Raw genomic sequence first — 144,179 nt, forward strand, 5'->3', positions numbered from 1 at the left:
ACAGTGGCGGGGTTTATCTGGGCTAGCAGCAGGCTTTCAGACACAGCCTTTAAAACTCCAGAGTGAACAAGAAGATTTTATTTCCCTTCCTTGTCCTCCAATTCTTCGCTTTCAGCATGTGGGATCTAAAAGTATATTGCCTTTAAATTTAGATTTAATCTTTAACTCTTTTAGCTACTGTACAGTAATAGCTTTATACAAAATGGTTATCAGGGCTTGCTTTAAAACATGCTAAAGAGATAAATCCCAAGTTCAGGAAGATCCAACAATTGTTCATTTCTAATTCAAAGATCCGGGTCTTCTCAGGGTGCCACCGGTAAGAGATTGCCGGCGGACGACACCCAGGGATAGGGCCTTCACAGTGGGGGCGCCTGCCCTTTGGAACCAGCTGCCAGTGGAGCTGAGGACTGCCCCCGACCTCCGTTCATTCCGCCGGGACCTGAAGACCTGGCTCTTCGAGCTCTCTGGCCCAGGCTGAGGATTAATCTTATTTTAACTGGGGTTTTATTTATATAGGGACAAATATAATTTTTTTAAATTTGTTTTTAACTTTTGTATCTTGGTTTTTTAATTACCCTGTAAACCGCCCTGAGTCCTTCGGGAAAGGGCGGTATATAAATGTAATAAAATAAATAAATAAATAAATATAATCCAATAACAGCATATAAACAGAGTTGCAGGTTGTAAACTAACAGAGCCACTTATAAAAGCCATTATTTTTATATAGCCCTGACTGTCAGTTGAATGATTGACTAGGTCATACTTCTGTCTTTCCAGCAGAATGTCAACTTCCTTTACTCAGACTCTTCATAATATATGACCCAGACCTTAGACCTTTTCTTGTTGAAGCTCTGGATCACCTGACTCAGCCACAACTGTGCCTCCTCAGACACACTATCTTCAGCTAATTCCTGTGGGTCAAGTTTTGAGTTTCTGATTTTGAAGAGTCAGACTGATCTTTGTCTTGCAAAAGAGGGGAAAATGCTAGGCCATGGTTGGGCATTTCAATTCTGCAAAACCTCCATGGATCTTCCCCTGAATATAGCTTGTGAACATCTGGGATCTGCAGCCACAGCGTTCCATGCCTCGACAGTAAAGTCTCTAAGTCAGTTAGGAATGACAAGAGAGACTTGCATGCACTCATCCCAATTCGGTAAAGCACAGCTTTCTTGTGGAGATGGGGCTGCACTGTAATTTATTTGACTTTGAAAAGAGACTGGACAACCATTTGTCTGAATTGGTATAGGGTTTCCTGTCTGAGCAGAGGGTTAGACTAGAACAGACATGTCAAACACAAGGCCCGGGGGCCAGATCCGGCCCGTGAAGTGGTTTCGTGTGGCCCGCAAAGCCATCCTGGAAACAGTGAGGGAACGGCCCCCACTGCCTTGGCCCTGGCCCAGAGACCCTCCTTCTGCCAGAGACCCTCAGATCTGTCCCACTCCTGCCCAGGCCCCCATAGGCACCCTTGATGCAAACGATGTAGAGCTGGCCACGCCCACCCAGTAGGCCATACGCACTCTAGCCACGCCCACCCAATAGGCCACGCCCACCCTGGCCATACCCACCCGGCCCCCTGAGGCCAACCGCAATGCTGATGCGGCCCTCAGTGAAATTGAGTTTGACACCCCTGGACTAGAAGATCTCCAAGGTCCCTTCTAACTCTATCATTCTGTTATTCCTAAAGTCTGTAGGAAGCTTCCTAAAGTCTCTTCAGGGTCAGCAATTTTGGGACAGATCTATTTGGGGGATCTTCAAGAAAAGGGGCAAACTTTTGTCCGTTAACTGTCAACTAAAGGAAAAAAATGGGCAAGGCTTAAGACAGCCATTGTGCCACTCAGCATCCCCCTCCAAAAATATAAAAGAAAAAGAAAGCTAAAATCTTGGCTTTCTATAACAAAGTTCCTGGGTTGCCATCCTGTGCTAAATGCATTGGATCATTAATGGTCAACAATCACTTCTTTTGCATGAGGGAGAGAGAAGAATATTTCTCTTCACATTTCCTGGTGAAAGCAGGCACATTGGCCCTTAAAAACATTCCTACCAAATAGGTTTTCAGTAAATAGCAGATGCACACATTCAGGTGGCATCCCACACGGATGATGTTCTCTGACCTTTAGGCCTCTTTGAAAGAGAAACTACAAGTCTGTGATTGCAACAACTTGCTTGGTGTAGCTGGGGATTCACAGTGAGATCAGCGCTGATGATGCCAAGGTTCCTGTTATCCTACTGATAAGCCACAAGGGTGATTGCTCAAAACACAGAAAGTCACAATCACATGATTGTAGAGAAATTTTGGAGACTTAAAAAAATGACACCACTGTGTAATGGCATGGCATTTTTTCAAAACATTATTTTGCCCTTACATAGGTGGAAACAAGGAGCCAGTATTTATTTTGGCTCACTTACATATTTCACCATCGATCACCTTGGAGGGTAAATTTTGCAATATCCTCATGGGAGATGTGATCTGCCCTTGTTGCTTGGGGGAACTGGAGATCTTGATTCATTTCTGTGGCATTACTCATTTTATCCAGGTATTGCTTCTTCAATTTTGATTAAGAGACCAGGTAGACCTGATCTATTTTTACACAACCACACCCTGCTTTTAAAGGCAGATGCAAGCCACCCAACTGACTCTTCAAGAGTCTGATTAGGGATGACGTATTTAGGCCTGGAGTTTGCCAGCATGGTTTCTCACTGATGGTCTGCATGCTTAATTTAGTCTTCCATGGGACTAGTCAATGCCTGCAATAAAGACTTGACTGATTGAGTGTCCACAAGACAGTCCCTGAGGGAGAAGGACCAGCCCAAGGAAGGATTCTTAAAGGTAAAGAATTGTCAACACCAGGTGGGCCAAGGGCATGGTTGTGTGAACCATTGATCTGCTTTCCTTTCAACCATGGCTCACCGTGGTGCTAATGTTAATCATTTTTGAGTCAATGATTGTCTGAGTTGCCATATGTTCAGCCCTTCCCTCAGGAGTGGAATGTGAGTCTTATTTCCTTATCAGTGTCTGAAAAGGGTGTGTATATTATAACTATGGTCAACAAAAATGCTCTGAGGTTTTTCCCCCCACACACTTTGGTAACAAAAATGTGCAAAATAATTCTGACTTTCAACCTCAAAATGGTTGTCTTCAAGTGGCTGAAGTCACAGATATCTGCCAAAGCATGCTGACTTTGAAAGGCAAAACCCACTCATCCCTTTCTCATGTGTCTGCAAAGGCTTCGGTTGCAATTGTGCAACACAGGTCTTATCATTCTGACTCCCTTACCTGCCCCTGTAGATGCTGCAGATTCAAATAACAAAACTACACAAGCATTAGTGTGAGTTCTGGTTTCAGTCTAAGACAAAACATGACCACCTGGAGTGGAACAGTTTAGACTGCTTGATAGATGATCTGAAGACTTGCCTATTGAAACTGGGGTGTGACCTTTGGAATTTCCTTCCTGGACCAATGCAGCAGTAAGGACAAGCTATGTCCCAGCTGCTATTAGCTTAGGCTGGGTGAGGATCTAAGGGTGGCGTTTTCCAGCAAAATATTTAAAGAACCTAAGACACACAAAGAAAGTCATTCTGATTACTCCTGGAATCATTATGCTCTTGTCTGGCTGTCTAGAACAGGGCTTTTCAACCTTTTCACCCATTGTACCACTTTTAGGATATGGCAACATCTGAGCACAACCAGTTGCCTAGCAAGGTGTCAAAAACTTGATGACCCCACAAAAAAGGAAAAAAAGTGATGAGGTACAGGTAGTCCTCGACTTGCAACAGTTCACTTAGCGACTGTTCAAAGTTACAATGGCACTGAAAAAAGTGCCCCCCAAGCCACAGCCGAGCAAGACACCTGCCTGCCCACCCATTGGCGCTCTTCCTCCTGTCTGAGGTTTTCATTGTTGTGAGCATTTCTGTTGAGGATTGGCAGCGGGGGTTGGGTGGGGATGTGTTTGGTTTTTATTTTCCCCCCCGTCTGCTGGGTGGTTGCAACAGGGTTTGGTCACTTCACATGACCCTGGGACACTGTGACCATCATAAATATGAATCAGTTGCCAAGCATCTGAATGTAAATCACAAGACCCTGGAGATGCTGCAACATTCCAGCTGATCGGCGCTTCTTCTGGGCTCAGAAGCACCAGGATCAGTGCCGAGCTCCACCTGGAGCCTGGCGCTGATCCTGGCACTTCTGCTGATCCCTGACAGCCCTGCAGCTCCAGATATCTCTCACTCAGGCTTGTGCGGTGCTGCCACCAGTTCAGCTTATTCCCCTCCCCTGCTACCACTTTTCTAGGATGGTCGCGTACCACCTGCCAGGTGCTAATGTACCACAGGTGGTACCCGTACCACTGGTTGAAAAGCCCTGGTCTAGAACAGTGTTTTTCCCATTTCATCTACTTTGAGAAATGTGGGCTTCACCTCCTAGAATATTTAGCAATGGCCATACTGGATAGTGAATTATGGAAGTCCACACATTTTAAAATTATTCCAGTCTAAAACTACACTTTTGTTGCTTTTTTTTCTAGAATTGCTATGGGGAAATGAGGTTTCATGTTTAACTGTGTATGGGTGCATAGCTTCTGAAGAAAGTAAGAGAGAATATAAATGCAAAAGGAGCTAGTATGATACTGGTTTGATAGGCATGGAAAGCTTAGGTTTGTCTGTAGGCATTCTGTGCATGCTCTTGTGACGTAATCTATGATGCAAAGGCAAGGTGAATCTGTTTGTTTGATCTGTTCACTAAAGTTCTTCTGTTCCTTTATCATTTCAAGCCAAAAAAGAAGCATTATTTTCTTGACCTCAAAATACAATTCTTTGTTTTCAGCAACCGACCAAACTACCCCATTTTTCTAGGTAAACCTATAAATACTTGGATGAAAAGAGATAACTCATCCTCAGTTTCTGCAAAATTAGGTCTACATGGTTGACTTCATGTAATATATTTAGATTAAGAAGAGACTTATTTTCAAATATTACTGAAGGAAACTGCCATTTGTATAAACCACAGGTCTGCAACCCGTGGCTCCGGAGCCGCATGTGGCTCTTTCAGCCGTCTCCTGCGGCTCCCAGTCCTCTGACATGTGCAGTCCAAAAAAAAAAAGTGGGACTAAATTCAACCAATCAAATATGCAGGGTAGGTGCATATCTCGCCTTGGCTCCACTCTTCAGTCAAACCCTGTTCTGCGCATGCGCGCATGTACGTGCATGTGCACACATTTTTTGCGGCTCCCAGTTTTTCCTTTTGTGAGGGAACCGGTTCCGAGTGGCTCTTTCACTGTTTCAGGTTGCTGACCCCTGGTATAAACAAATGGATTGGAATTCGTTCATGGAATGTATGAGAGATTAAGATGATGTCTCTCTGTCTGTGTGTTCTTTTGTTTTTTAAAGAGTGATAGCCTAGTAGTCTCTCCTGACTTTTCTTTCAGTGAACATACCCCAGGCAAAGGAAGAATAACCCTGTACCTGAACTGAAGGAAGACAGCAGAAAAGGAAGACGAAACAGAACTTTAACGGGAATTTTCAAAAATATTTTTCCTTGCTCCAGTCTTCATGCAAGCTAACTTGCTGGTAGCCTTCATTAAAAACTACAGTACTACCCCATCTAGTCTTGCCAACCTGAAGTAAAATAAAGAGAGAAAAGGGCTTTCTCTTTATTTCCACTAACTAAAGCCTATGGTGCATTTTCAAATGATGTTTTAGTAGAACATTTAAGCCAGGGGTGTCAAACTCAATTTCATTGAGGGCCACATCAGCATTGCGGTTGCCCTCGGGGGGGCCGGGTGGGTGTGGCCTGGGTGGGCATGGCCTACTGGGTGGGCGCAGCTGGAGTGCGTATGGCCTACTGGGTGGGCATGGCCAGCTCTACATCATTGGCATCAAGGGTGCCTATGGGGGCCTGGGCAGGAGTGGGACAGATCTGGGGGTCTCTGGCAGAAGGAGGGTCTCTGGGCCAGGGCCAAGGCAGCGGGGACCGTTCCCTCAATGTTTCCAGGATGGCTTCGGGGGCCACATGAAACCACTTCGCGGGCCGGATCCGGCCCCCGGGCCTTGTGTTTGACATGTCTGATTTAAGCTGATGTAAATTTTATTATGTCAAAATATTTTATTCGATTGTCAGACTTGGAATGTTATGTTTAGAGTTTAAATAACTTAATTTACATACTAAGCCAAAACTAAAACAACTTAACTAAGCGTGTCTAAACCCAGTCCCAAAATTTAACTAGGAATGAGTTCAGAAGCAACCAGCATTTTCCTGAAGAAGTCATGTATGAAGACTATGTTTCACTGGATTTTATAACTATCAAAAAGTCACTCTCCTCTATTTTTTGTATAAATTTTATTAGTTTTTATAGGGTTGGGAATAATGTGGGGTCGGGGTTGGGGTTGGGATTTGGGTTAGGGTTAGGATTAGGGTTGGGGTTGGGGTTTTTCCAAATAACATTCTCAATATTTAGCAAACAGCATAATGTCTGGGTTCATGTGTTTAACAAACAATAATAGATAATAGTTAATTATCATAAACAATATGTTAATTAATCGCTCAATAGTCTTCTTGCTAATATATATTCAAAGTTACACATCACATTCCTTTCTCTCTAACTTGCTTTTCTAGCCATTGACAGAAATTATCCCATGTTCTAAATACACTGAGTCTTCTTTCTTTTTTATCTTTAAAGACAATCTATCCATTTCTGCACACTCTAAAATTTTCTTTTTCTTTTTTTTTCATTGAAAAGTTTTACAATACATTTTTAACAAAACAAAACCCCTCCCAACCCCCTCCCCTCTCCCCAACCCTCCCCAACACCTCCCTCCCTTCCCCCTCCCCCCTCCCCGACTTCCCAGAGCTAAATACAGGGTATAAAAATACAAAGAATCATAATTTACCTTATGCAAAAAAAAATCATTTTTCTAATCTTGAGCAAATACAATTCTTGCTGCCGTTAGGATGTGTAGTATTAAATATATGGAATCTTTCTCATAATTTGCTCCTATTATTCCTAACAAAAATAATTCTGGCTTAAAGTCTATATGTTTTTTAGTCATTTTCTCCAACCATAAATGTATTTTAACCCAAAATCTTTTTGCTTTAGGGCATATCCACCAGATATGATAATAAGTACCTGGTCTTTGTTTGCATTTCCAACAGTTGTTTGAAGTATTTTAAAACATTTTTGCTAATCTCACTGGTGTCATATGCCATCTGTAAAACGTTTTATGTAAGTTTTCTTTATATGCCACTGCTTTAGTATATGAAGACTACGTTTCACTGTATTTTATAACTATCAAAAAAGTCACTCTCCTCTTTTGACAGCTGTATAGAAATCTGATTGGTTGGTGTTGATCATCATAAAATATCTGCACCACATTGGCTTAATCCAAGCAGAAGGAATGGGAATTATAAACAAATATTTCAGAGAATAAATGATCTTTCCCCCCTCCTCCCATCCTTAAATGAAAAACTTTTCTAAAGCATGAAAAAGGAGTTAAAAACACATAAGCATCAGAACTGATTATGGGGGTATAGAGGAGTGGAAGCTGACAAAAGCTGAGAAAGAAAGAAAGAAAGAAAGAAAGAAAGAAAGAAAGAAAGAAAGAAAGAAAGAAAGAAAGAAAGAAAGAAAGAAAGAAAGAAAGAAAGAAAGAAAGAAAGAAAGAAAGAAAGAAAGAAAGAAAGAAAGAAAGAAGCTTCTCTTGCTGGAAGGTATCATGACTTAGGAAGCCTAAGCTGATAATAAGCTGAAACCACCACTTCATTTCTTAGAAGAAAACTTCTCATGCAAAGACTTTCCACAAATATTCTCACTCATCAGACAGCATTACATATATGACACTGCATCAACAGGTATTTCAGTGGGGCTTCTTCTTAAATACACATGAATTAGAAAGGTAAAATAATAGCCATTGGCCCTTGCAAACCTAGTTTTATATGTGAATTTGAGACAGATTTCCACACACAGGGACGCAACAACCATTACTCAGACAAAAGGAATTTATTAAAATCGGTTCCATCGAAAACTAGGACTGGATTTCAGGAAATGACAAGTTGAGACTGTCTCAGTCAGATCAGAAAACTTGATCAGAAATAGTAAAGCTCAACTAAACTTAGCACAACTCTTGAATTTTATTCTGCTATTTAAAGGAACAGCACATCCCTCTGGGGGATACAAGTCAGCTAAAATACAGAGGCTTGTCAGATGTACTAAGGGACACATTTCAAATTTCTACTGTTATGTATCTAGCAGAACAAACTAGTGATTGAATCTGCTCTAAGTCTGCATCTGCCCTCAATTCCAATTTAATTTGGGGGAAAAACCCAACTATTTCTGACTTCTGACCTTCATCACAGAAAGAAAAGAAATGCTTCTAGGCAGAAGCATTGGGAAAACAATCCAGACCTATGAAAAGAATCATCTGTAAACATTTTGCTATTCTTTGGCAAAGCTGGTGTGTATGTGCAGCCAAGTGGAATGTTGCTGGGATTCTGGAACTTATCAAATGATGTCACTTTCTTTAAATATTTATATCTGGTTATTGTGTCACAGGCTATACAGGGAAGGGGGGATAAAAACAAACAAATAAATATAAGAAAGAGCCTGTTCATATCAAGCCAGAGGAGATTTTCAGATTGTGTATGTTAAGTAGTGGGCTGTTTGGTGCAGGAAGGAAGACACGAGGCTGAGTACAGGATAACGCATACCATATTTTCCGGCGTATAAGATGACTGGGCGTATAAGATGACCCCCTACATTACCTGTTAAATTATAGGGTTTGGGCTATACTTGCCGCATAAGACTACCCCTCTTCCAACGCACACAAAATAAAAATTAAAAAACATCAGATTTGATTTTAATATGGTAATTTTAATTCAAATGCTTATGACATGCAGGTACTTAGTAGGAAAACTGTCACTTATAAACATAAGGCTGTTTGTCATCAAACATGTAAACATAAAACAGTGCAAGTGGATTAAACTTTTCCTAATTCACTGCGCAGAGCCTTAAGTAACACCAGCTGCCTGCAATTAGTGCAGGTTCGCATCCCACCAGGCTCAAGGTTGACTCAGCCTTCCATCCTTCCAAGGTAGGTAAAATGAGGACCCAGATTGTTGGGGGCAATAAGCTGACTTTGTAATAATGCTGCTTGGGGGGAGGGCGAAAGCCCTAATAAGCAGGCATATACATAGAATGAAGGCTATTGCTAAGCACATTGATTTGTGCTTTAAATTGTAAGCCGCCCTGAGTCTTCGGAGAAGGGCGGAATATAAATGGGATTAAAAAAAAAGACCACATGGGAGATCCGCTCCAGGTTTTCCAGCCAGCCCGCCCAGTTCCTGAGTCAAATGTGTCCTTAGAGCTAAGCAGCTGCTCTGACTGCTGCATTCCCCACCTGCCTTTCAAGTTGGGATAGACTACAGCTGCTCTTCAACTTTAGAAGGAAAGATGCCCAGACCCCAGCCTGTAAAAAATCACAGACTGCAGCTTCTTCTCCAATTGGTCCCGCTTTCCCTGTGCAGACAAAATGGGAGATCCACTCCAGGTTTTCCAGCCAGCCCTGTCCCTAAAGTTTCAGCACCCAGCATATAAGACGACCCCTGACTTTTGAGAAGATTTTCATGGGTTAAAAAGTCGTCTTATACGCCGGAAAATACGGTACTTTATTCTTGCTAGAACTGTACTGAAACTTGGCTGCAACCAGCCACAATATATAGTCTAGCCCCTAGGCGGCAGCCAATAGGTTTGAACCCACTCTTGCCGCCTGGGGCTAGCCAATTGCAGGGCAGGAGACAGCTAGTCTGGGTTACTGGAGAGCCATTAGCTGCTCCAGCAACGCACGTGGTGTATCACCACAAGCCCAGTACATAACAGTGTACATTTGGATTTTCAGATTGTATATATTTGTTACACTGAACAAATAGCAGATCATGTAATGTAACTGTGGTTGAATGTTATACTTGGGAGGTGGACAAGATATTGTGTGTTTGATGTGCTTTATTACATTTTTTGCCCATTGTGGATGAGAACGGGATGTAAAGCTCCAGAGAGATAGCAGCAATAACAAAGGATCTTATGGCTAGCAAATTTATCCTGGCCTACTCTTCCATGGACTAGAGTTTACCGTTTTGGATAATGATGTTGATGAATTTCCATTCCACATGGGGAAAGCTGTGACTTTTAAGCTTTCATGCTTCTAATGAAATAGATTCCATTTTACAAAATTTTTTATCAATCTCTTTGGATAAACAATGTCCATCCTTGACTGGATACTACAGAAATCCCATTACATCTATCCTATCACATCTAAGATACTCTGGATAATGGGCTTCATATTGGTTTCCTCTGCATGTGAGATATTATAAGCAATGTATATCAACAGGGAACTTTGAACTCAGACTTTACTCTTGGTATTACGAAACTGATTAGAAGATTAAATTCTCTGATAAACCTGAATTGTTAAATAACTTAGAAAATGAAACAACTCACCCAAGCTCAGGCACTCAAATCTCTCCTTATCCAGGAGTTAGTTGCATTCTTTTTTCCTACAAAATCCACTGGGGAGAAGATACAGTAATTAAAATATATGCAGTTTATAAAGAAACCTGCAGACTTATTGGTTGCCTATAATACATTGCCCTTTCCAGCATTTCAGAATTTCAGAATAACAGAATTGGAAGGGACCTTGGAGGTCTTCTAATTTAGTCTTCTAATTTAGTCCAATCCCTTGCTCAAGCAGGAGAGCCTGTACCATTTCAGACAAATGGCTATCCAATCTCTTCTTTAAAATCTCTAGAATTGAAACACCCACAACATCCAGAGACAAGCGGTTACACTGATTAATTATTCTCATTGACAAGAAATTCCTCCTTAACTTTAGCTTGGGTCTCTGTTAGATAAGTTTCCATCCATTACTTCTTGTCTTCCCCTTGGGTGCTTTGGAGAATAGGTTGACCTCTTGGTGACAGCCCCTCCAATATTGGAAAATGGCTATCAACTCATTCCTAATCCTTCTTGTTCTTCATATTCTTTAGCCTCCAGTCCCCTAATCATCTTTGTTGCTCTTTTTCCAGAATCTCAACATATTTTTTGTATCGTGGTGACCAAAAGTGGACTCAGATGGTCTTAACAAAGCAGTATAAAATGGTACTAAACTTCATGAGATGTTGAAACAATTCCTCTGTTGAGGCAGCCCAGGACTGCATTGGCTTTTTTGGAAGTTGCAGCATGCTGGTGGCCCATATTTAAGTGATTATCCACTAGGACTCCTAGATCTCTCTCACATTTACTGCTCCTGAGCCATGTACCACCTATTCTATGTATATCTGTGCACTTGGTTTTTTCTTGCCTAAGTGTAAAACCTTGCTTTTCTCACCACTGAACTGCATTTTGTTGAATAGGGCCCAATGTTGAAGTCTGTCAAAATCCTTCTGTATCTCGAACTTATCTTCTTAAATTTTGCCTATTCCCCCCAGCTTGACGTTGTCTGCAAATTTGGTGAATTCCCCTTCTATCCCTTCATTTAAATTGTTTATGAAGATATTGAAGAGCACTGGGCCTAAGACAGAACTTTGTGGTATGCTTCCCTCCATGTAGATGTTGTTCCATTAAGGACTACACATTGAGAGCAGTTTGTCAGCCAGTTATGAATCCATCTGATAGTCTATAACATATTTTTCCATCTTGCCAAAAAAGTAGGCTATGGTCTACTTTGTCAAATATCTTACTGAAATCTAAATAAACTACATCTACAGCATTTCACTGGCCCACTAATTTAGTCACTTTATCAAAGAATGCAATAAGCTTTGTCTGGCACGACTGTTTTTGAGAAACGTATGTTGACGTATGTAAGGGACGCGGTGGCTCAGTGGGTTAAGATGCTGAGCTTGTCGATCAGAATGTCGGCAGTTTGGTGGGTCAAATCCCGAGTGCCGCGTAACAGAGTGAGCGCCTGTTACTCGTCCCAGCTTCTGCCAACCTAGCAGTTCGAAAGCACGTAAAAAATGCTAGTAGAAAAATAGGGACCACTACGGTGGGAAGGTAACAGCGTACCGTGCGCCTTTGGTGTCTAGTCATGCCGGCCACATGACCACGGAGACATCCTCGGACAAGTGCTGGCTCTTCGGCTTTGAAATGGAGATGAGCACCGGCCCCTAGAGTTGGAATTGACTAGCACGCATGTGCGGGGGAACCTTTACCTTTATGTTGACTTCTAGTAATAGCTTTGCTTGTTTCTAGGTGTATACAAATCCATTGTTTGATTATCTTTTCCACGATCTTCCCAGTTGATGATAACAGGCTGATTCATCTGCAATTTACTAATTCTTCCATGATGTACTTCATGCTCCTGTTACTTGATATATGATACTGTGCTAATATGATTTGCTGGACTTCTGAAGCAACAACTGCATTTTGAAAACAACTAGCTACCCATCCAGAAGCTGCTTCAGAGAAGAAGGAGCTTTAGAAGGTAGCTTAAACTTGTTTTGGCCACACAGATGTTTTGAAACATATTTATGTGTTTTTTTTTCATATCTCAGATGTTTCTTCATTCCAGGGTCACTGAAATACCGTAACAGGAATCCTATCATGCATAGAGAAAGTTGCTTGTATATGTAATGACATTCCCATGATATTAGTTGTGATCCAGCAGGAGTGTGCCAATTACTCAGGAGATTCCAGAAATTAAATTTCTTTCCCCAGTGCCCTTGCTTTCAAAGGAATGGGCCTTCAAGTGCTTATTTACCAGGGTTTGTGTTTGATTTGATTTTGATTACAAATGAGGACTTGTCATTCTGATCAAGAACTATTAAATTGATGCCGGTGACGTAGGTGATACTTTAATTCATATATTCGCCTTTACCTTGATACAAGCAAAGTTTCTGCTGCCAAAGTGAAAGCAGAAGTTCATGCTCACTTGGTCAGATGGCCAAATGAAATATTTCCTCTTCTTCCTGAGTCACATCAGATGCTAAACATAGTGGCACTAAGCATTTTGCTTTCAAGTGGCTTTCAGGATATATAAACTTATGTAATAACTTCTGCCCCCGTAAATATGCACAAAAAAACCGTGTAGTCCAAGGTCTTTCCCACACTTACAACATGGTCTTCTTATCATGTTTTTCCGTCTCCTGTGTGATCATACAATCTCAACCATCCACTTCTTGTAGCCCAAAACAAGAGACATTTGGGCTATGGAACTCAGGAAATGGACTATGATTCACAAAACATGATGAGATAATAAACATTTTGTTTTTAAAGATCTGCATAAAAATCCTCTTCTTTTGTAATTTAAACAACTGAAAATGTGTTTTTTTTAAATAAAGGAGAGTCTGAATTAGAGTTTAAGAAGACAAAGATGGAATATGTTCACAATGTCTATTGATGCTTTGCCTGAGAAACTGGGAGGGGCAGTTTCCATGAGATATACAAGTCCTTTTTACTCTGTTTACATAAGAAGTAGGAGGGGAGTAATCACCAGGGAAGAAAGCTTCTTCCTAGCCCTGTCACTTACTTGCTTCAGTAACCATGAACATAGCTATAAACCTAAGGCCCCTTAGGTCATCTTAGATTGAGGACCATGTATTATGGAAACATTAAAAAGTAGTAACTATTCAGTGTGTGTGTCAGAAACTGGCCAATGAAAATGAAAGTGGTCTGCTGAGGTGCCAATGGTGGTATAGTCATCTCCTGGGGCCCTGGAAATTGCCCAAGTATGCCAGGTTTGGGTGCTATAATCATACATGATGCTGTGTCCAATGTCCATTGTTTCTTGTAGTCCTTCCAGTGATGCTTCTAAGTATTGCCAGTGACATTATCACCATATTGCAAATAGTGGAAGGGGAGACTAAGTTGAATGATGGTCTTAAATTCCTTAGTGAGTTCATAGCAGAAACAAAATTTGTACTGAGGAAAGTCTTGGATGGTCTAACTAGGCATGACACTAACCTACCAACCCTTTAAATCTCATGTTATTCCTTTCTCTCTCTGTTCCAGGTAATAGCAATTGTTCAATTCAATTCAGGTTACTGTGGTCATACATTATAAAATCTAAGACTGAATTAAAATACATTTGTAAAACAACTTTAACTATAAGTCAAGGAGAGTAGGCCAGTCCATCATTCCTCCCCCCCCCCAAAAAAAATAGCCCAAACTCTAAACTAGGGCTTTTCAACCAGTGGTACGCGTACCAATGGTGATACGTGAGCACCTGGCTGGTGGTACGCGGTGAGTGTCTCAGTCACCTTCCTTCCCCACCCCGCTCCGCTCCTTCCCAGCTCACTTGCTTGTGGAAAACATGCCGCTTGGCAGCAGCCTGCAGCAATTCTACCGAGGGCGCGCGAAGAGCACAGGCACAGAGCGAGCCCCTGCCCTCCCCAGGGTCTCATTGTGCAGCAACCAGATTGACTTCTTCTCGTGCGCGTGGGGCAGCATGATTTGTGTCGCCCTTCCCCCACTCTTCTTACTTCACAAGTAAGCGCGAGCCTGATGGGGACAGAGCCATCCACTCCCTTGGCAGGTAGGTGTTTGAGACTGCTCGCGTTGTGGCTCTGAGCGCCAACCTCACAACTGCCCCTCCTTCTTTTCCCCCTTCTCTCTCTCTCTCTCTCTCTCTCTCTCTCTCTCTCTTTGTTGCAGCCTCACTCTCTTCCATCTTCTTTTCCTCTCCCCCCCCCACAAGATTGCGATACCCCTCATGGCCCTCATGTTGCCTCCCGGGACTTGAGACTTTTCCCCCAAGTTTTTGACACCTTGCTGGGCGACTGGTGGTACTTGGATATTGCCTTATCCTAAAAGTGGTACAATGGGTGAAAAGGGTGAAAAGCCCTGCTCTAAACAAATGCATTTCAAGTCTTCTTTGTGAAAACAAAATCCACCTCTCCCCCAAATCTTCTGAAACTAAGTTTGTTTCAGCATTGATCTTTGCCATCCCATTCCAAACTCCAGTCTTAGCCGTGGCAAATGAGATGAGCTTGTGAGAGTTGGTCTGGCCCCTCTTCCAAACAGCTCTTCCATCATCTCAACAGGAATCTCTCAGAGTTTGGTTCAAGGTCAAATAGTTTCATTTCAAATCCTCCATGCTGGAGATTTTACAGGGTTTTTTGTGTGTTGTTTGTGACTTAAGAATCTGTAGAATGGGGCCCTTCATCTCCAAAGCCTCTGGGAGGAAAATTTCCAGCAGAAACAATTGTCTGCAACAAAGGCTCCTATGGGCTGCTCTCAGCTGGGACTTTTCATGGTTGCTACAGCAGTTGGCATCTTTCCTTGCTATTTCCCCTCCCCTCCCCCATTCATTAAACATTGTGGGCCACTGTGAATCACGTTCAGCACCTTTGAATTTTTTTCTCTGGGATTTTTTTCTAAGCAGTAGAAAAGCAAATCTTGCTTTCCATCTGTTTCTGCACTTCAAGGATTGTTTATAGTTCAATAGTTTGGGGAAGTCCGGGGGAAAATGAAGTGAATCTCAAAGGGAGTAAGCAGTCAGCTAAGGGCAGATTTTGAATAGCAAAACACTGCCTTTTAAGAGGCGCATATTTCGGCTGTATAAAGTAGAACATTTGAGGGTGGGAATTGGAATATAAGTCTCACTCCAAATGTCTAAATATGGCATTAGGCTAAAAGCCAGCAGTCAGAAGAAATTAACATTTGTAATCAGATAGAGGTAATTTGATAGGTAATAGAGGATGGATGGATGGATGGATGGATGGATGTTCAGGGTACCAGGGTATCAACAATATCACTATGTATCCTCCCCAGTTAAAATATTTTTAATATTGTTAAAGTTTAAAAATATTAAGAATGCATGTACAGGTAGTCCTCGACTTACAACAGTTCATTTAGTGACCATTCAAAGTTACAACGGCGCTGAAAAAAGTGACAAACGACCATTTTTCATACGACTGTTGCAGCATCCTCATGGTCACATGATCAAAATTCAGACGCTTGACAAATGACTCATATTTATGACAGTGGCAGTGTCCTGGAGTCATGGGATCACCTTTTGAGACATTCTGACAAGCAAAGTCAGTGGGGAAGCCAGATTCACTTAACAACCATATTATTAACTTAACAATGGCAGTGACCCACTTAACAACTGTAGCAAGAAAGGATGTAAAAAGTTCACTTAACAACTGTCTGACAGCCAGGGCTTTTTTTCTCATAGAACACTCAGAATGGAGTTCCGGCAACTTTTTGGGATGGAACCTTATAGGGTAGGCAAGGCGGGTTGTATGACGTGTGAGTTCCGGCACCTTTTTCTTTTACAAAAAAAGCACTGCTGACAGCCACAGAAATGTTTGGCTCAGGTGTGGTTATAAGGCAAGACTACCTATATTACATTTGTCTTTTCTGAGCCCCCCTCTGTCTCTGGCTGAAACGATGAATGGTGCTGTCCTTACAAATTCAATGTGGAACAATGGAAGGAAACTGTATGATGGATTATCCTGACTTCACCTTTCCAAGCAGCAAAGTGCCTCTTGTTCTTCTGGAGAGCCTTCTCCCGCCTGACAGGCCAGCTGTTTTGCACTTAAAGCCACCATAAGTGAACATGTAGATAATAACCTCAGCAAATAATTGGATCAGGAGAAGAGGATGTTTTAAAACTAGAATAGCTAGAGATGCCTTTTAGTCACCTCTGGGGAGCTGTGGGATGGAGCTATGACAAAAGCAACTTTGTGACAATGTGTCATTTAAAAATTTGAATTTGAATTTTATTGAATTTATATACTGCCCTTTCCCATAGGACTCAGGGCGGTTTACAGGGCATATAAAACATCAATACAAAAATTAAGAGCAATTAAAAAAGATTAAACTAAATCCCTGAAAAAAATATAAAACATATAAAACCCCAGTTAAAATCCCAATTAAATTATCAGAGGGCAGTATAATAAACTGTGGGCACATGCTAAAGTTAGCTACAAGCTGAGACAAATCACTCAATAGAACAATCTAAGCCAATTTCTACGGAGCTTGGGAATAGTTTTATGGTAATGGCAACCAGTGTTCTAAGTTGTTGCAATAGTCATCTCATGTGCTCTTGATGACTTGCTGGTGATCTTTAATCTAGGGTCATGAATGCAACCAAAGCAGAATTACGTTTGCAACCTAAAAAGTTTCTAGTTTTCATTATATCTTATAAATAATTATATCAACCTGGGAAGAAGAAATAAGAGATGGAGCTATGCCAATTTCTCATCGGGTGCAATCTACTTTCTGATCCTGGATTGGATGCAGCCATGTATTCTTCTGGGCAAGTCTGTATTACGTGAAGCCAGCTTGCAAACAAAACAGTGTAGAATCTTAAAAGTGCCTAATGGGATGGAATGTAGAATGCTACTTGGGGAATTCTGGGAGCTGAAGTCCACATGTCTTAAAATTGCTAAGTTGAAAAACATTATTCTATGGTATTTGAAATAGAGCCCAGTGCAGTTGCAAAATATATGTGTGTTAATTAAAAAAACATACTAAGGGATATAAATAGTGAAGATATTTACAGGTGTATTCATGAAAATATGGCCAACAAAATAAATATCAGGAAATTGTTAATGAAGAATGTGTAGTGCATACTGCATATAACTTATGCACTATATATATTAACATAGCAAAGAAAAATAAATATCTGTTTTAAAAGAAACTAAACTTTTTAAAAAAATAATTCATATTTGTAAGAGGGCTAATCCAAACCTATAAAAATGAAGAACTTATAGAAAGGAAACCTGGAAGATCCACAGTGTAAAGAAAAACTGAGAGAAACCAAAATAGACAGATTTCACAGAATAACAGAGTTGAAAGAGACCTTAGAGGTCTTCTAGTCCAACCCCCTGCTCAAGCAGCAGACCCGATGGCTGCCCTATACCATCTCAGACAAGTGACTGCCCAGTCTCTTCTTAAAAGCCTCCAGTGGTGGAGCACCCACAACTTCTGAAGGCAAGCCATTCCACTGGTTAATTTTTTCTCACTGCTAGGAAATTTCTCCTTAATTCTATCTTGCTTCTCTCATTGATTAGTTTCCATCCATTGTTCCTTATCTTGCCTTCAGCTGCTTTGGAGAATAGGTTGACCCCTCATCTTTGTGGCAGCTCCTCAAGTATTGGAACACTGCTATCATGTCACCCCTAGTCCTTCTTTTCACTAGACTAGACAGTGAATCCTGCAACCGTTCTTTATATGCTTTAGCCTCCGCCTCCCTAATCAGCTTTGTTGCTCTTTTCTGCACTCTTTCCAGAGTCTCAGCATCTTTTTTATATTGTGGCGATCAATTCCTTGTCAATTCCTCATAGACAGGTAAGTGAAGATATTCCCATTTTGTGCTGTGACAAGTGACCAGGCATTGGATAGAGAAAACAAATGGTCAATTGGCGCCGATGGCAATATTTATTGCCATTTCAGAGTCAATATTTGGTAACTACCAAAAATACCAACAGCCACTTTCCTTCTCTTTCACATACAGATTTTCTCATTCAGATTGAGTATGTATATGTTGAACCAGCCTTGTGAATGCTTACATATATATGTCTATGGAGATTCACAGCCATCCAGGTCATGGTTGTCCCAAAGCTGCTTTTTCAAGAGGCAACTGGACTTTTTTGTTTTTCTTTGAAAATGTTTTGCTTCTCATCCAAGAAGCTTCTTCAGCTATGACTGGATGGTGGGGAATGGAAGGATTTATTCCTTGCAGACAGCTGGTCATTTGCATTCTTTTAGAATGAGGCCACTTGGCGGTCCACACCCATTTGCACCACTAGGGTGACCTTGAGGACACAGATAAACCTCCAAGTGGCCTCAACAACTCTCTAAAAGAATGCAAATGACCGTCTGCAAAGAATATAAATCCTTCCTTTCCCCACCATCCAGTCAGAACTGAAGAAGCTTCTTGTATGAAAAGCGAAACATCTTCAAAGAAAAACAAGAAAGTCCAGTTGCCTCCTGAAAAAGGACCTTGGGACTTACAGTTACATATGCTCTGTGGCCACTCATGGTGTCCTTATGCAGCACCAACTCATTTTTATGAATTTTTCATACTATTTTCACATTATTTCAAACCATGCTATGGATTTTGTCCCATGACTTATATCCCTACTTCTTCTCCAGAAATTCAAGAGGATACAGGGATTTCCTTTTATTTCATCCCCAAACATCTGGGTGAGGTAAGTTGCTCTGAGAGGATAGGACTGGCTCAAAGCCACTAGTGAGCTTCTGTGGCTGAGGGAAGACTTCAACCTGTATCTCCCCATCACTTTACCTACCACTGTACCTCACATTGGAATTCCAAAATGCCTGGACCATTTCTTTACTTCCCCCAATCACATCTTGGTTAGCAGATGTGGAAATGAGTTTGATAATATGATTTGCTACCATTCCTGTTTGCCCAGGTAAACATGGCAATAACTGAATCATTGAGGGATTCTTTTTTTTTTCTTTCTCTTTTTTTTGCCTCTGTGAGTAGCTACTCATTGGTCAGAAAAATGAGAGACCAATCCTAGCAAAACAACAGAAAGTCTAGAGAGATGGCTTTTGTCCCTTATTCCTGACATTTGCCCTCTTCCTTGTTGCCTTTGCTTGGCTGACTCCCTGCACCAGATGAAACCAATTCAAGATATGCAGTTGACATCCTTCCTTTTAGAGACATACTGGTATTTCCTGTGACATTATAAGGAAGTGAAAGTTGAACTTTAAAGGGTCAAGGTAGGAAGAGTATTAATGCCTTTGAACTTTGGTGTTGGAGAACACTCCTGAGAATATTGTGCACAGCCAAGAAAACAAACTTATGGATCATTGAACAAATCAACCCAGAGTTCTCCCTTGAAGCAAAAATGACCAGGCTCAAATTATCTCTGAAAAAGGCTCTAAAGCTGGAAAAGGTGGAAGGAAAGATAAAAAGAGAAAGACCACCAGCAAGTAGGGTGGACTCAGTTTTATTGGTGATGAGTGCCCTATTGGGAGACTTGAGAGAATAGATTAGGGATTGATGATCATAAAGAAAATATCTCTATGTGGTTTCAAGGAGTCAAAAACAAGATGGCACATAATCTATCAATCAGTGGGAAATGTAAAATGGTGATGAATAGTCCCCTGCCAGACATTAATAGTGGCAGTTCTAGGAGGAGACAAAAGATGCTGCATGGTGAAGCTAGACCTCCCTGCATTATAATTTCTGCTCCTGTTACCACCTAATTCAATAGAGCAGGGGTGTCAAACTCAATTTCATTGAGGGCTGCATCAGCATTGCGGTTACCCTTGAGGGGCCGGGTGGATGTGGCCAGGGTGGGCGTGGCCTACTGGTTGGGCGTGGCTGGAGTGTGTGTGACCTACTGGGTGGGCATGGCCAGCTCTACATCGTTCGCATCAAGGGTGCCTATGGGGGCCTGGGCAGGAGTGGGACAAATCTGAGGGTCTCTGGCAGAAGGAGATGGGACTGGGGCAAGTGCCGAGGCATAGTCCACTGGAGGAGCCTCACTGTTCCTCTCAGGCCATGCGGGGGGGGGGAGGCTGGACGGTGATGTGGAGGTCAAATGCCCAGCCTAGCCCTCAACCACCCGCAGCACTAAGCCCACCCCCACTTCCCCAAGGGGGTGCCCAGCTGCTGTGCTTGCTCTCCTTAGCCAGGTTGCTCATGATGGGTATGAGGGCAATGTCAAGAGGGAGGCCCACTTCCTCTCCATGTGAGGAGACCTGGCTTTGTTTCCAAAGCTTCCTTAGCAATAGGATGGGAGACCACCCAGGTTAGGCCAGGAGGAGGGGGCAAGGGGATGGTGAAAGGGCAGCAGGGAAGGACTAAGGCAGGATTTCCCTCAGACCCTCCCTCTCCTTCCTTCCTTCCTTCCTTCCTTCCTTCCTTCCTTCCTTCCTTCCTTCCTTCCTTCCGTCCGTCCTTCCTTCCTTCCTTCCTTCCTTCCTTCCTTCGAACAGAGTGATGGGAAAATATTTGAGATGAGGGAAGGAGAAAAACAGGCAAGAAATGCAGCTGGAAGTGGCCAGCACATGGCCCTCTCCTCACAGCGCCAAGAGGCTGAGCCGGGTGGCACAAATCTGAAGAGAAGCACAGCGCTGCCCAGCCCCTAGCCTGCCTGAAGTAGGCAGGGCCATGCGCTGGCCACTTCCAGGCGATGGTGCATTTCTTCATTCCTCACAAAGGGTGATACCTCCCTAGCGTGCACCCAGGGGTGAGGCCGATGCGGCAGGGGCCGGTCCCTCACTGTTTCCAGATGGCCTTGTGGAGCTAAGACTGAATGTATTTCAGCATAGATGACCACCACAAAATTGTACATTGGCTCCTGGCCGGCCTGGGCCAGAGCCAAGGCAGCGGGGGCCGTTCCCTCACTGTTTCCAGGATGGCTTCGCAGGCCACATGAAACCACTTCGCGGGCCAGATCTGGCCCCCGGGCCCTGTGTTTGACATGTCTGCAATACAGGATGCAATCTTGTCTCCTTAGGCCTAGTATGGAAATCTTTGTTCTCCAAGTATTGACTATATTTGCTTCTGGGTGGGGGGTTTTGCTGGCCATTATAACTTAGCAACATCTGGTTGCACAATTCCAGCCTAAGCTAATGCTAGCTCAGAAGATGCCCAGGGCAACATATTTTCTAGCATTCTGCTCTGATGCATTTCCAGGAATGTCCTCACTAAACTATGATTCTAAAAGGTATGCAGAATTTCTTTCAAAGAGCTGGAAAAACTGCATGATGACTCAGACCAAAGGGGAAAGGAAACAGATTTATTTTATAGTTAAGATGTACTGTGTTTTACTCTCAGATTTTGTTGACAAGTTACTGATCATTTGCTGCTTGGGGTATTTGATTCTGATAGCTGCTCTAGGGAGCTCTGGAAATTGCTGTCTGTGAAAAAGAACCTCTGGAAAGATCTGTAACACCCCTCACTGTGTTTTTGTTCAAAAAAATCCTTGCAATGTTGATCAGATATAATTCATAACTGTTCTTATCCTTTATCTCTTATCAAAAGGTGCAATCCCTTTAAGATGCCTAGGAAATGGATTTACCCAGTAACCTGGGAATAGTTTGACCCTGTTGGAGCTGATGAAGTAGACAGGGTTCTTGGAAATGTAAATGTGGCCACTGTGAATTAGATAAGTATATTCCCCTCCTGGTTGGTCAAGGCTGCCTGAGGATTGATGTGGATGGCTTCTAGTGATGGGTAATTCATCATTGGGGTGTGTGTCTTCCCAGCACCATTCAAAGAGGCACTAGTGCACCCCTCCTGAAGAGGCTATTGCTAGGTCCCACCATTCAGGATTACTTTCATCTACTCTTCCATCTCTCCCTTTTAGTGAAGGTGGTGGAGAAGGCGATTGCCTTTCAGTTCCAGCTGATCTTGAATGAGATAGATCATCTGAACCCCTACAAGCCTGGATATGGGACTAGACTTGCTTTTGGATGACCTCTGGTGAGAGTGGGATAGGGGTAGTTCATCCACCCTGGCTCTTCTTGACTTCCTACAGCCCTTCAAAACCATCAGAAATGATTTATTTTAGGATCAGATCAAGGAGTTGGGTGTGGATGGCATAATCTTATGCTGGTTTACCTTCTTTCTCCAGTCATGTTGATAGGGTATAAGAGGTCCAGCCTGCAGCCCCTGCTTTGTGGCATGCCATAGGGTTTGATACTTTCTCCGTTCCTTTTTAACATTACATGAAGCTACTGGTAAAATCACTACAGGATGAGGTATCATCAGTATGCAGATGATACCCAGATATACATCTCTGTCCTGGGTGAAGTAAGCAACACTATGGTTGTCCTCTCATGGGGACCTAGATGGGGGACAATAGACTTCAACTGAACCTCCAAAGTAGCTATGGAATGAGGCTTCTCTGGGGTATCTGGGAGAGTACTATTGTTGGTCTTGGATGGGGTTGCACTGCCCCAGATGGATTCAATGCATAATGTGGGGGTCCTCCTGGACTCATGACTCCTTCTCGAGGGGTAAGTGGTAGTCAAGGCTAGGAGGACCTTTACTCCACTTCAGGTATACACCATTTATGCCCTCCCTAGTTTGGGAAGCCCTCTTTTCAGTCACTCATGCCCTGGTCATCTCAGGGATGGATTACCTGGAGCTGCCTCTGAAGAGTATCTGGTGATTGGTCAGATTTTTGCAGCCTAGATCTGATAACCTTACCCTAAGAGAAATAGCAATACACACATGAAAAAAGGTTGATTTTCCCCAAGCTAGAATTCTCTCCTCCCTTGCCTATATATCTGAATAGTATCTGTATATTTATTCCACAATTAAAGAAAAAGACCTTGTAATGATCTCATATTTCCCTTGCTTCACTGGATTGCAAACTATGATCTGGTAGCAAATTCATACCTGGCATGTCAAGGTTTGTTCTTAATTGCTAGTTGTGTTAAATGAGCTATTGGCATGCTATGTATAAGGACTTGGAGCCTGACTATTAATTCTGATTACTCTGCCTGTTTCTAAAGGTCACAGAGCAGAAAAAGGAAGCTTGATCAGTGCTAATACTCTCCTTATGGCGCCTTTCAGAAATTCAGCATTTCCCTTTCCTCCAAATATATCTGCCGATGGAGAATACACCCATCTTGGAAATGCCCACCCTCAGCCCTATTGCCCAGGGCACCAGTAAATTCTCTGTCCCTGACCCACCTCTCCTTCAAGCACTAAACTATAAATAATTACAGCAATATAAAGCACTATTAAGTTCTCAAGAAGAGGAGGTGAAGCACACATTGGGCAAAAATTCTGAAGAGGGTTCAAGGTTAGGCTCAGTGCTAGGGATTATTAGGAATGGTCTTGAAAATAAATTTCCCAATTTTAAAATCTTTATTCAAATCTGGAAACAAGCTTAAGTACTCGAAGTGTATTAGCTTAAGTACTCAAAATATATTTCTGGGCTCAAAATTCTTTTTTTATAGTGTTTCTCACACAAAACCCTCAGTTCTTGTTTTTTTTACCACTTTTTTTTCTTCTCTCAGAAATATATTGAATTAGTTCCATAATACTTTTTGGCTGGTGGTGCTAGAAGCCGTTTATCTTGAAGCCATCCCCTCTGTATGTGTATGAGAGAGAGAGTGTGAATGTGTGTTTTTGTGTGAGTTGTGAATGTGAGTTTGTGAGTTTGTACACACACACACACACACACACACACACACACACACAGAGGCCTTTTCCCTGAAGTCCAGTTGATCTATCTCCAGCAAATAAGCAAAAAAAAATCTGCTTCTTTGAAATCTGCCATCTACTAATATCTACCTACCGGTATATTGTGTAGTTATTACAAGTGTAGGAAGACAGCACACACAAATACAGACCCTGAGAAAGAAATATTTGGGGGGATATTAAAAAGCAGAATATTATATTTCCCAGAGGAAGACAGTAATGGAGAAAGAAAATCTTAAAAGACAGAAACCAGCCCCCAGAAACCAGCCCCAGCCCCTCTCCCCCAGGCAGAGGCCAGCTCTGTAGAAATGCAAATTTGATCATCCTATTCAGAAAGGTTGGGGGCAGGAAGGCTGGAGCTGAGGGGATTAGAAAAACAAAGAGTCCAAGGACAGGAAACATGACTTTTAGGACATAATAGGATTAACTGCCACCACCATCAAAATACCAAAAGGACATGCTCAAAAGCTCAGGTCAACGTTCATGCCACAGGAACAGGAAACAACCTCAAAAACAAAAGCCCAAGAAGGTATAAAAACCCACAAATCCTGGCTATATGTGGTCAGCTGCTCCAGAGCTACATGTCTTGTGGCTCTGCTCTTCAATAAACCACAACCTTCTTTCTAAAGCAGTCTCCATTTTGTTTATTCTCCACTTGGATTGGACCCTGATGAAGATTTTTCAGTAGCTGGGATTTTTTGTGATAGGTACAACCACATGTCTTCAAAGGGCAATTGCTACCTATTACTCAGCTGTACACACTGTGTTTATTTATGGTCATGGCTTCTCTTCTTCTTTTTCCTCCTCCTCCTCCTCCCCCCTCCTCCTCCTCCTCCTTCTTCTGTAGAAGTTTTCTCCTCCAGTTCAATATTTTTTTTTATCCTCTGCTTCTGTGAAAGTGCACCAAGAAAGACTAATAATGGTATGGCTGTTTGTCATTCTGTGTTACCAAAAGTACACATCAAGAACAATCTTTTTTAAAAAAAATGATTGGCACAAATCTTTTCCTTTACAGAAAGCTCAGAGTTGTTACATTTCTCTTCTTTTTTTTCTGCTGTATTTTTTTCACTTTGTAAGCACTTTTTATGTGTAGTACATATTTGCCTTATAATTACCTTTATATTTTGCTTTTTCCCCCTTTTAAGTTTTTTTTACAACAATAAGAATAAATTTTTAAAAAGGAGAGCTGAGAGTCCACTTTGCTGTTAATGATATTAAAAGAGGTGCAGCTGCCCCACCCCATTTCCAGGGAATCAGCCATCAAAACAGCCAGCAGTTAAGAAATCCTGTCTGGGAAAACAAACAAATATTTTATTGCAAGTAGAAGTGAAGTTCATCTTCCTGTGTGCTCTGTAGACAGGGACAAGATCTGTATGGAAAATCTTGATGACCAGTTGTGAAAAACAGTCGTGGAAAGGCAATAGTGGAAAACAAAATAAAACACATACTCTCTCTCTCTCTCTCTCTCTCTCTCTCTCTCTCTCTCTCTCTCTCTCTCTCTCTCTCTCTCTCTCTCACACACACACACACACACACACACACACACACACACACACACACTTTAGTGCAGTCCAGTGGTTGTCTGGATTTTTACAGCCTGTTAACCTTTTAGAGATTACAGCTGGAGATCTGCAAGAGCTAAGCATAAGAAAGTCATAATCAGCCGACTACCCCACCCGCCTGTTGAAGAATAAAACAGTTTGTAAAAATGGAATATGAATAGAAAATGACATCAGAAGAATTGAATGGGTTGTGGACAATAATATGCCTTCTTCATGAATGATTCATGTAAATTGATCCCAGGGGGACCTGGCATTGTTTAATTCATCTATCACAACATCCATTTACCTGAAGGTTTCCTAATTTGAGATCTCGCTCTTAATGATCTTATAGTAGTTTTTTCCTGCATTCTTTTCCATTCAAATTAAATTATATTTTGTATGAACAACATGATTCAACTAAACAAAGATTGGGTTGTACCTTTTGAGTCTAGATCTGAATCCTCATTCTCTGGGAACTTTCACACAATGATCATTTCCATTCCAAATTTTCAGAATCAAAGCTAACCTATCTCCAAAGGATTGACAAACTGGCAGCCATTCCCATGACTGACACCTCCACCCACATCCATGGTTGGCAGATGAAGCTGTGGGAAAAAGACAGAAAGCAGGTCTGGTCCCAGCACCAGACTCTTGGAATAGCAGCTGAATTTTCCTGCCCTCTCTTCCCAAGAAATTTATTTATTTATTTATTTTAATCCCATTTATATCCCGCCCTTCTCCGAAGACTCAGGGCGGCTTACAATCTAAGCACAAATCAATGTGCTTAGCAATAGCCTTCATTCTATGTATATACCTGCTTATTAGGGCTTTCGGGGGGCCCCAAGCAGCATTATTACAAAGTCAGCTTATTGCCCCCAACAATCTGGGTCCTCATTTTACCTACCTCGGAAGGATGGAAGGCTGAGTCAACCTTGAGCCTGGTGGGACTCGAACCTGCACTAATTGCAGGCAGCTGGTGTTACTTAAGGAGGCATTAGCCCACTGCTCCACCAAGGCTCCTCTACAGCTTTGTACCATGGTGTCAACACTATGAGACAGCTGTAATGAGACTGTACCAGTTCCTCATGAGGACATGTCCACACCTGTCCAGCAGTCTTCCAGAGGATCACTGACATTCACCTTGTTGGTGTGTATCGGTCTTCTGGAAGACTGCTGGACACAATATAACATGGTCCCTCACAGTTTCAGTACTCCAGAGTCAAAGCTTAAAAGGTTCATGATGGTCTTGGAAATGTATATTTGAAATACATATTTAGATAGCATGTACTTAAAGTACCATCCTGGAGGGGCAATGGAGATGTGCAAAAAGCCAACCTCTCAGCTCCACTTTTTATATCCTTGGTCAGATCCACTGGGCAGAGAACAATCTGGAGGAATGCCAAGCCTGCTTTTTTAAAGAGGTAACTGGACTTCCTTATTTTTTTCTTTGAAGATGTTTTGCTTCTCACCCAAGAAGCTTCTGCACCTCTGACTGGATGGTAGGGAATGGAAGGACTTATATTCCTTGCAGACACCTGGTCATTTGCATTGTCTTACAGAGTCATTGAGGCCACTTGGGGGTTTATCTGTGTCCTCAGTGTCACCTGAGTAGTGCAAATGGGTGTGAAACCCTCTTGGAACTGTTGAAAGGACTGTGTTGTAGACTGGAGATAGATGATGTCGTATTCCCTCCCCCTCTGTTGAGAGAGGGCTGTTCAGTTTTGACATAGATGGCCTCTTTGACCCTTCTTTCAAACCAGCGGTCCTCTATGTCCAAAATGTGGACTTTGCTGTCTTCAAAAGAGTGTTGTCTTTTAAATGCAGATGGACTGTTGGATCTTGTCCTGATGTTCTCCTATGTTGTGCCATGCATTTATGAAGTGGTTGTTTTGTCTTGCCAATGTACAGATCTGCATGTGTCTCATTGCATTCTACTGCATATACCACATTGCTCAGTTTGTGTCTGGGTGTTTTATTCTTGGGATGGACAAGATCTTTGGGGTGGACAACCTTGTGCCTTAGCGTTGTCTTAGTGTTGCAAGAATATCAGAAAAGCTTAAAGGATCTTCAGCCAACACAACATACATGCACACTTTAAACCCAAGAATACACTATTGCAGAAGCTTGTCCAAGGATAAAACACCCAAAGATAAAACACTTCAAAGAAAAAACAAGAAAGTCCAGTTGCCTCTTGAAAAAGCACCTTTAGGACAACCATGACCTGGATGACTGAAAATCTCCATAAACATAAATCTGGAGAAATCTACTTTCCTGTTTGTGACCTTGGCTTCACCTTGATGGTTTGAACTCGAGTTGTACCTAAATGGGTACCCTCCTGCAACTGCAGACAAGGGAAAGCACTGTGTTTGTACCCCATCACCAGCTGAAGGGATCAGACCAGAGAGGGGCAACTATGGGCCGTTTATGACCTGTGGATTTCAACTCCCAAAATTCCTGAGCCAGCATGTTTGGCTCAGGAATTCTGGGGGTTGAAATTCACAGGCTGTAAAGGGGCCACAGAGTTGAAGTCGGGAGGTCATAGAGTTGAAGTCATAGAGTTAAAATCCATAGAATGTAAAGGAGTCACAGTTGCCCACCCTGGCTCAGACCATCTATGAGTGTGACTAAAGATATAAAAAGTTGAGCTGAAGAGGAAGACATTAACTACGAGAGAAAGGCCTTCTTTTGTTCAACAGCCACACACCTTGCACTACTGCTTCACTCCCTTCCAGGACACTGGGCACATTCCATAACAGAGTTTTACTGCCAAGGCCTCTTAAATTCCTGTGTTGGCATGTGTGGAAGAAGGTGTACTATGAGAGAAAGAAAATAAATGCTGCAAAATGTCTTTTTCAACCCATGATTCTCTACCTTCCCAGTGTGGGGAGGGCAGCCTTTAGGTCTGCAGACCACATATTTCCTCAATGAATCTGGGCAAAGCTAAGCAGGACTAGATCTAGTTAAAAATTGAGACCCAGCTTGTTGAAGTAGAATGGGAAAGAAAACCTGGAGTATCATCATAAAAAGAGTAGCTGGTTTGTCCAAGCAAAGATAGGAGTGAATTTTGAGAAGACTGGTTTGAGTGTGTGAACTCTGGCCAGATACCTGTTGGAAAAGTGCCCTTAATAAGCCTAATTTATTATATATGTTGACTTTCCCTTTCCTGGGAGTTTACTGTTATTCATGTGTATTGATTGCTGGGAATGTTGGACTTTCTTCCTGTGAATAAAAAACTTGTTTGACAACTGAGGTGACTTGTCTGTGGATCTTGGAGATAAGGTAGAGGCACAGCTTTGTGTTGGGCCAGCAAAGCTGGCATGATGTCAGAACTGAGTGAACTCTAAATGGCCTCCATTCTGGTTCAGGAACAAACGCTGCTGAGAATTGGTATAAATGACTACAGGTATTTCAGCGCTAGTGGATTTAAAGGCAAGTGGATCACAGTGGGGGAAAAATGATTTCTATATACTTTGTTTTTACAATTTGCTGGTGAAGAAGCAAGGAGATATAGAACACATTTTACTTTATACAGGAGCAGATAAGCAAATACTGCAATAGTAATGAAAATGTTTTCTGAATGTTTTGTGTTTAAGAAAAAATATATGTCAGAGATATGTGTTTTTTACTAGGGCTCATAAAGGATTGATTTATATGTTATGGAATTAAAAAGATCCTATCCAATATATAAATTCAGCTACTTTTTGAATTGCTTATAAAAGACAAGATTCTTTGCAGGGTACATTCAGGTACCCTGAACTAGATGATATAGTGCTCATGATTTGAACTTGTATAGAGTTTATTCAAAGTCTCAGATGCAAATTTTGGGTGCCTCCAGAAATGTAGTACATAATTTGCATGCTAACCTTGGAGTAGGCACTTTATGGCCCATTTTCTAACCTGTAAACCACATATTTCCTTGCTAAATTAACAGTTACCATAGTAACGTTTCAGTAGGAGTAATAGATAGCAGCCCTTATGGAAAAAACTTATGCTCCAAGAAATTACTCAGCATTTGGTGCTGTGTTTTTAAATGATACTACAACATAAGCTACACCTTAATAGAGAATGCAGGATGCAGAATTTTAGATCTACTGTGAAGAGTCCATGATCATGCTAAAGACATACTAAGCAGCTCAATTAGTTCCTGTAAAAACACAAAACAAGTGACTGGGGAAGCTACCTATTAAGTTTTCAGGATTATGACATTATTAGTGAAAGCACACAGTATACACACACATAGACATTTAATTTTAAAAATTATTGAAGTTGTGAGAACTTTTATATCAAGATACACTTTATTTCTTACACTGTCTTCATCTTCATCTTTAATAGAATCCACAATGGACTGAGAATCAGTGTCTCTTCTAGATAATTGACAATCAAATTGAAACTAAGTTAATCAAGTGAAAATAGCAAACAGAGGAAAATCTTTTACTCAAACTTCCTTAAACCCACAATTAAGTTACAACATATCAAAGGAGAAGGTCTATAAAGAAATAGAGTTAATTAAAATGGTCTCCCAATGGAACTGCATGTGCACAGGAATAAACATTATAGATGATGCTGATCTGCATGTGTAATACAATGCACAAATTAGGACTAGAACTTTCAGCACTGAGTTTGCAACTAGCATTCAATGCTCTTCTTTATTAAGCTGCCAAGTATAGACCAAGGAGAAGTCAAATATAATGTATGTGGCTGCTTATTACCTTGCCTTTCATTTTACCAGAGAAACTGCTGATGCCTGTGCATTTACCAAATGCTTTGAAATGCTGTCCTTGCTCTAAAAACTGGAATATGCATAGGATGCTTCCAAGAGCGGAACAAAAGCTTTTTCATGGCCAGCTGCAGAAAATAGAAGGGGGACTGCAAAGGGCATTTTAATAATGTTTTTATTTTTCCACATGAAGCTCTTGTGTTCCAGGCAAACTCAGCAGTTTGGCATCTTCAAGAGCTCTCTGTGTGGCCAATTTCTCATTTCCCATTGTTGTTTGTATCAAAAGGTTACTACTTAGCAGGAGAGTCAGAGAATCAAGAGGTTACTACTTAGCAGCCAGCCAAGAATACAAAAACGTCCAAATTTATGAGGCCTTAGCAGCTTCCTCAAGGAAACATCGGGAGATTATCTGGAAGGTGAAAGGGCTAACTGACATCTTCCACTGTGTTTCAGTTATGATGTCTTAATTCTGCGATATTAACTGTCTTTCTGACCAATTCATAATTTCTGACACAACAGAATTCAACATGAGTGAAATATATTCAGGACCAATTCTAGGCCAAAATTTGGAAGATAGTTGGTGGATTTTGTGAGCATATTGTGGATACTCTCCCAAAATGTCGTTCCAATCACAAAATGGCTTCCTGGAAGGATATATAACTGCTTGAAAACTTACCAGGATGGTTTCTTGAGCTCTTTCCATCACTGAAGGATATTCTGTGTTGCCTCTTGTCCAACTTCTAGACTATGGATACACGTCCAACAAAGCAGCCAGAGGCAGCCCCCATCATTTTTATCTTCATGAGGCCTATTTGGATTTCAGAGGATTCTTGGAGATGAAGATGATTATGGAAGTGGGTCCTTTGCTTTGCATTTATTAAAAATATCCATATATTTGTCCTTGACAGTGTAATACCTGACAGATTGTAATTTCTAAATGCCAGATGGGACAAGGAGTTTAATGTGTGCCAAAGGAAGTGTCCATGTCACACTGAGGTTCTGGACATCCCATTGAAGACTCCAACTCTAATAAAGAGACCCTTCCTCAACATTTACTGGTATCTGATATTTTCCAGCCCCTTCCCAAAATCACCAAAAATGCTGTTACCAAACTACTGTAGCTACAATTAGGCCAGTGGCCTTCAACCTTTCTGGCTTGGCAAAGGCAGCAGGGTGGGGGTGGGGGGGGAGAGGGAATTGTTTTACACACACATGCCGCTTTCACCAATGCAGCTTCACACTTTTCAAATCTCAAAAGCCAAAGAAAATGTGATAGCTACAATTTGTTGTGGCTGTAGAGGAGATTCAGTACCTCATAAACTGCTTGTTTTACAATTAGTAAAACACAACTGCTTATTTTAGTAAAAGAGTGATTCTTTTTTGCATGGAAGAATTTCCAGACAATTAACAGATAGTCCTTGAATTATGACCACAATTGAGACTAGAATTTCTGATGTTAAGCAAGGAGGTTGTGAAGTGAGTTGTACCCAATTTTATGGTCTTCTTTGTTCTGGTTTTTAAGAAAGTCACTGAAGTTATTAAATGAGTCATGCAGCCATTAAGTGAATCCAGCTTCTCCCATTGACTTTGCTTGCAGGAAGCCATCTGGGAAGGCGGTCTTATGACCCCGGCACACTGCAGCCCTCTTAAATGCCAGCCAGTTGTCAAGTGTCTGAATTTTGATCACGTGACTGTGTGGATGCTGCAACAGTCATAAGTGTGAGGACTGATCATAAATAACTTTTTCAGTGCTGCTGTTACTTTGATTGCTATTATTTTGATGCTAAACAAATGGTTATAAGTCAAGAATTACCAGTAAACTACAAATAGTTCTATAGATATTTTTAGTTTCCAATTTAAATGCAAACACTGTAGAAAAAAGTATTCAAAAATAAACACAGAGAACATAGAATAATAAGGTTGCAAGGGACCTTGGAGTCCCTTCTAGTCCAACCCCCTGCCTATGGCAGGAGATCCCTAGACCATGCCACACAAATGGCTGTCTTTTGTTGGAAACTACCACTGATGGAGCATCCACAACTTTTGGAGATAAGCTGTTCCACTGATTATTTGTTCTCATTGTCAAGAAATTTCTCTTTAGTTCTAGGTTGAATCTCTCTTTAATAATCTTCTAACTTTTAATATAATTTTAACTATTTAATAAAATTTAATTATTTGTCCCGCCCTCAAGTGCTTTGGAAAATAAGTTGACTCCTTCTTCTCTGGATAGCCCCTTAAGTACTGGAAGATTGTTATCATATCACCCTTAGTTCTTCTCTTTGTTGGACTAGAGTCATATCTGGTTTCCTAAATTGTTCATCACATAGAGTAGCCTTCATAACTCTTATAGTCTTTATTTCTTTTCTCTCTATTCTTTCCAGGGTGTCAACACATTTTTGGATACAGTTTTCCAAGTATGGTCTCACCAACGCAGTTTGAAGTAGAACTATTACTTCACATAATCTTGAAACTTATCCCTTTGTTGATGCAATCTAGGACTGAATTAGCCTTTTTGGCAGCTGCACCACACTGGTTCATAATTAATTGGTGGTTTAGATCTGTCTTAAATTGCTGCTATTGAGCCAGCTATTGAACCACCTATTCCATATCTGTGATTTGGTTATTCTTGCCTAAGTGTAGGACCTTACTTTTCCCACCATTGAATTGCATTTTGTTGGATAGGGCACAGTGTTCAAAGTGTCAAGGTCCTTCTGAATCCTAAGTCTATCATCTAAAAGTATTAGCTATTCCCCGCAACTTGGTGTTGTCTGCAAATGTGATGAGTTTCCTTTCTATACCCTCATCTAGATCATTTATAAAGATATTGGGGAGTACTCAGCCTAAGAAAGAACATTGGGATACCCTCCTTTCCTCTATGTAGATGTGGTTCCGTGGAGGACTACTCACTGAATGCGGTTCACCAGCCAGTTGTGAATCCATCTGATATCTCACATTGTTCTATTTTACAAGAGGCAGGCTGTGGTCTACTGTCAAATGCCTGACTGAAGTCTAAGTAAACTATGTTCACAGGATTTCCCTTATCCACTAATTTAGCACTTTGTCAAAGAAGACAGTGAGGTTTGTCTGGCATGATCTGTTTTGACTAACCCATGCTGGCTTCTATTAATTGCTTTGTTCATTTCTAGATGCTCACAAATGTGGTGCTTCATTATCTTTTACAGGATCATCTCAGATATTGATGTCAGGCTGATTGATCTGTAGTTTCCTAGATCCGCTTTCCTCCCCCCCCCACCTTTTTTTTAATAGATTGGAACCACACTAGTTCTTTTCCAGTCCTCTGGTAATCCCCCTGTGCTCCCAGGAGCTCTGAAAGTTTATGTTCAGTGATCCTAAGATCACATCTGCCAACTTCTTCAGAACTTGGGAATGTAATCCATCTGGTCCTGGCAATCTGAACTTGTCTAGAACTTGTCTAAAATGGATAAGTGTCACCATTTTCTTGCCTATTTTGACTTGCATTCCTCATCTGTCTCCTATGGTGCTGCTTTTGGTAGGCTGGACTATTTTTTCCTTTTGTATGAAGGCAGATGCAAAAAAACCAACGAGTTAAGAATTTCTCCTTTCTCCATGTTATCTCTCATCTCCTTGCCATCTTCTCCTATTATGAACTGATTGTTTCCTTAACTCTTTTCTTGTTTCCTACATGTTGAAGGAAGCTTTATTATTATTTCTGGCATTTTTGCAAGTCTTAATTCTTTCTGAGCTTTAGCTTTCCGGATTTCATCCTTGCATAATCAGGCTATTTGCTAATATTCTGTTGCTATTATATGTCCCTCTTTCCATTTTTATATGTCCTTTTTTTCCTCTCAGTTTGTTAAGGAGATCTTTTTTACAACCATGCTAACTAAATGCTGAAAAAACCATGCATGAGAAAATGTTCCAGAAATGGGTTGGGGGAAAAAAATCAAAATATCTTTGGTTTTTCCTGCCTAAATGTAAAACTTTGCTTTTCTCCACATTAAAACTCATTTTGTTGAATAGGGCCCATTGTTCCTGTTTGTCAAGATCTTTTTGAATCTTGAGCTTGTCTTCTGGGGTGTTGGCTATTCCTGCCAGTTTAGTGTCATCTGCAAATTTGATGAGTTCCCCTTCAAGATATTGAAGAGTACTGGGCCTAAGACGGAGCCTTGTGGTACCCCACAGCTTACTTCTCTCCATGTGGATGTAATACCATTGAGGACTACTCGTTCAGTATGGTTTGTCAGCCATCTACAAATCCATCACTTGGTGATGTTGTCTATTCCACCTTTTTTAGCTTACCAAGCAGTAGATTGTGGTCTACTTTGTTGAATGCCTTATTAACCCCCTTGTGTCTACACTAGCAATACTTTGAGTTTCTGAGCTGCTATGAACAATCTACTTCCTCAGTACTGGAGAGGGAGAAGGATTCAAAAAAGGCTAATTTCTGTGTCCCCTGTGATTTTCATTTCCTTAAATTAACTTCAATGTGTTCCTCAACATATGCTTGTCTATTTAAACTCAGATTTCATGCTAAATAAAATACATTACTTCATAAAGTCCTCACTCCGCCCCATTTACTTTGTTGTCTAACTTCGTGGGAAATGTGTCTCTAGCTGAAAGAACACTTAATTACTAAAACAATGGATCCCCTGGAGACTCTTCAGAACATGGTCTTCCGAGTAAAAACAAAGATTATTTCTACCTTATCATTTACTTGTCAGTACTTCAGACAAGAATTCCATTGATTTCAGGATCTTCCATTTTCCTGCCTGCGTACTCTAAACCTATCTCAATGATTTTCACAAAGTGCATTATTTGCCCAGTTTTGCTGTTCCACTTTTTATATGAGATTGACTTTTCCCCCCTAAAATGGTGGTACAACTACTGCAATTAGATATCATGGGTTGGATCTAATTTAAGTACTCTGGAGTTCTAATAATCAATATCACAGTCTTGACATTCTATCACCTGCACATACCCCATGGACACCTCTGAGTATGTTTTGAATGGCAGTTCTCCATCCTGCCTTATCATTCACCATGGCATTGTTGATTGACAGAAACCAAAATCCAAAATGTCTGAAGGACAAATTGCATATCTCTCACAATTAAACTCTCAAGGAATAAAAGGAAAGAGGGAATGAACTTTCATGAAGTTGAATTTAAATAATAGAACAACGTAAACTCAAGCCCTGTTGTTTCCAAAATAAAGGATAATCTTTTATTCCTTTGTTTTCCTCAAGACTCATTCCAACATTCCTTCAAAATCTAGTTTTTCCATTTTACCTCAGCCTAATTTCTACAAATTATTTCTCAGTACTTCATTCTTTCTCTTTTGTTCCTGCTCCTTCTTTTGCCGGTTTGAAAAACTGCTTCACTTCTGGGCAGCATCTGACAGTGGGGATAGTCAGAATACACTTTTCATGTTCTTATTTTTCTCCACAAAATAGCTCACACAGCTCAAGATGTAACCTGTTGTAACAAACACTTCTTCAATTCTGTAAATTATCCACGGATAATTAGGTTTTTTTTCCCCCCAATCACAAACTGTATGCCCTCTCCAAGAAAATGGGGCCATTTACTGTTAAAAGCTTCTAAAAATCTTGGTCCAAAGTTAATATGTCAAAAAAATCAAACAAAATAAATGAAAGGGGCATTATCTCAGGTAAAATAAGAACACAAGCATCTTGTTCTCTTTGCCATAATCCAGAATTTTGGCAGCCTTAGAAAAGATCTTCCAGTATGCCTTTGTTCCTTGATAAGATCTTATTTATTACTCCCTAAAAATGTTCAGGAAGAACATTATGGTCCTTCTGTCTTTCTGCAGAATGAGGCATTTGGGGTAAGGCTGTGCTGTGAATGATTGTCTTTGCCTTAGAAGCTGGTTAAGGAACTGTTAGAGGCAATAAATCAGAGGTTTCTGGCAGCAAATTTTTCAGTCAGATACTTTATTTATTTATGTATTTATTCGAAAAAGGTCAGATTCCCTGCTTGACCAGGAGACCCTAATAACATTTCTGACAAATGACAAATAATATTTCAGTTCAATGTTTTCTTAAAAGCCTCCAGGGATGAAGCAGCCACAATTTCTGGAGGCAAGGTGTTCCATTAATTAATTCCTCTAACTGTTAGGAAATTTCTTCTCAGTTCTAAGTTAGTTCTCTCCTTGACTAGTTTTCATCCATTTTTTCTTGTCTTGCCTTCTTCTTTGTGGCACTCCCTGAGATGTTGGAACACTGCTATCATGTCACCCCAGTCCTTCTAGACATACCCAATTCCTGCAACCATTCTTCATATATTTTAGCTTCCAGTCCTCTGATCATCTTTGTTGCTCTTCTCTACACTGTTTCTAGAGTCTCAACATCTTTTTTATATCATGTTGACCAAAACTGGATGCTATATTCCAAGTGTGGTCTAACCAAGGCATTATAAAGTGGTAGTAACACTTCATGTGATCTTGATAATGTTAATGCAACCTAGGTCAGGTTGGCTTTTTTGGCTGCTGCAGCACACTGCTGGATCATATTTAATCGATTGCCCATTAGGACACCGAGATCTCTCTAACAGTTATTGCTGTTGAGCCAGGTACCACCTATTCTATATCTGTGCATTTGGTTTTTCTTGCCTAAGTGTAAAAACATTATTACAACTACTCATTCTAATGCAACTGAAGACTTAACCCCACATACAGATAGTTCTTGACTTATGAGCACAATTGAGCACAATTATTGGTTAGCAAAACATTTGTTAAGTGAGTTTTGCCCCATTTTACGACCCTGCTTGCCAAAGTTGTTAAATGAACCACTCCGTTTGTTAACTTAGCAACACAGTTGTTAAGTGAATTGGATTTTCCCCATTGACTTTGCTTGTCAAAAGGTCGCAAAAGTTGATCACATGACACTGGGACTCTGCAATTGTCATAAATATGAGCCAAGTGCCAAGTGTCTGAATTTGTGACCACGGGAATGTTGCAACAGTCATAACTGTGAAAAATGGTATTAACTCCCTTTTTTCAGCGCCATTGTAACTTTGAACAGTCACTAAATGAATGGTTGTAAGTTGAGGACTACCTGTATTTCTCAGAAATGCATTTATGGGAAGCCCATTGTTCACAAATCATTTGATTTCTTAAAGGTGATCATAATACATGCAGATTACTGATAAAGAAGCTCAACATGGTGTCACAGTTGACTTAAAACAAAAGAATAGAGCTCAGTTAAGAAAGAAGCTGTCAAAAAGAGAGTGAATCAAGACAGAAAACACATTTCTCCAGAGAGCGTGGTGATTCTTCCAAAGGACCATGACAGAAATAGACTTTACCCTCCCAAGACCAGGCCAGACCATAATGACGTTGTCATGGTGAGTGAACAAGATCAGAGAAGCCTTTAGCAGCAAGAAGATCTTCTTTGGACAGTGAAAAGGTTTGTGAAGAATCCAAGCAATCATAGGAACATATTTTATCACTGCTATTGTTACACGAAGGAATGGCAAAGCACATTAAGATGCATATTCTAAACAGGAAACCAAAAAAAGGAGACAGTTAGGCCACTAGGCAAATGAAGTACTAATGGTGCAGGGGGGTGGGGTGGTGTGGTTAAATAACTCAGGGAAATTTTGGAGAAACGAAAATGAGTATTTGCTTTTTTGTCTTTACTCCAGTGTATGTTGGGCTGATGCCTGAGTTTAGCTGCTAGAGGCAATAAAGTCCCCTGATGGATGATTAGTTTGATTTCATTGTGGAGATATAAGTCCAGTATAATATTATTTATACATCTGTTTCATATTTGGTAGAAATCTGTCATTTTTTTCTACAAATCCTGATAATCTTTGTGCTTAACAGCTTGCTTAACAAAATCACATTGTTTCTTATAAAGTTATATTTCTCTATTTTGTTTTTCCAACATTAAAAAAAAACCTTTTCAACTAGTTTTTAGCTATAGTTGAACTGAATGATTATCAAGCATTTTTCAATGCTGATCAATAATTTGTTTAACTAATGATAGAAAGAATATAAGCCCCTTCTCGGTTTTCTGTTTTTCACTCTTATTACTGAATATATGTAGCAAATCTAACCTTGGAATATATTCAGTGTTTTGTTTAGTCACCAGACTTATTCCATAAAAAAACATCCTCCCAAAATTTTTAAAATACTAATCACATGTAAATCAGAAGTATGTAGAGTGTGTGTGTGTGTGTGTGTGTGTGTGTGTGTGTGTGTACATCTTGTAAATCTCCCACAAGTCCTGTATATTTATGTGACATATATGATATTCTTATTTGGATTAAGTGACAATTATAAAAAAGTTTAAGAAACAAGTCTTGTACTTGGAAAGAATTATTTTTAGCTATCACAAAGACAACCCATATAATACTATCTACATGCCTATCCAGATTTTCCCCACTTCTTCCAAAGTGAAATAAAGTTTCCTGCTTGTATTTCTAATATTTATTGATCTTAGGAACCATGCCATTCTTCAAGGCTCCTTCAAAAAAAGAAGAAAGAAACCAAATTTATTAAAATAATCAACACTGTCAATATTTTGCCAAGTCTTCCAAATTAAAGGAACAGTGTGAGCTCATGTGCTCCTTGCAAAATGTAACTTCAGATATGATAATTATTTTTGTGCATAAACTATTGCTACTGCTCTTTGCCTTAGCTAATTAATCAGTTCTAGTTTTGTCTGCTTGATAATTTATCATCTAATATATTTACAGAAAGGGTCTGAAATAGAGTACGTACATCAGCATTGGAAAGATATTGATTTGAGGTACCACCATTCAGTCTAGAACGTTAGTAGAATTTTATTCCATATCTAGTCAACTTATCTCAAAAAAAGATATTGTAGAGCTGCAAAAGGAAAAAAAATCAAAATAGTCAGAAAACTAGAGCATCCCTCCTACAAGATAACAGTAGGGGGGTAAGACCCAATGGATGTACAGTACAAGACTTACAATCGTTCATTTAGTGACTGTTCAAAGTTACAACGGCACTAGAAAAAGTGACTTATGAGTGTTTTTCACAGTTACAACCTTTCCAGCATCCCCATGATCAAGTGATCAGAATCCAGATGCTTGGCAACTGATTCATATTTATGGCCATTGCTTGTCCCAAGGTCATGTGATCCCCTTTGGCAGAGTCGGTGGGGAAACCAGATACACTTAACAACTGGGTTACCAACTTACCAACTACAGGGACTCACTTAACATCTGTGGCAAGAAAGGTTGTAAAATGGGGCAAAATTCACTTAACAACAGAAATTTGGGGCTCAATTGTGGTCGTAAGTCGAGGTCTACCTATATATAAAATCACGTAAGGCATGATTTTTATACAGTACATAATGGAATGCATGGACAGCAAGATATTTTCCTCTCACACAAAGGGTTAACTCCCTGGAATCATCCATTAAACTGAAATACAAGAAAATCTGGGACTGATAAAAAGAAGTGCTATATGGCTTCTTAATAAAATAAATAGGGGGTTGGAAAAGACCTGTGATCCTGAAAAGATCTGCTCTAGCTTGTTTCTCTGTAAGATGTTTTTAGCCAATCAATCAATCAATTTTCTCCCTGGCAAATAAAATGATTTTTCCAGTTAAACTGGGCTTTCAATCCATACAGGTAACACAACCTTAGCCAATAACATAAAAAAAAACCCACGCACCTCAATGTCACAGCCTTCAGAGTAAAGAACTTCACACACACACACACATAACCAAATACACACAAGCCCGTTGTTTCTAAGACATTCTAAGACATCTGTATCTAAGATATTTGACAGCTCTTGGGTCTGCACCCTATTACATCATTTGTATCCATTCCTACCATAACTGTATAGCAATGCATATGATAGAAGTGGAGACAAATGAGGTATATTCAGGTTTCATGGATATTGGGGTGGGGTGAAAACTAGATCTTGCTCTGAACTGAGATATAAATGTATACCAACAGCGATGTTGGTGGGTAGTGGGCAGAGAATCAAAGGGAAGCAAATGATAAAAGTGGTGTTGTTCCAATGTAATAATGATAATGATAATGATAACTTTATTGTCATTTTGAATGTACACCAATCGGCGTACATCAAAATGAAATTTCGTTGCATACAGCTCTCAAAGGGTCACCACCTCCGATATATACCGGTACTCCTTGTTCGTGGCCCGCTCAAATTTCACATTGTCCATTTTAGTCTCTAGGGAGTGAACGATGGCAAACAGGACAGATGGAAATGGGGCTCCATGTGGATTAGCCCTCAAATTCGCTTGTATTCCGACAACCTCGCCTTCTTTCCTTTTTCTGATCCTGACTCTGATCCACCTTTTCCTTAAAGAGGCCTTGCTTCTTTTCGCCCCTGGAGCACGCTGCTGCTGCCGCCACCAACTCCTCCAAAAGCCTCTCTCTCTTCCTCTGGGCCTGCCGACAGCCTCATACAGTTCCTTCGCTCCATAAGCTCCAGGTCCTCTCCTCCTCTGCCTCCTCTGGAAACAGCCCTGATTTGCAATACAATCCATCACTGGGCCAGCAGTCAGATCTTGCTGCTGGTAGAACAAATTCAAACAGCGCCAATGACTTTTAACGGTCTCACCAACACTCCTTTTCTGTATGTGTCAAAAGGGGAACATGAACAAAAGGGGAACACCTTCCACCCCTTTGCTTTATTTATTTTAAACAAAGCATTATTGCACAGACCTTGCTGGACATGAAATCAAAATACTATTGGTGACACCCATAATGTAGATTTCCAGTTGGATAAAAACTAACTTTCAGAACTACTTTCTAATAACTGCAATGTCTGTACATAGGAAGTGGCCTGAACCAGCTTTATTCTAAGAACGTGGTACAGATTTGACTCTTGTATCTCTTGATGCAAATGGAAACCAAACAAAGGGGAAACAGGAACAATCCTTTCATATACTTGTGCAAGTTCTTGACAGTCAGGAAAAAAAAGAAACCTATGGGATTTCTAAAGGAAATCTTGACCCTCTGGTAAAGATTATTTTAGCCTTACAAAATATTCCACCAACATTCCCAGGTTGGCTAATGCTTCTGCTTGAATCATTTCTCTTTTCCTTTAGAAATATCTTTAGGAAATATTTACACAAAAGGTATATTGTAGCCAGAAAAAAAAACCATGGCAGAATGAGTAACATGCAAGAGAAATCAAATGTGAATACATCATGGAGAAATCTCATTTGTTGCACAGCAGATTTGAATAGAAGCCTATCACTCATTTAAATACCTGTAGAGTTGAGATCAGATGTCTGCATGTTTTTGGTGTAAAACTATGAGGGGGAGGGGGAGGACACAGAAAAAGATTAACTGAAGAGTTATTAATGACCGAAGGCTTTGATGGCAGATAGCACCCTTGCCACCTTGTTTGCCCTTGTCTATGCTTTTACATACACACATAGAAATATAACAAACAGCATTAATGAATCACTCTGCCCATTTTCTTATGCTACGGTGGGTAGCTTGATTAAGGGCACATATCCTTGCACATTTCCCAGTTTGGATATGCATGGTAATCTATTAAACCATGGTCACATGACTTGACTTTATCCACTTGGTTAGTTGCCCAGGAAATGTGGACATATATGGACAAATCTGACCTCAAGAATAGCAATATCCAAAAGATGGGAGGGGGTTATATTTCTCTACCACCGAAATCAACATGGCCACTTTTGAGAAAGAAATGGTGAATATCCATTTCATCAAGAAACGGTTGTGCTCTTTTTCACAATATTTAACACTAATTCTCATGAATTACAAAGACATAGGAAAAAATCAAGTTTTTAGTGTTTAAGAACTTCTGCTGGTTTTTTGTTTTTGCATTTGCTGTGAAAGTTAAACAGCAATTGAAAATGTATGCATGTGTGTTTTTGTATGTGGCTGGGGAATTCTGGGAGTTGGCACTTTAAAACTGTCAAGATTGAGAAACACTGCTGTAGAAACAGAGATAAAATGCAATTATCACATAATTCTACAGCAAACCTGTCATCCCAAAGAAAATAAGCCTGATAAGAGCCACCATCTGAAAACATTTTACCTGCCAGAGAAATTGAGTGAAGGAACTTTTGCAGATTCAGGAATCAGGATATGATTCAGTAGTACTGCAAAAGTGATCATGTGGTGGATAAATATTTTTTTAAAAAAACCCAGCTCTGTACTAGAGAAACTTGTAACACAGTACAAGAACCCGAGGGAAAATGGGGCCCAGAATATTCAAGAACCAATAACGATGGATACTTGGGAAACAACATGGGTCAGAAATGTAAAATTTACACAGGCACAAAATTTAAGAGAGAATTTTTATAAGATGTTTTATGGATGGCATTTAGATCCTAAGAAATTGGCATCTATGTATTCAAATTATCAGCCTAAATGCTGGAGGTGTGGTTGTGATGATGCAACGTATTATCATATATGGTGGACTTGTAAAAAGGTTAAAGCTTTTTGGATTAAAATTTGGTGGAATATGCAGCAGATATTTAAGAAAAAGATAAAATTTTCTCCACAATTATTTTTGCTGGGTATTACCAGGGCTTTTTTTCTCATAGAACGCTCAGAACAGAGTTCCGGCACCTTTTTTGGATGGAACCTTGTAGGTTAGTTAGGCAAGGCAGGTTGTATGACATGTGTGAGTTCCGGCACCTTTTTCTTTTACAAAAAAAGCACTGGGTATTACTATTGACTCTACTGCCATAGAAACTAAATTGATGCTGAATTTAATAACGGCAGCAAGACTTTTGGTATCTCAATATTGGAAGAAGGAGGATTTGCCTACTATAGAAGAATGGACTTTAAAAGTTTCGAACCTGGCAGAAATGGCGAAAATCTCAGCATACTTGAAAGACCATTCGCAACAAAGATATATTTTGGAATGGAGAAGATGGATTGATTATATCCAGAATAAATATGGGACCAAAAAGTTTCATTTAGCATTTGAATGAGTATTAGATTTAGAAGATTTGTTATTATTTAGTTATTTTTAAGGAGAGTTAAAGTGCGATAGGACTTAAAGTGTTATTACAGTTAGTTTGCATATTATAGTTTAAGATTGTTAGGGTCAATACCCTGTATTTTCTCTGGGAAGTCGGGGGGGGGGGAGGGAGGGAGGGAGAGGGAGGGGGAATTGGGTGGGGGTGGGGGGATGGGTTTTTATGTTTCTTATGTTTAAAATGTATCTGTAAAACTCTTTAATTAAAAAAAATAAGAACCCGAGGGAAAATGAACTATGGTGCTAGAAAACCAGTTTGGTGAGTGCATCATCTGCCAGGACTATAAATGGGGTCTAAGAAAAGCGACAAGAAAGATTTGTCCAGCTACGATTGCTTCTCCTCTCCTAATGCATTTCTGCTTATTTACTTGAAATACCTTCTTCCCTCAGCCAAATGTCCCTGTGGTAAGGGAAATGCCTTAGCCTCTGATGGGTTTCCCCAGCCAGGGGCCTTCCAAGTAAGAGAGGTTTCAACTCAAACCACCCTCAACCCGGAAATGGTAGTTGGCTCTCAGTGGCGGACATTGGCACCTAGCACTCTGGAAATCCACAGGGAAAGTCCCTTAAATTACACTGAATCATTATTCACCATAACTGAACACAACGAGGGATTACACTGAATTTCCTGTAACAGTATAGCGCCACCATGTGGCAAACCTATGCAAGGCAAATGAAAATTACACCCTAGGGCGCTCCTGTTCATAGTTCTTCTTTAGAACCTTGCAGCCCTGGGGGTTCAAAGGTGAAAGGCTGATTTGGAGCATGAAAGGGCCCTAATGGTAACCCCTTAAAATAGCTTTGCTTTTCCAGGGAAAAAAAAAGACTGACTTGGTTTAAGATGTGACATGAGGCTGGAAACTGCAAATTTTCTCCATCTATACTTGATGTGGAAAAGTGACCTCTGGCTGTTTCTTGACCAAGAAGGAGCCGATACCACAAATGACTAACATGAATTATCCTCTTGCATATTAAAGTAGCCCCTTTTTTCTTTAAATGTTTTTTCTATCAGAGATAGGTTCCAGTCAGCTGATCCATTTCTTTCTTTCTCCACTTCTGAGCCAGTTCTGGTTATAGGCTATGGTTCTCCATAATTGGCAGATAGCATACACACACACACACACACACACACACACACACACACACACACACACACAAACACACACACACAAAAGTTCTTCTTTTTTTAGAGTCTTTCAATGGCAACACGAGGAGGAGGCATCAGGGCTGAATGCTGAGCCTAGGGTGGGTTGTTTTGTATATTAGAAGGTCACTGCCTATTTCCCAACCCAAACTTCCTTTTTATTGATGGAATTTACTTGACAATTTAACTGGGCATCTTGTTTAATATTTGTCTGTGCCCTGAGATTATGAGACAATCAGGAATTGCAAACCCATGGGGGGGGGAGAGTACATATGACCTGCCCCAGCCCTATTTTGGAATACTCAATTGGGCAGCACAAATGTTCAATTTTTATGAACCGAAAATAAAGGCTATAAAACATGTTTGTTTACCTCTTTATCACATTTCTACACTGTCCATCTCACCTAAGTGATTCGGTGTGTGTGTGTGGGGGGGGGTGTTTAGAAACTTTAATGGCGTTGAGCTTCTGTTAGATGTCCAACTTTAAGACTTGTGGACTCCAACTCCCAGAATTCCCCAGCCAGCATGGTTGCCAAGTTGGACACCCTGGCCTTCAATGATTTTAAAAAAGGGTCCCAACCCCTGGGCCACACCCACTACAGGGCTGTGGCCCATTCAGAAATGGGCTACTCAAGCGGCGGGTGTACATGCATGCACACACGTCTCCACTTATGTGAGCAGCAAATACACATGCCCACCATGTGTGCAAATGGAGTTGTGTGGGCTTATACACACATCTGCCACACACCTGCCACTCACACAGAACCATCCCCTCTCCCCCTCCCCCACCTGTCCGCCAAGCCGGAAAGGTCGGGGACCTAGATTTGTCCTAGATTAGCCTGACCAAATTGCTTTCCTCTTCTCCAGGGGATGCTCAGACACACCTCACAAACCTCCCATTGCAAAAAAAAATCTGCATCACTGATACATTTCTGCAATTTGAGTAAACTTTTTTTTTCAAGCAGAGCCTTCAGTTACAAAGAAAAGTACAGACTTCCACAAGTCTAAAATCATTTAAAACAAGGTATTTTTATTGATAGAAGCAAAATAGAAAAAAAACAACCCCATCCATAAATGCAACAATTTAAAAATAGGTAGTCATAATTTCTGGTTTCACTTCTCTGGTATTTTGCATAAGATTGCAACCAAAAGCTAAAATTATTTCAATGAAAGATGTGAAATTTTGTAAACTTTAGTTATTAATTGACACAGGGCAGCCTGTATGAACTGCAGCAAAGCAAAAGGGAGAAGGATACGGCAGATCTGTTTAGAAAATGTAGACAACTCAATTGTTTATAATATATTAAATATAGCAATTTAAACCCAATAGGGAGTTAAAGATGAGTGACTTGTGTTAATTTGCCTACATTGTTCAAATTTTGATAACTCTGGGTATCATACAGTATATATATGATACTCAGCTCTAAGAACTAGAAACATTTTTTTCCTATTCCCAACATTTTTTTCCTATTCCCAACATTTTTTTCCTATTCCCAACTGGAAAGCACTCAGGTAGCTGAATCTCATACCTGGTACAGGTTTTGCTGCTACCCAACTTCTTGCTTTGGTTTGGCACACATTTCAATTTCTCGAAAAGCCCTCAGCTGCTCAGAGGAACAGTTTCTGGTTTCGGCAGTAGTTGAATGTAGATCAGGCACGGTAGAGGAGATTATCCAAATTCTGCCTCTGCTGCTGTTGTAGACTTGTGGATGAAAACAAAGATTCCTTCTCATTCTGGCTTCTGCTGTAGCTGGAAAGGGATCCCCTGCAAATTCTGCCTCTTCGTCCAAAAAAGGAATGCCGATCTGCCCTCTCTTATAGTGGTCGTTTTCGGCAAAAGTAAAAGACACCGCCAATGATGATTGAGCCCAATACTAACATTGTTATCACCGGGGCTATAACCCAGTTGCGAGACTTCCCTGCAATAGAACATAAGGGATGGCTTGGACCTTGTTATAGAAGAGTTTCCCAACTTTCTGCATATGTGTAATTGCACTTTGCTATTAAGCTGATATTTCTCTAACCAATTCAACCAAAACCCTATTTCGTTCTTTGGCTGAGGAAACCACAGAGTTGGTGAGATTGCTATCTCTAACCGCTGTGGTAATATTTCTCCTCCTCCTCTTTAGAATTATCACACAACCACCACCACCACCACCCACACACACACACCTGTTAATTTGCAAATCAAGTGTTTAATTGAAAATATTAAACTGGATATAAAAAAAGGAGGAGAAATGTGCAAATCTGAAAGTAAAAACATTCATCTTACCTTCAAAGACAATGTCAATCTGTGCTGAATTCTTGCCATAAACGTTATGTATTAGGCAACGGTAAGTCCCATTATGGAATTCCTTCGCTGAATGAACCGTTACTATCTTACTGTTATTTGAAAATTCCACATTAACTTTGGAGGGAAGATCCCAGGAATATTCTGGATGGGGTTTTCCTTTAGCATTACATGTCACCACAATTTTTGAATCCATTTTGTAAGTCAGATGACTAGCTGATATGCTGACATTATAAGGGCTAGCTGCAAGAAGAAACCAAAAAGGTTAGTCCTGTTTGCCATTTCATATTCAGTATTGATTGACATAGGGACGCGGTGGCTCAGTGGGTTAGGACGCTGAGCTTGTCGATCAGAAGGTTGGCAGTTTGGCAGGTCGAATCCTGAGTGCCGCGTAACAGAGTGAGCGCCTGTTACTCGTCCCAGCTTCTGCCAACCTAGCAGTTCGAAAGCACGTAAAAATGCAAGTAGAAAAATAGGGACCGCTACGGTGGGAAGGTAACAGCGTTCCGTGCGCCTCTGGCATGTAGTCATGCCGGCCACATGACCACGGAGACGTCCTCGGACAAGCGCTGGCTCTTCGGCTTTGAAACGGAGATGAGCACTGGCCCCTAGAGTTGGAAACAACTAGCACGCATGTGCAGGGGAACCTTTACCTTTATTGATTGACAGCTCAGAAATTCGAACAACCAAAACTGGTTGATTTCTCTGTCTACTCTTCAGACATCACTTTCCTATCAGGCATTTTGTGTTATTTTGTGTTCTGTTCTGTTAATAAGGATTTGTCATTAAACATCTGTGGAGTGAACGAACACTAGACATTTTAGTAAAGAATAGCTGAAATTCTTTACTAAATTCCCCAGTATGCTTCTCCCACAGCATTTCATGAACTGACCATGTAATTGCTTTGTTCCATGATTAGTTCATGAAGCACTTTAGGAAAGATAGCCTCTGAACAATGAAACCTGGGCTGTTAGAGATGGCATTTTTATAATGAAACAAGTATATGTAAGAGATCTGAGTACTGCTTTAATCTAAGCAAATATCTTAATTTTTTAAAGAGGAAAATGAACGCTAGCCAGACTTCAATGCTACTAGTGTTCCTCCTGCTATGAATCTATGGATAGTGAGATTTCTGAGTTCATAAAAAATAATTACAAGATGTTACACTGGAAAAAACTAACCTAGTAATGGATGACAGGCCAGAAGATCTATGCAGTATAGCACTATTATTACCCAGTCATTAGGGAAAGTGATATGTACCAGAATTGGGTGTGATCCTAAGAGCATGGGACAAAAGAACCCCTAGTTTTAACATAAAGTGCAAGCTTGGACAAGCTATAAAGCTGGCTTCGTGTTGTCTGTGCCAAATTATACTAGTCAAGTGGAAGAGAAGATCTCAGCCTGCTTACACCCTATTCTCACTTAACTGTGTTGAGCGCCAGGAATGAAACCAAGTGGTTCCCCACAGCTATGCCTCCCCAGCACGTCAACCATGGCAAGCATGGCAAGTAATATCCATTGTAAATAAGGTGGCAAGAGCATCCTTGCCCTGGGGATACATTGTCATTACATGTATACTTAAACAGTTTTTGCAGAAGCCCATGGTGCTTCTGAAATCTTTACATTCATTTATCTGGTGAGCAATGTGGGTTAGGACGCTGAGCTTGTCGATCGGAAGGTCGGCAGTTTGGCGGGTCGAATCCCGAGTGCCGCGTAGCAGAGTGAGCGCCTGTTACTCGTCCCAGCTTCTGCCAACCTAGCAGTTCGAAAGCACGTAAAAATGCAAGTAGAAAAATAGGGACCACTGCGGTGGGAAGGTAACAGCGTTCCGTGCGCCTTTGGCATCTAGTCATGCCGGCCACATGACCACGGAGACGTCCTCGGACAAGCGCTGGCTCTTAGGCTTTGAAACGGAGATGAGCACCGGCCCCTAGAGTTGGAAACGACTAGCACGCATGTGCGGGGGAACCTTTACCTTTACCTTTAATGTGACAAAAGATATTTTCCTGCCACAAGAGGAAAATGGGCTTCACCAAGAGTCTTTGTGAGAAAGAAGGGAAAGAAAGGTGGGCTTGATGGGATTGCTTAAATGCTGCTCTCACTGTCAAGGACAAGTCCTAGATTTTTCCAAGCTAGAACAATTGCCAGAGAGAAGCATGACATCTAATAACAAATAAGCATCCCTAGTCTGAAGGAGGGGAAAAAAAGTTAACCTCCTATGCAAGGATCAAATTTAATTATTTTTAACTGTTTTTAATTTTTGTATTGTATTAATGTTTTTAAATACTTTGTAAACTGCCCTGAGTCCTACGGGAAAAGGGCGGTATATAAATTCAATAAACTTAAACTTAAACTTAAATCCAACTTACCCACAACCTTCAAAGTTTGATTTGCATTTTTTCTCAGCACTTGTGCACCCAACAGGAGATTGGCTTCACAGAGGATCTCAGCCCCATCATCCTGCTCTAAATTAGGCACAAAATTGTACTCCACAGATGGTTTTCCGTGGCTACTGTTCAGCATATTGCCATCTCTGCTCAGGGAAATGTTGCTGTGAGATGGGATGGAGCCCCTCACCTTCAAGCTAGAGACGTTGCACACGATTTTTTCCAAATGATCGTTCAGAACTTCAGAAACTGGATATATTACTGGAGTAGAGAATTCTAGATTGGAATAACAAAAGATAGTGATGATCAGCATTTGGAAAGATAAGCCAGAGTTAGCGCTTCAAAGAGCTAGGCAATCTTGGCCTCCTAGAGGTGGTAATACCATCAAGAATTTATATGCTGTTGTTATTAACGTGTTGTTTCCAGACATTATAAAAGCCTCCCTAAATTGTTTAATGAAAGAGTGAGGGATGAATCCAAATCTAAAGTGGAGAAGCATATTCAGCCTCCTTAATTAGCACCAAGCATAATCCCTGGGATTTATCTCATCGAGGTGTTCAGCTCCAATGCATTGCCTTGGTGGAGCAGTGGGCTAATGCCTCCTTAAGTAACACCAGCTGCCTGCAATTAGTGCAGGTTCGCGTCCCACCAGGCTCAAGGTTGACTCAGCCTTCCATCCTTCCGAGGTAGGTAAAATGAGGACCCAGATTGTTGGGGGCAATTAAGCTGACTTTGTAATAATGCCGCTTGGGGTGTGTGTGTGAAAGCCCTAATAAGCAGGCATATACATAGAATGAAGGCTACTGCTAAGTTTGTAAGCCGCCCTGAGTCTTCGGAGAAGGGCGGGATATAAATGGAATTAAATAAATAAAATAAATAAATAAATAATTGCCTCCTCATTGCTCAAAGGACCCTATCATGTTCTTCCCCTGAAATTCCAGATCCCTGAAATGTCTTTTTGCATCCCTTCTTTACTGTGCTATCAAAGGGATGGCATGTTGGTTTGGTACCAACATAAAGGACAAAATACTTGGAAAAAAAATCCATGGCATTTTTTTTACTTTTACTTTTTTTTAATGAATGGGCATGAAAGAAAAGAGAGATGCTGTAGTACAGTATTTAATAGGGATTTCCCCTCTGAACTAATCTCATATTTTCTTTGACCCAGCTCACTTTCTTCCCTGATGTCCTTGGCATGTCATTCAGGGCCAATGTGTGTCTCCTCATAGAAGTAAGGACAACCACTTCTGTAATAAGCCTTCTCAGCTAATGTTCCAGATTGTTGAACTAGAACTCAACTTTATTGAGATAGGCTACGTTAACAGACTCTTGCAACTCTGTTTTCTTCTTCCTCTCCTTCTTATATCCCAATGATTCAGAGAGAAGCCAGGTTGAATCTCTTTCTAACGCTACTGCCTTTCCCAGAACTCAGGAAAAGCTTCTGCTGTTTTTTGTTGTTGTGATGACTTCTGAATATTTCTCCCAAGGCTATCTGAACGACTCTTTATCACTAGTACGTAAAATATCAGTGTATGAATGGTAAAAAGAAAGGTAGAATTTTCCACATCAGAACACAATCACATACCACTCAATTACATACGACATCTTGAATGTGGTGCAAGAAAAAGCAGGCTGTACACAGGAAATGTTTTGTGGTGTGTAAAACTGAAAAGTAACACTGATAATAATAAACCTTTATTGTCAAAGTACAACATGTGTACATTGAGATTAGCTGAGCCTCCCCCCGTGCTCTCTCCCCCCAACACACAGTGACAACAAACCCTCCATCCCACCACACTATGTGAACCAACTACACCACACACCGGCCTCCCAAGTCAATTCTGCATAAGATTATGTCCCATTTAAAAGCCTAACAGCCCACGGATAAAAGCTATTTTTCAGCCTGTTGGTACGGCTGGCTATATTCCTATATCTCCTACCGGATGGTAGGAGAGTAAAGAGATACCGTCCAGGGTGTGAGTCATCCCTGAGAATCTTCCTCACTCTTCCAAGGCAACGAGCCCTGGCGATGTCATCCAGTGGTGTCAGGGAACAGCCCACAATGTCTTGTGCTGTGCTCACTACCCTCTGCAATACTTTCCTATCCGCGGCTGTCAGACCAGCATACCAAACCACAATACCATACGAGAGGACGCTCTCTATAGTAGACCGGTAAAAGAGGGTCATTAGCTGTTGTTCTACCCTGTTCTTCCGCAAGACCCTAAGAAAGTGAAGCCTCTGTTGGGCCTTTCTAGCCACCTGAGTTGTGTTAACTTTCCAGGTCAGATCTTCACAGAGGTAGACTCCCAGAAATTTAAAGGAGGAAACTCTCTCTACACAGTTCTCTCCGATGTAAAGTGGGGCAGGTTCCTCCTTTTTTCTCCGGAAGTCTAACACCATCTCTTTCGTCTTGCCGATGTTTAGGTGCAAGTTGTTGTTACTACACCATATGGATAGTTTTTGTACCTCCGCCCTATATGCTGTCTCATCCCCACCTGTAATAAGAGCCACCACAGTTGTATCATCTGCGAACTTGATTATCGCAGTGGATGGGTCAGATGATACACAATCATAAGTGTATAAAGAGTACAGGTAGGGGCTAAGCACACAGCCCTGTGGCGTGCCGGTGCAAAGCTTCAGGGGGGTGGACAAAGCAGAGCCGACCCTCACTGTTTGTAACCGATCCCTAAGAAAGTCTTGAATCCAATCACAGATGGCGGGGGAGAATTTCAAGTCAGTCAGCTTCTCGATGAGAATGCTCGGCAAAATGGTGTTGAAAGCCGAGCTGTAGTCAACAAAAAGCATCCTGACGTAACTTCCAGGCTTCTCGAGATGACTTGCTACAGAGTGTAAAGCAGTAGCTATGGCATCGTCTGTCAACCTATTTCCCCTGTAGGCAAATTGATGTTTATCAAAGTCCAGTGGGAGGCATGTCCTAAGATGTTGGAGAACCAATCTTTTGAAGCATTTCATGACTACAGACGTTAATGCAATAGGTCTGTAGTCATTCAGGCACTCAACTACAGTTTTCTTGGGGACTGGGACAATGGTAGCTGCTTTCAAGCACGATGGTACACATGCCGTTTGCAAGGAGATGTTAAAAATCCTCGTCAGGACCCCTGCTAATTGTTCGGCACAATTCCTGACCACTATCCCCACCACCCCATCTGGGCCTGCGGCTTTGCTGGGATTCACAGCCTTCAATACAGCTCTCACTTGGTGTTCACACAGGGTGAGTGGCTGAGAGTCAGAAGGCCAGCCAGCAAAGGCTACGGGGTCTGGTCTTTTAACCTCGTAGCGGGCGAAGAAGATATTCAGCTCCTCAGCCAACGAGGCATTGGTGTTTGATATCTGAACATGAGAATTAAAAATGGAAAGATGTATATTAACCTTTTGGTGGACATTTTTATGTGTCTTTCAACAGCATGAGATAAAAAGTAGATCATTTTGTTGTAGTAGTTCTACTATTTGGGGAAATTTTTTTAACTTGTAAGCTGCCCAGAGGATGAGTAGATGTGTAAATTTAAATAAATAAATGATCAAGAAGACCTTTCCTCCTACCATATTTTTCCCTGGACTGCACCCTGAAAAATTTAACAATTTGCAAAAGGAGTTATAGAATCACACGTAGTATGAAATCCTACTCTTGAATAGGTAGGATGATGTGAGCAAGTGTGTGTGTGTCGGTGGGTGGGTGGGTGGGTGAGTGTGTATAGAGAAAGAAAAAATATTGTTAATTTGTTTCTGATGTCTCTTGATATTGTGACTGTGATCAGTTTCATTTATGATCAGAATTAAATATTTTCTCCCACACCGTTTAATGTTGACTATGGCAGTTGTACCAAGATTAAATTTGGTATAATTCAATTCAATTCAAGATTCATTCTTATGAAAAACAAATCATACTTGCATATAGACTACCTTTAGTCTTGGAACAATGGAAACAATCTGGCAATCACCATGGAGGCCTCAGTTCAGCTGTGAGAGTGGGAAGATGTGCCCCGAGATGTGGCATGATCAGTGGTGGGATTCAGCCATAGAACTGGTAGCTAATTTTTTGTTGACTTTGTGAACTGGCTGAAGTCCTAGCCCTTTTTTGCAAGGCCCAGAATGGACTGTGGATGCCACTTCCTGAAGTTCGTTCTGAGCTTTGGAGGCCTGGGGGAGGCCTCCCAGGCCCAGAACGGCCCACCAGAAGTCCATGGATACCACTTCCAGAAGTCCGTTCTGGGCCTCAGAGGCCCAGACCAGGCTTCCAGAAGCAGCGTCCACATAGAGAGCTGGTTGTTCAGGCATTTTTATAGCTTTTATCCGTGGGCTGTTAGGCTTTTAAATGGGACATAATCTTATGCAGAATTGACTTGGGAGGCCGGTGTGTGGTGTAGTTGGTTCACATAATGTGGTGGGATGGAGGGTTTGTTGTCACTGTGTGTTGGGGGGAGAGAGCACGGGGGGAGGCTCAGCTAATCTCTATGTACACATGTTGTACTTTGACAATAAAGGTTGGTTGGTTTATTTATTTATTTATTTATTTATTTATTTATTTATTTATTTATTTATTTATTTATTTATTTATTTGAATCCCACTACTGGGCATGATCCATTTGGAACACGGACAGTAATCGTAGCCATTCTCACAATTCATGACTGTCTTGATAGAGGGCCCTGCTTCTCCACAAAATAAGCACCAGCTTATGCCTGCTGTAAAACCATCTCTTTACTAAAAGTCAAAGTGGAAAGTTGCTTCCTTGTATCTGTTCTGGTCCCCCAGCATGATCCTAGTCACCCCAGATGATGATGATGATGATGATGACTGTTGTTGTTGTTGTTGTGGGGCAAGACAGATAGATCCCCTTCTAAATAAAGCACCACAGAGCAACCTTCCTCTATTTTAAATCACTAATAATACCACTAGGACTTATGTGGAGCCCATAGATGCTTCTTCTTGGAAATAAAGACACTGCCAGAAGCCGCTGCTTTCCTCTGGAGTTTCCTGTTTCCTGTTTCCTTATGCAATAGGGAGGGCGATTCAGTATATACAAGTTTGTTGCCATGGGTGTGGTGATCCTATGAACTAGATAATGGACCCCATCAGGATTAATAGCTTATTTCCAGTTATAGGAAGAGGAAGCCGAAGTGGAAGGGTTGTGATTATTTGTCTGAAATAACTGATTAATTTTTGGCTTGATGCCTGGATATATATATATATAAATTAGATGTAGAAGAAAGTATAGGTTGGTACAATAGATTTCCATCAGGGACCTTTTTTCCTGGTATTAATTGCATGGATGGGAAATTGTATTATCTAAGATCTAATATCCCTGTTTTGGAACAATGTGTTCTGCTGGTGTCTGAGTTAGAAAACTAAGGCAGCAAATTCATTTCAGATTACGATTCAAATTCCAAATATGCACGTGTGCATTGTTATGATTATATTTTGATAAGAAACAATCTCACAGAGAGGTAAAATGTATGCTTATATGGTTCACACTATCTTGCTTTGAATTCGTCTTTTCTGAATAGCCTACATAACCAACCTAAAAAGAAGATAAACTAATGATTCTTGTTTCATTTCCAAGATATATAAATGCTTACTGAATACTATCTTGAACTGGAGCAAGCAAAGTGGTGAGTATGTATGATAAACAAATCCTACATTCAGGTTATATAACACAGGGCTTTTCAACCGGTGGTACGCGTACCATTAGTGATACGTGAACACCTGGCTGGTGGTACGCGAGCCCTAGCTAATTGTAGTGGGGGCTACAGCTGATACAGCCACCCAGAAGCACAGATGAGCTGTAGCCCGGTGCTGATCCTGAAGCTTCAGTTAGCAAGCAGCATGTTTTCCAGAAGGGCAAACAAGTGAGCTGGGTAGCAGCCCAGGATCAGTGTCTCCAGCTACAGCTGAGCTGTGCTTCTGTGGAGCCACCCAGAAGTGCGGGTCAGCTGTAGCTGCACACGCCGATCCTGGGCTCCTGCCCAGCTCACTTGCTTGCAGAAAACATACTGCTTGCAAGTTGTATTGTCCCAGGGAGATCACATAATCCCCTTTTTTGACCTTCTGAGAAGCAAAGTCAAGCTGGATTCAAACAACTCTGGGACTAACTTAACAACTGCAGGGATTCACCAAACAAACATGGCAAGAGAAATTGGTAAAATGGGGCAAAATTTCAGCAGTCGAGTGGCTCTGGAGCGCCGCTGTGGGGCACCTGCATGCAATTTTCCCCCCTCCGGGCCTCAGTTTCCTCCTCGGGCAAAGGGGAAGCAGAACGACTCCCTGCTACCTTCCCGGATGGGCTGCTCAGACATGGGTGGGAGGACTTGCGCTCTCCAGGAACAAACTCCGCTGGTCGCAAAGGGAGCCGCAGGCGGTGCTGTGGGTGGCTCCAGCGAAGGAGACAGCGGGGAGATCTGGGCAGCTCCGGCCCACGACCCCCACCCATCCATTTACCTGGCTGTAGAGCTCCATCAGCAACATGGCCGGGCTGGCGGGATGCACAGCCGAAGGGGTGCAAAGTGGAGGAGGTAAGTCCGTGGGCAGCCCTGGAGATGGAGCGGTGGCCAGGGGAGGGGGGGCACAGGCAGCACAGTTCTGACAGCCAGCGCGCCCCGCAGAGAAGCACCCATGACCTTTGCCCGGCCTTGGCCCTACTTCTTTACCCGGTGGCTGGCAAAGGGTGGCGGGCGGGCGGGGAGGGAGGGAGCCTCGCGATGGTGCGGCCGAGCTGCGGAGGGCCAGGCCAAATGCCCTCGGGGGAGCCCTCCAGCTCTTTGCCCCTGGAGCACTCCCAGGCGCCCTTTCCTCGAACTCCCCGGCCAAAGCTGCGCTTTTGCTCCTGGCCCTCTTGGCTTCCATGGAGGGTCTGGAGGCAGCACGGCAGGTGGCCTTCCTCTCTTGCGAATAAGGCCATGAGCAACGCGCTGGGGAAAGCGGGGCTCTCCGGAGTGGGGAGATGCATCCTGCTCCCAAATCCCATCTTTTTTACACATCTTTTTGATCCAGCCAGGATCAAAAAGAGGAGCAGCCCTGAGTCTCTACCTGTCAGGTAGTAAGGTGGCATCCTGACGTCCCCAGAGAAACCCCCTTGTCCTTCCGGGAACATTAAGGAGCTCCGGCAAGGCCAGGTGGTCCTCCAGGTCACCCAATTCCCACAATTCGTCTTGGCAAGAGAGGACACCAACCCCCCCCCCCACATCCGCTGGAGGGTGCCCGGTTGAGAAAGGTGCCTTGTCTCTCCTTTTTTCTTTTTAACTCCCCTGGAGGGCTCTTTTAGACAATTTTACCGGCTGACCAAATGGGGAGGGAGGGAAACGGAAAGTATGTGGATGGGGAAGGGAAGGAAAAGAAATAAATGGATGAAAAAGGGAAGGGAAGAAAAGGGAAGGGAAGAGAGAAATGTGAGAGAAAGCAAAGGAAGAAGAGCGAGTAGGGAAAAGAGAGGGAGAAAGGTGAGGAAAGAAGGAAAGAGAAAGGAAACAGTGAAAGGTGAGAGGAAGGAAGGAAGGAAGGAAGGAAGGAAGGAAGGAAGGAAGGAAGGAAGGAAGGAAGGAAGGAAGGAAGGAAGGAAGGAAGGAAGGAAGGGACAATGGGAGAGAGGGAGGGAAGCAAGACACCCACCCCAGTCCCACCCCGCTCTACCAGAGACCCACGGATTTCCCCCCATACACACACACACACAGGTACCCTGCAACCTGAGTGATGAGCTGGCCACACCCCCCCAGCCATTGACTTTGCTTGTCAAAAAGTTGCAAAAGGTGATCACGTGACCCTGGGACACTGAACGTCATAAGTATGAATCAGTTGCCAAGCGTCTGAATATAAATCACATGACCCTGGGGATGCTGCAACAGTTATAAGTGTGAAAAATGGTCATAAGTCACTTTTTTCAGTGCCATTGTAACTTCGAACAGACACTAAGCGAATTATTGTAAGTCGAGGACTACCTGTAGTTTATCATTTTTTTCCTCTTTTTTGGGGTGAAGTTTTTGACACCTTGCTGGGCGACTGGTGGTACTCCGATATTGCCTTATGCTAAAAGTAGTATAAAGGGTGAAAAGGTTGAAAAGCCCTGATATAACATACCATGCCAAAACAAAAACAAAAATGAAAGAGCTAGGAAAAATTAGCTTTATGTCTATTGGAGATACAGAAAAATCATATTTCTATTGATATATTCCAATAAAACTACTTTAATACTACAGTGGAAGTAGAAGATTAAATTGCTGTATAATCATAGCAGAAAGGCATTAAAAGCAAGTTTTGATGGTTGGCCTGGGACCCTGGTAGGGGCACTTTGTGTTGGAGCTGGAAGAGACGGTACCACTGTATCAATCTTGCCTTTTAATACTTTAATATTTATCATTTTAATTGTAAGCTGCCCAGAGTGACTTTGCAAAGTGAGATGGATGGCACACTTATTTAATAAAAAAAAATTGCAATGTATTTTTCTCATCTTTTGACTTTTGTTGTTTCATGACAGCATGTTAGCAGCCACTTGGTCCAGGGATGTGAGAGCACATCTGGAGAATATGAAGCTGCTACAGGAAAGTCCTGTGGAAGTAGGAAGTGCAAGAAATTCAAAACAATTCTGCCCGGACTGGGTTAGGAGTATGTTGAAATAGAGAGAGGGTTTGGTATATACTTTCACTTTCTGTTGGAATTTTCCTAATTGCATTACAGTACTTTTGAAAACTAGTGTCCCCTTGTTTCCTGACCTTGTCTACCTTAAAGGCTGATTAAGCTCTTCCCTATAATGGTCATTCTCCGTGTTCTCAGGAGACTTTCAAAAATTCCGCTGTGTCCACCGGCCCAAAAGAGATTCGAGATCTTGATGCCTTAGAATATAATGGTCAGAAATTCTGGAAATTGTCATCCCACCATATCTAAAGGTCCCTCGATGGGAACTGCTGTTGCATGGCCTTTGTGATGTCAGTTTACACCTAGAGCAGAATCACCATGGGTCACCAGAAAGGCAGAAGCCAGGTTCGACCCTGCAGACCTCCCAGATCAAATCCTTTTGAGGGCTGGAAAGGGCTCTAAAGGTGAACATAAACCAGTCTCAATTATAGCCTTGCAAGAACCCCCTTTCTGAGCTCCACTGACAACATTAAACACTATGTTTAAAGACACAGCAACACTAGTTTGCCACTATTTTATAGTTGGTGGAAAAAACCAAGCACAGTGCTTCTACTGAATTTTGTTTCCAAAACCCAAATATAACCCAAGGCTTATGATACCTTCTAGTTCTGACTTTGGAATATATGTGGTAAACATAAAGTGTAAATACTTACCGTAAACATAAATTACTTTCTTGGTGTAGGTTTGATTAAAGTCTCCATAGTTAACTAAGCATGACAGTGGAAGTGTCCATTCAGTCACTCTGGCTATGTGCAGATTAATCCAACCATCTCCCTTCTTGAGCATGAATGGAAGAGCCACTTCCCATCTCAGTTCAGAATAGTTGCTACATGAAACTGTGCATGTTAGATTCAAAGAAGCCCCAAACATCACAGCATTTACTTTGGGATGGATGCTGACTTCACATGAGTGCACTAAAAAAACAAGAACAGGATGCAAAGAAAAGGTTACCAAAAAGATCTGCAGTTCTAAAACTATGTGAAGCAGGAAAAAGATATTTTGATGAAAATTAAACAAGCATTCTGGCCTACAGATAGTCCTGACTTATCAACCATTTGTGGAGGAGGAGGAGGAGGAGGAGGAGGAGGAGGAGGAGGAGGAGGAGGAGGAGGAGGAGGAGGAGGAGGAGAAGAAGAAGAAGAAGGAGGAGGAGGAGGAGGAGGAGGAGGAGGAGGAGGAGGAGGAGGAGGAGGAGGAGAAGGAGAAGGAGGAGAAGAAGAAGAAGGAGGAGGAGGAGGAGGAGGAGGAGGAGGAGGAGGAGGAGGAGGAGGAGGAGGAGGAGGAGGAGGAGAAGGAGGAGGAGGAGGAGGAGGAGGAGGAGAAGGAGAAGGAGAAGGAGAAGGAGAAGGAGAAGGAGAAGGAGAAGAAGAAGAAGAAGGAGGAGGAGGAGGAGGAGGAGGAGGAGGAGGAGGAGGAGGAGGAGGAGGAGGAGGAGAAGGAGAAGGAGGAGAAGGAGAAGAAGAAGAAGAAGAAGAAGAAGAAGAAGAAGAAGAAGAAGAAGAAGAAGAAGAAGAAGAAGAAGAAGAAGAAGAAGAAGAAGAAGAAGAAGAAGAAGAAGTACTACTTCTGGGTTGAGGGTTCCCTGAGTCAGATGCCTTTCCCCTTCCTCTACACTCACTCTTCCTGTTCTCCTCTGTTCTTTTACATTTCCCAAGCAGCTGCATCAGCTTCTTTTTTTTAACTTTCTTTTTCATTTCCTGTTCTCTAGGTAGGATGAGAGACATTTCTACAGAGAAGACAGTTTCAGCTGAGTTGGTAAATTGCATGTAGGGGAAATGTTATAGGCTCAAAACACTTCCAAGATGTCTGAAAAAACACAATCCAAACACAAAGCAGCTATTTTGCATCCAAAACAACTGTCAAGTGGAGAAGAATTTCAGATCTTTCACGTGAGTATTGTAACCCAATTCAGACAACAGCGAAATGTTACAAGGGTTAAATTTGGAGCTTCCATTAGCAACAAAGACTATCACTGATGCAGTTTGCCAGAGAACTCACAGATATAGATCTATAATTCCTGGAAAGTCATTTAAATGAGATTGCAGTGACAATTCAGCAGCTGAAAGTTGCTTTTGTCATTTAATATCTATTTTACATCCACAGAGCTTGTTGATGTTACATGGCTGTAACATTGATCTTTCACTTTATAAGGACATTTTAGATCATTCAATTTAGATAAACTTGTACTGCATTTTCCAGCATCAAACCCAAGAAAACTTGCTATAAAGTATAAAATCGCTCCTTGTGAATGTTTATTTGATTTAAGATATACTGTAATTTAGAGAATTCAACCTCCTTGCAAAGTCTTCTATGGATTTTGGTATGAGTGTCCATCAGCCTTGTGATAGAAGCACCCTCAGAACTAGCTCTAACTTTACTGTAAAGTTATGATAACAGAAATTTGCAAATCTGAAAGTACATCATTCCCACTAATCTATACAGTCCAAGAAACTAGGGAGGGGTTTTTTTTAGGCATTTGCCATGTCCTCTTTCCTTCTGTGAATTTAGCTGCCCCTAGAGACCATTGCCTAGTTGGCAGCTCTTCCCCCTGTCTCCCAAAGTCATTTCCACAGGCCGTCACAGCACCCCAAGCTGTAACCTTTCTTAGAATGCCACATAACCTCCCCTACTGACCAGCCACTCTCTATGTTCCTATTAACATTTTGTGCTGGGCCTGATATATGACAGTATTTTCAACAATCTTAATCAGAGTTTTGCCTGGCTTTGTGTGTGTGTGTGTGTGTGTGTGTGTGTGTGTGTGTGTGTGTGTGTGTGTGTTACTGTATTAGCGAGAAAATGGTTTTCTCCTTCTGAGTCCTCCCTAGAATAATTGGGAAGCCAATACAGACTGGAAAAGAAGGTGATCTTCCATCTACCTTGTCTCCCTTAAAAGGCAGGCAGAGGCAGGTTTTGCAATATTTAGACCAGATGAATAAGCACAGTGGGAAGGAAAATACTGTAGGCTGAAAGATCAATCAATCAATCAGAATAGAGCTGGAAGGGACCTTGGAGGTCTTCTAGTCCAACCCCCTGCTGAAGCAGGAGACCCTATACCATTCCAGACAAGTGACTGTCCAGTCTCTTCTTAAAAACCCATTTAAAATATTTTGCTGCATATAAAGTTCTGCCCAAGCCAATATGCCTACTGAAGGAATGGACAATTGGGCACTCTCCATCCTTTCTATATGGACTGAGGCTTGAACTCAACATAGATACTAAAACAATATTGTCCATTACACCTAGAGGCAAAGGGCAGTCCTCCAACCGAGTAGCAATGGGAAGGCTGCCATCTCTTCCTCCCCAGTTGGGAGGGCTAAGGGGCACCCTGTTGGCTCCACCTCTTTACCTTTGCTTATCCATTAGCCAAAGTCACCACCTTACTTTGATTAATAGCATTAGTATGTCATGTCATGTGATTATAAATAATCAGAGAGCAACCACTGAGTGACCTCTCCTTCGAATGGAAGGCAAGCCTGGAACCGTTCTGTGCAGAGAAGTGCATGACTGAAAAGCACAGAGTGGCAACCTTTCATTCCCTTCCTGGCCAGTTATATGGAACCATTGATTTCCCATTTTGTCTCGGGTGAACTACAGCCCCATTAAAGCAGCAACAATCTGCTTGTCAACATTTATTCCACAGAGTGGAGTAAGCCAAGACAAAAAGGAAACAACTTGCCCTAACAGGTCCAAGGGCAAGATTCCAAGAAAAAAGAAATAGTTTCCCATCAGTTCACAGCATATAAAAACCCCTTTACTGTAACATTGATCGCATTCTTGCTTTCTACTTGTTTGTAACATGCCAAGAAATAACGCACACTTTAAAATCACACATCACTTTCCCTTGGAATAGAACTGTCTTCCTGCCATTGTTGTACTGAGCCAGACCCACTGAAAAAAGACAAACAAAATTTTGCAGTGGAATTCTTGGCAATGAGTGCTAAGTTGGCTTCCTCGTACAACTCTGTTCTGAGAGCACACCGTGTTGCTGGCCATCCATGTGTTTTGCCAAGTGTAAGTATCTGTCTGCACCTGGGTAGTTAGCACACAGAGACAGTTTTTACCACTTTATAGGCTAGGCCAGAGTTTCTCAACCAATGGCAACTTTAAAAGGTATGAACTTCAACTCTGTGGGATCCCGGGAGTTGAGGTACACACCTCTAAAAACCGCCAAGGTTGAGAAACACTGGGCCAGATGTTTACCCCCTAAAGTTCAGCATAACCCAAAGCAATCTCCACTTTGGTTGCCTATGCAGCACTGATACAGTGACAGAGGCAGGAGAGAATGAATAAATTAATATCCCAAAGGTGCTTTTCAAAAGGCAGCTGGACTTCTTGGATGAGAACCTTTCTGGATAAGAAGCAAAATGTTTTCAAGGAAAGAAAAATCAAGAAAGTCTAGTTGCCTTTTGAGAAACACCTTTGGGATAACCATGACCTGGATGATTGACAATCTCCACAGTTATGAAGAAATTAATAGTGTAGTAAAATTTCATTAGAATTCATTGGACATTGTTTAGCATGATCCATTGAATACATTAATAAGCCAAAGAATATGTGCCAAATTAGAAGTAACAGAAGAGGAATGAGAGAAGAAGATACCTCCTAGTATTTTGTAAGGGGCAATAGTGAAGTCTGAAGTCTGAATTAACTTGCCCTGCATTGTGAGACTCCAACTAAGGGAGAGTTTCATTCCACTGTGGCAGACAGAGAACGAAATATTGAAACATTTTGCTCCATCTTTCCTCAGGCTCCGTCTTCCAGATACATTGAGATTAGCACTCTCCAAATTCTCAGCCTATTCCATCTGCTGAGTTGACTGTCTCCATCCACCCTTGAGTCAACCAGAAATTATGCCACTATGACATCTGCTGTCTCACTTGCCACTCATAGTCAACCACCCAGTAATGGGTGACAAAGCCTAACAGATTATAGATACTTTAAGACAGAACGTGGTGTCAGAATTAGGAGGACAATGCAACTGGTGTAGCAAAGGATGACTTATTGGTCTCACTTATGAACTGTGTGAAAAAGGAAAGGAACACCATAATATTAGGGTGGGGGGGGAAGTGCTGCCATGGCATTTGTGTACTATGAGTAAGCAGAATTTTTAAAAAAGGTCACTTGGTTGCATCCTAGCTTTGACAGCTTTTACTCCCTCTCAACTCAAAAAGAACTGATGAATCAGGGTTGGCAAACAATATGAGCAATACTGGGGAAGGGAAAAAAAAACCCTGCTTAATATTCTTCAGCATCTCTGCCTTCCACTAAAGGTAAATAAACTGACATATGGATCTGGATAGTATCAGAGATTTCTAAGGGATCTAGACAAACCAGAATTAGATCTATTGAGCAGTGCCTGGTAATTCACAAGGTTGTTTGTGGAGGGAAAAATAGGAGGAGGAAGAAGCATTAGGTACTGTAGGAAGTCAGAACCCACCCACCCCCCGAGAAGGAAATATTTTGGGGGATATTAAAAAGGCAGAATATTATATTTCCCCAAAGGAATAATAGGGGGGGGAAACCATCTCTCCCCAATCTGCCCCAAGCAGAAACCAGCTTTTAGAAATGCATATTTGGTGATTCGTTCAGGAAGACTGGGGCCAGGAAGCTTGGATCTGATGGGATTAGAGAGACAAAGACCCCTAAAAACTACATCCCCCACCCAAAATCTAAAGACGTGATCTTTAGGACACAATAGGATTAACCATCCACCATTAGAATACCAAAAGGGTACACTCAAGTTCAGATCAAAGTACTAGGAACAGGAAGAACCTTAAATGAGCCTTGGTGGAGCAGTGGGCTAATGCCTCCTTAAGTAACACCAGCTGGCTGCAATTAGTGCAGGTTCGCATCCCACCAGGCTCAAGGTTGACTCAGCCTTCCATCCTTCCGAGGTAGGTAAAATGAGGACCCAGATTGTTGGGGGCAATTAAGCTGACTTTGTAATAATGCAGCTGGGGTGTGTGTGAAAACCCTAATAAGCAGGCATATACATATAATGAAGGCTACTGCTAAGCTTGCAAGCTGCCCTGAGTCTTCGGAGAAGGGCGGGATATAAATGGAATTAAAATAAAATAAATAAATAAATAAATACAAAGCCCAAAGTAGGTATAAAAACCCACCTATCCCAACTCTATTTTGTCAGCTTTCCCAGAACCACATGCTGTTGGTCCTGTTCTTCAGTAAACAGAACCTTCTTTTCTAAGCACCCTCCATTTTGTTTATTCCCAGCTTGGACTGGTCCTGAAGATTTTTCTTTTGACAGTACATTTGGCACCTTGAGTTGTTTATAGAAATAATAAAGGTGGGATACAAATAAAATAAGAAGAAATAAATAAGAAGAAATGCTTTTAAGAGTACTCCTACACAAGGATGGTGCCAATTCAAAGACAGCTTTATTTTATTTGGGATCATCAGCATGGATCTGAGTGGTAGGAGCAACACCACTAATTTTAAATAAATAAGCAAAAATTGCAAGCTTGTGTATAGACTGTTTCTACATGTAAGTTTCTACATTTAGGCAAGAAAAACCAAATGTACAGATATAGTATAGGTGGTACCTGGCTCAAAAATAGTAACTGTGAGAGGGATCTTGGAGTCCTAGTGGACAATCACTTAAATATGAGCCAGCAGCGTACAGCAGCTGCCAAAAAAGCCAACACAGTGCTAGGCTGCATTAATAGAGGGATAGAATCAAGATCATGTGAAGTATTAATACCACTTTACAATGCCTTGGTAAGACCATACCTGGAATACTGTATCCAATTTGGTTGCCAGAATGAAAAAATGATCTTGAGACTCTAAAAAGAGTTTTGGTCACCATGATGTAAAAAAGATGTTGAGATTCTAGAAAGAGTACAGAGAAGAGCAATAAATATGATTAGGGGACTGGAGGCTAAAACATATAAAGAACAGTTGCTGGAATTGGGTATGTCTAGTTTAATGAAGAGAAGGATGAGGGGGTGACATGATAGCAGCCTTCCAATATGCCATATAGAAGAGGGAGTCAAGCTATTCTCCAAAGCGCCTGAAGGCGGGACAAGAAGCAACGGATGGAAATTAACCAAAGAGAGAAGCAACCTAGAACTAAGGAGAAATTTTCTGACCGTTAGAACAATTAATCAGTGGAATAACCTGCCTCCAGAAGTTGTGAATGCTCCAACACTGGAGGGTTTTAAGAAGAGACTGGACAGCCATTTGTCTGAAATGGATGAGCATGGGGTTGGACTAGATGACCGTCAAGGTCCCTTCCAACTCTGTTATTCTATTGTTCTGTTTTCCCATCTGCAGGTGCTCCTCCCCCTCCCTAGCTAGCTAGCAGGTTTTAGGTCTTCTGAGGAGGAAGCAGGCTTGCCCTTTTAATCTCTCCCACGTGAACTGCTGAATTGGACTGAATTCAGTTTTATCTATGAACATGGAATAATAATATAGCCTTCTTTAATAATATCTGAACCAAAGACATGTTTTATGAATATGCTGAACAAAATATTAAGTTTGCTGAAAGAGAGAACCTGAATCAAAGCAACCTTGCATCAGGCTTATTGCAGAATGGAAAGGATTATTTGGCCTGATCTTTTCAAGCAGATTGTTTCAAATAGACATGGAGGTCTTGCAGAGCCCACGGTTTAAACCTATATATTTTTGTTTTATCTATGCATCTAAGTTCTAAGTGTTCATTAAGAGTTAACAAAGACTTGATGGCACATAATCAATTAGTTTTATTTATTTATTTATTAATTAAATTCATAGAGACATTCATCTCACTGAAAGCAGCTTTGGATAGAGCGGAATAATAGATTAAAAACAGCAAATATAAAAATGGCAAATATAAATATAAAAAGGAATAAATATCAAAACATGCAAAAAGTCCAATTTGGAATCATATAAACAAATAACTTGATATTTTGCTTTGGGAATTAATCAAAATAGTATCAGTTTTAATTGGTATGACCTTGGACATAACCAGTGGACAATGAACATTCAAAAAATAGCAGCAGCCCGATGAAATTTGAGCATCGAAAATGCAAGGGATTTGGAGCCTCAACTGCAGGAGGGGATGCTGTATTTTCACCTTATTCTTGAGTATTTAAAATGCTTGTACTAAATATCCTTATATGGTATTGTGAATTCAATATATTTTCCCTCCTGGTTTGTATTAATAAATCCTGATTTTTGGATTTATGAATTATGCATTATTTTCTGATTTACTATTTATTAAGCCTGAATCATTTTAGTCAATTGTACTTAAAGTCCTCTGTGGACTGACTCCAGGTTACTCTCAGATGCCATCTGCCAGGTCTATGTGGTCAAGCAGGGAGAAATTGGTAACCAATTGCCATTGTCTGCTTGGCTGTTGCTACTGAGCTACTTTACTTCTATTCTCTCAGTGTTGAGGTGCAAATATTATATTTTTGCCCTGCAAACCATCCAGAATCTTACAATCCAGGCAGTAGATAAATCCTTGTAAGTAAAAAATTAGAAAAAAAAGATTTATTAAAGACACATCCTGTCTTTAACTCAGGTGCACAAGGTGGTGTAAATAATCTTCTATTCTTCCTTTTTTTCCCCAACAACACCCTTGGGAGCAGAAGCATCCTAAAGATCCAGTGCTTTTGTCAAAAGGATGAAAGCAATGTCATGATGCCAGCAACATCCCTTTTGTACATATTGTAGATCAGGGGTGTCAAACTCAATTTCATTGAGGGCCGCATCAGCATTGCAGTTGCCCTTGGCGGGCCGGGTGGGTGTGGCCAGGGTGGGTGTGGCCTACTGGGTGGGCGTGGCAGCTCTACATCATTCGCATCAAAGGTGCCAATGGGGGCCTGGGCAGGAGTGGGACAGTTCTGAGGGTCTCTGGCAGAAGGAGATGGGACCGGGGCAAGTGCCAAGGCATGGTCCACTGGAGGAGCCTCACTGTTCCTCTCAGGCCTCGGGGGAGGGTTGGACGGTGGCGTGGAGGTCAAATGCCTAGCCCAGCCGTCAAGCACCCATGGCACTAAGCCCAGCTCCACTTCCCCAAGGTGGCGGCCAGCTGCACCTACCTCCTCCTCAAGGCTGCTGCTGCTGTGCTTGCTCTCCTTAGCCAGGTTGCTCATGATGGGTATGAGGGCAAAGTTAAAAGGGAGGCCCACTCCCTCTCCATGTGAGGAGACCTGGCTTTGTATCCAAACCTTTCTTAGCAATAGGATTGGAGACCCCCCCAGGATAGGCCAGGAGGAGGGGGCAAGGGGATGGTGAAAGGGCAGCAGGGAAGGACTAAGGCAGGACTTCCCTCAGACCCTCCCTCACCTTCCTTCCTTCCTTCCTTCGAGTGGTGGGAAAATATTTGAGATGAGGCAGGGAGAAAAACAGGCAAGAAACGCAGCTGGGGAAGTGTCATCCTTCATGAGGAATGAAGAAATGCACCACTGCCTGGAAGTGGCCAGCACATGGCCCTCACCTACTTCACATATCCATCTTGGTGGGCTCTGGGGGAGGGGATGCCATGAGCAGCATGAGAGTCGATGTTACCTGCACAGTGCTGCCCAGCCCCCAGCCTGCCCGGTTTTGGCAGGCAGTGGGGCACTTTCCTGACAGTGCTGAGAGGCTGAGCCGGATGGCACGAATCTGAAGAGAAGCACAACGCTGCCCAGGCCCTAGCCTGCCCAAAGTAGGCACGGTCACATGTTGGCCACTTCCAGGCGATGGTGCATTTCTTCATTCCTCACAAAGGGTGATACCTCCCCAGCTTGCGCCCAGGGGGCAGTGCCGATGCGGCATGGGCAGGTCCCTCACTGTTTCCAGACGGCCTTGTGAAGCTAAGACTGAATGTATTTCAGCATAGATGACCACCACGAAATTGTACATTGGCTCCGAGCTGGCCTGGGCCAGGGCCAAGGCAGCAGGGGCCGTTCCCTCATTGTTTCCAGAATGGCTTCGCGGGCCACATGAAACCACTTCGCGGGCCGGATCCGGCCCCCGGGCCTTGTGTTTGACATGTCTGTTGTAGATTCAACATCATGACAACATGTAGAAAAGTAGCAGAGTTTGTACTGCACTGGAGGCATAATTACTCTTCCCATTCACCCTTCGCTGCTTGTGATGTAGGCTTTGATGAGAGAGCTTGACTGTTCCAACATTATATGACGAACTTCTGTGTCTAAGGGTGGATTTGAACCAACTTATGTCTCTCCAGTCCTAGGCAACACAGAGTGGACAATAATTGTTTGTTCCTCATTCTCAGCAATGCAAGGATGATAGGCTTCAAAACAATCATGGATGTTTTCAAACTGTCATGAGGAAGTGGGAAAAATGGCTTAGAATACGGTTTGGGCTTAGAATAACAGAGTTGGAAGGGACCTTGGAGTCCAATCCCCTGCTCAACCAGGAGACCCTATACCATTCCTGACAAGTGGCTGTCCAATCTCTTCTTGAAAGCCTCCCATGATGAAGCACCCACAACTTCTGAAGGCAAGCCATTTCACTGGTTAATTGTTGCCATCATTAGGAAATTTATCCTTAATTCTAGGTTGCTTCTCTCCTTGATTAGTTTCTGTCCATTGTTCGTTATCTTGCCTTCAGGTGTTTTGGAGAATAGGTTGACACCCACTCCCTCATCTTTGTGGCAGCTCCTTACATATTGGAACACTGTGTTCTGTACCAGCCTGCTACCGGCCCTGCAGAAAAGGCAGGGTCAACCCCTTTACAATCGGCAAGAGGCTGGAATTACGCCTGCCAAATTTATAGCTACAAAAACAAACAAGACACGAACCAAGAAACAGGAGCTTTAAGAAACATGAACCATCCGAGCGGTTGCCTTCAGCAAACCAGCCCTCCCAGACATTCCCCTTATATAGAGTTCAGGGCGTGGCTTCTCTCTGCCTCCTTCTGAGAAGCCCCATTGCCTTCCTCTGTTTACTCCTAATTGACTGCCTCCTGCGTCGGGCGTCCTTGAACAGGGCCAGCTGTGGGTCATCTTCATCCACGCTGTCAGACTCACACAGCTGGGTCTCCATGGTGACCAAGTGGGAGGGGCCTGGCTGAGGGCTATCATCAGCAAGATCTTCAACCCCCTCAGCAAGGTCTTCAACACCCCCCTCCTCCTCTGAGTCATCCGACCCAACTGCCGAACCCACAGGCTGACCCTGAATCACAACACTCTGCTATCATGTCACCCTCTGGTCCTTCTCTTCACTAGACTAGCCTTGCCCAGTTCTTGTAACTGTTCTTCATATGTTTTATCCTCCAGGCTCCTAATCATCTTTATTGGTCTTCTCTGCCCTCTTTCCAGAATCTCAACATCTTTTTTATAGTGTGGTGACCAAAATTGGATGCAGCATTGCAAGTGTGGCCTTACTACGGCTTTATAGAGTGGTACTGGTACCTCACGCAATCTTGATTCAATCCCTCTGTTAATGCAACTTTGGATTATATTGGCTTTTTTGGCTTTTTTTGGTTGCTGTTGCAGATATATGACCATATCTGCAAGGTACCATAACAAATTGCTCTCCTTTGACATAGACAGGAAAGGTTTTTTTTTATTGAAAAGTTTTACAGTACATTTTTGAATACAAAACCCCTCCCCTCCCCCTCCCCTCTCCCCAAACCTCCCCAACTCTCCCCTCCCCTCCCCTCCCCCCTCCCCGACTTCCCAGAGCTAAATACAGGGTATAAAAATACAAACAAACATAATCTAAAATATGCAAACAACAATAAGATATTAAATTCTATCGCACTTTAACTCTTAATAAAATAACTACAAGCTAATTATACATCATATAAATCCGCTACTTATTCAAATGCTAAGTGAAACTTTTTAGTCCCATATTTATTCTGAATATAATCTATCCATCTCTTCCACTCCACAGTATATCTCTGTTGCGATTGATCTTTCAAATACGCTGAAATCTTTGCCATCTCTGCCAAGTTAGAAACTTTTAAAGTCTATTCTTCTATAGTCGGCAGTTCTTCCTTCTTCCAATATTGCGCTACTAAAAGTCTCGCTGCCATAATTAAATTCAACATCAATTTAATATCTACAATGGTGGTATCTGTGATAATACCCAATAAAAACAATTGCGGAGAAAACTTTATCCTTTTCTTGAATATCTTTTGCATATTCCACCAAATTTTAATCCAAAAAGCTTTAACCCTTTTACAAGTCCACCATATATGAAAATACGTTGCATCCTCACAACCACACCTCCAACATTTGGGCTGGCAGTTCGGATACATACTTGCTAATTTTTTAGGATCTAAATGCCACCTATAAAACATTTTGTAAAAGTTCTCTTAAATTTTGGTTTTGAATTTCATGAAATGTGATAGACTGAGTTTTTACTAACAGGACACAATCCAGCAAAATACAGTATTTCCTGGCATTACTGTGTCCCCCTTTAAACAAATGGTAACTGTACTTTCCTTCAATAAGGCTTACATAAAGGTGCAGTCCACTTGAACCTTTGAACATAAGTTCAGAAGTCACTAAGAAATAATGCTGTATGGATTTCCTTACAGTCTCTATTTGCACCTAATGGCCCATGAACATGCTCTGGAGATCTCCTTTCCCTGCTGTGTCTTCCAGAGTTTGCCTTCAACTCATTCCCTACCCAAACCTGAGCCAACCTTAAGATGCCTTCAGCTAGTAGTAATCTTGAGCATTGTGCTCCATGGTCATTTGCTTGGGCAGTAGGAGAATCCAGTTCTTTCAAATCAGGCTTTCTCTTTATCTGCAAGGCTTGTGAACCAATCTTGGCTTGAAGACATATATTGGCCTAAATAGCAGGTGAACAATGATGACAGCAGTAATGCACTAATTATAGCCAGAGAGTGGACTCTCTTTCTGCTGCTTCATGATGCAATTCTCCCTTTGCCTGTCAGATTTTGAAGCCAGGTAGTACTAGACGTCTTATCCGCTGATAGGCAGTACAAGATAGTTATGTGATTAATTGGAAGGTAGATTTTTTTTCTCGGCACTGCACAACCCATCCCCTTGATCCTCTGTGACTTGGATTACTTCACATGGGTTTAAGGCTCTTTCAGTAGTATGTTAAACCCATGTTTTAAAATAGCCTGCTTTAAGAGATCACAAGTACATGGGAAGGTTGCAAGGTGTACCAGGAATCCTATATAGCATCACCAAGCTCTCCCATATGCCTGTCTGCTATGTAGTATGGAAGGAGGAAGGCTGAACTACACTATGTTACCCCCATGTTCCTGTCAGCTATTAGTAGCTAACAGCTATCAGTTGCATGTGTGGGGGGGAGGGATTATGGCCAAATGCACTTCACAATCCTTGTTGTTCAGAAGAGTGATGTATATTTTCCTGCTGGGTGGTGATGTTTATTGAAGGAGACGAGAATAAAGTCAAAGAAATTCACCCAAATCTTTCTTTAATGTCCCCTGCACACAACATGTAATAATACCCCCATACGATAGCATCCTTCCTATGGCAAGACAAGGATCAACAATACAGATTTTATGTCATACTGTTTTCTGCTAGTTGATGAACTAATGGATGGCATTTTAGCTGAACCAGGAGAGGAGCCGCAACTTAAGGAAAAATATTTTGGTAGACCAGGAAACCTTTTTTTTAAAAATCCCATTTATATCCTGCCCTTCTCCAAAGACTCAGGGCGGCTTACAATTTAAGCACAAACCAATGTGCTTAGCAATAGCCTTCATTCTATGTATATGCCTGCTTATTAGGGCTTTCGCCCCCCCCCCAAGCGGCATTATTACAAAGTCAGCTTATTGCCCCCAACAATCTGGGTCCTCATTTTACCTACCTTGAGCTTTGTTCAATCCATTTCATGTTCATATGCACACATATAGTGCGTGCCCACTGAGTCCTTACTGAGCATGAAAAATGTCATCAGAGGACAGCATCAGCATCACATAGATATTAGCAATTAAGTTCCCCTTCAAATCTGATTCAATGTTCTTATTTCCTGTAATCTAAGAACACTCTTTTTTTAAAAAAAAAGTCTCACTGTGTAGCCTAGTACACACTTTGCAAATATTATATTATACTTCCCTGCATCCTTCACATTTTTCTATGCTAATTAAGGCTCCTGTGAGTTGTAGCTGTATCAGAAATTTTCCCTTCCATAGAAAATGTTATAAAATGTTAAATATGCTATATTAGGTAAACGAAAGATTTTTCCCCCTTTCCTGCTATATACTGTATTAGATTGCCATCCCTTTAAGGTTAACTGCATACAACTTAACATTGGAGGAAATTCATTATACGTAACATTCACATAAATTAGGATTCTCCATTTGATGTGCTTTGTTCCATTTTGCTCTTTCGTTAACTTCTAAATTCTCCAGCTAAAATGTAAATTCAATTGCTGTTGTTATTGTTGTTTTGAATATTTAGTACTTACTAGTAGGCACCCAGAAGACGAGAAGGACAGCCGTGGTATGAAACAGGACAGTTGTCATTTTAACCAGCTTGAGGGACCAAAAATTGAAGCACAAAAAACTTCTCAGTTAGATGAAGGACAGTCAAGCTTGATAAATGGAATGAAAGCAGTACTAAAAAAACAGCATGTCACTTCAGGAAATATGTGTTTCCTTTACTCCACCCGCTCACGTGCTTATTTCCCTGAAATTTAAAAAAAGAAAGGCTCTACGGAAGGCAATAGAACTTACAATTTTTAAATAATAGAGAATGAAGGGGCCCAGACTTAAATGTCACTACCATGCACCACTCAAAAGTTGCATCAAGAGAATTCTGTTAGGTGTCGGTCACACCTGCGGAAATTGTTTAAACTATTGCCTTAAGCAATATTACCGTTTCCTTCAGCTGGTGGTTTCCTGAATTCTTTTAAGACAATAGATCATTTTTATTCAGTTTTCTGACTTTTCTACTAACTCAGTTGTAAGAAATATTACAATGGATGGAATTGTTTATTTTGGGAAACTTAATGCTGACTGATGGGAGGTAAAGGTAAAGGTAAAGTTTCCCCCACACATGCGTGCTAGTCGTTTCCGACTCTAAGGGCCGGTGCTCATCTCCGTTTCAAAGCCGAAGAGCCAGCGCTTGTCCGAGGACGTCTCCGTGGTCATGTGGCCGGCATGACTAGATGCCAAAGGCGCACGGAACGCTGTTACCTTCCCACCGTAGTGGTCCCTATTTTTCTACTTGCATTTTTACGTGCTTTCGAACTGCTAGGTTGGCAGAAGCTGGGACGAGTAACAGGCGCTCACTCTGTTACGCAGCACTCGGGATTCGACCCGCCAAACTGCCGACCTTCTGATCGACAAGCTCAGCGTCCTAACCCACTGAGCCACCGCATCCCTGACTGATGGGAGTGTAACATTTAAATCTTTAAGAGATACATATGATATAAAATAGTCAGTCTTGAGTGTAATAATGATTCATAAAGGAGAGAGCAATACCTTGGAGGTCTTCTAGTCCAACCTCCTGCTCCCCTATAGTATTTCAGACAAGTGTCTGTCCAAGCTCCTCTTAAAAACCTCCAGTGATGGGAGCACTAGACTGGTCCCTGACATTGTCTCTTCTTTGGGATCATACCTGATACTTATATTTATTCTTTTCTGGACAGACAACATCTAGACTAACCTTCGGCCACCCTTCATTTTTATTTCTGAGGAAGGATGTGGAACCAGGCACCCACGTCCTGGGAAATCAAGATAATGCTAGAAACTGCATTGTCTTTTAGAATATGCTAGTTCTTCATTGCTAAACGTCAGATATTTCTTTAATATAAAGAGTGAAGTCAGGCAAGGTCCTGGGAGCAAGAAGGGATGTAGCAGCCGGCCTACACTACTTTAGATCCCACCGTGGGGATGCAAAATAAGCCTTCATTTACATACAACATTGGCCGGGTTGAGATAACCTACTTTGTCAAAACCCAACAAATCATATCATAGCTTCTTTTGCTGGACCCACATAGCTGAAATTAGCAGACCTGTTAACACGGACTGCTTCCAGTCTCCCTCTGAATTAGGATTAAAGTCTAACACCCGTTTAATACCATCTTAATCCCCAGATCAGTTTGATCCTATTCCATTCTGACTAATTTAACTTGCTCTTCTCGCTCACACTGAGTCCACCTAACATGCTTTGCACAATCTAATTCAGCTCCAGGAAAATCTAAACCACAGGCTACACGTAAATATGCATTCCTGGTTGTAATTGGTTAGGTATTGTAATTTATGTTATGAAGCCTGAAAAAGCTGAGAGAAATGGGCTCTGCTCTAAGAGATAAAGAATTGCCCAAACTGCTGCTGTGTCAGTAATAGAATTTTAGACGGCAAGGATTTTTAGATGGAATACAGCAGCCTTTGTAGCTGTAAAAACAAGATAGGAGATTTCTCTGCACTACCTTCACATTTGGGGAGAGGGCCAGAGGAAGACTGGGCACTCCCAGAGTAATAAAAGAGGGCAGGAGGAGCTATTGTATCTACAGAGCTGAAAAAGTTGCTGTTAATTGTGCAAATTAATTGATGTTTATTTTTCTGCTATAAGGCTGGGTCTCCTGACTTTCGGTTTAGGGCTGGAACAAGTTTCCACTGCTTTACTTAATTCCGGTTCAACATAAACAGACTGGTCATAAATCTTAGAGGCAACGTGTTTATCAAGCTACAGAACAAGTTCCAGCCTTCTGTCTAGGCAGGGTGACATGTTAATTGAAGCCAAGAATCTGAGATTCCATAAGCAATGCAAAGGGATCAAGTTCAAGGAGCAAGATGACAACAGATATCGGCTCAAGTTCAAGTGTCACTCTAGCAAAACACAAGGAGTCAAGCCAAGAGTGCTGCTGCTTATTGTGCGTGGGCTTATAAACCACTCTCCATCTCAGAAAAGTTACAAAGATCTATAAACAAAAAACACAGCCTAGATCAGTTCCAGATTTATTCTCCACTTCCGCAGCCCCAAGACCAACTTTTTGTGGGGAACCATTTTGAAAGCCTTCTGATTACCAAACTGCAGGCATGCTATCTTTTGGCTTCCTTGCTGCAGTGATTTTTTAAAAAACTGAGACAGAGGGAATGGGGTCTTGCAGCCAGATTGATTCCATTTATAGAAATCACTCAAGTATTTTGATGAGACAAATGCACGTGAGAAAGATTGAAAGAAGAGATATAGTGGATTTAGAAGATTCTAAGATGCAACAGTTGTTGTTTTTTTCCAATGAGCATCAAGGGATAGGATTCTGGTGAGGAGAAGGAGGCAGACATCATTCTTCTTCTTGAGTCAGATCAGCTTCATTGAAAAAGGCCAGGGCAAGTAGGTCACCTCAAGCCACAAACTATTTCTGTGCTCTCCCTTCACATTGGTGGGGAGGCTACACACTTTACAATGGCTACAGAAAAGGAAACAGCCTCACAAGTTGAGATAGTCCCAAGAGACCTTTTCTCCAACTTGTACTCCAGGTGAAGTCTCATCCTATTCTCTATCCTTAGCCAATTTGACTCCATGGAAAGGAAGAGGACACATATGAGCAATAATGCCAATATCCCACATGTGGGATATTGGCATTATTGCTGACAATATCGCGAAGAATGTAGAAAGTTCCCCAAATTCACTCAGGAAACCATTTACATTCATCAAGGGGACCTGGGTTAGACCATTTTAACTAACCCTGCAGGGATTCACATCAGCACAAAACTGAGGTTGGACTAAATCGAGTTGGTGCTCTGCTACATAGGGGATCAGGTATCAATTTAAGCTAGTCCATGTTTGTCATATAAGGCATGAAATGTTGAGCTATTCCCAATTGGGTAAACTTAGCATGCATATTGAAATCCCCTAGGACAATGGTTCCCAACCTTTTCTATATCCCGCACCCCTAGAATGTTTCTGATATATTCTCGCACCCCTTACAAAAGTAATACCTGGTTATGCATAAACACTATAACTTTGAAATTTCTCAACTCAAGTTTTCACACACACCGGAATATCGTCTTGCACCCCCAGGGGGTACAAGCACTCCACTTGGGAAGTCCTGCTCTAGGACAAGGAATCTAGGGAAATCCAATTTCTCAGGAAAATATACCTAGGCAGCAGAAGGGATAGTCCACAGCATCTCTACCCTGTCCCTGTCACCAACAGTGTACACTGAAAACTGACCGATTGTTGTAATAGCCATTCTATCTACCTGCTCTCCAATTCTAGTCTTATCAAAATAAGATGACAGATAAATTAATATTTCTCCCCACTCTCCAATATGTCAACCATACCTCTGTGATACATGCCAACTGAAGACTTTAATTCAGAATTAAATTTTAGGCAATAGGTGTTTTATCAGTAACTACTTGGCATCTTTTCTCTGTGACAGCCTAGTTGCGGTGCTGCAACAACCAATCTGCTTTCCTTTTCCTGAAATAGCCAAGGTGAAATGTCCCACCATACAGTAGCTTCTCCTTTATGATTCCTTCAATGTTTGTTCCCAGGCCATTTTTCATGACCTATTCTCACCTTTGCTAATGAAGTATTTAGCCAGCTTCTCTATTGATTTGACATTGCAATGATTGCAATCTGAAGGAAAAGGTACAATTTTATAATCTCTAAGAACACACACTTTCCATGTCTCTAATTTTATCCTGTGGCCATAGCAATACACCTTGTACAGTAGAAGTTTCATTAGCAGCTATGCTGCCATTAAAATGCAGGAGATTCAGGTAGGAATGACCTTAGTTGCTGTCACCTTGGTTAGGCTGAAAGGAAAGGTCAGCCTGTCTTTGTTGGTCTGCATGCACCTGGGCACAATGTCACCAAGAGATTCCATGAGATCAGCAGCTGAGATGTGCATATTACTTTCGCATGCAAATGTATACTTAGCCTGTTTCCACGTTGTACCACTGTTCCTACTGCAAAGCAGAATGGCAGCACCATGAAAATGTCACAATGGTGATCACCCGAGCGGTGTCTAATTCAGGCCACAGAAGACTTCTTGCCTTTTACTGAAATTTCAAAAGTTCTAGAGATGCAGAGATACAAAAAAATGAAAATGTATAATAAAATGAAATCTATTATTGATACTTTCTGTTACGTTGGCAAAGAGCAATCAAAGCATTTAAAATAATATAGTGACATGGAGCTTTGCTTTCTGAATTTCACAGATATGACTAGGGGTTTAAACGTATCCATGGATTTTACTGAGAGTAAATTTGGGTGCCACTAGGTTTCTTAGTAGTATAAATTCTAGCATCAGACAAAATCTCATAGTATTCATCTTTCCATGATCAAAGTTCAAGGAAAAAGACACATTTGGGGGGAAAAAACCACATACCACTTATTTTAGAGAAGCTGCATGCAATGAGTTGCCATGTTTATAAAGGGACTTATATTCATGCAATTTAATTTTAAAACTTGTATCAGGAAAAATTGAATGCAAGGGAAGAAAGACCTTGGGGAGAATTTACATTAAGACACTGTATGATTAACAGAGATTGAAAATACAATTAGCTATTACAAATTATTATATAGACATGTTGATCTATATAATGTTGATTTAAAAAACAACAACTCAAAAATGCTGTTGGACCAAACTGTTGTCATAGAAATGAAGACAGTATAAAGTAGCTGCTTTTGGACTGAGCCACACATGGAGTCCAGATTATGATGAAACCATAGATTGTTCTGGAGTGCACATAAATTTTAATTGGCCACTTTCTCATAAAAAAATGTAAGATAAAAAAGAAATGACTGGTAATTTTGTGATAATCATTCTATAATTAAGCACCCAGGAGGGGCTTGTTGGGATTTATCTATATAGAAACATATCTTATATTATCTGTTCATGCAATCTTATTTTTAAATGGTACAGTATTTTAGATTTAAATCATTTTAAAATTATGTTTAAAGTGAGCATAAGCTGATTCTTGAGTAAAGGAGAAGCAGAACTTAAACTACAAACATTTTCATTTTAAATACCTGCATGTGTGTCCATGCATGCTTTTCAGTCAATCGTGACCCCTGGTGACTGCCTGGACAAATGTCTGCAGTTTTCTTGGCAAGATTTTTGGAAGTGGTTTGTCCTTGCCTTCTTCCTAGAGTTGACAAAGAGTGACTGGCCCAAGGTCACCTAGCTGGCTTTGTGTTTAAGGCAGGAGTAACATTCCCAGTCTCCTAGCTTTTACCCTGGTGTGCCTTAACCATTACACCAAGCTGAATCTAAAATACTACATGATCCCAAAAGTAATTCATAAGAGAGAATATTACAGGATGATAATTCTAAACTGATCATTTTGGGATGGTGGAAGCAAGAATTAAATAAATAAACTTTATTTATCCCTCAAATAGAATAAGTTGGGCCACATCTGGAAAAAAAGTGAATTCAGATTAGTCACATGGATGATTATAAAATCCCAAGAGCAGAGTAGGAAGAAAAGACCATGTCTCAAATACAAGGGAAAAAATTGTTATCTTGGAAAAACAATTTATAATAAAATAATAATAATAATAATAATAATAATAATAGTAGTAGTAGTAGTAGTAATAGTAATAATAATAATAAAGTTGGAAGGGACCATGGAGGTCATCTAGTCCAACCCCCTGCTCAGGCAGGAAACCCTATACCATTTCAGACAAATGGCTGTCCAGTCTCTTCTTAAAAACTTCCAGTGTTGGAGCATTCACACCTTCTGGAGGCAGGTTGTTCCACTGATTGTTCTAACTGTCAGAAAATTTCTCCTTAGTTCTAGGTTGCTTCTCCCTTAGGTTAGTTTCCATCCGTTGCTTCTTGTCCTGAATCTTATGTCTTCTGAATCTTCAAAAGCAGGTCTTATGACCCTCCTAGCCAAAGACATGACATAGGATATCCTATCAGATCTCTCAGATTTATAGTCTATCTTGAAAGGGAAAATGGAAAGTCGGAACATGACAGTAAGACAGTAAGATTGAGCTCTACTCAATCAGATCAGCAGTACAAACATCTGTTCTCATGGGGACTCAGAAAATATTCTCTTTCAGACAAAAAAGGTGACAGTTCCTATTCCAAATTCTGCAAACCAAAGTGCTTCTTGTCATGAGCAGATGGGGAGAAGCCATTGAGTTGCAGAGGGAATAATGCAATTACCATTTTAACCCGCTTTGGTGAATTGTGAAAACCCAAATCATACCTTGCATAAATTTCCTCTCACATTTGAACATACAATAAAAGTTGAGTGCAAGTCAAAAATAATTTGGTGAGTGAAAAACCATTATTTTTCTCCAAACTGAAACCAAAAGAAATAGCTCAAAAATAAGAATAAATACTGGTTATGGTTTTTTTTGTATTTTGAGAGAAATAATTCAATAAAACATCAGAATCAAAGGGACAACTTTGAATATCAACAACACATTTAGGACATTAGATGAAAGTAGATGAACATCAAATACTGAAAGAGTTTGGACGGAAACTGGGAGATCTATGTTTAAATTCCATTCAACCCTAAATTTTCATTTCTGCTTGCGAGGAAACTATCCTACACAAACCTTCTAAAAATTAAGAACTCAGTTATGTAATTCATATGTTCCTGTAAATTGCAAGCTTGACACAATTTCACTTTGAGCAATCTGCCAATTGTCTTTAAATCAAAATTTCTCATGTGAGATGCATCAGCTGTCATAGGTCATCCATTTTGTTCTTGATCACAGAAATCAGTTCTTCCCAGTCCACTTTTTATATTATATGGCCCAGGGATGCACAATACTCATGTCAGCATAATCATTGCCACAAACAACCTACATCTGGCTGTCAATTTCAATAAGATTCCTTCAACAGTTGAAAATTCAGCCATGATGCATTGCTTAATACGGACTGAGAAGTATTCACTGCAGTCTTCCATAACATCATTATTATGTTGCAACATAATCTTTTCTCACACCAACTTCAAACTGAAGTGAAAAACAGTGGCTAAAGGTAAGGACATACCAGAGCTCCTAACACAGTTTCTCAACCTCAGCAACTTTAACACATCTGGACTTCAACTCCCAGAACTCCTCAGCCAGAACTTTTGAGAGCTGAAGCCCACTCAGCTTAAAATGGCCAAGCTTGAGAAATATTGTCCTGTGTCAGTGCTGCCATCTATTGGTGATCTGTAACATTTGAAGAGTGCTTCCTTGACAATTACGGTATTTAAGCCTGGATAAATGTGGTACTTGTGGTTCATTTTCTAAATAGTAACATCCACAAATCTCATTTATATTTAGTTTGCAGTCTGGATCTTCTAAATCTCTAATATAATAGAGGAGCTTCCCAAATCTGGTACCTTTTAAAGGTTATTCCTGATGTGTCTGGTGAGCAGCAGGTTTAATTAAATGCATCAATTCAAGGCCACTTTTCTCCAGGTTTTCAAGTGCAATATGGCAAGGAATAGTGCCACTAAAGTAGGACCACTAGGAAATGTGGGGCCCCATAGTTTGTAAATCCCTAAAATTAAGCACCATGTCCATTTTTTATTTAAAAAACAACAGGTGTGGATTTACAAAAATCTGTCCTCTGTGAGTTGCTGTCAGGCACAAACTGTCGCGTCCACACATGAAGGCCCAGTTAAACTGACTTATTGCTCATCATGCCTATGCATAAGAATCTTCCCAACTGTTAACACCCGATTGAGGTTAACTAAGGCTCAGTGGAACTTGAGAGGTTGGACTTGGTTCTCTTGTGGCTCTCTAGTGATTTATCTAGGCTGATTCCTCTTTCCACTCCACCCCCATTTGTTCCTCAGTCTGTCTGCTAAGTTGTCTGCTGTTCCTCTTTCTCTGGGAAACTGGAGGTCAGATGACTTGTCCCTTGTCTTCTGAAAGGATCTTGTTCAGAGCCTTTTCATTTCTGCTTGTGTTGCTCTTCACAGACGTGACCCATACTAGGTTCTTATGATTTGGGAAGAAGGATTTGTTACTTTCAACCAATGACAAGAGTGCAACCGCAGAGATAGTAAACTTCCTTTTAATGAGGCAGATCTCGCTTTGCTATTGAGGAAGCCAATTGTACCTAACTCTGTGATTGCAATCTTTAATCCTTCCTCCAGAGATCTGTGATTAGTCTTTTAGTAAGCATACACTACCCTCATTGCTAAGACAATTATGCAAAATAGGAGATAAGATGGACGTTTTTCCTCACTGGACTTTTCAGGAAGAGATTTCCCTCTCCTTTTTTAAAAAAGATATGTGAAAATTATTTTCCACTTAGGCTAATTTTGCTGCCTTCAAATGATAGGTGATCGCTGTGCCAGGTTTTGATAATTTTAATAGTTCATAGATTGTCTCTTAAAGGCACAGGAAATAATATGGGCACAAATAGAGAACTGGGACTTTAGTTCGCTTATCCTGGTTTATAAGAAATATCTTGGTTTATCCATTTAAACTCAGAATAGCTCAACTGAACGAGGCCATCCAGTGAGCTCTGCAATATGAGCCTAATTTTTGAGTCCAAAACTCCAAATTTCAACTTCCCATTATGCAAGCTCTGTCCAACATGCACCCACAGCGTGAACATGAATTCATGACTAAGTAAGCTATGGATAGAGACAGAACACCCTTCCCAGAAGTTATACAAAAACTTTTTTGTAATTTCAGCAAATTTCTGTGTAAAACATTCTGTTCTGAAGAATTTTGCTAAGTTGGAATGCAAAACTTTTAAAGGTATTGCTGGAAACTGATTTTTCTCTTCTGAAATAAAGATTAATTTAGTGCTGGTTCAAACAAACATTAGATCAAATTCCATTTCTGACTGTTTGTACCTTCAATACTTATATATTTAAGGACAAATACATTTTTACTATAGATTAAGGGTTGCTCTTTCACTATATTTCTCTTACATGCTGATGTTATCTTTGAGGTTTTTAGCTTAAATTACTGTAACAGTTTCACAAAATTACCAAGGAATTCCATTGAAATGGCCAACTGATGCTTGCATAACTGCATCCACCTGTGTTTCAAAACTAGGATAAAAAAAGGAAACCTACTGCAAACTCCTTTCATTGGCAGTGTCCAAATCATTCTGAATTTGAACAGACTTAACCTGAGTTCAAACCAGATTGCTTCAAACATTAACTAGGGGTGTTCCAAATATTCCAAAAATATTCCCAGCCCCTTCCTCCTCCCCCCAAAGTATTTAATTTTGAAATTCAAATGTATTGGAGATCTCCCTCCCTCCCTCCCTCCCTCCCTCCCCACTTTACAAACAGTGAGGGTCGGGTCTGCTTTGTCCACCCCCCTGAAGCTTTGCACCGGCACGCCACAGGGCTGTGTGCTTAGCCCCTACCTGTACTCTTTATACACTTATGATTGTGTATCATCTAACCCATCCACTGCGATAATCAAGTTCGCAGATGATACAACTGCGGTGGGTCTTATTACAGGTGGGGACGAGACAGCATATAGGGCGGAGGTACAAAAACTATCCATATGGTGTAGTAATAACTTGCACCTAAACATTGGCAAGACGAAAGAGATGGTGTTAGACTTCCGGAGAAAAAAGGAGGAACCTGCCCCACTTTACATCGGGGAGGACTGTGTAGAGAGTTTCCTCCTTTAAATTTCTGGGAGTCTACCTCTGTGAAGATCTGACCTTCTTAGGGTCTTGCGGAAGAACAGGGTAGAACAACGGCTAATGACCCTCTTTTACCGGTCTACTATAGAGAGCATCCTCTCGTATGGTATTGTGGTTTGGTATGCTGGTCTGACAGCCGCGGACAGGAAAGTATTACAGAGGGTGGTGAGCACAGCACAAGACATTGTGGGCTGTTCCCTGACACCACTGGATGACATCGCCAGGGCTCGTTGCCTTGGAAGAGTGAGGAAAATTCTCAAGGATGACTCACACCCTGGATGGTATCTCTTTACTCTCCTACCATCCAGTAGGAGATATAGGAATATAGCCAGCCGTACCAACAGGCTGAAAAATAGCTTTTATCCGTGGGCTGTTAGGCTTTTAAATGGGACATAATCTTATGCAGAATTGACTTGGGAGGCCGGTGTGTGGTGTAGTTGGTTCACATGGTGTGGTAGGATGGAGGGTTTGTTGTCACTGTGTGTTGGGGGGTGAGAGCACGGGGGGGGGGAGGCTCAGCTAATCTCAATGTACACATGTTGTACTTTGACAATAAAGGTTTATTATTATTATTTTGCGGTCAGTGTTGTAAACTCAGGTGTTGTAAACTCAGCGCCACTGGATTTGTACCTCTAGCCACATCAGAAGGCTGCCAATAAGGTCAGGATGAGCTGTTTTGAACCTGAAACAAAGTGGCATTTCAAGTACAAAGCATTTTGCACATTTAGTTGTAAGTATAATCTGTTCAAATATTTATCGGTTCCCACAGTTTAGTGAATCAGAGAAGTAGTCTTTCAGAGCAAAAATAAGAACATATCTAATGAACATCATCATCATGTTAAGACAGAAACAGGAATACTGAACTGGGCAAGGGTCAGTCTCTCTGCATCTCTAAGTTACAAATCCAGCCATTACATTATGCCACTTTATTCCATAGTTGTACCATCACTTTTTTTGCTTGTCTGCCATTGACAAATAGTTTGCATTTAATCACTTCCCTACAAATACATCTGGGGCTTACATAGGCTTTTCAACCTTTTCACCCATTGTACCACTTTTAGGATATGGCAACATCCGAGTACCACCAGTCACCTAGCTCCAGCCATCTCTCGCTCAGGCTTATGTGGTGCTGCCACCGGTTCATCTCATTCCCCTCCCCCACTACTTTTCTAGGATTGTCGCGTACCACCTGCCAGGTGCCAATGTACCACAGGTGGTACCCGTACGACTGGTTGAAAAGCCCTGACTTTGGGAAATATCATAAGACTTTTTTTTTCTTTACAAGGTAAAATTTAAGATATTTCAACTCCGAGTGATTTTTTTTCTATTTCCAGGAAGCTGACAAACTACTAGGGAAACAAAAGAAATAAAACAAAAGAAATCCTTCTGTGGGCTAAGAAATACTTTCTAAATTAGATGTGAAATAAGTAGGGTATTTACTGCAATGCTACATTATCATGGATTTCCACATCAAAGACCTTGTTACAGTGGGGGGGGGAACTGTTTTCCACAGAACAGAACAGTGAGCATTCCTAGCAGCTGCCCTCAAAGTCTATTTTTCACTTCAGTACAACTAACATTTTATTTTCCCCACAGTCAAAAACTGCAAAATCTTAATTCTGTCAAAACCCAAGTTTACTCTTCCAATTTCTACCAAGGAGCTTTCCAAGATAGCCAGATTTTATTTTTATTTATTATTTTTTAAAAAAAAAAAATTTTAGTCTGATTCACCAAAATCTTTCTGCCATTTCTCTGAAATACATTATATAGTGTTTCCACTTTTCTTCACCTCAATTAATTCCCATTGTGATATTGCATCATTTTTAAACTGAGAGTTTTATTTCAAGGCTGCCTATATTCAAGGACAGACGATGACTCGGGCAGAAGGTTTAGTTTTAATGTACATATTAAAAGACATACACACGCACAGACAAAATGGTCAGTCTTTCTTTGACAAATGGGCTAGGGGAAATCACTGTAGGGCCACCGGAAGGGATAGAGTGGACTGTATCGTGAGTCATGCCACAACAGTTTCTTTTCCAAGAAGGAGATGGTTTCCAAGGTGAGCACCAGGGTTTCATACTTCAGCATGCTGTGCACATTAAGACCTAGAGATGAAAAGAGTTATTGGACTCCACAGATGAAAAACAGGAAAGCAGCAGTCCTCAGCTCCAGAGTCCCCCAAGGGTTTGTGGACCAGAAATGTTTGGAAACATTGTTGGCACTGGAAGATGCCAGTTACAGAATAGTTTTTAACTGTTTTTATAAAAAATAGTTATATAAAGCTTTTATGTGTTATGTCTTGTACACCACCCAGAATTGTGTTATGAGGGAGATGAGTGGTTTCTAAATGAGCGAGGCAGAGGGAGGGAGCTGGCCTCAGTGAGGACCTCAACAAAACGTAAGAACGAGCAAATGATTACACATGCCTGCTCTTAATGCACTACAAAGACAGGCAGCAAGTAAGTCATTCTTCCCGTGTATTGACAAGCCTGACTACTAGAAGTGCTTTTGGAATATTGGCCACAGAAAGGATCAAACCCAAGTTCAAGCACCTTGTAAGATAAGGGCGAAGGCTCGTTCTCTGAGCTTGTGGGTTGGTTTCCAAACGTTTCATTACCAGGCTAGGTAACATCTTCAGTGGCTTTGGTCAGTGCTCTTCTATTTATAAGGGCTTCGCGTGTGGGAGTGTCAAGTGAGTCTTCCAATGGGTCTTGTGAACCCCTCAAAATCCAAATCAATCACATAGCTAACTGGAGACAGCAACAAACCTCAACCAACCCACACAAGCCCCACTCCCCACACCAGCAGTTCACCTTCCAATGACCCTGGCCTGAGGTCACCGCCCCAAGAACAAGCCCTTATAAACAGAAGGTAACACTGACACAGATCCCCTAAAAGCCGCTGAAGATGTTACCTAGTCTTGTAATGAAACTTTTGGAAACCAACTGTCAGGACCCTTCATGTTTATTGCTCTCTTCCGTGACACAAGCCAGATGCTAGCCCCCCCTTTTGTTTCCCCAGTTCAAAAGGCTTCTCCTTTCCTTTGAAATGCCTAATACCGGTTCAATACACATCAATTCTCTTCTCTTCGGGAGATGGCAGATCCATGGAATAATGTTTGAAACATTCTATTTATGAATATGATATAAATGGATTCTGACACCAACCCACAAGCTCAGAGAACGAACCTTCACCCTCATCCTACACCCAAGCTATAGATATTCACCACTAATGCAAACCTCGTAAGATGTTGCTTGGCCTCTCATTGCTGGCTTAAAACAACAGAAAAGGACTAGGAGGGAGGGAGGACACAAGGCAGTGGCATTTGCTACAGACCTAACCTGCCCTGGATAATGTAACAGAGGTAGTAGCACTTCATAGGTGAGGTAAAAACATTTGGAGTGGTAGAAGGAGGTGCTGTAAGTTTCTTGTGGCCTTTTATTGAAAAAAATCTTAATAAATCTTTGGTGCTCTCTCACATACAGAAAGACACTCTTTCTGGCAGCAACCTCCAGGATTTGCAGTTAATATTTTCAGGCTGTAGGTGTAAACACCAACAGTTTGCAAAAATTAAGAATCAGGCCTTTTTTCTCAGGAGAGGCCAGCAGCCGTCATTCTTTTTTTAAAAGAAGGTTTTATGTAAGATGGGATGTATGTTATCAATCCCTTTTATTTCTTGTTAAATCTATAGAGGGGTAACCGATAGAACAACCCTGAAAAACAAAGGAAGCAGGTCATCCCCAAAAGTGGAAAAGGACAAAAGAGTTTTCAGCATCATTCCTGAGGCAGGAGTTACTATGCTAGTTAAGAGACTGAGAAGGGAAAAACACAGGCCTCTATAGCTTGAGCAGACAAGGACTCATCTTTTGAAGAATCCTGCCTATCCAACCCCCAACTCACCTATTGCCGGCACAACTGTAAATGTTTTAAGGCCGCTTGTTGCAGACTGGATGTTTTCAGGTATTTCATCTCTGAAAGCCAAGAAGGTAGAATCAGGTATGTTATACAAGCTCAGATCTAGGATCGCCTGAATGCAAACATCTAGCCAGTGCCCTCCATTTGTTGGGTAGAGCCCCCTCTGACTCCTTGCCTCAAGTCTCTCCCATCTCTGAGTAGTGGGTCAAAAACGAATGGCACATTTCCTTAGTAAAAGAATCCAGGCTTCCTTAAGATCGATTTAAAAAGCCTCAGCAAGATATCAGGGTTCTAGAAGAGGGACTAGCAACAGCAGCCAACCTTTAGAGAAAGGTTCCCGGGGGTTCTCCTGCTCTCCTCCCATCGTACGCCCTGCTTCCTGACGTTCCATTTATTGCCTCCAAGGATGCCCCAATTCTGGAACTTCAGAACAAGGTTGGCGTTCAAATACTCTTATTAGGGCAAGGGGCGATATTTCTTTCAAGGTACAAAGGTTGACTCAGCCTTCCATCCTTCCGAGGTAGGTAAAATGAGGACCCAGATTGTTGGCGGCAATAAGCTGACTTTGTAATAATGCCGCTTGGGGGGGGGGGGGGGCGAAAGCTCTAATAAGCAGGCATAGAATGAAGGCTATTGCTAAGCACATTGGTTTGTGCTTCTTAGATTGTAAGCCGCCCTGAGTCTTCGGAGAAGGGTGGGATATAAATGGGATTAAAATAAAAAAAATTAAAAAAAAAGAAGTATCAGGCCATTTCATTAATTATACAGCAGGTGCAAAAAGACACCTCCACAGTCAAAAGATGCAGGATTTCTGGCACTCTAAAGGGGTCTTTGTAAAATCAGAAACTTCTACAATGCAACTCTGGGGCGTTTATAACTGGGGGTATTTCAAAAACCTGGATTAAATCATAAGGTACATGACTGAAGCAAAAGCCATATGGGGCAGACTGATGTCACGACCTTAAAATATCATATTTGATGTGCTTAGAAAGTAGGTATCCCAAATCAGATCTAGTCCCTGCTCTGCCGCAAACAAGAAATGATTTAATAACAGCCATGAGAATGTTGTACTTAATATAACACGAATGCACCAATCTACAAACTTTTTACTCTGGAAGAAATACATTCATCTGCCAGAAAAGCCCAATGTATTATAATACTTTCTAATATAATTTTAAAGACAGTTTCAGGAATAGGCGTATTGGGCCTTACAAATACTGTAGCCTTTGGGTTACGATGGCCATTGGGGCCATCATTAAGTAAGACAGTTGTAGAGCATGATGTCGCATGACTGCGTCACTTAGGGAAAGTAATCCCAGCAGTTGGTGGGTGAGAGCCAAGGGCAGGTGGGCACTGCAGAGCATGGGTGGACACCACAAGGTGGCACTATAAGCATGGGCGATTGCTGCAGGTGGGCGCTATGTAGTGTGAGTGGGCAAATTCCATATGTGCCAGAATGCAGGTGGATGGGCAAAAAGGCAGCAGGAGCAGGAACGATTAGCAGCAGCGAGTTGCAACCTCTTGCTAGCTTTCCCATTGACTTCGCTTGTGGGAAGCCAGCAAGGAAGGTCAGAAATGGGTATCACATGGCCACAGGAGGCTGCAACTGTCGTAAGTGGCTACCAAGCTCCCAAATTTGCAACCATGAGACCGCGGGGACACTGTGACGGGCGCAATTTTGAGGACCAAGTGTGAATCACTCTCATTCAATGCCACGGTCACTTTGAACGGCTGCTGAAGGAGCGGTTGTAATCCAAGGAGTACCTGTGCTGTCATCCTTATAGCTCAATGTATTAAATTGCCCCTGTGATTGTCAATTCATGGGAAGATGAATAGCAGTAGACAAACTCCCATTTGAGAGCCTGCAGGGCAACAATAATGTTCTCACTCAGACTCCCACTAGCTAACCTATGGTTCCCCTGAGATGCAGCTTGAAAACAGATTTACAGGAAAAATATTCCATGGCTGAAGAGACCAGTAGTCCTAGACAAAACAAGCTATTTTCCATAGGGTGCCGTGTGTGTGTGTATGTGTGCACGCACGCGCCATCCTTGTTACCTCCCAACCAAAATCAACTCACACATCCACAAACAACACTGATCTTCCCCAATGTCTGTAGCGAGCCAAGTCCGCCAAATACTGAGGATCAAACGTTGGCATCTCTAGAGAGTCCACAATGTGGAGATCACCCTGTAGGTTGGTGGGGGAAAAAAAAACGTAAGGACCTCTATATAATCCAGAGACAGATGAACTATTCCACCAGAATCCCTGTTTCTGGAACCATTTGGGAATGAAAGAAAAAGGCTTTCACACTCCCGCCCATTAAACGCTTCCATATTCCCCCAAGTCCATCAATCAGTCCAGCCAAAATATGACAACACACTGCTGAGGCTTAAATTAAGCTGCACGTTCCCTCTCCAAAACCCCTTGCTCTCCTTCTTAACTCAGATTTCTGGGCAAAAGCATGCAGAATACTTGAAATACCCGAAACTGAGAACTTGCATTAATTTAAATGTAGAACGCTTAGAAAATAATTCAGCAAAAATGCTCGAAACCAAGTATATTCTCTAAATATGTTAATAGAGCCCATCGGTTCTCTTCCTCCTCTGCCCGCCTGACATAGCAGCTGCTTTAAAAGTTGCCTTTTAACTTTAACACATTGATAGATCCCTTAAGGCAGATGGAGTGCTTCCCAGGCCTACACAAATGCCCATTTTAATTAATTGCAGTGGACTCATGAGAGGCCCAAAACATTTCTGAACTGTACAGAGAGCTGCTAAAGGGAGCATTCAAACTCCCTACCAGTACTCCCTACTAAAGGGAGCATCCACTGGAAAACTAGCTAGGAATCAACCCGTAAGCAGACCAGGACAGAACAGGCCTTCGCACTGCAACATGGCTCTCGTACCTGCAGCTGCTTGGCTGTCAGCGCCACCTTGAGGCCGAGGACCCGCTGTTTCATGGGAAGCATATAGTAATAGCTGGTGGGGCCACGGGGGCCAAAAGCCATACCACCTAGAAGGAAAATAAGGAAGTCAGAGTGCCACTCTTACACAGCTGGGCTGGCTGTGAGCAGCAGAACCAAAGGGGCAGGGTGATGTTGGGGTTCAAGAGCTGGGCTCAGACTGGAGAAACGCTGGCTCAAGGCCACCCTCAGCCACTGAAGCTCACTGGGTACGTGTGGCCGGTCATGTACTCTCTAGCCATGTACTCCACCAGGATGTTATGAGAAATGAGAGTGCCATGTAATGTTGCCTCCAGGATGCACACTGTAAAAGGTGGTTCTCATTAAATGACCACACGTTTGAACCAGAAGGTTCTGAGAAAGTAGTACTTATGACTGGTCTCGCATTTATGGCCACTGCGGAGTCCCTGTAGTCACATGATCCAGGCCACTGGCTCACAACTACCACACATCACTCCATCCCTTGGTCCATTTGCAGCCTCCTTTGCTGGCTTCCTACAGGCCAAGTCAGTGGGGAAGCTTGCAGAAGGTCACAAATGGCAGCTTAACAATGTCAAAGGAGTCACTTCATGATGGCAACTGGAAGTGCTAGAATTTCTGTCATTAAGCAGCGCAATCATGTGATATCAGGCTCTACGACATCACTTAGTAATAGAAATTCCAGCCCCAGTTGCCTTTGTTAAGTGAGGACAATCTGGACTGTCTTGAGCTCTGGAGGAAATAAAATGACAGAACTTTAACAGACAGACAAAATTAATGGCGGCTTTTTTAATGTGCCAAGAAAAATCAGAGAAAACTGCTGGGAACCTGCTGCTTGTGCAGCCGGGTTGAGAAATTAGCTGCTGGTGAAGCTGGGCAGAGGCTGCTCCTGCCCAGGGTTGGCGCCCATGAAAGGACAGAGATCTCTCTGGGGAAGGGCCCCGCTGCTCCTGGGATGCACACTGAACACTGAACCACGAGGAGCAGTGGACCTTGTTTATTTATAGCAAAAGCAACCAATCATATTTTATTATTATTCAAATAGACCAATCATGGTTACACATGTGTTCTTCTAAACTATCCTAAATGGACATTGGTGGTAGAGGTAGATTCAAATACAGTAATGACCAATCATTTGCAGGAGGCGTCAGAATTTGCCTTAAATGGAATAGCCAATGGTGTGAAGGAATACTGTGATTATGCCCTTATCTGGCTGTAGCCAAATGACCTCTCTCCTAGGTTTCTTTGTTTTCTGGGTTTATGGCTTACTTCCTTACACATGGTTCACTGAAGACTTTCCATGGTAGAAAAGTACTAGCCAGAAAAGTACTAGCCAGCTACATGTATAGGAACAGAGATCATGGTTATTCCAACATCTCCTCCGTTTTTGTTTTAAATGCAGAATCTGTATGTTCCGCTTCAAAGTTGAGGAGGGATGGGTTCTTTAGAGACGCACCTTCGGGAGAGTCAAGAGGCGAACGAGCCCAAAAGGCATTTTTATTTTCCTCTTTTAGGAGACAAAGGAGTCTCTAGTTCAAATTGAGCATTTGGCTCTTCTGGATCCTCCTGGGGAAGGGATTGATACTTACTGTGCCATAAGGAATGAATTTGTTTAACAGCTCTCTGTTCAGCTATCAAAGAAATACTGTTAGTAATAGTACTGATAAAAATATGCAAGACACAAGGTAAACAATGCATCCTAATGCAATCATACCAATTAAAGCTACAATAGCTTGGAAACCAGGTAATTTGGGAAACCAGGAGCCAAATAATTCCTGAAAGTTGAAACCATTCCAAGTTTGGACAGGAACATGAGCTACAGAGTTCACATTGTCCCTCAGTCTGAGTATTCGTGGCGACATGGATGATGATGGTAGACTCGTTGTTAACAACAGGTTGTTCCTTCTCGGTCCATGCGATGGGGCAAAAACAGTGTGAAAAGAGTCATTTTTGACTGGAAGCAATGTCAAAGGTGTAAAGAACGGGATGGGATAGCTGGTGAAGTGGAGGCACAATGAAATACTGCAGGCTGAGTAGGCGACAAAACTTGACATCTGGGGTAAGCTTTCAGATGGAATTGTGTTTTAGTGGCATCAGTCAGTGGTGTTAGAACAAAGCTGAAAAAAGTCACAAACCATGCTGTCATCTTTAATGGGTTCTGCAGTTGTGTTTGTGGAGGCATGATACGGACGAACGTGGCGACCTGGGATCCACAGCACTTTGTCTGGCAGCTGGACTGCAGCGTAGCCTCTTCCCCAAGTGAGAAGGTCTGCAGGGCCTTTCCAAGTTAGGTCTGGAAGTTGGCGATACCACACTTTGGGTTTAGGCTGATCTGCAACTGGAGATGAAAAATGCCGCTCTGCGGCTGTGGTTAAGGGATGGCCAGTCAAGTTTGAAAAGTTCAGAGTGTAGAGGCAAAGGTTAAGAGTTTCTTGCACTGCTGGGAGGTTGGGGTTTCGTTTTCCCCCGTTCTTATTTTTATAACTATCTAATGCATGTTTCAAGGTTTGGTAAGCCCTTTCCACCAAGGCTTGGCCTTGGCTATTATATGGAATTCCAAATTTGTGTGTTATTTGCCAATGATGACAAAATTCTGCCATGGCTTGACTGCTATAGGCAGGGCCATTATCTGTTTTGAGTTCTTTTGGACATCCCAGCACTGCAAAGGTCCGAATACAATGATTAATGACATGTTTGGTGGCTTCTCCCCTTAGGGGGGTGGCCATGATGAATCCTGAAAAGGTATCAATTGAAATTAATTTCAACCTCTGAGGCGACTATGCGAAAGGGGGGGGAGAATGAAAAAGAGAATCAGTGAAAAGTTCAGAGGGGTTAGAAGCATTAAGAGGAAACGAAATGTCAGCCTTTGTTGTCGGGCTGGCTGACTGCCCCCCCTCTAGATTCCCTGCTGGGAGCCAGAAGAGGCGTGGCCAAACAGCATGTGATAATCAGCGATGGTCATATGAGTGCCAAGGTAATTCAAACCTGTGATCAGTGTATTTAGAATGAAGGCCATATTGAGTCACAGCAGCTTTAATGTCCTTAATAGTTTTCGGAGTCAGAGGAGTATAAACAGGTAGTGCGGGTGGAGGTGGTGGGGGGGCAGCAGCAGCTGCCCCATCAGCTGCAGCCCCCCCAGCAGCAGCAGCAGCTGGAGGAAGTACAAAAGTGACAGGATAGGCAGCACAAGCTTCTAAATCCTCTGGATCTAATATCCCGGAGGCACGAGCTGCAAGCATAGAGTGAACAAAAGGTGCCCCTTGAGTGGGGCTGGGAGGCGGAGGAGGGAGATTTGAAGGAGGAGGAGGGGGAAAGGGAGGAGGAGGTTTAGAAATGGCAACAAACTCAGAGGCTTTTGGAGCAGAGGCAGAAGGAAGTTTTTCCGGAGGGAGATTTGAGGAAGGAGGAGGAGGGAAGGGGGGAGGAGGGGGTTTAGGGATAGTGATGGCAACAAACTCAGAGGTTTTTTCCTCTTGGTCGGGGACAGGCACAGCAGGGGAAGGAGAAGAGGCAAAAGGAAGATTCTCCGGAGGCAGAGCAGAGGGAGGGACAGGCACAGCAATAGGAGGAAGTTTCTCTGATTTTTCATAGGGTGGGGGCGGCACGGAGAAGGTCAATGTTTCGCCCGTCCCTCCTATCTGGTTAAAACATGCATAGTGGAGAGTTAAACATTCCATTATGATCCTCCACAAGTTTAAAAATTTTAATTTGGTCCATGTAGTCAATTTGAGTGATCCCTTTTCAGGATATTTTGGGCATTGTTCCCACACGTTGCCTGTTTTAAAAGCAGCCAATTTCATGGAGGCTTTGGCATTATCAATTAATTCCCTCAACTCCTGCAGATGCGCTGTCTGCTGTTGAGAGAATTTTCCACCCATACTCACGAAAGGTCCTGCGTCTAGCGACGGACGAGGATGAGTCGCGGCCACCGTCGGGCGAATGAGAATGGATGGCTGAAGACGTATTCCGCAGAATCACGTCGGGGTCACCATTTGCTGAGAACCTGCTGCTTGTGCAGCCGGGTTGAGAAATTAGCTGCTGGTGAAGCTGGGCAGAGGCTGCTCCTGCCCAGGGTTGGCGCCCATGAAAGAAGGACACAGAGATCTCTCGGGGGAAGGGCCCCGCTGCTCCTGGGATGCACACTGAACACTGAACCACGAGGAGCAGTGGACCTTGTTTATTTATAGCAAAAGCAACCAATCATATTTTATTATTATTCAAATACACCAATCATGGTTACACATGTGTTCTTCTAAACTATCCTAAATGGACATTGGTGGTAGAGGTAGATTCAAATACAGTAATGACCAATCATTTGCAGGAGGCGTCAGAATTTGCCTTAAATGGAATAGCCAATGGTGTGAAGGAATACTGTGATTATGCCCTTATCTGGCTGTAGCCAAATGACCTCTCTCCTAGGTTTCTTTGTTTTCTGGGTTTATGGCTTACTTCCTTACACATGGTTCACTGAAGACTTTCCATGGTAGAAAAGTACTAGCCAGAAAAGTACTAGCCAGCTACATGTATAGGAACAGAGATCATGGTTATTCCAACAAAAACAAATCATTTCACCCTTCTGATCAAAAACCATGACACAGGTTCAGGTTTCATGGCTTAATGTACTTCAGGCTTATGTAATTCTAGTTCTTTAAAACATCTTTAACCAAACCAAGATTCCCTGAGGGGCCTACCGTAGATTCCGGCGTATAAGACTACTTTTTAACCCATGAAAATCTTCTCAAAAGTCAGGGGTCGTCTTATACGCTGGGTGCTGAAACTTTAGGAACAGGGCTGGCTGGAAAACCTGGAGTGGATCTTCCATTTAGTCTGCGCAGGGAAAGCGGGACCAATTGGAGTAGAAGCTGCAGTCTGTGATTTTTACAGGCTGGGGTCTGGGCTTCTTTCCTTCTAAAGTTGAAGAGCAGCTGTAGACAGGTGGCGAATGCAAGAGCAATTTGAAAGGCAGGTGGGGAATGCATAGCCAGAGCTGCAGCTTAGCTCTAAGGACACATTTGACTCAGGAACTGGGCGGGCTGGCTGGAAAACCTGGAGTGGATCTCCCATTTGGTCTTTTTTTAAAATCCCATTTATATCCCACCCTTCTCCGAAGACTCAGGGCGGCTTACAATTTAAAGCACAAATCAATGTGCTTAGCAATAGCCTTCATTCTATGTATATGCCTGCCTATTCACCCCCCCCCACAAGCAGCATTATTACAAAGTCAGCTTATTGCTCCCAACAATCTGAGTCCTCATTTTACCTACCTCGGAATGATGGAAGGCTGACTCAACCTTGAGCCTGGTGGGATGAGAACCTGCACTAATTGCAGGCAGCTGGGGTTACTTAAGGCTCTGCGCAGGGAAAGCTTTAGAGTGAATTAGGAAAAGTGAAAAAGTGAATTAGGAAAATAGGAAAAGGGTTGCTGGAATTGGGTACGTGTAGTTTAATGAAGAGAAGGGTGAGGGGTGACACGATAGCAGTGATCCAATATCTCAGGGGCTGCCACAAAGAAGAGGGAGCCAAGCTATTCTCCAAAGCACCTGAAAGCAGGACAAGAAGCAATGGATAGAAACTAGTCAAGGAGAGAAGCAACCTAGAACTAAGGAGAAACTTCCTGACAGTTAGAACAATTAACCAGTGGAACAACCTGCCTCCAGAAGTGGTGAATGCTCCAACACTGGAAGTTTTTAAGAAGAGACTGGACAGCCATTTGTCTGAAATGGTATAGAGTTTCCTGCCTTAGCAGGGGGTTGGACTAGATGACCTCCAAGGTCCCTTCCAACTTTATTATTATTATTATTATTATTATTATTATTATTATTATTATTATTATTATTATTATTATTATTATTATTATTATTATTATTATTATTATTATTATTATGTTTAATCCACTTGCACTGTTTTATGTTTACATGTTTGATGACAAACAGCCTTATGTTTATAAGTGACAGTTTTCCTACTAAGTACCTGCATGTCATAAGCATTTGAATTAAAATTACCATATTAAAATCAAATCTGATGTTTTTTAATTTTTATTTGGTGTGCGTTGGAAGAGGGGTAGTCTTATACGGCGAGTATAGCCCAAACCCTATAATTTAACAGGAAATGTAGGGGGTCGTCTTATACGCCCAGTCGTCTTATACGCCGGAAAATACGGTATTTACAAAAGCAAAAAGACAAAAAAAATTCTCATTCCTGTCTGCAAGAAAGCTGTGAAATCAAAAGAAAACTTGCAGAAATGAAAAAAAAGGCAAGGCAAGAAGCAACGTTTACCTCAAAATAATGTCTTACAATACTAGATGCAATTGGTTTTGTGTTCCTCTGCTGTGGTCTGATGTAATGGCCACGTCCGTCCCCACCCCCTTAATTACAAGAAATGGGAAGAGCTGGGAACCAGAGAGAGAACTTTTCACTCACCTCCATGCCATATAGGTGATCGGATACTGCCATGCCGGGCCCTACCCGTGCCTTTCTGCCTCCAGGGTTTCCTACCACCGCCACGCATCTCAGCACGGGTCTTGGTCTTGGCATAACTCTGGAAATGAAAAGTAAGATCTGAGACTAAAGCTGGAGCAGGATGTGTCGGGAAAGTTCACCAGAGTGTTCCATGAAGTTTCTGCTTCTCATTTCACTCACTCTCTCATGATTTTACATAGGTTAAACCAAATTTGAACCAGGGACTCCCCACAGCAGCTTAGGAAATGTTTACAAATATGGCAGAATCATCAGTCTGACACACAATTTCTGAATCTGTACAGAGCAGGGTGACTCTGCTCGCTGCCAGCAGTTTAATCCTGACTGGCTCGAGATTGACTCAGCCTTCCACCCTTCGGAGGTCGATCAAATGAGGACCCAGACTGCTGGGGCCAATATGCTGACTCTATAAACCGCTTAGAGAGAGCTGTAAAGCACCATGGAGCGGTATATAAGTCTAAGCTCTATTGCTATAAAAAGGACTCCCTAAGCATGCAATCATTATGGTAGTTGTCCCTTTTAATATTTTGTGCTGCACAATTATGGTATATGCAGTTTTACAGAATAACAACCCTCAAGAACTCCTGCAACTCTTGCAAAAAATCAACCAACGATAATGGAATTTCACAATGTGAAATGCAAGTGTTTCTAAATTGTATTCTACAAGACCTGCCACTCTCAGTATCAAAGGCCATTTATGATCTGAGGAAGAAATAATCGTTTTCTGGGATTCCATTTTCTAAGGCTAAGATTTCATTTTCTAAGATTTTGCTCCAAGTGGGAAAGCAAGCCACCCCTGCTCCTGCTACTTTTTCACCCATTCATCTGCACTCTGGCACATGCGGCACTTGCCTGTATCCTCATCTTAACGCCCAGAAAATGAACAGGTGTGTGATCTTTATGGCTGCAAAGCAAGCCATAGCTATTGACAGGGACAAGTCAACTAGTTTTCCAGTGTTTGTGGACTGATATTCAGTGCTCTTAACTGTAATTGATTAAGAATGGTGAGAGCCATGGCACATTTGTGCTTTCTCCGGAGTGGGAGAAATATAAGGCTACTTAGCTATCCAGCTTTATCCTGGAGGACTGTTTGGATATGGCAGCACTTTTCTTGCAGAGGTGCCCCCTTAAGCCTATTGCACATCTCTGTGAACAGGTAACCTCAGGTACAACTTGGTCATCCAAGGCATTTGTTGCAATCTACATTCCAATACTCACAATTCTTTTGAAATTCTTCTGCCAGATGGCCACCGCATGTAGGATATCAAGGCTGAGAGGGAAAAACACAAGACATGCTTCAGATAGAAGCAACAGCTAGCAAAATATATGAGAAGCAAGCCATGTACGTGCACTCGAACAACAGAAAGAGGCACAGGCAAACCAGTTCAGTATTGGTGCCCTAAAATTTCCTAATCGCTCATAGCTCTAACAGCTGAGATATACAACATGTCAGATTTTCACTCCCATACAACTCTAACTTCATATGAATTGTACAGTCCAGGAGAACAGATTCATCACTAAGTGGGTCAGATGCTGCCCTTGGAGAGGATTCCTAATGTTTTAAAATCTCCACAGCTCTTGTTTGGTAATCATTATTTAACTACATTCTTTGCCCCATCCCTTCTGCCCGTTAACTCCCTGCTCCTTCACCTATCTCTTCTTGGGAGGGGGGGATAGTGAGATAGCTTGCTCGGTTTCAGCAATCTCTGCAATTATGAGCTTTATGGGAATTTGTGGAAATCAATAACACAACAGCCTTTACCGAGGCATCACTGCAAATACATCCGGATGCAGGTCTGCCAGGCCCAGATGCCTGGCATCATAATGTTGCAACGATTCGACCCAGGTTTGGACTGGTTTAAGGTGTTTGGGGAAGGGGAGGCTGCATTTTCGTAAAATTGGGTTACTGGAGACTACTTCAGGAGATGTTTCTAAGAAAGAGAAAGAGAAAAAGACACAGGGCAATCATTGAAGAGGGTCCTTTAAATGGGATAAAGCAGTTACAGATCATACCTAACTCATTCAGGTAGTCCTCAGGGTACAAACTGCAGTTCAGCCTAGCAATTATGGTCAATTATGGTTGTAAGTCATGAGGATCATGATGAGTGTTATCATGTGACCGGACCCAATTTTACGATCTTTTTTAAAAAAATCTCTTTACTTCCCAAATTAAGTAAATTCATTATTCACTACTGGGCAGTTTCTTCCAGAAACCAAAAGTAAATGCCAGTTTTGGTCGAAGGGGGGGGGAATTCTCAAATTGCCATCCCATAACTGCGGAAAAATGGAAATGGCCATGAATGCAGTCACATGACCACGGAGAGGAGTCAATGAATGTCATAACTTCTGAACTGGGTTGCAAGTAGCTTTTGGGCGGTCTACCATAAGTCGAGGACTACCTGTATTACATGTTGAATAATCTATTCACACACACACACATCCCTAATGACAGGAAAGAAACAAAGTATTCCTTATCCAATTTATAAATACTGTACTTGCTTTCTTTGTTACTTGGGGAAAATGCTGCTGCCCCATTGTGGGTTGCTTTTTAAAAGCCAGCAACAGAATTTTTCCCCAAAAAAATACATTAGAAGAGTTCAGAGTAAAACTGGAAAAATATTACCCACGTGCTTCACAGATAACTAAACTAAAACACTTATTTCCCTTTTATACATGCTTGCATCAAATATATAGGACTAATAGGAGTAGTATAAGCAGTTGTCCAAAGCAGTCCAAAATGTTACCTAGCCTGGAGACAAAAAGTCTGGAAGCTAAACAGCAAGCTCTGAGAATAAACCACTGCCAGCATAAGCAGTTGTTCCTCCTGTCTTACCAAATGGAATACACTACCTTTCTTCTTTGGTAGTAATGGGTTGTGCAGCAAAGGCAATTCGAAGCATCTGAAACATGTTGTTCACAAAAGCTTTAAAAAGGAAGCTGCAATTAAAATGTCAGTGTGTACATACGCAGTTAGGCATAGGTGAGCAGGGGGGTCAAACTGCCAACCCGTGGGCCGGACACATGATCCGGAAGCTGCACCCACCCCATTGCCGGCAATGGCAAAGCCTTCCCAATACGTTGCGCAACATCACGTGATGTCGCGAGTTTGACATGTCAAATCCAAATTGTCTCTGTTTAAATACTTTATCAACAAATGTTTTGCTAATAATATGCTTTATGAAGAACCTATTTCAAACACACTGCACATTCCTAATATGGGCATAAGAAATTGGGAAAAGGAAAAAGAAAATTTCATCTAAAAACCTCCAAATATGAATGAACAATGATTTTTTTCTGTGAGAAATTCTGAACCATAACTATTTTCATTTCCTAAACTGATTGATATCACATCACATATCTAAGTCACTTAAAACAAAAAAAAAATGGTTGAGGATAATGTAAATTGTAATTGACTCAACTGGAAGAGAACAGTTTAGGAGAAGATGAGTTATCTTTTTTATATATACAAAAAGTAGTCTCTGATATTTGTTAAGCATCTTTTTTTTTGTCTGAAGAACTGACCATAGGATTTCTCACAAGGTTACTTCAAGATTCCTGTTACTGTGCATTTCTAAAACATTTTTGCAAAATAATATTGGAAGTGAACAAAAAAAAACCTATTCCCTACAGCAGATCATAGCTTGAAGCAAGCACCAGTATTTGATAATAATTCAATTAACTCAACCAATAGCACAGCAATTATGTTATTTACCTAAGGCTGGGGAAACTTGGCTTCTAATTTAATTTCATTCTGCAAGTTACCCTGGTCTAGCCAGTAACTCCCAGGCTAACTTAGTTCATAGAATTGCTGCTATAAAAACCTGTGGTAATGGGGAAGATTCATAAATATAAATTTACATACATAGAAGTAAACCATGCTCTCATGAAATATACTTACTTTGCAATGAAGATTCATCCACCACAGCAGCTGAACCATCTACGTTGCCAACCAAACTTTGTTCTTTGGACAATGTAAAAATAAGCTTGGAATGGAAAATGAAACAAAGATTATCTCCAGTGCAAAGACAGTATTCAAGCAGAATGATAAGCCATATTAAAGCGTAAGAGGGAAAAATGATAGGTGGATAACCAGGTACATAGCTAATTCTCTTTCTCCCAGTTTGCTTAAACAGGAATAAGCCAAAATTCAGTTTCACTAAATTGTTTTTGGGTTATGGCAAACTGGAAATTGTGGTTTAAAGCAAATAGTAGTTAAATAATCCAGGATTGTTGTTCAGTTGTTCAACAACTGAGTAAAGGAAAAGTGCCTCCAAATATTTTGGACTATAACTGATAAAATGCCCAACTATTGGTATATTGGCAGGCCAGGCCATGGAGAAACTATAGTTCCAAGTTAAAACATCTGAAGAACACCCTGACTTGTGATTCATAGGATCAATGTGTTATGGATTGACTGTCATTAGGCTGCTTAGTCTGTATCACTACTACTTATACCTGGAATATCCCAACCTTTTTAATTGTTGCAAAGGCAAATAAAATATCTGAGATGAAATGCAGCATAAAGCTCTAATTCTGTGCATCCTTATTTTAGCCACAGTACTGAGTTGATGAAAAGACATTAAAAGAAGTGCCTTTTTATATCCATTCCATTGTCCTTGCCATCATCTTTCTTATTAAAAAGGTAAAGGTAAAGGTTCCCCCGCACATGCATGCTAGTCGTTTCTGACTCTAGGGGCCGGTGCTCATCTCCGTTTCAAAGCCGAAGAGCCAGCGCTTGTCTGAGGACGTCTCCGTGGTCATGTGGCCGGCATGACTAGACGCCAATGCCGCACAGAACGCTGTTACCTTCCCACCGTAGTGGTCCCTATTTTTCTACTTGCATTTTTACGTGCTTTCGAACTGCTAGGTTGGCAGAAGCTGGGACGAGTAACAGGCGCTCACTCTGCTACGCGGCACTCGGGATTCGACCCGCCAAACTGCCGACCTTCTGATCGACAAGCTCAGCGTCCTAACCCACTGAGCCACCGCGTCCCTTATTACATTCTATAATTCCCTGTGCTACTGAATATGAGCAGCTCACTGAAGAAGGAATAGGCTTTCTGATTATGATCCCCAATATTTTTTCTATAAAATTCATTGCATATAAAAGTCAATCACACTTGCTAATTAGTGTATTTGTTGAACTACACACTACCAACCAAAATTACTCTATAGCACTGTCCAAACACTGCCAGTGTTATTAACTATGGTTCAACATTTCACACAAATGCTGCTGTATCCAGGGTTAACTGGGTAAATCATTACTGTTCTTAATAAGTAGTGAACACCTTTTTCATCAGTACAATGCAAAAAGGTATTACTTTCCCACAAAGCCTGCAAACATCTTCTCAATGTAGCACTGCTCAGATGCATTGGACAAGTCCCACAATCCCAAGTTGCACCTTTTCCAAAAGAGTGCTACCTTAAAAAGAGGTTATGTTCATGCAACTTGCTAAAACATGAGTATTTAATCAAGATTACCTGAATTAAACAGAATTAACTGGAATTATACATAGCCCCAAAGCAAAAGAAGCTTTGATTTAGAGTGTTCTGTGAATTCATACTGATCTTATTTATCAAGGGAGTTTATTCTTATTAACAGATAATTCTTAAATGAGATCTAGTGTGATGTAGAAAATAGATGCTTATCAAGAAGTCACAAGGATGAATTCCCTTCAAATATTATATTCATGTTGTGATCTTAGATAAGCCATTCTCTCCATTTAATTCTCACAGGAATGTTATAAAGATGATTCATTAATAAAACCATGGGAAGAAATTATTTTAAACTAATAAGGAAGACAGAAAATGAAATAAACAGCTACTAAATAAATAATAGGAAAAGAAAAGAAACTTTGTGACCAAGGATTAATTCTTATCCAATATGAGAGTATGCAATGATTTTCTATGCATAGACTCCTAACAACTTTGGGATCACCCAGGATAGCCAAGAGGGAATATTCTTCTGACCTTAGAAGATGTAAACATAATGGCTGTACTGATACAACATAAATAGCCATGGAAAACACAAACATAGAATCAGTTTGGTGTAGTGATTAAGGCATCAGGCTAGACACCTGGACACCACCTTAGGCACAAAGCCAGCTGGGTGACCTTGGACCAGTCACTTTCTTTTAGCCCTGGAAAGGAGGCAATGGCAAACCCACTTCCGAAAAATCTTGCCAAGAAAACTGCTGGGACTTGTCCAGTCTCTGAGAATTGGACATAATTGAGTGAAGGGGAGGATCACAACCATGATTTAACCTATTAACCTATGCTAAGTTTGCACAAGTTCCCCCCTGCACAGAAAATACGATGAGGAGCTTTGATACCGTGCCAGTAGGCTTTCTCAAGGCTCATCTAATAGGCCCTTAGGGGACCTCGTTCCTTGCACAATAAATCCTTCCCGGCCACCCCGGTAGCTTCCTGCCCAGTTTCACAATCTCTCTCACCCGTGAAGCAGCTCTCCGGTTGGACAATTGAGCCAGCAGGCGGATCATCGCGGCGAACCCGCCGCCCCGCAATAAGCAAGATAGATGCACACTAGAGGGGCAGATCGCTTCCGGCTCGGAGTGATGACGTCACCCCAAAGGAGTTGGCGCAGATACATTAAAAAGCGCGGGAGGGTTCTGGAAAGTCATGGGGGGCATTCTTGATTTTAAACACTGTAAAGGCAAGGAAGCTCCCTCCAAGTCATCTAGAATAGATAATAAATAAATAAACAAATGTATTGATACGGTAAATACATATTAATAGTATTCCGTCAACAGAAGTAGTTTTTTTAAAAAAAACCGGAAGTTAACTATGCCTCACCACGGCCTCTCTCTATGATCCCTATAAATTAAACGCGCTTTGGTGAGGCTGGTGGCGGGAGCTCAAGTTCTAGTGGGCGTGGACTAGATTCCAAGCAAGACGGAAATCCGAGAGGAGCGGGTGGGAGGAGGCGTAAATCCGAAGGACTGAAAGGCGGGAAGGGAGGGTCGGGCAAAGCCAAGCTGACTTGTAAAACTGTGTAGTATTAACCCCTGAGGAATTCTGTTAGTTGAAGTTCACACAGCTTAAAGCCGCCAAGCTGAGAAACACTTGCCCAGGGTGATGCTGTGATTTGAAGGTCGGGCTGAAGGAGATCCACATTCAAATCTCCATACGTAGCCTTGGGTTGATGTCACTCATTCTGTGTCTAACCCACTTCACAGGATTGTTGCAAAAAATGTTTATTAAAAGGTTAGCAGACAACTACATTTTGTTCCCAGTGGAGAGGAAAGAAGAAAGGAATGAATATAGGAATAAAGGAATAGAATGATAGAATAGAAAAAATAAAATTATCATTATCAAGTACGTTTTGCCTGTATATATTTGTCCTTTTGCTTGCTACTAAGTTAGCAAACAATGAAAATTGTAAAAAAAATCCCTCCCCAAGAAGCCTTTCTTTGTGTTCACCATATTTTTAATGCAACTTCAAAACAATTGTGTTGTGCCCGTCTTTTTATTCATGACTGTGTTCCTATATATTTGTAATATGCTGCTTCTATGTATTATGTACGTTGTAGTATGTATGGTGATGTTGCAGATTAGGTGAAGGCAGCCTTTTCAGAAGAAAAACTGAAGGAGGGGATAGCAATGGCACTCACTGTGCCAGCATGGATGTTTGCTTTCATTAATTTATTTTACATAGACACCCCAACATTTTTCTTTACTGGATAAAAAAAGCCAACCTGCACAGGAAGGGCAGCAATTGACATAAGATTAATTGGCCAAAAGTGGTTCTTGTTATAGCTGCCACCTGTGAATCAAGTGACAGCTGAGGATCAAGGAGCAACTTTCTGACTGCAACTATATTAAGCATATTTCAGTTACTGTTTCCATTTCAGAGTGGCAGGATATTGTGCCATCAATTTTAGGAACCTGGCTTGAGATGGCTCCAGGGATTGGAGACTAAGCAGGGCTCAGATTGCCCATCCCTATTGCGGAAAATTACTATAAAGGTCTGGTAGTAGCCAGTTGGTGTAGTGGTTAAGGCATCAGACTAAAAACTGGGACATGGTGAGTCTTGCCTTAGGTACAAAGCCAGCAGAGTGAGTCTTTGGCCAGAACTTTTCTCACAGTCTTACAAAGCAGGCAATGGCAAACCATTTCCAAAATCTTGACAAGAAAACCAGGGATTTGTCCAGGCAGTTGTCAGGAGTCAAAAACTGACTCAAAGGCACAACAAAAGGGAAAAAAAGAGTTCTGGGAAGTCCATCACCAATGGACTTCGCCAATCAGTCCCATCACCAATCAGTCTTCTGATGTGAGCATCTCCCATCTAGACACACCCTTGTTCAAATTCTGAAATTGGACACATTGCTTTGCTGAGATTAATTCTAGTTTGTCTAGACAAGAAAATATTGAATCTCTGAGATCCCAACCATTGTGTTTCTGGATGAGCTATGTACTGACCTGGGGACCCCTCTTTAGAGCAGTGGCAGTGGCATAAGCCAAAACATTGGCTCCTCCAATAAAAGACAAGTTGACTTTAGAATCAACAGTAGTTGATGATCCAGATTCATAAGGTGGGGGGTGGGCAGGAATCAAGATGGTGGCTGAGACTGAAGCTCCATCCTTTTTCAACATGTGTTATGAAACACATTTTTAAAAGGCTGGGGCTTTGATTGTGTGGCAGTAACTGCCATCTTGACTTTTTTGCCCATTCACAGATCCCCTGAAGGATATTTAAGCCTCAGCTCTGGTGATTTGTGTAAACTTAAGGAAGCCTCTCATTTTACCATTACATTAATCTTGGGGAGCACTAGCTACTTTTTCTATTATTATAGACTCTTTATTGTTACAAGATTTGTTAATAACCCCAATCAACTAAGAGTATGAAAAGTGAAGAACAAAGCAAAAATAAACTATTTCCTGTGACAATATTAATTATTTTAAAATACAATTAACAATCTATGCTTACACACCTAAAATCAATGCCCACAATCCTCTAGAGCCAAAGGTATGTTGGAAAAGCACAGGTTTAACAGCCTTGTGAAATGCATCACCTGTAATATCTAAGCCAACTGAGAATTGCCTCTTCTTTTTCCACCCATTTTTTAAAATAACTGTAGCCCTGTTATTTGTCACTGCTGTTGCCAGAGCAACAAAAGGAACACGAGGTCAAAAGCTGGTTGTATCTCAGTATGATGCCTCATGGATCAAAGAACATGTAGACCTGTAGCTCCGGCTATGAAAACACTCAGTATCGGAACAGTAATAATAGCCAGAGTATCCCTCTCAATTCAGGAGGCTGCCTTCCTTCCTGCTGTTGGTACTGAATATCTGTACCTTGCATATTCAAATTTAAGAGAAATCTCAAATCCAAACTTGAGTAGTGGGAAGAGGCTTGGAGTGAGCCAACATGTTTTCAAACTATTAGTTAACGCACATGTAAATAAAACACAGTTCAGTTTCATTTATTAAAAAAATATTTTCTGCAGGAAAAAGGAGTTCTTGTTACGAGCTCCAATTGCAGGAAAAGGGAGTGCTTGTTCTCTGGTTCCTTGGCAGTCATTATTGGCAATCATGACCTTCCACTTTCCAGGAAAATGGTTTTATTAAAATCAAGTGACTCAAAGGGATCACAAATATTCCCTCTGAACTAGATTCTGTCAGAATTCATGTGGATAGTGTAGATGCAGCTCATGATTCACCAAGAAGCTTCCCTGTGCAAGATTTGGAACAGCTTTCAGATTTTTTTAATGGGAAATTATTTGCAAATACAGTAAAAAAGAAATAACTTACAAAAAAAGCCACGCAATGAAGGCCTGTAAAAGAAAGCAGTCCCAATATACCAGAATGTTTTCCAGCAGTTTGCATATGTGAGAGAAACATTTCCTTTTCTTATACACTGTATCCTAGGAGCAGCCTTCATGGGAATGCTTACTTGCCTAGGCAGCTGGGTCAACGTGCAGAGGCGTAGAAAAAGCCTTGCTGACAAATCAGCTTGTGTTTGTTCTTCTCTCCCCCATGATGCTAAATAGAGCACTGACCTTATGATCCTGATACTTTATAATCTAAACAGGAGACAACTTTTGTTTAATAGAACTTTGAAAGAATCTTAAAACAAGCTTCCTCACACATTTCTTTTGTCTCAGTGTCACTTAAAAAAAACATACAGAATCTGTCAGCAATTTTTTTTAGTGATAAATACAGAAAATATTTTTTTCATACAGCCTCTTAAATCTCCAACTGCCAATATAGTCGTAAGCTGATGTTGCTGTCCTCTGGTACCAGATGAAACCTCACGGAGTGCTGGATTTGTTGGAATCGCCTCCTCTGAGATTATAGAAAGAATTATTCTTCTCACCAGAAGCCTCAGGAGCTACTTCACTGGTGTTAAGTAGAAGGCCAAACAAAGCACTTCAGGAAAGAGGCTGGGAATTTGCTAGGTTCAAGATCCCTCCATCTTAAAGCATTTCCTCACCAAAAGGAAGGTTTTATGCTAAGCCCGGGACTTGGTATAAAGAACTGACAGACAAAGGAAGTGGAGAGTAAAATAATGTATCATCCAGAATTAGCACTGACAAGCCTTTGGGCTTCTCAACAGCACTGACATTTGGCTCTCAAAAAGTATATGTAGGGTTATTCTGACTAGACACAGAATTTTTTTAAAGTCATTTTTGTCTAATATAACTAATTTTTAAATAGAGGTTTTCATGAATTGTGCCCATTTTATTATCAAGCACCTGTGAGACAGATTTTATAAGCACATAGTTGTAGAAGAAAGCTCACATGACAATGCATCCTCTTAGGCCACAGAGGTATGTCTCAACTCTAGAATGTACAGTATTGCCATCGTGCAGTAATTCTCTTCATAACACCCCTGCCTATGCTTTTACCCTCCAGAAAGCCACATGGAATTCACCATCCCATGAGGTAGATGGACTGCAAAAAGATTAAAGCCACTAGCATTTTATGAATACATGCCCTTAACTTCAAAGGACTTTGCTTTGAGCAGGCCTATAATTATTCAAATAATTTCCGTCCTGCCCTTCCAATTTCCCAAACAGTTCTCAAGGCAGCATATAGCATTCAAAATGCAACGAATTATTTAGAGCAGTGTTTCACAAACTTGGCAAATTTAAGCTGTGTGGACTTCAATTCCCAGAATTCCAGAGCCAGCCAAAACTACTGGGAAACCAAAAAAACAGAATAAGTCATCAACTTTTGCGAAGAATGCATGTGGGCAAATTTTGTTCACCAGCAGAGAAAAATACCTCTTACACAAGCATATCATCCAACCATAGTTTGTAGATGGTACTCAGCAGATAAATGTCCTGTACATGAGCACAATTTCAGTGACCTTAAAAGAACCGGCAGAGGGCAGTATAAATATAATAAAGTTAGCCATTTCCTAGAATGCAATAGTAAAATAGAAAAGAAAATGAGCAGTAATGTACTAACTGATGAATTTCCTCTTGCCTAATACTTTATGTAGAACAGGAGAACAAGACTTGATCAAGTTTTACCCCATACATTAATCCTGAGCCAACTAAATTGTGACCTTCAGTAATTGATAGTTCTATCTTTCTGCAAAATAAGGCTTTAAAATAAAAATAACACTCTCAAGTTAGAAATTCGTGAAAAATTGCAAATTGCAGTCAGTCATCTAAATGCATCCCGGGTGCAAAGAAATCAGCTACACACGCCTGATTGTTTCAAACACCAAATACATGGAGGTTTCCATCAACCAGCTGACTGGAAAGCAAGTTTCACCTTTGCAGCAAGCTTATTTAACAATTCCAAATAATATCCATGTGATTTCCTCTTCCTCAGTCATCTTGTCTTTTGACCTTAACTGGATGTCATCTTATCATACAATGGTTTGTGCAAGGAAAAATAAGTCATGAGGAGACAAAAAAAAAAGGAGGGGGGAGGGAATCCTACTTCTATTACCATCATTATTAAATGACAGCTGTTGCAATGCAATCCTACGTGCCCCTATTTAAAAGTAAACATCTCTATTAAGTATTCAAGATTAAAAACTTTGGACCAGCTGAAAAGATACATATGGAGCCAATCAGGAAAGCTATAGAGAATCTGAGAAACATAGGCCAGCCGAAATCCATTGCATCTTCTGCCACCCTGCAACAATGAAGAAAGCAGAAAAAGAAAAGTGGTCAAAGTCAAGGACAAGAAAGAAATAAAAAATCAGAAGAAAACTTTTGGCACATTCAGAAGGAATTCAGCAGAGTCACACATCACAAATTACACCTGTGTCATTCCAAAGCTTGGGCCAAAAAGGCCTGTCATGATTTGAGGAGTCCCTTGTCCCACACATACCTTCTCTGCTCTCAATATAAAACTTTGCCAAAGATCTTTTGTAAGCACTGCACTCAGGAAGGGAGGACCTACCAGCAAGAGAGGTCAAAGAAGCTTTTACAAAATATTTTTGAATTCTTAAAAAAATAAAAGTACAGGTTGTCGTCAACTTGTGAGCACATTTGAGCCCAAAATTTATGTTGCTAAGTGAGTCGTTAAGTGAGTTTTGCCCCACTTTACGACCTTGCTTGCCACAGTTGTTAAATAAATCACTGGAGATGTTAAGTTAGTAACATGGTTGTTAAGCGAATCTGGTTTCCCCACTGACTTTGCTTGTCAGAAAGTCACAAAAGATGATGACATGACCCAGCCAGGACACTGCAGCCAGCATCAAGCTCCCTTCGTCCAGTGCGCTCCCACAGGGAGGGTCTTCTCAGGGTGCCGCCGGTAAAAGATTGCCGGCGGATAACACCCAGGGGAAGGGCCTTCTCAGTGGGTGCGCCTGCCCTTTGGAACCAGCTGCCAGTGGAGCTGAGGACTGCCCCCGATCTCTGATCATTCCGCCGGGACCTGAAGACCTGGCTCTTTGAGCTCTCCGGCCCAGGCTGAGAATTTTAATTTTAATTTTAATTGGGGGTTTTTACTTTTTCAGGGACTGTTATAATCTTTTTAATTGTTTTTAATTTTTGTATTTCTTGTTTTAATTACCCTGTTAACCGCCCTGAGTCCTTCGGGAAAGGGCGGTATACAAATCCAATAAAATAAAATCAATCAATCAATCAATCATAACGTGACCATGAGGATGCTGCAACTGTCCTAAGAGTGAAAAATAGTTATAAATCACTTTTTTCAGTGTCATTGTAACTTTGAACTGTCACTAAATGAACTGCTGTACATCAAGGACTAACTAATTCTGTTTATTCTGTTAATGTGGTTTTACAATTTTACAGATTTTAGCTAAGGGATATCCAGGAAAGGGGAGGGAGTGTTTCAAAAAAAATAATAATCAAAACCATATGGCTGAAGCCCTGCCTCTTTTTTGAACCATCTTAGCCAGCATTTTTATATTTTTTGAGGCCTCTGCCCCATAGATGCCTGTCTTTTATTTATTTATTTTATACTACATTCAGTTAAATTCCCTCCAGAGAGGGTTATAAAACAAAACCTATTTGGGAACATACCTGAAAGCAATATAAATAAAAAGAATGGAATAAATAGAATAATAAATGGAATTAATTCCAGCATTATTTCTTCCCTCTCCATATTTCTACCAAATTTGATATGCCAAAGGCAAATCTCCTACATTGGCCCTGAATATATGTGTTTCAGGGACGCGGTGGCTCAGTGGGTTAGGACGCTGAGCTTGTCGATCAGATGGTTGGCAGTTTGGTGGGTCGAATCCCGAGTGCCGCGTAGCAGAGTGAGCGCCTGTTATTCGTCCCAGCTTCTGCCAACCTAGCAGTTCGAAAGCACTTAAAAATGCAAGTAGAAAAATAGGGACCACTACGGTGGGAAGGTAACAGCGTTCCGTGAGCCTTTGGCATCTAGTCATGCCGGCCACATGACCACGGAGACGTCCTCGGACAAGCGCTGGCTCTTCGGCTTTGAAACGGAGATGAGCACCGGCCCCTAGAGTCGGAAACGACTAGCACGCGTGTGCGGGGGAACCTTTACCTTTACCTTTTATATGTGTTTTATTCCAGCATGAATATTGTTGCTGCCCTGTTTATTTATTTATTTACACAGAGTTATAAAATGCTTGACTTGTAACCATTTGGCATTTTAAACTATAGTACAACAACATGTGAATGGGCTGTTGCAAAATATAATGTAGGAAACCAACATACAGAATTCCTTGCAAAATTAGAAATTTAATCTGAATTATCTGCTGACAAGGTTTTTAAAATGTTAGCACTGGCAAATGATTAAAGGTTTTCAAGTGGATTAATCAGGCCATTTATTTGCTGACTTGAAGTAAATTTCCTCTCCAGGGCAGCAAGGCCAGCTCAAAAGAGGAGTCAGAACCTGAGTTTTACTTTGAAGTGCTTAGGATGTTAGCCAAGAAGGAACAAAAGATTCCCATCTTTTTCAAGCGTCTGTATATGATAAGGCAGAGAAGCTGCTCCCTGCTTCCCAGTGGCTTCTAACAGGCTTTTTTCTCTTTTCATTTTCAGTTTAGTGGAGATATGGGGAGTCTGAGAAAAGATTAATTGGGTGTCTCTTACAGGTTTTTTTTCTGCTGGTCAAAAAAAAAAGTTGTTGAGAAGCTGACAAAACATGAGAAAGCACAAAATGCTAATTTTAGTCCTGTTTGTTTTGGAGCATCCTATTTCTTCCGGTGTGCCAGAGCTCTCTGGCAATTGCGCATTTAGCTTTTCAAACTCCTGTGTGCTGCTTAAAGGAACAACTGTAAAAGTACCTTTGCGTAGCCATTCTGCAGCCATCTGCAATCCATGGCATCATCTCACCTTGTGTTTCTTCTCAGTTGAACTGCTCAACTGAGTTGGCTTTAAACAGCTTCAGACCACAGCTGCATTCAAACCACATTGTGCCATTATGTGGTTGGCTGTGGCTCAGTGTGTTGTGTGAACCTAGCCATTTGTGGCTTTGTCTACAACTATAGCAAACTCTGGATTAGTGCCACACATGCACCAAGTTAAAAAGCCAAAGCAAACAAGCAAACCACAGTATGACAGTATAGGATGTGAGCTTAGCCACTGTCATTTCTTCAAATCAATGATAAAGCAAACCATGATATTAACGCAATGTGTGAATAGAGTCCATCAAATCCAGAACTCAACTTAGGATTTTCCACATCAGCCTTTCTCAACTGGGTGCCCTCTGAGTATGGGTGGGTCTTCGGCTTCCTGAATGATACACATAGCAAATCTCAAAAAAAGCTAAGCAGAGGGTCATCTCAATTAATACTTGGGAGACCACCAAAACCCCAGCATTGAAGGTAGGCTAAGAAGTTGAAAATATCTTGGAAAAAAATAACAAACAAACCACTTTTCCATTAGTTGGCAAAAAAATAACATGGTCATGTTTACAAAGGCCTCAGAAGTTGAGCTCATTAAAACAAACAAAAATAAAAAAATAAACTCACAGCCTGCAGTGTCTCTTGCATCTTTTGATTGTTGCTTAAATGAAATCCCACTGCTGAAAAATAGTGCTCTAGGGACTGCAAAAATGGATCTGACATTCATGCATAGTCTACATCTTATTGGATGGCTGTCCCTGGATCATATAGCATAGTGTTTGAAACCATCCAGTTTTGGTTAGCAGCAAACCATGCTTAAATTGCATCTTACCACAAGGCATAACCAGTTCTAAATGTTTTCAGCTGCCTTAAGTATGACTTCCTACCAAACCACTAAAGCTGCTTGTGGTGAACAAGTAAGTTTTCGGAAAAATTTCAAGCAGAAACCAGAACCCATTTTGAAACAAGCAAACCTGTATGTGAAATCTGTAACTTTTTTTATTCGTACATATTAGAGCAGAGGCTACTTTGCTAATTATTGTGTGACAGCAGTCTCATTTAGATTTTTTGAGAACATGTTGTGGACAACCTTCTGAAATGGTTGCAGCGATGGGCTCTCCTAAAATACATTAAAATGGCAGCCATAAGAATATAAGCAATGCACTGCTGAATCGGATCTTTGGCCCCATCTAGTTCAGCAGTCCATTCTCACAGTGGCCAGCCAACTGCACAGGCAGGCCCACTAGTCTCCCAGCTGATGGCCTTCAGGCTGCCAGCAAGGCCAAAGGCTACTGATCCCTTTGATTTCCGTGAATTGATCCAATTGATCCAATCCTTTTTTGAAGCCAGCCAAGCTGGTATCCAGCACACATCTCCTACTAGTGAATTCCAATGTTTAAGTGTAAGAGAGAGACAGTTTGATATGCCAGTGAAGGTGCTGGCCAAAAAACAGGAGATTGTGAGTTCTAGTTCCCACTTAGGCACAAAAACCAGCTAGGTTGCTTTGGGTTATTCACCTCAGAGTGTTATTGTTGTGGGGAACATAGGAAGCAGGAATATTTGTTATGTTTGCCATCTTGAATTCCCAACATATATAAAAGACAGGATAAAATTTTAATAATTAAAAATAACCTCCATGAGACATTACCTTGACATGGTTTGGGGGACTTGCATGGTCTGAGGAGGAAGAGAGCTATGTGAGATGTCAGATGAATAGGCCTCATCAGAGGAGCCAAATGAAGAGTGTCTCTCGTATAAAAAATATGATGAGATGTAAATTACAGAAACTCACACTGGACTGGCCATTGCTTGGGCCAAAAAGGGCTATGCTAGGTTTTGGTGTTCCTGGACATCTGGCGACAAATGGGCTACAGGACTCGGGTCTGTTGGCTGAGCAACCAGGGCCAGCAGCTGCAGGACTACTGGAAGAAAAGTTATTTATCCATCACAAAAATATGAAATAAACAAAGAAATAATGATTTGTTATTACAAATCGAGTCCAACGGGAAGAGGATACCTGGAAAAAAATGCACCAGTTCTGGAAATAATAACATCCAGAATCAGAAATAATAGAACAGATGTTAGCCAATTAATGTCAATTTATAATACGAAATAAAGTATTCACAGAAGCAGAATGGGAAAAACTACAACAGTCTAACCAGGGCAAAGAAATCAAAACCTTGTCAGAAGTAACACTGACTGCAGAGGCAAACCAAAGGGAATCAGCATTAGAGGAAATCAGCATGGTTACTGAATAGTTTTTATTCCCATACCAGGTACTACCCTCTCCTCTGCCTTCTCCTCAGAAAGACTAAAGCTTTTTAACTAAAAAAACAAAAGGAATCAAAGCAAGCATCAACTATAGTCAAAAATATTAGTATATATTAATCTCAAATTGCATGCAATAGGCAGAATCTCCATTTGAAGTCAATTGAGATTGATGGACAGGCTGCTACTGATCAGTCAACAACTGACAAAGGAGAAACAATGTAGTTCTGGGCAGAGCTACGGGACAACCCAAAGAAAAAAGAAAAAAAGTGAAAGAAAAATAAAAAGGAAGCTGAAATGAAAGAAGTTGTATTAACAGCTAAAATGGTGATGAAAAGGGTAAGAATGATCAAGAATTAGTCAGCACCAGCTGAAAATGAGCTGCATGGTTTTTGGTTGAACATCTGACTGCTCTACACCCACTGCGAGGAGGTAAAATTGAAGATTGCATAATCTGGTAAAACCTATCTTATAATGAAAGATCCAATAAAAGGAGAAGCACCAGGCAGCTAGAGATTGATTACCTGGTTATCAACAATTTTTAAATTACTGGTATTGTAACTGATGCGGTTCAACAGCATTTAGATGAAAATAAGCTTTTGCCACTGGAGCAGAAATGAAACTGACCAAACAGCAGAGGAACAAAAGATCACCTCCTAATTGACCAGATGATTTGGGAAAAGTGCAAGAGAAGGAAGACTAACTTGAATGTAGACTGGACTTGATTACAAGGAGGCATTTGGCTCCCTGCTACATGACTGGATGATCAAGTGCCTAGAAATAACAGGAGTCAGTAGAAGCATGAGAAGCTTTGTGCAAAGATCAATGGCACAATGGAAGCCAGAGTTGCTGGTCCATGGTGATAGACTGCGAGCAGGTAATATCATGAGAGGAATCTTTCAAGGAGATTCACTATCACTATGGTTTATCACTGCATTGATTCGTCTGTCAACTCCACTGAACAAATGAGACCATGGGCATCAAATGTGGGAAAAAATTTACCAAACTATCTAATCTTCCTTATCTGGTTAACCTGTAGCTGTATGGAAAAATACCATCTGAAATAGAATCGCTGCTCAACACTGTCCATATATATAGCCAGGATATTACAGCGGACAAATGTGCCACTGTTACCATCCATAGGGAGAAAAATAGTGAAAGCTGAAGGACTCAAGTTGCCCTAGGAAAGTAACATTAAGATTCAGGATGAAGAAAATCACTACCAATGTCTAGGCCTCCTTCAAGTTGACAACATCAAGCACACTGAAGTCAAGAAGAAGATTAAAAGTGAATGCATCATGAGAGTGAAGAAGATTTTAAAGTCCAAACTGAATGGAGGAAATACCCTCTAGGTAATTAACATCTTAGCAATTCCAGTCATTAAATATGCAGCTAGAATAATGGACTGGACTTGAGCAAAATTTAAAACCCTGGAGATGAAGACCAGAAAAATAATGACAATGAATCATGACCTTCATCCATACAGTGATGTTGACAGACTCTATTAACAAGGAAAATAGATGGGTGTGGAATATTGGAAGTACACCACATAGTTGAAGAAGGAAAAAGGGCATTGGAAGACTATTTGAAGGACAATGAAGAAGATGCACTGAAGCTAGTATACCATGAAGGCTTACTGATCACCAGAGAGACCAAGCTGGCCTACAAGAAAGACCAAATAGAGAAGAGACATGGCAAGGCAAAGTATTACATGGCCAATGCATTAAAAAAATGCAGGCAAACCAGATAACAAGAACTGGCAATGGCTAAAAGCAGGAAAGTTGAAGAAAGAGACAGAGGGGCTAATTCTGGATGCACAAGACCAAGCCTTAAAAACAAATTCATACAAAACCAAAAATGAGAAGATTCTGAAACAGCAGCAGATGCCACCTCTGCAAAGAAGTTGCAGAAACAATTAGCTGCTGCAAGAAGATCACACAGGCTGGCAGCAGACAGAGACATGACAAAGTGGTAATAATGTTGCATTGGACTATCTAAAATGAATAATACTGTTGTTTCTGTGGCCAACACCATTATTTTTATATGTCTTTACCAGTGCTTTTTTTGGCAGGGGGGGGAAGGTGCCGGAACTCACACACATCATACAATCCACCTTGCCTACCCTACAAGGTTTACCTTTGTAATTGAAAAAAAAACCCTTCAATTTTTAGTGCATCTAAAAGACTAGGATTTTGTTCAAGGCAACTCTGGAAAAATCCATCAAAAAAAGGTGCTGAAACTCTGTTCCGGTGCGTTCTACAACAAAAAAAAGCCCTGGTCTTTACAAAAAAAACTACTCTGCTGACACGTCAAAATATCCAATAATAAAATGCTTGAAAACTGCAAACATTAATGTGGAAATCACTCTGCATATATTTGCTGTTTTCTTTTAAATCCTGGGGGACGGAGACTGGGGGCTTGGTGTGGAAAACAGATTCCAACATTTGAGACTCAGACTTTAGACCTGAAAAGTGGGAGTTGTAAAATAATTAATATTTCTTATACTTATTAAAGAAGGAAACCATTCCCAATAAGATGAAGTTAACTGAGATGTTCTCAAAGTTTGTAATTAAGTTTAGTCATTTATGTCTGTTTTCAATCAGATCTTTTAATTTGAAACTCCTTGTTCTTTCAGTCCCTGCTCTAAATTTCTGTAAATAGAGCTTCCATTTGGTTAGGCATCTAATTTTCTGAATGGTTCAGCTGTTTTTCCCAGACAGCTCAGATTTAGGAGATGGCACCAGATTGGTCAAAGGAAACAACTGGATTTTTTTTTTTGAGTCACAACATTTGAAAGGCTCTTTTTGTTGGATTTCCAGGCTTGAACTCCTGTGTTTTGAGGACAATTGAAAGAACTTAATGTGAAGTTTGATTTTCTTATACATAACACATTAGCTCCCTATTCCTTATCAGAAATAACAAAAATAAATGATTACTGCACAATGCACAATGTACAATGATTACTGTGCATTGGCTGAAAAACAAGATTATATTAAAAACTAGCAAGAAAATGTCAATTTATGACATCAGAGATTTCATTACCATATAATATGTATCTGTATTGCATTTATCTTCTGACTTCTTGCAGATATTTATTAGGTTTTTAGTCCACACAACCAAACGAAGATAGCATTTAATTGGCTACGGTAGTCCCCAAAAACCAATGGCACATGAATAGTACAAGAACATAGCACTGCACTGTAAAAATACAGTGACCATATGTCCTTTAGTTACTATACAGTAAAGGATATCCTTTATTTTCAAAAACTCATTTCTATTTTGGTCACTTAACCTGAGCCAAACAAATGGAGCCACTCAATGTATTGCTCTTTACCTTCATGTTACAAAGTGTGGAAATTGAATTGTCTTTTTAAAATATATTTACATATGCTGTTTGATTTTGAATGTTTTATTAGTATATACATTTATAAAAATGTATTCTTGCTTTCACTCCTGAATTTTGAATTGTAAAGTAAAATAAGTAAAAGTTTTACCCTGTAAACCTCTTTAAGATTAAGGGTGGAAGTAGCTGTTTCAGATTTGCCCCTTTTTCAGGTTCATCCTTTATTTTTTTCCCCAAGAAAATATGGACACTGTATTTTACAAGGACGAGTTACTGTCTAAACCCTGTTCACTGTAAAACCCTATTATGTGGTCATACAGAATAAATTACCTTGAATTCAGTTATGCTTATTTCTATACATTTGGACTCTTCATGTTGAATCTATTGCAACAGACCTAAAGAGGCTGTACTTTGAAATGCTGAAGAAACCAAAATGGCTGCCCTATTGCAGTTTCTGCTTAAATCAAGTTCAGATGAGATCCTTTGTTTCTGTATGGACTATGTCACATCAGCAAGCCTCAGCATGATTGTGGATCCTTAGCTGAGGAAAGGACATTGCTCAGAATATTTAAAGAAGCATACAGATAATCATTGAACTCACAGTCATTCATTTAGTGACCATTCAAAGTCACAACAGCACTAAAAAGGTAACTTACAACTGACGCAGCATCCCTACAATAGCATGATCAAAATTCAGGCTCTTAGAAACCGGCATGTATTTATAATGGTTGCAGCATCCCAGGGTCACATGATCGCCATTTGCAATCTTCCCAGCCAGCTTCCAACAAGCAAAGTCAAAGGGTGAAGCTAGATTTATTTAACAATTGCATGATTCACTTAACAACCAAGGCAAAAAATGGTTGTAAATTTGGCCACAACTCACTTAACAACCACCTTGATTAGCAATTGTGGTAGTAAGTTGAGGACTACCTAAACATTCTTTAATTTGGTGCTTTCTGGCCAAGAACATTCTCCACATTTGTGACACATGTACGAACTTCCCCCAAAGATCACAGAGCAGAGTTATTCAGAGAAATGTCTTGGGAAAGCCAAGGATAACTCAGGAATCCTTCCCCCACCCCACCCGGCTCCTGTCTTGCTCATTACTTGACTGATGGCCCTTAAAATTATTTTACCTCAAGCAGCCATTTAGCTGCTTGTGTGGCAGTGCCAGCTTTGAGTCATGCTGCGGGTGTTTCAATCCCACAAATGTCCCAATTTGCTAGTTGTAAGCTGAGCAAAGCTCAGCCAAAATGCAGCCCGGAAATGCAAGCTCCGCCACAGCATCTAGGGGGTCAAGAGGTTATGACAATAAAATGAAATCATGCGTCTCTAGTGCTTGCGTTGGCTTGGTAGAGGAGTCTGCGACCTCCCTGCCCAGCCTCCAGTTCAGATAAACATCTCAAAAGCTTCCCATTCCTTCCAAAGGCAGTTTGTTTACAGTCACTTCCTGGCCCTTTCAATATACTTCTGGATTGTTGGTTTTTTTTCTAGACTGAAACCAACATTCCTAAGTGCTTTTCTAGATACATTGTCCAGTAGTCCTACTCTCCCCCCACTTTGGGATCCACTGCCGTGGCCAAAAAGGAGGAAGGTAGAGTGAGTAATCACAAAGAGCAGATACAGCAATGAACTCTGGAAGCAGTGAAATGGGATGTCAAACGATTATGGAGGACGGGGGTGGGGGGGTGGGGAAGAGACTGATTTGGAACTGTTCCTACTCTTGACAATGATGAAAAGCATACAATGTAGGCAAAGATACAAGCTGAATGATCATTTATAATTCATCTCAAGTATGTAAATTATCTTGTAATATCTGGAACAGATCATATTGAATAGTTTATTATTTTCCTATCACAGCTGGGAGAGGAGAGAATTAATGTAGCTAACAGAACAGGGAAGCCTTCATATCAGAAGCTTCCCAGTTATTATGTAAATTCTTTGGTTTATTTCTTTTCAACCACTTCTATAAAAATGTGTTTCCTAAACACCATGTCACTGTTTTACAAATAATTTTGTAAAATCAAAAGACTAAAATACAGAGTTTCCCTCCTGTTTTTTCTACATTTCCAGTGTCATAACATTTATTTTCCCAAAGGAAAATTGATGTGGCTACTGTATTCAGTGCCTCTCCAGCTCCTTAAAATATTGCTTACTTATTTATACAAAATATTGCATCGATTGTTACTGGAAAATGAAAGGCAATGCCAGAGACAGCATTACTCCTCTCAGTTCTCTTTAGGAGCAATAACTGCAGCTGTTATTTTTCATTTGTTGCCTGTAATAGAGAATCCTTCCATGCTTTTGTTGCAAAAATAATGCCTTTTTAACCTGCTAACAGCAATGGGACTTTTGACAGCAAATTGCAATACGCCGCTGAGAGTTACTATCTAAATAGTTAGTAGGTTTCTGTTCTCTCTATTCTGCCATTAATGATATCATACTGAATTGCTGCACAGGAAATTGAACTTGATGATCTCAAAGAACCTGTCCACCTTTTAGATTCAATTCAATGAATCTAGGAGTTATGATGAACTTCATGACTTTCTCCCGTGCCATCTTATGAGCAACAAGTGTAAAGTCGCGTGCTTCACATAGAGACGGACACAGAGCTGGGGTAAAGATGAGTTTATTCTGAACAGAATGAACTGGGGAAACAGGGAAGCCTGGCGTCTATTTGTACCTGCCCAGGTGGATGGCATCCAATCAGTTCAAACCTGGGCTTCCTGCCAGTGCAGGTGACAATGGGTGTAGATCCTGGCTTCCCACCAGGCTGACTATGCCTGGGGCTGTCAACAGCTTAACTCATTAGGCTTATCCTGAGTGAGCAGTTATCGCCCGGAGCTGTCCAACCTCTCTGCTGATCTGCACCATCAGCCTCCTGCTGTGCTGTCCTTTGTGTATGCTGGGAGGCATACACTGCAACAACTATTTAGTGTAACCACTTCTGATATGCAGCAGTTGCAGCACCACTGAGTGATAGTACAGGTACTCCTCAACTTACAACAGTTCATTTAGTGACCGTTCAAAGTTATAACAGCACTGAAAAAAGTGACTTATGACCATTTTTCACACAACCATTGCAGTATATCCCCATAGTCACGTGATCAAAATTCAGACATTTAGCAACTGACTCGTATTTATGACGGTTGCAGTGTCCCGGGGTCATGTAATCACCTTTTATAATCTTCTGACAAGCAAAGTCCATGAGGAAACAATTGTGCTACTAATTTAACAATTGCAGTGATTCACTTAACAACTGTGGCAAGAAAGATCATAAAATGGGTCAAAACTCATTTAACAAATTTCTCACTTAGCAACAGAAATTTTGGGCTCAATTGTGGTTGTAAGTTGAGGACTACCAGTATTACAGGGGTAAGGGGGTGGTAAAGTCAAGGGAGTAGCCATGACTGCATGATCCAATCCTTGCCCTCTTTTTATAAGCATTATATGCACAATACAGTACACCTAAAATAGGTGGGCTTCAATTGCATAATCATAGTTGCCATTTTTGCTTTTTGGTACACATCTCACCTGGTGCCAAGATACATTTGGATAGTAGATTTTTTTTTTAAAAAAACCACATGTTTTAAGGGCCAGAACTGCCATAAATGTTTCAGGGAGGTGGGTGATATTTTGTGCAAATAGAAGTTTAGGGGAAAATCTTGCTTGAAATATCTGTTTGCAATCCTGATGGACTATAGTTTGGGAGTAATTTGTTGTGGAGTTGGTTTTGTTCTGCCAAGTTACTGTGACATCAACACATTAGCCAAAATTGTTTTACAATGGCATTGTTACTAGGCAAAAGGAAAGGAAAGGTCAAGTTTTGGAGCAAAAAAAAATGATGCTGAAGTACAAGACTTTCTACAAGTCTGTGCCCCTTTCTGAAGGACTGGAGGAAAGGAAAGGAAAAGTCAGGATAATCGCTACCACTAGTTTGGGTAATGAAATGTCTGCAAAAAAAACAAGCAAGCCCAGAGAACACCAAGGAACCCTCATTTCAAATCTGAGTTACAAATATTCTTCTTTGCAGCTGTTTCTAGTTTGTAACTGTCAAGCACAGAAATCAGGAAACAAGGCAGTTCAAATTAATATAAGGGTTTATTTCAAGTTTAAGCTATGTACACGAATCTAAACTACTAAAGGTCAAAGCAAATTGGCGGTAGAGAAGAGTCAATGGAATTCACAGAGGGCTGGAATTAGATCTTTTGTGAACATGGAGGGACTCAAGACTGATGACCCGTTTGATCCCGCCCTCAGGCGTGGCCTAGTCATTTCCTTCAGTATCATGGCATTTCAAGTGTGAGATGATGTATATTTCACCCCTCTAAATTTTTACCCTTTCCCATTTTATATTTGAAAGTAGCAGACTTTTGTGTTCTTCATACCTCCAAAGACCAATCACTGGCCAAAGGCATACTATTTGAGGACATTGTTTAAGAAACATTCCTCAGGGTGACTTTTTCCTACATTTATTTATGCTGCCCGAACTAATCTGCCTTTGTTGCTTTCTGTAGCAAAGTGAAACTGTGAGTATAAAATAGCTACAGCAATCTTGAAAATCAGAAAACTAATCTCGAGAAAAATCAGATTTTACTTGGAATAAAATAGCTGCAACTGAATGATATAGTGACATACTGAAGTGGTTAAGGTAGAAAGGAAGATGCAGTATTATTGTACATTATTATACATTGTACAAGATCACTTGACTATGACCCAGCAGTGTGCAGCCACCGCCAAAACAGCTAATACAATCCTGAGTTGCATAAACAGAGGCATAGAATCAAGATTGTGCAAAGTATTAGTACTGCTTTATAAAAGCCTAGTAAGACCACACCTGGGATACTTCAACCAGTTTTGATCAACATGCTACAAAAAAGATTTGAGACCTTGGGAAAAGTCCAGAGAAGAGCAAGTAAATATGATCAAAGGCCTGAAGACATATAAAGAACGTCTGCAGGACTTGGGTTTGGCTAGTCTAAAGAAAAGAAGAAACGGGTGACATAATAGCAGTATTCCAATATTTGAGTGGTTGTCACAAAGAAGAGGGCATGAAACTATTCTCCAAAGCACCAGAGGGCAGGATAAGAAACAATGGTTGGAAATTAACCAAAGAGAGAAGCAACCTGGAATTAAGGAGAAACTTCCTAACAGTGAAGACAATTAACCAGTAGAACAGCTTGCCTTCAGAAATTTTGGGCACTCCATCACTGAAGGTTTTTAAGAAGAGACTAGACCAGGGGTAGGCAATCTTGGCTCTTATGACTCGTGGACTTCAACTCCCAGAATTCTTCAGCCAGCTATGCTGGCTCAGGAATTCTGGGAGTTCAAGTCCACAAGTCATAAAAGAGCCAAGGTTGCCTACCCCTGGACTAGACAATCACTTGTCTGAAATGGTATATAGGTTCTTCTCCTTGAGCAGGGGGCTGGACTAGAAGACCTCCAAGGTCCCTTCCAGCTCTATTCTATTCTAGTTCTTAACCGAAATATCTACTGTACCTATACATTGTACAATTTCATGAATATTCTAATCCTAAAACATATCTGGAAGGCTGAGCAAGAATAAAGCATAGGAACAATTAACAACGAGACAGGCAGAATATAGATAAAATAATACAATACAATAAAATAAAACAATTTACCTGGGAAGATTCTAGAAAACAGGGAAAGTTCCTAGGAAATGACAGTTGATTGCAGAACCCCCAAGTTAAAGAAATCCACTGAAGATATCTTCCAAAGCAGGAAGTAGACTAAGAACAATTAAGAGCAAGGTGAACTACTCCTAGGGCATTCGTTGGTATCTCAAATCATAGCAGTTTGTTTCAACCACAATTTATTGACTACTAGGGCATGATTGCCTGGTTCACATGTAACATGATGAATGTAAAGTCGCGTGCTTCACATAGAGAACGGACACAGAGCTGGGGCAAAGATGAGTTTATTCTGAACAGAACAAACTGGGGAAACAGGGAAGCCTGGCGTCTATTTGTACCTGCCCAGGTGGATGGCATCCAATCAGTTCAAACCTGGGCTTCCTGCCAGTGCAGGTGACAATGGGTGTAGATCCTGGCTTCCCACCAGGCTGACCATGCCTGGGGCTGTCAACAGCTTAACTCATTAGGCTTATCCTAATGAGCAGGATATCGCCGGAGCTGTCCAACCCCTTTGCTGATCTGCACCATCAGCCTCCTGCTGTGCTGTCCTTTGTGTATGCTGGGAGGCATACACTGCAATGAACAAACCTCAACAGCTGAATTCAGAGTGATGATCCAGATATTTTCTAGGCTTTTGCTGATTTTATTTATTTTCTGTTTCACTCTTTTCTGGATTGAAGTTTAAAATGTCCCTACTGAATTTTCAACCTTTATTTTACATTAAGATATCAAATGTATTTGTTTATTTTTAAAACATTTACTGTATTCAGTTCAGTGTGTTGAAAGTGGGTCACAATAGAATTGGAAAAGATTGGTAAGAAATACACTGTATTGTCCATGTCATCTAAAATGTCACAGATAAACTGGGAAATAAAATAAACAATGAAACATTGTGTGTAAAAGAAAGCATAAAGCCAAAAACAATAAATAGAAATTAAAGGCAGTGATACAGTTACTACAGACTTCCTTTTAATGCTTTTTGTGAGGGTTTTGGTTGAGAAACGGTTGTAAAACATATTTTAAAGGAACCATAAACTTTGTGCAGGCAAAGTCAAGGCTCTCTTCCAAAGGGACATTCAAACTACAATCATAAAGTATGTGGGCAGATGCCAGGGAGCACATAGGATGTTTCTGCTGTAACCTGAATCTAGTGAATTCCTATTTCAAATGCTACAGATGCTTTTACCCTTTTCCCATCGCTTCCCTAAGAACAACTCATTGTGATCCCTTCTAGGTTTGTTAACCTGGGACTAAGCCAGTTCCACTCTATTTAACACAGTAGCCTTCCCATAAACCATTCTGGGCCTTTCTGCCAGCATGAGATCATTGTCTTGGAGAAAAGAAGGTGGCTGAGGAGGGGGCCGGGATAGGACCTTTGCAAACAGCTGGGACCACTTCACGTCGGAGTTTGTTGACTTCACCGCTCGGCAAACACAAGATAAATCCCTCAAGTGCAAATGTGCCTGAACTATGCCAGAAACAAATGGATTCCATGTGAGCTGAGTAATGCTGGAGAGGGAGGGAGGGAGGGGAATGTTCAGTGGAGAAGGAAGGAGAACAAGACTGGGAATGCAGACAGAGCAAAGTGCTAAGGAATCTGTGTTCCTTCCACCTCAAACAATTGTTGCTCAAAAACACCAAATGTCACCACTAATCCTGCCTAAGGAAGAACTTTTGGGGGAAAAACCACAAACTCCTCCAGGCATTGTTCTGGCCCTTTCAGAACTCCTGCTTCAATTTACTGGAGCTCCCACCCACGCATGAGGCCCTCTTGTCAAATGCCAGAAGATTTCTGGCTTCTAAGAGGCAGGGGCAGAAGTCAGGGGAAGAAGCGTCTTGGAAGCAGGGAACCAATCCAGGGCTTCACCCTGCTCCTGACACTTCTTTCTCGTGTTGGGACTGTAATTTCCGGCCACTAATCAGTTCCTTGTGCTTCTTCCATCATCCTCTGTTGCCTAGGGGCCTCGGTGGATCTAGTTTTGGGGTTTAAAACTGACAAAAGGGAGAAGTTTTGCACTCGTATGTACAGGGTATGGACTGGTGGCCATTGGCTTCCAATGGAAGGCAGCAGAGAACTTGTTTTCTTGTATTTATTTGTTACATATAATTTATATGACACCCAGTTCCCAACACTTTGGGTTATTTACAGCAATAGGATTAAAAATAAAAGCAATTAAATGATCAAAATATATTAAAGCAATTAATGGAGGATAGATCTCTCACTGACTATTAACAGCAACTGTGTACTGTAAGTTGAGATTCTTCTTGCTATTTCTGTAGCACTTATAATTTTTATAGAGACGGGTTGCTTGCCCGATGCCCAACCCTCCTCTTTTCACATCTGGGCTTGGGACCAACAATGGTGGAGTGATGATGATTAGACAATTTAAAACAATAAGGCAGCTGGCTTAGATGAGATAACCATAGAGATCTTAAACATGATGGCCGAGCTGTGGTGAAAGAGCTGACAACATTGTTTAATAAATGTTGGCAAAATGGTGTAGCTCCAGACAACTGGTGAAGAGGGGCTATTGTTAAAATCCCCAAGAAAGGCAACATCTCCGACTGCACCAATTGGTGAAGCATTACCTTCCTCTCAGTGCCTGGAAAGACCTTTCGCATAATTCTCCTTAGGCAACTACAAAGTGCCACATAGCAACATCTGGGAAAAGAACAAGCCGGACTTTGCTGTGGAAGTTCCTGTTGTGAACAAGTCTTCACCTTATGAAACAGTGCATTGAATATCAACATCCACTGGTGATTGATTTTATTGATTTTAAGAAAGTATTTGACAGTGTCCACCGAGAATCTCTCTGGCAGATTCTGCATTTATATGGTGTATGGACAGTCTTTATTACTATCTTTAAAGACTTATACCTACAATCAAGCTGCTGTGTTAAGACTAAAAATGGTCATATGGGTGTCTTCAAAATTATTAATGGAGTTAGACAAGGTTGTATTCTATAACCACTCTTTTTCCTTATGGCTGTCAACTATGTTATGTGATCAACATCACGCACCAGGAAAGGCATTCATTTTTCTTGGCGACCTGGCTTTTGCAGAAGATATTGCCTTATCTGAGGAAGATGAGATGAAACTACAAAAAGTGACGACTGCCTTAGTTGAAGAAACAACCAAAATAGTCCTCAGAATAAGTGCTGAGAAATCAAAGATCAGATACATGAGATCCAGGGCATAGATACAGGGAATCCCACTCGGATCATAGAGACTAGGAAAAGCAGCATCTGTTTTCCAGAGGATGAATAAAATCTGATCCTTGTCATCTATCACTGAAACTTAAATTCCATTTCCCCAAAGTTGCTTTTCAGAAGGCAGCTGGACTTTGTTTTTTCCTTGAAGATGTTTTGCTTTTCATCCAAGAAGCATCTTCAATTCTGAAGAAGCTTCTTAGATGAGGAACAAAACATCTTCAAGGGGAAAAACCAAGAAAGTCCAATTGTCTTTTGAAAAGCACCTTTGGGGCAACTATGACCTGGATGACTGAGAATCTCCACAGACATTTAAAGTCCATTTGCTCATCTCTATAGTGATCCCAACAGCCATTTATGCCAGTGAGACCTGGAAGGGATCAGTGAGTATTTAACAAGTATTTAACAAGAAACTTGATGTCTTCCAACTAAAATGCCTTTGCTGAATCCTAAAGATTCCCTATTTTGACCATATTACTAACAAAAAAGTCCTCCAAAAGAGTTTCGCCTGAAAATTACATAACATTGTCATATGCAGATGACTCCAACGTGCAGGTTATATTCTCCTTGTGGAGAACAATCGAATCCCCAAGATGGCAATGAGATGGACTTCCCTGATACCAAATGACTAAGATGATGTCCTTGAAATACATGGCAAAGAACATTCATGGAGGACTTCAAGACTCTAAACATCACACTGAAGTATTCACCCAAACCTGAAAATCTTAGATATCCCTTGCTGCCCGATATGCTAAGTAGCATGGGAGGATCTAATGCTAATATACTGGAAGCTCCCAATTCATGGCCATGCATCTTTATGTACAGAGGCATTGCCCTGGGAAATGGGGGAGGAAATAACAAAAGCAGCATGATATTGTATATGTGTACAAAAGAGGTAGAGCTTGCAGCTTGACAGTGTAACACTGCTTTCCTCATTTTGACAGAGGTTTATGATCCCCTAGTGCAGGGGTAGGCAACCTTGGCTCTTTTATGACTCGTGGACTTCAACTCCCAGTATTCCTGAGTCAGCATAGCTGACTTCAACTCCCAGCATAGCTGACTCAGGAATTCTGGGAGTTGAAGTCCACGAGTCATAAAAGAGCTGAGGTTGGTCTTTATCTGCATACAACATAGAGAGAAACCATCAATTTGATCTCTTGTTCTTGAATGCAGGAAAGAATCTGGCCATCTGTCTTGGGGGGAAAAAACATCTGATTAACAGATCTTTGCTTCTTCAGCAATTTTCATAAGAAAATAAAGATTAAGAGCCTTGGATATGCCTGTTTCTGGTGAAAGTAACCAAATGTCCTGGCTTAGCTTATCCCTCTCTAGTTAGGGTATCTTCTTGATGTGAGGTCTTTGGTGCTCTCTGAACTTGGTTATTTTCTTGCAGATGTTTCATTATCCAACTAGGTAACATCGTCAGTGCTGAACATGAACATCAACTCTCACAATTTCCAAACCAGTATTACAGAGAATAATGGGAAATGAAGACCACACATTTAGAGGACATCTTGGCTGGGAAATGTAGGTCTAAAATTGTTCCCTTTTGTGTACAATGTGCATAAAGGTACATCTATAATAATTTGATACAGGCAAGTAGGCTGAGTGGGTGTTTCCAGCAACATGCATGTCTTCCCAGTAACTTTGCCAATTTTCCTTCTGTTCAGTCACCAAACATAAGTTGAATTTGGTACTTGACAATTTTTTTCCCTAAGGCCCAGACATTGTATAGCATATGCCAAGCTGAGAGACTTGACTGGCGCCACTCAAGAAGAGCAACAGCAGCCTGCATTTGCTTTCAGTCATTCGGTTTCACAGAATCCTTCATAGCTGCTTTCCAAATGGAATATCCTCCCTCTTTCTAACAGCATGTTTGATTATTTTTTTCTGGAGCCAGCTGCTGTTTCTAGTTGGGTAACCTCAACTAGGCTTTAGCTAAAGTAGTTGTGAAATAATTTACCCCAAATGATAGAAGTGGGAAATGCATCCAAGGCTCAGAGTAGACCAAGGTTTTCCTGTAGGATCCAATCTGGATCGGTCACTGGGACCAGAGATTTAGTCTTCTGAGCTTTTGGACTTGTGCTGGAGCCCAACATCAGGGAACCTCTCTCTGAGCAGAATATTTGCCTTCATTTTGCAAGGTTTTCGTATTCAGAAGCAATACAAAGCCACTAGTATTGTGTAGTGGGTCCGACGCAAGGAAGAGACGCCAGCCGGTGTGTGAGTTCAGCTCTTTATTGGAGGGGGGTAGCAAACTGAGGAATGAGGGTTACCTGGCCTCCTTAAATACCTAGCCAGGTAAGCGGACAGCCAATGGGGTTGGCCCTAGGTTTCCCGCCGAAACTGGGTTTCCTGCCAAAACCGTTCAGGTGCCTGCATACATAACACCTAGGACCAGCTCTACAGCAGGAAACAATGAAATCATCTCTTAGGGAAAAGTATTCCAATGACACAATCCAGGTATTTGTTATGTTAATCACTCAGGAAAAAAAAACCCATAAGCTGCAGAACTGGCCTTCTTGGAAATACATAGGCTGAATTCTGAAGAAAAAAAACCACCTTCCTTGCAATTGACCACTTTGAATTGAGAAATGGCTCCAAATAGAGAAAACTGATTGGCTACATTTTGCAGTCACTAACCCAATTTCTCCCCATTAATTGTGTTTGTACTTTTACAATGAGGGTGCCTAGAGACTGAATACATAGATAAGTAACACGTGTGTTGTTATTTTAACATATTTAAGATAAAAAGCACAATCACCACTGTATTTATTTTTAATAATAATGTTCTGCTTTTCCCTATCCAGAAATCTCACTAGTTGATTAAGAAGGCTGTTTATCATGGCCACATTAGCATGCATTAGTGTGCATGGATATCTTCAAACTAACTGGAAAATAGCGTGACGTTAATTGTACCGCCCCAGTGACCAACGCTGTTCTGAAATAGATAAAACTAAAAAAAAGGGTAGAAAGCAGAGTCATACAAAGTAGAACTTGTACAGTAATGCATTCTTTTAGGATAAAACCATAATTGCATGTGTGGCAGAAACTAGCTTTCTTTTTCCCTGGCCTTCTGGACTAGCACTCTCTTCCAGGAGCAATGGTCCTTTTTTCCTTTACAGATTCAGTAGCCTTTGCAACAACTGCTAGATACATGTATAGCAAACAACAATAAATGTCTGCATATAAGATGCCCAAGTAAGAGCAGGCAGGAGCTTTAGAATGTGTTGGGCAAGCATAGCATGAGCAAATCTCTCAGAGGTCAAATGTCCAGGCTCTTCTTCAATCCAAGTCAAAATGGTTATAGAGGATGCTACCACCCCATCAACAGAGGGGAAGGGATGAGTCCAAAGCATACTCATATGGCCAGTAGAACAACATAATTACTAATATTATCAGTGAAATATTTTAGATCATTTGTAAGACAAGATCATTAGATCATTTGTGTCAGGAGAAGAGGGAGCACACTACTTTAAAAATAGAAAAGGTAAAGATGAATTTAAATTGCCTTCAAGGTGAACTGGGGGTGAAACAATGACCACATCATGAGGTGTTGTTCTTTAAAAACATTTGGGACTTTCATTCTGGCCTCTCTGGAGGGAAAAAAAATATGTGTAACTCAATAACCTGCTTAGTCTGAGCTTCAGAGTTAAACGAAAATAACAAAATGAATAGGGAACCAGCATTCCTTCTTTTAGTGATAAACATGTCTCTCACTTGATTTGAACATGGATGATTTCACACTTCCAGATCTTCAGCAATGCTCATTGATTTCCTGCACCTCCACCCCAATCCCTTCTCTGAGTTCTTGGGACCATGCTTGTGAGTGTTTTGCATGCTTCCTGTACCTCATTTTAAAATGTTTACATGGGAATTCAGGAATTTGAACTAAATGCTGTCTATTTTTTATTTTTGTTTTTAGAGTAAGCTGAACTTTTTAGTGTATTGGTGTTGTGGTAAAGGGAACAGGCTAGAAGCTGGAAGACTGTGAGTCACAAAGCAAATTAGGTGATCTTGGGCAGTTGCTCTTTCTCAGCCCTAGAAAGAAGGTAATGACAAGCCACTTCTGAGAATGCTGAGAGAACATACACACACACAAACACTCCTTGATGCTCATGTGACAATTATGAATGTAATAGAAAAGGAACATGGGCAGGGTTGTTGGAAGAGGTCTGGATGACATCTGCACCTGCTATAGGCAATGTAGAAATGTAACTTGACTCTTACAGATTTAACTTTCAGAAAAACCAAGGCAAGAGATTTAAACTCTGAACAATGAAACCTGTAGCTACTCTCAACAAGTTTTTGTTTCCCACCCCAGCCCAAGCAATCCCCACATTAAAGATAAAGAGAAGCACAATAGCAAGAGAGAGATTTGTTTACCCAGAATAGATTCCAGGGAGCACAGACTGTCCTTATTAAACAAAGAATGCTGGAGCCAATTGCAAGCAGAAACCTTTTTCAAACTGCAGGATTAAATGGCAATAGTGGAATAGGTACTGTAAAGTGAACCTTTGCTTGACAAGGTTTTTGCTGAAGAAATAGCTGCTAAGGAGAAGCTGAACAGAGATGGAGGGAGATCTCCGTGAAGATCTTTTGCAAAGCTGGGAGGGGGACTGGCCTGTGTGTGTCCCCTTGGTCTCCAGACTGTGTGTGTATAGTCTGCCTATGTTCACTCTATATATAGGCCTTGGACCAAAGCCCAGCCTTCATCTGTCAGAGCCTTTTGCAAACTCAGACCCTTTCCCCTTAAATTTGAAATGGGAGCCTCAGACTGCCTCCCTGCAGCCGAGTGGGCAGAAATGGCAGCATCAAGGTAGCTGTTTTCAATTAGTGTTCTTCCCTCCAGCCTCGAAAGAAATCAAGGAAATCTGATCTGCCGGATCCTTCCAGCCAAAAACTTGGAGAAAGGTGGGGGCTGCTTCCCTTCCTTAAGAAGGAAGAGCTAAATCCTGACTACCTAGTTGACTCATGCTGAACAGGCTAAATGCCTAATTTCTGGGTTCTACCAGTTTGGAGATCTGTCTTCAATGACAATCCAGGCCAGTGTTTCTCAACCTTGTCAACTTTTAAGATGTGTGGACTTCAACTACTAGAATACTCCAGCAGCCATGTTGAGAAACACTGATCCAGGGTTTCAAGGCCAGGACATATTTATGATTCTACCGTATTCTAATTTTAGGAAATGAGATTTTGCTCACAATTCCTGTGAACACTGTTACTCATAAAGCTCCAGCTGAATTTTGGATTGCGTCCATATAGCACACTGAATCACGGAAGCCAACCACATTTTAACTGAGCAAACGATGAACCCAACCATTTATGGTTCAGTATTGTGTGAACCCAGGAAGTATGAAAGCCAAACACAGCCTTAGTTTTGAAACCAAGTTGGGGGAAACCAAAGCTTTCCAAAGTGATATAACTCCTCCATAAAGAATGGGTTGTGCTGATACTTTTGCTTGCTCTTTTCTGCATTTTTTTTCTGGCATATTTGTGATGTAGTGGCCAGAACAATACTTTCATCTGCGTTGTTTCCAGACAGTACAACAATAGCAATTGCTTTTGATTATTTCCTAATAGGTTCCATTGCATCTTTCATGCTAGTCACCCATGTGTAATTTCCATACCTCCAGTGTTTTTATCTCCCAAATGTCCTTTTGAATTTGTGTGTAATTGTTCCCCCAGAACCATTCTGAGAACTCAGGCTGAACCAGTCAGTGTTCCTTTCCTCTCATCCATGGGGGAGTAAAAAAATATGACCACCTACCATGTGCCACCCCCACCCACCCCCGTATCTCATGTAATTGTTTGCTACTCACTGTGAGGAAGAAAATGACAGCTTCTCGTTAAGCTATTCAAAAGCCGACTAAAGGGCACTTGACAGCTAAGGTGGTGGCTTCTCTACCTTTTCAGTGTCAAGATTGGGGTGGGGGGGAGGTAGAAAGAATTTTAGGGTTGGTAAACAGACCGGGATATCTACTGTGAGTGGGTTAAAAAAATAAAGATAGAGCCACCTCCAGTCAAAGCTAAGTCTAAGTAATTCTGGAACCAGATATCTACGCTGGTTCAGAAACTGTTGAAAATTGAAACCTGAAGTTTTTGTTTTAGGGATGGCAGATAAACAGGTGGGAAGATAACATGGGACTTGATTTTTATAAATAACATGAGCTGCAGGGCTACCCTGTGGCTAGAGATGGAAAGAGGAATATGTACGCACGACGGAAGAAGGGAATTAGCGGAGATGGAGAAACTGACCGCTTTGCTTAAAGACAGTAATATGACTAAAGGACTTGAGACTTGGAGACCACAGTTTTATTTCTTACAAGATAAGGACAAAAATTCACTTTTGATTTGGGGATTTTTCAGCGCCGTTGTAAAGCGCCGCTAAACGAATGGTTGCAAGTCAAGGACTGTGTGAAATGTAGTCAATTGGGGAGAAAGGGAGGGCCAATATCCTACTGTCTTCCATTGCACTGGTGGGATTTGTCCATTGGCCTCAACGAAATGTCACCTGAGGATAGAAGAGTCTGCAGCAGGCTTCTATCGGCCCTAGCCTCTTCTCTTTGCCTGCAAAAAGGAGGCAGTGAATGAAATGAATGCAGGTTTTACCATTATATTGTCCTCCCACAAGTCTGAAAAGCCTCCTTGGGTGTGCAGTTGCTTTTCCCTAAGGAAGGCAATGCCCTGGTCTACTACGAAGTGAGGCAGATCAATGCCTTGCTCCTGTGCCCTGCACTCCAGCCACATCAAGTCTGGATGTTTTCAAATTGCTTCCCCTTGGAGGTTGTGCCAAAGGATGATTTATGTTTCTTGGAAATAGCCAGGACATGGATTCCTGGGAGAGAACATTTCTCTGGCCAAAAGAGGAGGATGGAGGAAACTCAGGGGGACCTTCCTCTGATAAGCCTGACCTATATGATATGGATGCTGACGGATTTAGTGAGTTCAGAATAATTTCCTTTGTGTTGGTAGAAGGGCCCATTAGAGAGAAGAAATTAAGGAGTTTGTTGATTTTAAAAGGATTTTTTTTTAAAAAAATTAACTGATGCGGACTGCAAAGGAGAACAAATTCATTTTAAAAATATGGTTTAATGGAAAGCAACCTTTTAAGAGCAGAGTGTTCTTTAGAGAAAATCCAAACTCCTGCACTGTTTTTAGTTTTTGAAGAACCAAATACCTGACTTAACGCATTGCAGAGAGGTGACTGTCTAAACTCCATTGGAATACTTCTCAGAGTAACTGGTTTTACACTAAGAGACACAGAGCAGCCCTGCAGCCCATATTTTCCCACTTATCTCCCATTGTCCATTCCTGTTCCCAGAAGGCAATACACCGCTTCCCAAGATGGCCTCCAAGAGGGAATTTCCAAAGCAGCTTGTGCAATGCGAAACAATTGCTCTTATCCCCTTGATGGGGAGGGCAGGAGACTTTTGGCTGACTCCATTCCAGTTATGATGGTATTAATCTAAAGGCGAAAGCTAGCGGGGAAGGAATATCGTTTCTCAGACTGGACAGAACTGTTATGTAAATAGGGAGCAGCTGTCTCCAACACTCCAGGCTTGGAAAAGAACTGCCAGAAGTTGATGGAAGGAAAAGGGCTACAATTTAAACCCTGGAACAGACTTATAAATAGGGCTTGATTTGTATGTTTGGCAGTCAATAGATCTTTGAGGTGTGTACATCTTATTTCTTTCCTGCAGTAATGGAACTTACCTAGCCATGTTCACACCGGGAAGCTTTTGTTCTTAGGAAGTTCCTGAAGGAGTGCTGAAGGGCATTTTAACTCAGCTGAGAGGAAGAGCCCTTAAAACTGCCTCAGTCATGGGTTGAGGTTGAAATGTGGGCCAGGGGAGAAAGCTGTAGAGTGGTATTTATTTGCAATACAAGTGGGCATTTTTTTGCTAGAGTAAAATTGATCTTCATCCTAAATCTAAGAGCTGCTTTAACTTCCCTTCAAGGAAGAAAGATTTAAGGTAGCCTTGCCCATCATGAAGCTTTTCAGATGGGTGGGTTGGAGTGCAGCTCCTGTAATTCATCACCAGCATAGCCAACCATTTGGGAGACATGGGAGTGGTTGTCAAATTGCTGTAGAAGACAAACATTTGGAAGAAAAGAAATGAAAGAAGGGAAGAGTTTAGATGGCAGTGGACAATTATTGGTTAACTTTTTTTTTTCATTTTCACATTACCGTATGTTGATTTGCATTGAGCAACCCACATTCTTTTCACAGACATCAGAGGAAAATATAAATAGGTATATTTATATATACATTTTTTATAATTGCAGGTTCTGGTATAAATTGCAGGAATAGAAAACTGGATAGAACAGGGATCCCAAATGTCCCTATTTCTCTTGGTGTAGAAGACAAACATTTGGAAGAAAAGAAATGAAAGAAGGGAAGAGTTTAGATGGCAGTGGACAATTATTGGTTAACATTTTTTTTCATTTTCACATTATGTTGATTTGCATTGAGCAACCCACATTCTTTTCACAGACATCAGAGGAAAATATAAATAAGTATATTTATATATACATTTTTTATAATTGCAGGTTCTGGTATAAATTGCAGGAATAGAAAACTGGATAGAGCAGGGATCCCAAATGTCCCTATTTCTCTTGCCATCCCTCTGCACCCAGCAGAGTCTTTCTTCCTCCATGATAATGGCTTTTTCTGGGATGTGCACCGTGGAAGAATCTTGCTGGGTGGTAACTGGTAGCTTGGGGATATTTTGCAAAGAAAATGCTTTACCCTCCCCAAACCAAAGTTGGTTATAAGAAGAAAATTCCTTCTCAGAACCATGCCATTATGAAGCTGTTGTTACCATCTGCCATCAATTGAACTTGGTTGAACTAAAATACGGTTTGCTTACACCAGCTTTATTAGATAAACCATAATTAACTTCATACAACATGCTGTGTATGAACCATGGTTTTCAGATCATAGTGCCTTTATGACTACACCATGGTACACTAACAAATAAGAGCCCACTTTATATCTTAATGTGAATCCAATCAAGGCCTTGTTGGAAACTGATGAAACAATTCCTTTTGATGCTCATTTACATTTTAAAAAAAATTGTGTCTCACTGGCATCTCAGTCAAGTGAAAGAACATGGCTTCATTCTCCCTTTTCCAGATTTATTTTCAAACGATTTAAGAGAGACAAAGGCAGATGCAACCAATTGATATTTAAAAGCAGCACATTGTGAATGAATCACATATTTCCCAAAATCAAGATTGAGGTTAGACTTAGAGAGACCTTTCATTCTGCAGACATGAATTAAGAGAAGATACCCTAACCCTAAAGGGACGCGGTGGCTCAGTGGGTTAGGATGCTGAGCTTGTCGATCGGAAGGTTGGCAGTTTGGTGGCTCGAATCCCGAGTGCCGCGTAACAGAGTGAGCGCCTGTTACTCGTCCCAGCTTCTGCCAACCTAGCAGTTCGAAAGCACGTAAAAATGCAAGTAGAAAAATAGGGACCACTACGGTGGGAAGGTAACAGTGTTCCGTGTGCCTTTGGCGTCTAGTCATGCCGGCCACATGACCACGGAGACGTCCTCGGACAAGCACTGGCTCTTCGGCTTTGAAACTGAGATGAGCACCGGCCCATAGAGTCGTAAACGACTAGCACGCATGTGCGGGGGAACCTTTACCTTTACCTTTACCTTACCCTAACCCTAACCCCAGAACTGGTTTTCCTGATGCTCCCTCCTCTTTTCATTCCCTTCCTAGATAACGGCTGCCTTTGCAATCAGCTTATCCATCTCAAAGAACTATATACAGATTGGAATCTCATAACTTCTCATCTGTCTCCTGAGTCACCATTACATTTAGATAATTGTGACTCTGCTCCATTCCCAGTCTGTTATTCTTCTAAGCCTATAATACTATCCTGCCTCAATTGGATAATTAGTGGAATGTCAGTGGCTGCACCAGGATAAATGTTCCATCCAGCTGCCCGTAATGTCTTTCTCTGCCAAGTGCCTTTGCCAATGGACTTCCATTAGCACACAATTAATAACTTCCCTTTATTTAGGGATCAGCCTCTGGACTGGCACAGGCAGGAATGTGGTTGCCCAGCTGTGGATCATCAACACAACCAAAGCCCAGCATTGCAGCCCATGGATTAGCGGATTTTGAAAGATGGTAGTTAGCAAGAGGAAGCAGGCAGGCTGGGTGACCCAGATGCTAGGTTAAACGTCATGCTGGGAGCAGCCAAGGCTTCCATGAAAGAACTAGTAACTAGTTTCACATGTGAAGGAGTTGAGCCCAGAGGACAGATGGTTAAGAGGTTCAGTGACACTGGTCTTAAAATAAATGAAGGTGATGGGGCAATTATTCTGCTGCTCCACAGCATCCTTATCTAGTTTTGATGCCCAGAAATCCCAATCAATTCCAATACATCGGGAAGGCATCATGTTGGAGAAACCTTAACCAAGGCGTTACAAGAATGGGCACTGTAGCTAAGCACTTCTGGTGGTCTGAGCTATTTTTAAAGGAAGCCTGGCAAAACAATGGGCTCTCTTTTATTCCAAATTCTCATTCTGGACAGCAACCTCCCATTCAGAGGTGCCATGGTTTTGTGCCTTGGACCAGGTGACCTTCCAGGTCTGAGATCCTAATGGCTGGGACACAAGGAAAGGAGAGGCTTTTTGCAGCCCAAAAAGGGCACACGCAGAGGATGTTTTCCCTGTTCCAGCTTTCTCAATGTAGTCCAATGGCAGAGTTAACTCATCTTGGAGAAAGCAACCTCTTCAGAAGTCTCTGGGTGAGAAGTCTTCAAGCAAAAGGGAATGGGTCAGCTTTGCCCTGGTACATATTAAACTCACTCAAAATTATCATGAAACTCTCCCAACATAAATGTATAAAATGTCTGTACTAGGCGTTGTTAACAACAATAAGCCAATAAGTTCTCAATAAAGGCATCACATCAAGTAGAGACTATGAAGGCACCATAAACAATGTGCAGAATTGTATTTTATTTGTTAGATTTATTAGATGTTCAGCAAGCATTTCAGATGCAGCACTTAAGAAGGGTCCTTTTCCCAGCAGAGCATTCAGTGGGCTACAGTGGAAAACATAACAGGAACAGGATTTCAGGACTGCTCCAGATTTTGGATGGAGAAGCATTCTCTCAGGCAGCTGGGACACAGGTTGATCACTTCAACTCAGAGTTCTTTCTTATTTGTGGAAACCTTGCTTAGTTTCCTCTAAAGCAAACTGTACATCTCTGTGCTCATGCATACATTTCATCATCCAGAGAGGTATACCCTCTATGACAGTGTTGCTCAACCTCGGCGATTTTAAAATGGGTGGAATTCCCCAAGTTGAAGTCCACCCATTTTAAAATTGCTAAGGTTAAGAAACACTGTTCTATGACATCTGTATTGCTTGGAAAGAGAACCATCAGCCAACTCTGTTTCAGCTACACCTGGTTTAGGCAAAAGTCTCTTCCAGTAATCCACATTAGCAAACTCCTACTGAAATGTTGTCATCTTCTGTTATGGTCATTCAATCACTTCTGACTCTTTGTGTTCCTCTGAACAAGGGTTCTGTTGTGTAGCCGGTTCTTTGCAGGCATTGAGCAAGACGGAAGGTTCAAAACAGCAAAATGTTTTATTGAAGGTCAGAACAGAACAGAAGCAACAAGGGAGCTGCTGCGCAGCTATTTATACGGTTGGCCAATAGGCGGTGACCAATAGGTTTGAAGCATAGGTTTCCCGCCCAAAGACCTACTTAGCCGGCTGGAGACAACCAGTCTGGGCCAGCTAGCAACCATTACAACATACATGTGAACTAGCACTTAGCAATTGAATGCAAGCAATTAGCAAGCAGTGCAACAAGAGCAAACACAACATATACAAAAGGCCAATACATTACAGGTTCTGCTATACAATGTTTGATTGCTCATTTTCTAAGTGGCTGCCTACTATCAGCAAGTGGGAGACTTTCAGTACCAAGCAACACTTTTTAAGACAAAAAAATATTAAAAAGCAGAACATGCCCAATCTCCCAAGATTTCCTTTCCTCACAGCCCCTCCTTCCCCATTCCTAGCAGTACAAAAGATTTCTTTTGTTCCATTCTCTTATAAAGGTGACATGTATCTGCCTAGTCTGAGGTTCTTGAACTATCAACAGAACATATTGTATATTTGGGTGAGTATGTTTAAATTGCAGCTCTATACCCTTAGAAGCAGGCAATCTATTGGCCTCCTGATAGTTGGGATCAGCTCTCCTAACTCCTAGCCCAGAGGTAGGTAACCTTGGCTCTTTTATGACTCGTGGACTTCAACTCCCAGAATTCCTGAGCCAGCCATGCTGAGGAGAAGGGAGAAGTTTCCAAGCTGAGCCATGCTGGCTCAGGAATTCTGGGAGTTGAAGTCCACGAGTCATAAAAGAGCCAAGGTTGCCTACCCCTGTCCTACCCAACATGGCAAGAGAGATTGTGATTGGGAGGTAACAGGTTGCCATTACCAAAGTACAGTAGCAAGTATTACACACATATGCACATACATAAAGAGTGGAGTTTGAGTCATGAGATCACCACTCAAATATTTTTAGTTTGCCTCCTTGTACCTAGGATGGTCACCTGTACATGTGAAGAAGGGGGGGAAAACATATCTAGGCCATTTGTCCATAAATCCTGAAGCCATATTTGTCTTATGAAATAAATCTTTGAAATGTGATTTATACGTATCTATAAAATGTCAAACAGTATCCAGTATATCTTGCTGTGAGCTCACACAATACACAATGCCATTATGTCAGAATCCATTTATATCATATTCATAAATGTATGTTTAAAACATTATTCCATGGATTCTGCCATCTCCTGAGGAGGAGGGAACGGATGTGTATTGAGTCGGTATTAGGCATTTAAAAGGAAAAGAGAAGCCTTTTGAACTGGGGGAACAAAAGGGAGGGTTAGGGTAGGAGCATCTGGCTTGTGTCATGGAAGAGAGCAATAAACATAAAAGGTCCTAAGTTCCTTTTTCCCACGAGAGGGATGATACGAGGTAAATGATGGGGGTCTGACCAAATGGGGTTAAGGGGGGGTTGAATCGGGAACTCTTTATAAGGGTTTAGTTTGTAGTACAATATTAAGTCCTGTCTTGTATTCCTACAACCAAGCATGTCATAGTAAAGATTCTTTTTGGACTAGATTTGGCTCCGAGAGTTTTGTCTTCCTAAGACGTGGTTTGGGGTGGGTCCTGACACATTACTTATTTTGCTTTACATGTGTTTGTTTGTTTATATTTCCTATCTCTAAGCCATCAATCTCCCTAAGAGAGGGGCTCAGGGCAATGTACAATATTATATAACTGGTAAATATAACAACATATAAAATTAACATTAAAATTAAAAATTAAATTAGGGCTAAAATATTTAAATTATAGAACAATGAAATTAAACATCAAAATGGGGAGAAAATACTAAGATGGCCATTTAATGTTGGCTTATTACAGTAAGCCGGGGGGGGCTCTCAAGGAACTAGCCAGTCCCATAGTTGCATGGTCCTCTGTGCCCCCCCCACACACACACGCAAGGCAGCAGAACCAAGTTTTGACCCCTTGGTAGAAGACCAAGAGAGTTCAGTTTGTTTTGTGAACTCTGCCATTATAGTTTGCAAACTTTGATTAATGATTTAAAACCTTAAATAAAATTATGGTTAAACATGAATTGCCATGATGGATGAACCCATCTGATTGTGATCTAGAGAGAGAAATATTTCCCCCATAGGGCCAGCACCTCTCAAGTGAAATTCACTTTGCTGATTTGATCTTTTATAAAAATGTGGGAGATCTGGGGATAAATTTCCTATATCCAGTCAGATCCAGAAGAGAATTGACGGAACTGGATCAGCCCATTTCAAGTTTAAGAACCTGCCATAGCTGTAATGGTTTCAGTTGTGTGTTGTTCAGTTAGCATCTGGAACAGTCAGGCCCCAGGATGGACGACTGCAGGCCTCTAGCTGCTCTCCCAGAAAACCCCTAAGTCTATAAAGCTCTGCCTCCAACCTTCTGTGTAAATGCTCAGTACTTACAACTTGTATCATCTATTTTACAGGAAAAATCCTATGACGTAGATAGGGTTCCTAGAATCTATTCTTGCCCTTGTGGTAATTAAAAGGTAAAAATGGAACCAACTAAATAACATAGCCACATACCCTTGCAATGTAAAGTGCAATATGCGACTACAATATTGGTCTCAGTCTTTCACCCTGTAGGAGTTAAATCAATCTCATAAGGCATAAACAAAATTGAATTTTATTGAATGAAAACAAACTTTAAACAATATGAAGCCAATCTGTACGAATGCATCATCCCACATTCTCAGCAGACTACAAGATGGTACTGATCCAATATAATCTGTTTTGTTTGATGTAGTTGATGTATCTGGGGAAGAAAAGACACCTGCTCAGTTATACATTAGTACCCAAGAAAGTAATGAGGACAGTTTAGTTTCAAATTGCATAAAATTGCATAAAAAGAACGTTGGTGGAACAGTGGGCTAATGCCTCCTTAAGTAACACCAGCTGCCTGCAATTAGTGCAGGTTCGCATCCCACCAGGCTCAAGGTTGACTCAGCCTTCCATCCTTCCGAGGTAGGTAAAATGAGGACCCAGATTGTTGGGGGCAATTAAGCTGACTTTGTAATAATGCCGCTGGTGTATGTGTGAAAGCCCTAATAAGCAGGCATATACATAGAATGAAGGCTACTGCTAAGCTTGTAAGCCGCCCTGAGTCTTCGGAGAAGGCCGGGATATAAATGGAATTAAAATAAAATAAAATAAATAAATAAAATGCCTTACTTGTGCAGATAAATAATAGGAAAAGTAACTCTTCTAAACAGACAGATAAAACAAATTAGAACTAAATATGATGTGCAACTAGAAAAATTATGTATTCTTAGGAGACCCACATGGGTCATCAAAATAGTCAAAAGAGCACCCATGTGAAGGAAACCCCATCTCTTTTTATTTATTTATTTATTTAGTTATATTTATATACCGCCCTATTCCCTGAGGACTCAGGGCGGTTTACAGGGAAATTAAAAATCCAAAATACAAAAATTAAGAACCAAATTAAAAATATTAAATTGACCCTGTAGTCAGTTAAAAAGAACCCCAAATTAAAAATTTCTCCTCAGTCTGGGCCCGAGAGCTCGAAGAGCCAGGTCTTCAGGCCCCGGCGGAATGATCGGAGGTCGGGGGCAGTTCTCAGCTCCACCGGCAGCTGGTTCCAGAGGGCAGGCGCTCCCACCGAGAAGGCCCTATCCCTGGGTGTCACCCGCCGGCAATCTCTTACCGGCGGGACCCTGAGCAGACCCTCCCTGTGGGAGCGCACTGGGCGAAGGGCGTTTGATGCCGGCAGCAGGTGTTCCCTCAAATATCCCGGACCCAGGCCATGTAGGGCTTTATAGGTGATAACCAGCATATGTCCTTTTACATATGTCACACATGTAAAGAGGAAGGGCAGCCTTCAGTCAGGCAGTAGTGGTTACTATCTTATCTTCTTTTGATGTTTCCTGCAAATACTGGTACATATCTCTGGCTACTCCTCAGAGTAATCTGAATGCCAGAGCAACATCCAAAACTGCTTCTCTATCTGGGAAGCGATGTATTGAATTGATAAAAACCCAACCTGAAAAAAGTTATGTATTCAAACTCAGAGGCTGAGGAGGGAGAAAGCAGTACAATATTTTAAATACTGGCTGACTCACATAAGTGCTAGAGAAAGAAGACATGTTAGACAGGTATTGGCCAGGAACAACATATCTGGGGACTCCCCTAGTTGTAATGTCTGTTGTTACTGTGATGCTACAGATCTGTACAGGAGCAATATGTGCACATTAGCCAGATTCAAAGTTTTCCAGCTTTGTATTTGCACACTGGAAACCACTTTATACTTTCTTTCTCCTAGTTGCCTGCCTCGTCCTTTTAGTTACTAACCCTTTGCTAGATCTGATGACATCATTTGAGGGGCTTCTTTGATTCCCCCTCTCCCTCACACTCCTCTCAGCAAGTCCTGTCACTCTGTCCAGTCAAAGAGAGAGCCAGTTTGGTTTAGTGGTTATGGCACCACGCCAGAAAGCGGGAGACTGTGAGCTCTAGTCCCTCCTTGGCCATGAAAGCCAGCTGGGTGACTTTGGGCCAATCACTCTCTCCCAAACCATCTCACCTCACTGGGTTGTTGTTGTGGGGAAACAGGAGGAGAAAGGCGTCTTAGATGTGTTCATAAAAATAATAAAGGCAGGATACAAGTAAATAAATGAATACAGTTTGGGGTAATTTGATCCTAAATGCCAAAATCCAAGCAAGCACTCCTTGGCAGGCTACTAATAGAAAATGTTACTGCCCTGCAGTGGCTGCCTGGATTTTGGCAGCCAGATTTATAGCCTTCATGCAGCTGAATGATAGAAACTGCTTACTCTAGTCTAGTTAGTGTTATAATCAGCATTTGTTTTAGGTAATGCAAGAAAACTACAGTCATCATAAAACCAGCCAAGGTGAAATGCACCTTCTTGAGGGAAAATAGCATCAGGAGAGCAAGTGAGAGAACATATTGTTCTCCTTAGGAGTGGTGGAGATGTCATGGGACAAGAAGACAACACATGTGCTAATTAATCCCAAGGAAGAAAACATTCCAATTTAATTGCAGCAGCAACAAAGGAAAATGGTCAGTAAATCCAAACAGTAGGTTCAAGTTGTGATATCACTACTGTACTCCCTAGCTGCATTACTGACCACAAGGAAATGATAAAATAATTACTACAAGCCCTTCTTTTTATTGCTCTGAAGGTTGGAAACCAAAGCAGAGGGAGATTTGGACTGGAAAACCAGCCAGCATAATGAATGAATCACCCTTTTCCCACCACTCCAAACCCTGCACTCAAACCAGGCTGCTTGCCTTGGATAAACTTAGGTCTACTTAGCATTCCTATATCTGTTAGCCTGGTTGTTTCCTTTTCAACCGGTTTGGTTTCACTTACTGCTGATCAAGTACTAGTCATTTTTCCCGTCCCCACCTCTTCTTCATTTTAATATATATGGGGACAAATGTATTTACACTGTGGGTTAGGAGCTCAGTAAGTGTTTTTAAGAGAAACTAAGCTTCTCAGGAATACTCAGTGATCAGGAGTATTTATAAAACATGTGCCCTCAAAAACTGTACTGAATATAGGCAAATAAGAAAAACACACAATGCACACACTTATACACACAGTGCTTCCAATCTTTATTGAAGAGAGTTGTAGCATTTCATCTATTCCATTTCTTTCTCCTTTGTCTCATATATTAAAATAAAAATCCACACTAGGGGTTACACCCTGGCACTCCAACAACCTGACCTTGTGGACATGGTGCTTAAGGAAAGCAATACTGAAGAAACTTTAGGTGAATTATGCCAGACTCAATACATGGAAAAGGATACTCTATGTGTGGATCATATATACACAGCAAAGTTCAGAAGTTGATAACCCTACGTTCAGGGCTTTTTTTCTCACAGAACGCTCAGAACGGAGTTCCGGCACCTTTTTTGGATGGAACCTTGTAGGTAGGCAAGGCAGGTTGTATGACATGTGTGAGTTCCGGCACCTTTTTCTTTTACAAAAAAGGCACTGCCTACGTTACTTGAGCAAGATGGTTACAATAACAAGAAGTCCACGTTCACCTAGCATAAAACAAAATTATCCCAGCTCCTCCTTTCAATTCTGGATAGAATTCTTCTTCCTGCTGCAGTGTCCTGCCCCACTTTGCTGCAGGGAACGGTCTCAGCTTAGAGGTCTGAAGAACAAATTTTTAGATAGACACAGTGGCAGGAAAATGGTGTTTGTGAACTAAGACAAGGGCTAGGTGGGAAAGTGTCTGTGTATGCTTAGGAAAAAAATACGTCTTTCAAGTCTTGCCATTCAATACAAACACAGAAGGCCTTTGTGTGTGAACCAGTGTACCTAACAACTAAATTCCAATCACTAACAATGGGGGGGGGGGAAACTACCTGCTTGGCCAGAAACAACCAAAACCCATGACTTCAAGGAAAGAGGGAATTTCCAGGAATGGTGCCTGCTGGCCCTTTTTCTTCCCTACCACCCATTTTCTGCTAGGGTTTCCTCTTGCCCCTCTCTAGGCCCTAATTGCTGCTGCAGAAAATTTTAGAGACTGCCTCCTAAATTTGGGGGGAGGGGGGGAGAGGGCATTTCTCCAGGATCAAGGGCCATGCTTGGCCTTTGAGCACTATGCCGATGGGCCCAGACTTCAAAATGAATTGGGTTTGGCAGAGGAAAAAAGAAAAAGCTATTCCATGCCATTTATACTGATTCCTTTAATACGGAATGAAATGTAGCTTCGTCATTCAGAAGGGAAGAAATCCAGAGGACATACCTGATTTCCCCTTTTTACCAGACTAAAATAATTAGGGTATGATGTAACTTTGGAAGTCTCTAGGGGCTTTATCCAAGGTTTTCAAGAAATCTACCGGGCCTTGGGACCCCACCTCTGTTATAAATAATGATTGAATGACTCAATAGAACACATATGTTGTCTCTCAGCTAACTAGTTATGCCTTGAACGATTGATAAAGTCATAAAATTAGAAATGCTGGTTGGGGATGGCAATGTACATATATAATGGAAATGATTGCTGTAAATGATAGGTAGATTATCTGTTGAAATGGATCTGAAAATCGAGGGACCAAAGACCAAGGCAATTATGGGCCTAAAGAGAAAGAGAGAATGGTTATTACAAGTTATGCCTAAATGGCCCAAAAAAACTAGAGCAAATAGGTAACTTTCTACAGTGTACTTTCATACGTATTTATTGGTGATAGGTGTCTATCCCAGTGTGGAAATCAGCCCTGGCAGACCGAGTGGAAGAGACTGATCAACAGTCCAAGGGTCAAAAAGGCAGTCCTAGCAGCCGTTGTGGAGAGCTAAGAGCATGACAAGCCTTCCAGTCCAAACCCAATTTGTGGAGTCCTGCAGTGATGGGGGAGTGGCAAAGCAACAGGTGAAGATGGCCAGCGGCAGTTTAGTCATAAAACTGCATGTGGGTGACCTTTGGACCAGTTGTCATTCATCTCAGTGCCTGGAGCAGCCTTTCTAGGATAGCATCGTTCACCCTCACATGAGTCAAGGGGTTAGAAAAGGTACCCTAAACATTGCCTGCATCCCAACAACAGTTAACCACAGACAGCAGATCATCTCCTTGGCAGTCAAGAATCAAGAAAACAGAATCAAGGAAAACTCATTTTTGAAAACTGGAACATCTGGACCTTGCTGGATAGAGACAAGTATC

General features: G+C 41.3%; 2 protein-coding genes and 1 long non-coding RNA gene across 4 annotated transcripts; 1 reads left to right on the plus strand and 2 right to left on the minus strand.

The window, feature by feature from the left end:
- Window positions 1-28,924: 28,924 nt before the first annotated feature.
- Window positions 28,925-34,760, plus strand: LOC308660869. Its single transcript, XR_014024834.1, has 3 exons — window positions 28,925-29,090; window positions 31,287-31,436; window positions 34,381-34,760. It is a non-coding gene; the product is annotated as an uncharacterized lncRNA (long non-coding RNA).
- A 10,750-nt stretch (window positions 34,761-45,510) lies between these two features.
- On the minus strand, window positions 45,511-72,371 carry LOC308660868 (uncharacterized protein). The gene is made up of 5 exons (XM_081315492.1): window positions 72,176-72,371; window positions 58,463-58,723; window positions 49,151-49,444; window positions 46,764-47,024; window positions 45,511-46,410 (listed from the first exon to the last, which is right to left on the minus strand). Exons 1-5 carry the CDS (start codon window positions 72,231-72,233, stop codon window positions 46,307-46,309), a joined length of 978 nt encoding a protein of 325 aa, XP_081171618.1. The 5' UTR covers window positions 72,234-72,371; the 3' UTR covers window positions 45,511-46,306.
- Window positions 72,372-84,183: 11,812 nt separating this feature from the next.
- Window positions 84,184-102,219, minus strand: MRPL4 (mitochondrial ribosomal protein L4). Of its 2 annotated transcripts, XM_081318229.1 has the most exons (9): window positions 102,092-102,219; window positions 99,538-99,622; window positions 97,402-97,570; window positions 96,858-96,909; window positions 95,583-95,700; window positions 89,127-89,233; window positions 88,299-88,408; window positions 86,204-86,274; window positions 84,184-84,408 (listed from the first exon to the last, which is right to left on the minus strand). In XM_081318229.1, exons 1-9 carry the CDS (start codon window positions 102,137-102,139, stop codon window positions 84,263-84,265), a joined length of 906 nt encoding a protein of 301 aa, XP_081174355.1. In that variant the 5' UTR covers window positions 102,140-102,219; the 3' UTR covers window positions 84,184-84,262. The 2 variants fall into 2 exon arrangements, with proteins under 2 accessions (XP_081174355.1, XP_081174356.1); XM_081318230.1 differs by lacking the exons at window positions 95,583-95,700; window positions 96,858-96,909; window positions 97,402-97,570; window positions 99,538-99,622; window positions 102,092-102,219 and adding an exon at window positions 90,877-91,248.
- Between the last annotated feature and the right edge of the window lie 41,960 nt (window positions 102,220-144,179).

This window comes from Vipera berus, assembly GCF_964194415.1.
Source record: "Vipera berus genome assembly, chromosome: 2".
Lineage (NCBI taxonomy): Eukaryota > Metazoa > Chordata > Lepidosauria > Squamata > Viperidae > Vipera > Vipera berus.

Coding starts and splice junctions, on each gene's coding strand:
- LOC308660868 (XM_081315492.1), bottom strand. CDS start 72,233: ATGACAACTGTCCTGTTTCATACCACGGCTGTCCTTCTCGTCTTCTGG. Junction 49,445..58,462: donor GAAAGTAATTTATGTTTACG/GTAAGTATTTAC, acceptor ATTCCAATCTAG/AATTCTCTACTCCAGTAATA. Junction 46,411..46,763: donor GATTGACATTGTCTTTGAAG/GTAAGATGAATG, acceptor GTTCTATTGCAG/GGAAGTCTCGCAACTGGGTT.
- MRPL4 (XM_081318229.1), bottom strand. CDS start 102,139: ATGATCCGCCTGCTGGCTCAATTGTCCAACCGGAGAGCTGCTTCACGG. Junction 99,623..102,091: donor ACCGGAGAGCTGCTTCACGG/GTGAGAGAGATT, acceptor TTCCATTCCAAG/CTTATTTTTACATTGTCCAA. Junction 89,234..95,582: donor ATCACCTATATGGCATGGAG/GTGAGTGAAAAG, acceptor TTTTCCTTCTAG/GTGGTATGGCTTTTGGCCCC.